Source organism: Ictidomys tridecemlineatus, chromosome 6 (assembly GCF_052094955.1).
Source record: "Ictidomys tridecemlineatus isolate mIctTri1 chromosome 6, mIctTri1.hap1, whole genome shotgun sequence".
NCBI lineage: Eukaryota > Metazoa > Chordata > Mammalia > Rodentia > Sciuridae > Ictidomys > Ictidomys tridecemlineatus.
In genome coordinates, this window is record NC_135482.1 from 27851656 (window position 1) to 27995834 (window position 144179).

The 144179-nt window shown below is 34.9% G+C and overlaps 2 long non-coding RNA genes across 2 annotated transcripts; both read right to left on the minus strand.

Annotated features, from left to right (window-relative positions):
- Positions 1-49481: 49481 nt before the first annotated feature.
- LOC144378315 (uncharacterized) lies at positions 49482-73084 on the minus strand. Its single transcript, XR_013440013.1, has 3 exons — positions 71530-73084; positions 70774-70873; positions 49482-49713 (listed from the first exon to the last, which is right to left on the minus strand). It is a non-coding gene; the product is annotated as an uncharacterized LOC144378315 (long non-coding RNA).
- An 8403-nt stretch (positions 73085-81487) lies between these two features.
- On the minus strand, positions 81488-115271 carry LOC110598059 (uncharacterized). The gene is made up of 3 exons (XR_002483842.3): positions 115094-115271; positions 84437-84640; positions 81488-83354 (listed from the first exon to the last, which is right to left on the minus strand). It is a non-coding gene; the product is annotated as an uncharacterized LOC110598059 (long non-coding RNA).
- Positions 115272-144179: the final 28908 nt, after the last annotated feature.

The following is a 144179-nucleotide window of genomic DNA, read 5'->3' on the forward strand; positions in this document are numbered from 1 at the left end:
CAAGAGTAAATATATGTATCTCCTGACCCTGACCATGCAGGTTTGCTTCCTTTACTGCCAGCTCATCAGACTTCTCCCAATTCATGTGTGAGGGCTGTTTTGAATTTCTCTAGACTTACTTTAAGCCCAACTTGGGATTCGTGTGTGCAATTGCTAATGCCTTCTTCTATACCTGGAGAACATCTCTGGCATTGCAAAGACACAAAGGAGAACCAGAGGAGAACCAGAAGAAGGACCACTGGTTTCAAACAGTGGGGCTGCTTGAAGCATCCTTGTTTGACTTTTTCAGTAATTACTTACCTGGATGGCTGGCATTCTGGACTAGGTCACTAGTCTAGGCAGGCCTGATCATCCTTCATTGATAGTAACCCTCCTGAGTGTAGTGAAATGTTTTCTGGCTATGGTTTGACAATGTGGCACTGAGATGGTGTCAGTCATGGTGTTACATTGATCTAAGGAGACATACCTCTGCATCTAGACCTGGAGAGGTCAGTTTGCATTTGAAATGGTTTAGCTCTACTAAGGGGGATATCTTGGTAGGGGAGGAGACTTCAGAGCATTTAGGCAGGTGGCCTCGGATCATGCTAGTTATCCCTCCCAAACACATACTTCCAGTTCTCAACACTACATGTAGAATGTTCTGGAAATGTAATACCCTGATTAAAAAAAGAGGGATTCGCTGGAATAGCCCAGGTTCTGTTTCAGGCCCTCCTAGAAACAGGATGTGTTTTAATGTTTTATTCCATGTGCTGCTCTCAGGGTATAAAACTCAGGGAAGATTTCTTTCTGGGGTCCCTTAACTGCAGTAAAAGTAGGACACATGCTAACAAGACTCCATGCACCTTGGGTAGGTTTCCTAAGCTTTGAAAGATTGATTTGTCATACTATGTTGTACTGTTTCTGCTTATCTATAAGTAATGAATCTATTAAAGCAAATGTTTTCAGAGAAACATACAGATTTATGTATGAAAACAAATGCACATTCAAGATTGAATTGTGGACCTTTTTCAGAAACTGTGGTATATATTCACAATGGAATATTACTCAGCATTAAAAGAGAATAAAATTATGGAAGTTGTAGGTAAATAGATGACATTGGAGAATATCTTGCCAAGCAAAATAAGCCAATCCCAAGAAACCAAAGGCCAAATGTTCTCTCTGATAGGTGGATGATGATCTACAATGGAAGGGGAGTCATGGGAGAATGCAGGAACTTTTACTGGGAAAGGGGGAGGGAGAGGTGGTGGAGCATGAGGGTAGGAAAGATGGTGATATGAAATGGACATCATCACCCTAGGTACATATACGACTGCACATATGGTGCAATATTGTACAACCAGAGAATAAAAAGTTGTGTACATTTGTGTATCAAAATATATTCTGCTGTAATATATGCCTAATTAGAATAAATAAACACTTTTCATGTAACTGGTATGAGTGTTATGTCTCACTGGACTTGGACAAGTATAAAAGTCCACCTCAAGATGCAGTGGACCAAAGTATTAACCAGTGCAGTGAACTTGCTTATAATTACCAATGCAATGACACAAACCATTCAAAATTTTAGCATTCTGTTTTAAAATAATGACTTATTTGCATAAAAATCTATCCTTTATAGCTCTATTCACTAACTTTATGTTATTAATATCACAAAGCATGTCTTTATATATTCCTTATGCATTAGCATAGATTTATAGGGTTTAAAAAAATAGATCAAATTTATTTTGTCACCTCAATTCTATGTGTCAAACTATAATAATATAGGTTACTATATTTGTCCATATATTTACCTTTAATAGGAAACTTTATATTTTAATTGGCTTCACACTGTTGTCTAGTATTTTAACTTGAAGGCCTCCCTTTATTATTTCTTATACAGCAGAATTAGTGGTAATGAACTCCTTCAGGTTTTGTTCCTATAGGAAAGTCTCAGTCTCTCTCTCTCTCTCTCTCTCTCTCTCTCTCTCTCTCTCTCTCTCTCTCTCTCTCTCTCTCTCTCTCTTGTTCTGGGATTGAACCCAGGGCCTCATGCATGCCAAGCATGTGTGCTCTATCACTGATCTACATCTCTAGCTGATTTTTTGAAAGTTGATTTTGTCCAGTTAGAGTACCCTCTGATAATAGATTTTTTTCAACACTTTGAATATAATATCCTACTCCTTTCTTTCCTGCAAGATTTTTGCTGTGAAATTTATTAATAATCCCACAGAAACTCCCTTGTATGTAACAAATTGTGTTTTGGTTTGTTGCTTTCAGAATTCTCTGCCTTGAACTTTATAGACAGTTTTATTATAACCTGTCTTGGTCTGGCTCCATTTGGCTGTAGTTTATTTGGAGTTTTTCAAGTTGCTTGCATCTGAATATCCATTTCTGCCCTATGATTTGGGAATTTTTTCTATAATTATTTATTCAAATTGACCTCTTCCCTTTTCTCTTTCTCTTTTCCTTTTTTTAATTCCTTTAATATATACACTATTGATAGAGTCTCACAAATTACTTAGACTCTTCATTTTTCCTCAATTGTCTTACTTTTTGTTCCTCTACTCAATGATTTCAAATTACTACTTCACATTTGTTGATTTTTAATTTTTCCTGACCAAGTCTTCTGTCAAATCCCTATAGTGAATTTTTCATTTTGGTTATTATATTTTTTAGACCTAGAATTTATTTGCTACTTTTTTTATAGTTTAGGTTTCTTTACTAATATTTTGTTCATGCGTTATTTTTATGATTTTGTTTTAGTTATTTATCACTGTTCTCTCTAGCTCATTAAGGATCTCTATTTTAAATTTTTTGCCTGCTAATTGTAGATCTGTGTTTCTTTAGGGTCAGTTTTTGGAGTTTTATTTTTGATTCAGCTTCATTTACTTAATTTACTTGCTTTAGTAGATAATACATAATTATTTCTTAGGTTGGGTTCGATTAAATAAACAACCTCCTTACCACTCATTTTATATTGGTATCACATAGGCTAAGATCTTCTTCAGTCTTAGAGATCCCAGGACCTTGGAAAATATTTTCTGATCTCTTGAACTCTCTGGCATCTGCCTATGGAACTGTAACTCTAATCTACTGTGGTATTCTCTCTGCTTTCCACTGGTTCTAAACACTGCTGATGGCCTATAATATTCTGAGTTGAGAAAGACAGAAAAAGTTCCTTAGCTCTCATAAAAGGCAGAAGGTTCTGCACAAGTCTGCTTTTGCTTTCATCTTGATCAGGGAGTCTAGCGTGAGAGATTTCCTCCTGATAGTGCATGCTGTGCCACCTTGGGGAAGGGAAGAAATGGGTATATGAAATTTCCCTAAACTTTTCACTGGAGTGTCTTCTTGGCTTTGCCTAGTGTGTGTGTACTATAATTTTTCAAATGATCCCACAGAGTTCTCATAGAGGTAGCCTGGTCCATACATCATTGTTAACTCAATATCTTTTGGGGGAAACAAGAGCCTAGAGCTTCCTAATATACTGTTTTGAGGAAATCCTTGTCCTTATTGTTTTAAACACTATATGTTAGGTATTCTAGGTCTTCATTTATGATATAGATTAATATACTCTATGTTGGTTTATCTTTGCAATTTGTCATTTATCTTTGGTTTATGGTGCTTTTCCCATACCAAAAAAATGTTCATTCATATGTAATAAAATTTTTTCTCTTTCCTCTTTTAGGAAAAACTGGAAGTTTTAATATGAAAAATACTAAAGAATAATTTAATTTTTTAACACAAATATTTGTTATCTTTTGTATTTTTTCTAATTTATGGGTTGAAGGATAAATTCAGTTTTACCTTTTTCTCATTTATTTTTTAAATTATCACAACGCTATGAAAAAATACTACTATATCTTCCACAATTTGAAATGCTATATTTATTTGTGTCTACTTCTAAAATGTTAGTTTATTACTTTGGTAAGTCTGTCTACTCATTCACCAACACCACACCACATTAGTTACTTTAGTAACAGAAGGTTAAAAACTCAAATATTTGAAGAGAACTAAAATTAGAATAAAAGTTTCTTAGGAATTAAAATATAAAATCTGTCAGGTAAATGTGTGGTAATTAAAGCTCTGTTAGAGTTTCCCTCCTACTTACAGGAGAAAAGCACAACTCAAAGCTTCCAAAAGATGTAGTCTCAAAAACTTAAAAAAGAAATCTTGATGATATAAAAATCAACATTTTAGGTGGAAATACAGTTTTTTACACTTGATTAATGAAGCTACTCTATTTAATAAATTTCCAGTTAACTAAAAGTTTTGCATGTTTGAAAATTGTAAACATGATTTTCAAATAAATATTTACCAATTTATAAAAATTATAATGAGATATAACTTTGTATTTAGTAAAATGAAAGGTTTGAAGACCATTTAAAATGTTCTTGTTGATTTGATGTTACCATGGAGATTGGAAACTAAAGAGATAGTAAGTTGCATATTACTTGCAATGTTCAAATGTAAGTTTAAAGCCTATTTTTATGTACATTTTCATTCATACATTAGAATGCTAATTATATACAATGAATGTTAAAATACTTTACTACACATATTCATCCACTCAAATCTTACAACTACTGTGCTAAAAAAAATAAAAGCAGTTATTCCTGTTCTACAGAGGAAGAAACTGAGGCACAGAGAATTAAAATATGCCATATACCAAGTAAGTGCTGAAGCTAAGCATATACCATATACCAAGTAAGCTGAAGCTAAGTAGGACACTCTGGTATCCTACTTCTGTATTTTTCACTACTGTGTTATAATAACAGTCTGTCTAATAAAAATGTATTGAGTGTCTCCCTCACATTGGTCTAGGAAAGGACTCTTAAAAAACAATATTATTCCCTGCGCTCACTGTGCTTATATTTAGTTGGAATTTTGATAACAAACAAAAAGAAAAGCAAACAGGAAGGAAATATGCTAATGATGCAACAGTATGCAACTGAGTTAGGGTGGGAATACCATCCTCCTATGTCATGATCAGAGAGACTGAGCTGAAGCTTGAAGGATAAGAATAAGAGAAGATCCTGAAGAGCTAGGAAATAGTCTTCCATACAGAGTCCAGTAAGTGCTAGAGAGCTCGGCATGCTTAAGGAGCAAAGTGGGAACAGATTAGGGTAGAAAATAGGCTGATGAGCAGGTAGATGCAATCTTGAAGGTTCTTGTAGACCACATTAAGTGAAATGCATATTTAGTTAATGAGAAGCGTACATGAAAATGTTTTTAAGCAAAAGAGATACACGGTACAAGTTCCATTTATAAACGAGCTCTCTGATTACTCTATGGAGAATGACTTTTTGTGGGATGAGAGTGAAAGCAAAATGACCAGATCAGAGGTAATTTTAGCAGTCTCAACAAGACTCCAGAGTTTGAACCTAGCAGTGGTATTAGAAATGGACAAAACAAATGGAATCAGTGTTGGTAATAGCAGCCATAGAGCTATTGTTAGATTGGATACATAGAGTCGGAGAAATAAAAAGGAAAAGGCCAAGGTTGATTCCTCTGTGTTTGGCTTCAATTGATAGGAAGATGGTGATATCAGGTATGGAGCTGAACAATCCTTAAAAATAAGTTATAGTAGCAATCAGCCATTCTGTTTTGGGGCATGGAAGGTTTGAGATTTTTATTATTTACTCATCTTAGTCTACAGTGCTATGGATTATGTAATGAATGCCAAGAGACAGAGATATAAATTTCAAATTCAGTAGACTACATACGGTTTATAGCTGGATAAAAGTGCTCATCTAAAGGATATTCATGAACTAATTTCTGAATACTTACGAATGTTATATTATATGGGAAAAGAAAGTGTCTTCCCACACTTGATTAAATTATGGAGCTTCTGATGGGAAGGATATTCCAGATTATCCAAGTGGATCCTAAGTGAAATCACATGTATTTTTCTACAAGGAAGCCAGAGAAAAATTTTATACACAGAGAGGAAAAGGCACCACAAAGGCAGAAATAGTAATTGGGTGATGCAGATATTGGCCACCAGAGGCTGGAAGAGAAAACAGCAGTGATCTCCTGTGGATCCTCCAAGGGCAGCACTGTCCTTACGGTATCTTGATTGCAACCCAGTAAAATGGATTTCAAATGGCCTCCAGAACTAGGAGAAAATAAATTGCTCTTCTTTTAAGCCAGCAATTTGGGGACAATTTATTATAACAGCAATAGGAAACTAAAACAATGATTTCTTCAACTGGACTAGACAGAATTATCAGGAAGGAATGTGAAGAGAGAAAAGAGAAGCAGGTCTAGGACCAATTTATAGTGCCTTGCAGTAGTTAGTGGTCAGGGAAAGCAGAAGGGAACAACAGAAAATACCAAAGTGAAATACTGAATGAGGCTGGGAAAATGAAGAGACATAATATTAGTGAGAAAAGTATTTCAAGAAGGGAGCGGTGATCAAATACACAGCATCTTCTAAGGTAGAGCATCATAAGATTAAATAAAGTGTTCGTTGAGTTTAATAAAGTATAATTTGTGAGAATATTTAAGTAGCATGATAGTGCAGATGAAAGCCATGGAATGAGTTAAAATGAATGAGAGGTAAGAAGGTGGATATAGTAATAGAAGACTATTTTGCACAAAAAGTTTTACAGTGAGAGTGACAAGATGTGGGCAGTGAAAAGGGAATAAAGGAGAAATGTATGAAGGAGAAAATTGCTGCTTTTGTCTCAGTGGCCAGAATCATGCCCCTTGGTCACTCATGGATGGAAGTTGGTTCTGAAGTAGTGCTTGGGGTAAAAAAATATGGGGTTGGTGTCAACATACCTTATATACAATTTATTTTTGCATTACAATTCAAATTGTGGTATAAAGGTGTATTAAGAATTGTAATGCAAAAATAGATAGATAGATAGATAGATAGATAGATAGATAGATAGATAGATAGATACGGAGTTGGGCTAATCCTCCTCTGATGTCTCCAAAAGGAAGTTCAAGGATGCAGAACCTGAGTATTTCCATGGACATTAAGTTCTCTAAGAATAAAGATGGAAGTAATTGAGGAAGACAACAATCCAGGAGCTCTTGTCTTTAAATGAGAAAATGTGCTAAGGGCAAAGAGGAGGGACTAGTATGCCATGTCAGATGCCTCAAAGACCCTCAAAAGACCCTCAAAGGCATGAGCATGGCTCCTTTAAAGGAAGTTGGCGCAACAGAAAAGTGGTCAAACTAGATAACATCAAGATGGCTTTTGACCCTGAAATTCTGCGGTGCTAGGAATGCCTACACTCATAGGAAAAGTGATGTTCTTAAGGATAAGCAGTTCAGTATTCTTGACTTCTAACCTGAATATTTTAAAACTATTGAACTACTCTAACATTCCTACTTCCCTTTTGTTTTCCTTTAACCTTTTTCTACATTTTTCTGATATAAATGAATTTGTTTCTGGGGACTTCACACATCATATCTAATCTTCACTTGCTATTATCCCCCTCTTCCTCCTTCCCCCCTTCTCCCTCCCTTCCTCTGCTCCTTCTCCTCCTCCTTCTTCCTTCCTTATCTCTCTCTCTTTTTCCCCAACTCCATTTTCTCAGACACAAACTTCTTCCTAAGGTCTTAAATTGTAAAACACAAGTTCTCATGGTTTGGGAGTCTAATGGCCTGTCTCCCACATTCCAGCTCTGTGACACTGGACAATTTATCTTAACTTTGGAAGCTTCTCTCTTCTGTTGCTGCAAATAGCAATTCTGATAGAAGTGACCTCATAGAGTTGTCAATGAGAAATTGTACAGAGTTGATAAATCTCATATCATGACAGTTAATACAAAGAAGCAGAACTCTAGAAGTTATTAGTTAATCTGACAGCTAGCAGCCAACAGATTTTCTATCATCTTCAGAACTTCAATTCCTATAGCTGTTTCATATGGTGAAGTTCTAACTTTTTTGGGCTCAGCATTTCTGAGGAGTTGAGAATGCTCAGTATCTTGGAATATTATAGATTGACAGTTACAGAAAATATAAAATTTAAAAATTTAAAAAATATATATATTTTCTGTCAGATTCTCAGTTCCATTTAAAACATGTTTGGAGAAAGTGATACTAAGTTCCAGATTTGCAAAAAGATTATAAGCACAAAGTTTAGCAATTTAACACAGACTATTCAGGCCTTCAGCAGCTAGACTTACTTCACCTGTGTATTTATTTCCATCAGTTCATCTTTAGATTAACTCATGATCTCTGCTTCTTGCATTTTCTATTTGATGTTCCCCTTTTCTGTTCCTCTGGTAACTGACCGTCAAATATTCCTGAATTTATTTTGCTTTAAAACTTTTGGTACACCATTGATACCTCATATTTTCTGCTTCCTGCCCCCTTCCCTCCATGCCAATAACTTGCCTCTGACATGGAGTAATTATATTCAAAGTGGTAATTGAAAGCACATGACCAAAAGCAATTTAAATTAAAACAGTCCATGTAAATATTTCACTTGTTTCTCTTTTCCCCAGAGAAATGTCATTCATTTCAAATTATAGTGAATATGGGAGCCTTGACGATATAAACATTTCTCTCTAAGAGGTAACTTTGTAGGCATCTTCCATTAAACCATTAAAAATAAAACAAATAAATAAAAATTGCAATATTCACTTCACCTAAAATAGTGTTTACCTATTTTTATGCATTTATATAGGTAAAAGTGATTTTTTCAATAGATGAAAATAATTCCAATTTCTGTATATTAAGGAAAAAACCCAAAAACAAACATTGCATTTTGATAGACATAAAAGAGTTTCACCTTTTGTTTTGAAATTTTTGACTCTCTAATTAGACTGTTATTGACAGTTATGATGGAAGTTATTATTACTACTCTTACTATTAATATCATTTTCAAAATATAGGTAAAATACTTCCTTAATAAAAGTCCTGTCTAGGATTAATATATACCATAATTTTTAATTTTTACCACATATTACTGCAGTGATAGTAAAAGTGCTAACTTTTATTTACCTTCAATATAAAATTTGATGGTCTAAGCAATTTAGTTCTATCAACTGCAATGTAAATGATATTTTTTTCTCCAATTTTTAGATGAGGAAATTGATTCCTTAGATTTTATTAAAATCACAAACTTTAAACCTCTCTACTTACCTCAAATTACAAGATTTTGGCTTTTGATTTTACAAGTTTGTTTGTTTGTTTGGTAGTGCTTGGAATATAACCAAGGGCCTTGTTCATGCTAGGCAAGTTCTCTACCACAGATCTGTACCCCCAGCCCTTAACACACCTTGAATGATATTTATGTATGTGTTGTTGATAATGGATTCAAAAAATAAAGTTATTCAATGATTTGGAGTAAAGTTACAAAGACTTAAATATTCATTACTCCATATTAGTAAGGCCAGAAAAGAGGGAACATAAACTTGATTAAATCATGAAAGAAATGGTTGAGTAACACAAGGAATGAATACCCAAGTGTGGCTTGATGCATTAGAGAACTTCAGGAGAACTAGAATAATAAAAATCTATTTTGGCATGGTGGTTAGAAAGTTAAAAAAAATGTTCAAATCTTGACTCTGTTATGGAAAATTAGGAAAACTAAGGAAGAGAGCAAAGCATTTTCGTTTGATAACACAACTTTTAAAATGTAATGTAAATAAATATTAAGTATTTTCAAACAAAAAATATTCACTGAATGATCAAGATGTCTCTATCCTTGGAGACAAAACAAAAAAGAATAGTTGGCAGGTGCTACATTTAGCAAGATGCTAGACATTTAAACCTAAAAATGGTCTTGTGCATCGCCTAATACCTAATCCAGATCCTTTTTGTCTGTGTTTTTGTTGTTCATAACAAAATTACTGAGGCCCATATTAAATGAGTTTCTCAAGTCTATTAGCATTTTTAAGAGCTATAAAACAGTACCTAGTTTCCCCACATTCTAGCCTAGCTGGGTTCTAGAGGGAGAAGATGCAAAGCTTCTCAAAAGCAACCTAGCAGATTTTTCTATCTGTGCTAGTGTTGTGCCATAGATATGATCATTGTGTTTGTTTGGATACAAACACAAATCCAAAAACATGATGGCTTCAAGTAGAAAGAAAGAGAACAAGGACAGGACTGTGATTTCCTTTTAAGCAATCAAGGCGGCCATTACTTGCCTCTCCTGTCCAGATCCTATCATCACTTTGCCATATCTCACTGCAGGGGAGTCTGGGAAGTGTAGTTTTTATCAGGGCAATCATATGTCCATTTAAGCTTTGAGGGAAGGAAGTGCAAATTTGGCAGATTTGTAAATGTTTTCACAATAACCTCTCAAATGTGAGGGACAAAAGACAAGGATGATAGAGGGGAGAGGGTTAAGAAAGAAAAGATGCTTATGTTGAAAAAGTCTCCATATACTTGACTCCATGACTCTAGTATCTCATTATTGACACTGTGTGAATTATTATCTTAGTCTGATATTCTTTACAAATTACCTACCTGGAAGAAATCAGGTTGGGAGTCGGTATTTTTGTTTGTTTGTTTGTTTGTTTTTCTTCGGTTTTGTTTATGGATCATATGCAAATTTCACCTTGACTTCTAGCAACAGTGTTGTATAGACACCACATTTTTCAGAAACAACATGGTCAATCATGTATTATTCGCAGTCTGTCATCTCTTATGTCTTTTGCACATTTTGTTGTTATTCAAGTTTGATCTCATGATCACTGATTCAGTTCTTGAAAGTATAAACTTGATCTTTGATATTTGTTAATCTTCCATTTTAACCTTCTCTATTCTTATTCTATTTAGATAACGCCCTTTGAATCTTTTATGAACAAAAATATTTAACCACATTCAGCCTCAATATCTACAGTAGAAGAGAAAGAACTATGTCATGAGTTCACTATCTATATCATAGACAGTGAGAAGCTAGTGCAGTGCTAGGCATAGATGGATTTCAACATAGATTTAGCTTCATTTTGATCACTTAACTCAGTTATGGAGTGGAAATGAGTACTCGCATTTTTTTGAGAAAAGTAAATTCTAAGACAATTTAAAAAATTCAGTGGAACAAGACATTCAATCCTGGTATTAATGTTTTCTTTTTGCTTTTTAACTTTTGAAATCAGAAAGGACAAGGAGACTGGCTTATTGATAATTTTGTTAATTCTACTAATAACAAAGCTGAGAATCATTTAATATCCGAAAAGATACATCACTAAATGTTTTAGTCTCATTTGTCTTATTTATTATGATTGATAATAAAAACTAAATGTGCAAGACATTTTACAAATTACTTTCATTTAACTCATTTTATTCTGAAAATAGCCTCTGGGCATATTATATAAACTACTTAGCATAAAATCCCCACCTTAATAAATGCAAAACCAAGTCTCAGATCTTTAATCTGGCTTTTACATATACAGCTAGTACAGGCAGGTCTTGAATTCTAATCTGAGCAGTTTGACTCAAAATCCTACCATTTTTCTTTCTACAGCATCTTGCAAATTTTAATTCTGCTGGATCCTTTCAAATCTTTTGCATCTTCAGTGATAACTTGTTTTCTCATACATATCTATATTGACACTTGCAGGACTCAACTGGAGGGAATCACTGGGCCATGTTCAAGAAAGCTAGTTCCATTTTGCCACCTCCCCAGTGACATTTCCCTTATTTCACCTGCTTATAAACCCTATAAGCCTCTTGCCTCAAGGTCATGTAAGAACTTTTTCATTTGTATTTTCTGTAGTTTAACAAGTTGTTTCCCTAACTTCCCTTGGCTTTGGCATTTCTGCTTCATCTCCAGAGACTTGCCCTGACAGTTTTGACTTGTTCCATCTTCACTGTGGCTTTTCCTCAGGCATAAAGCATTATATAATGTATTCCTGTGGATGCAAATGACTGAAGTTGGCATTTACTCTGGCAAGAAGCTGGACAAGAGTGGACTGAACAATTCATAAGGCCCAGGAGGAAAGCAAGCAGAAAAAAAAATAGAACTCAACAAAATGGGACTGATGTTCATAAAAGGCAAAATCTCATACTTCCACATGGGCAGGTAGAACTTCACTCAGCCTCTGCCATTAAGGAAGTGAGAGAACATGTAATATGGGTTGCATTTTCTAAGGGGTCCGTGGTAGCAAGTTTTAGCATTTAGAAATGTAAATTCAATGTGTTCAGATCTTCCAATGGTAATAACAATCAAGTTTGAAATAATCACATTAAGAATGTTCCTTTATCCACGCTTTCTGTCCTTTATAGTCAAATCTTTCCTACTATGGTCCTCTAAAACCAGACCTTCCAAATACATTCTGAATCTCAATATTTTCTTTGATTGTAGTTGCTTTCTACTTTGACACTCAATGTTCCCAATATTTCTCAAAATCTTTTTATTGATTCCCTCACTAATTAATGAGTTAAGTGTAATCTTTGGTATATTTATATTTGTAGGAGTTTTATGATCTTTTCTTATAAAATATATCTTTTAAAATTTAACACTTTTTATTCAAATAGATTACAAACTCCTTGAGAACAGAACTGATCTGCTCCCTGGAGTATCAGAAACTCACTGAACCAGTAGTCAGAAAATCTAGATTTCATGCTGTTCTGCTATATGCTGGCTATTGGGGCAATGGGCCAGGTCTCTGAACACCTCAGACTATAAAGAGATGCAATTCTATCATCATTACACTCCTGTCATCATTAGATATACTAATGGTCCATGAGATACTTAGCTGATGCTAAAATCTTTGACCATGATGATCATTCAATCTATCTATTTTTTTTTTTTCAGTAAATACCCCTTTGAATAGGAAGAGACATAGAGATAGCCAGTGGATGTTCCCGGATTTTGAAACTTGTCCAAACTGTAAGAATCCAGGTCTGCAGATCATATGTCCCATACCAAACCCTTATTTTCAGCTTTGTGATATAAATGTGTTCAACAGGGCAGGATTACAGTGGCTTCAGGATTAGGTTGGATTAAATCTATATTAGATCTGAGGCTTATTTCTGCTATTGGCACTGAAGAAAATGGAGCTGAGACGGGTCCCAAGAACAGCCAGATACTTCAAATGCCACAACCCAGGAAAGTAAATAATAACAGATAATACTTACTGTGCACTTAGAATGTTGCCGGGCTCCCTGCCAAGTATTTTACATATGTTAACTCACTTAAGTTTCTCATGAAATGGTGAAGTACAGAGTTACATTATCCTCATTTTCCTTATTCAAAAGTTATAAAATTGAAGAGACGACTTTTGCACAGTCATTATCCACTCACATAGGTGGAAGAGCCAGAGTTCTAGCACACATAGTTCTGCTCAGGGACTAACCTTCATCCCACCAATACACTTTCCTGTTTCAGGAGGGCCAGGCCAACAAAGTTTTCTCTTACTATTTTATACAAGTCTACATTTTAACCAGAGTCCACTATTAGGCTGATGAGCTTTGAATCACTTTGACAAAATACCTGAGATAAGCAACTTAAAAGGAAGGGTGGTTTATCGTGGTGGCTCACGGGCTTCACCCTGTTGCTTTGGACCTGGGATGGCCTATATATCATGGTAAAGCATATGGAAAAACCTATTCACCCCATGGCAGCCAGTAAACAGAAAGAGAGAAAGGGTCTGGAGCCCAGTATCCTCTACTTCTTAAAGGTTCCACTTTCTCTCTGCAGCGTCACAGGCTGGTGATCAATTCCTTAACATATGAGTCTTTGGGGAATATTGAAGATTCAAACTACAGAAACTGTGCTTTTTAAATAAATAAATACATAGTGTATGTATGTGTATGTATCTGTGTACATATATATATATGTACACACATATATATGTACATACGTATATTTATGGTTATATATATTTTAATTTTTCTTGTTCTTGTGAAACAAGATCTATGCTAAAATTAAAAATTCAAATGTTTTATAAATGTGGATCTTGATCCATAGTTCCATTTTTAGATTACACTGTGCTGTCTACCAAATCTTCATAGTGCACACTACTCTATGAACTTAGCTATAGTTTGGCATACAGAATATTTCATTATATTATCATGTTCATTGTTATGTGTAACATATTATGTGTGTTTATATATCTCATTATTAAATAAAAGGTCCAATTTCTAACACACACATGCACACATACACACACGCATGCACACACACACACACACAATCTTCCCATCTTTTCTGTGCCTCATTTAAAGACAGTCAAAATGGCAGAGCACTTAATGCCGTCCTGATGACTGCTTTCGATTGCTTGTCTTGCCTTACCAAAAACCAGGAAGAAGCCTGCCCCTTCTGGGACTCCCACATCATACTAAAAAGAATGTTATGAACAAATTTAGTCAAAAGAATTTTACACACTTGCTTGAAATCATTGAAAGCTGATTTTAGGACAATGGGATTTGGTTTATGATGTAAATAATCTTTCCATATGTGAAATTAAAAATAGAGCAAGGGAAAGTTTAAGCACTGTTTAATTTTTTATAGTTAAACCAAAATAGAAATACTAAAAAAAAAATGATTGGAAAAGATTCTTTTTTATTGCAAAGTGTGCAGTTTTCAAGGATATGACGTTTCTGTCCCCTCCCCTTTGCCTTTCATCTTCCCTACCCTCTCCTTACCACCTTTTATGGGGGAATTTTATCACTGGCTGGAGTGTTGTTGCCCTTTGGATGAAATCCAATTAATAATTGAGGATCAAAATCCTTATCTTGAATTGACCTTAAGTAGAACTTTTACTCTCACCCACTCCAATAAATATGGGGAAAATAAACAGAGATTTCCACTTCTTGTGGAGAATGCAAAACAATTTTGAGCAATGCATCATGTATTCACGATTTCAGTGATAAGAGAGAGAGAGGGACACATGTACATGTTGTACTTAGCAAAAATTACTCAACCCACAGTCCTTCTTTAAGGCCTGTTTCCTCAGCCACACGGCCCCCTACCAGCCCCTTCCATCCTCGGTGCTGCTCTGCCCCTCCAAAGCTTTCTTTTTCCATTTTGAAATAATTTTAGTTCCTTTCAGCCTGATTCTTAATTTCTATGCCCTGAACCAAATATAATAGGCAGTCTTGAAGGATGTCATTGACCTTAATAAACAGGGAGGGTTTTTTTATTATTATTCTAAGGAGATAAAAGATGGTCCATTATTACTACCCAAAACTCCTAGAAGGATGTGACTGGTTATTGGTGGTTTAAATAATTTAGTTCATGTACCAAATACATGAGAAGGATGAATGTTATGAGCAGTAGAATGCCAATTAGGCATTGAAAATTTAAATGTTTAGGGAAATAAAGACTCACTTTCTATAACATTACCAGCATATTTTGAATGATGTACATTCAAAAATTAGCATCCCATCCTCTAGGTAATTTTCTTCCCCCACTTCATTCCACCCTCTATGTATAAACTCATTAATTCCAGAGTTTTCATCTCCACTACCTGAAAGAGCCAAAAAACCAAAAGTGGAATAATAGAATCTATTATTATTATTAACATTAATTAAGATAATATCTCACAAAAAAATTAACACTCAAAAAAATGTTAGTGATTATTATTACTCCTGCAGTAATATTACTTTCCTACATGCATGGGTGTCTAGGGGGATGGAGAATATTATCATATTTCTCTGTGAGTTCACCTCCTGAAATAAATATATTACGGATTTTGCTTTCTAATTTCAGGGAAAAAGCAGAAATAATAACTCAGCTATAATTGAGGGTGGACTCAGGATAGCAAAGCATCACTCCTGACCAAATCCCAAAGACAAAAAATTGATAGCAAAATGCATCAAGCAACGTGACCAAGATCAAGACTAGAAGCCAAGGCTCTGGCTTGAGGAACATTAGGGGAAAGCAAAGCCAAATACAAATGGGAAACTGGACACAAAACAAGGTTGTGCTGGGTGTCATCATTGAAGAAATGACAGAGTGGAAAGAGAATAGAATTAATTAAGGAAACAAGTGACTCACTGATGTTAGTTTATACTGAATCCATGTGACTACTCCTGGGGATTCCTGTATGGCAAAGGTAACTAGATGGAAAAAGCAATATTTAATAACTTTCAGATTTCATTTCACATATTAGACTTAAGAATAAAAGTTTTTAAACTGATGCATTTTCAGAAACTGTGATCCATCTTATTAAAATGTATCTCCTCCCCATTTTCCTGCTTCCATGTAGCCATATTTGCCTGCTGCTCTCTGATCTGTAGTTAAATTCTGTAAATATCACCGTTACAGGATGTCCTTCTAGAATGGGTCCAACAGCTGGTGCATAACTGGGTATGTTCGTCATCATAGAGAAAGATCACTGACATTTTTATAAGACTATCAAAGATGGAGGAAGCTTTATTTTTCTTCCACATTGCTGTATTTTCCAGAAGCAACATGAAACACTAAAGCCTCTCTGTAGTAAGTTCAACTAAAGTGGTATCCAATAGAGTACTGTCCTGTCTACCATGCTACTCCATCAGGAACCATACCAAGATACGATTCCTGGCTAATGATCTGACTCACCAGGTAGATATACTTGTAGGTTAATTATTTCCACTGCCATTTTGTCCAGAAGCTGTGTTTTCTCTTCAGCCAGCTTCCTCATAAAGATCTGAATCTGAAATACTGGACCCTGAGCAGGTTCTGGAAACTGGAATGAGCTACCAGTCTTATTTGAATTCCCCTAACTCTAGAGGATAAATAAAAAATAAATTGTAATAGACGACCCACAGATGAAACTTGGAATGCAAGACAAGTACTTAATTCAACTGAACTGTACAATGTTGTAGCTGGAAAGAGATGAAGAGTTCCAGAAAGCAATTAGGTTTAGAGTGTAGGTGTGATGGCTATTTGGGAGTGTCAACTTGAATGGATTGACAGATGACTGGAGAACAAGTAAAGCATTACTTCCGATGTGTCTGTGAGAGTGTTTTTAGACAAGATTGGTATGTGGGCCAGCAAACTCCTGCCAGCAGGGATCTCCTGCCCTGAATGTGGGTGGGTACCATCCAATTAGATAGGGGTTCAAATGGAACAGGAAACTAAAAGGAGTAAAAACCCTCTTCCTGGCTCTTCTTTCTGGGTGAGTATGTTTCTGGCTGCTACTATCTTTGGAATCACACTTAGGTCCTTTAGTTTTGGGATTTATACTGGTGGCCATGTGTAGGCTTTTAGGCCTTCACAATAGAATTGGAGGCTGCCCCACCTTGCTCATTCTGGGATTTATGGCTTCCTGGATTGAGCCACATTCTCTTCATTGAAACTATGTGGAACTTTGCAGCTCCATGATCATATGAGTCAATATAACAATCTCTCTCTCTCTCTCTCTCTCTCTCTCTCTCTCTCTCTCTGTGTGTGTGTGTGTGTGTGTGTGTGTGTGTGTGTGTGGAGAGAGAGAGAGAGAGAGAGAGAGAGAGAAGTTAGGTAGATAAATGATAGATAGGTAGATAGATAGATAGATAGAAAGAAAAATAGATTCTATTAGTTTTGTTTCCCTGGTGAACTCTGATTAATATAGTAGGTTTGGAACCTAGAAGCCTAATTCATATTTTGAAAGGTTACTGTGAAAGTCATCAAGGAAATTTGAGATATGCCTAATATGATGATTTGGGCATCTAGATAACTAAGATCACCAAAAGATAAACTTCTCTAATTTTCCAGCTTGTCAAAAGCCAACCTTATCTTCTTCCCTAGGAATAAACCTCCAACCAACTTTTTGTACATGCTCTTTTATGTCCTTTACAGCACCAATTGGTGTCTACAGCACCGATAAATCAAATATAACAATTAAAAGGTCTATTTTTTATAGTGCTTCTTGGTGAAATCATCACATATCCCCATACCAATTTATGAAACTGGCAAGATGGAGAAAATGTTCCTGTCATGATCCACTAGAAGCTATGCTCTGGCCAATATTCTGTCATTCAATACCTCTCTCCAGATGTAGTTGAGATACACATTTAACAGATGATTTCTAAGTTTCTTACATATCCTATGAGGAAAATAACAAATAGTGCTCATATTTTTACATGAGGTTTTGAGACAGTAAAAGAGAAGTGATAATTTAGAATTATTTTCAAAACAGTGTTTCCCCATCACTGCATTTATTATTCTATATATTAAAAAACAACATGCAGAAATCAGCTCATTTACAACACATACATTTGTATGCAAATGAATATCCACAAATACACATTTTTTGAGAAAGTTTTGGGATACCTTAAAGATAGCTCTTCCTTTATGTAGTTGAAAACATCAAATGAGTGACAAATTAATTTATGGAGATGAATTTCAAAATGAAGCAAATATCATATCCCTAGAGGATGTATGGTTTGTTATAGTTTGAGAACTTCTCTCTGGGTGCACGTCCTAGAACCATGGTCCCTAATGTGTCCTTGTTGAGATGGTGACAACTTTCAGAGATGGAGCCTAGTGGAAGATGATGAGGTCATTGGCAACTTCATCCTCATGAATGGATCAGTGCTGATCTTATGGAGTGAGTTGCTATTTACAAGACTGAGCTTATTTCCATGAAAATAGATTGCTACAGACAGTAAGACAGGACTTTATCTGGCCTGTAGCTTCCTGTATCTCTGTGTGATCTTTCTCTCTTGTATGCACTGCCACCATGAAGCTCTCCAGCATGTTGTGATAGAGTCAGAAAGCCTTCAACAAAAGTGGAACAGATGGGGCTGCTTGATTTTGGATTCTCAGCCTCCATGACTTTGAGTTAAATAAGCCTTTTTTGTTCCCTATAAAACACAGAGTTCCAAATATTTTCTGACAGCAACAGAAAATGAGCTTAGATAGAGAACTAATACCTACCATTGAAAAAGTTTCAGGTGTGTGATTGAAAAAAATTTCCCTATTGCTTAACTACCTTTTAGGACTTTCTACTTGACCTATGCAATCTGTATTTAAGCACAGTGACAAAGATCTGATTCCCTAATGGATGCGACCATTGTCATCTTTGTTTTAATCCTTTTAAACATAACTCTGAAGAACAAAGCCTGTTTTTTAAGGAACTACAATTTTACCCATGATTTTAATTTCAACAATTGATACTACTGTGACTTTGCCATCTGTAGAATGCAAGAAAAAGTCTACTTTCTCTTTATTCATTGTAGTCAATATCATTACAAAGTATAGAAGCAAACTACATTAACTCAGATACATTTCACCTACTCATAAAAAAAACAAGTCTTTTTTTAAATCCAACTCTGTCTTAAAACTTCAGATCAAATTGTCTTCAAATTTGAACAGATCATGGCTACCAATTTGCATATAAACAGTTTCTTTTAAAAATAGGTCAAACACTACCGTGAGCACCAATGTATGAAGAAGGCTATCCAGATTAATATTCTTGGAGCAATTAAAGAATTTTACCTGCAATAATAACTCTTGCATGTAGTTAGCAGCCTTTTGAAAGTATTGTTATTTATTAACAATAAACAAAAAATACACATTACAAGTATGGAAATTGTATAGATATTCGAAATTCTTCGTTGTGAAATCTAACTGAAATGGTCCTTTGCTATTTGCCAAGAGATACTGAAATAGTTATTGACAAAGTAGAGAAGTGTCCTTGAAGTTCTCTGTTTTGTCTTTGCTGTGAACACCACAAAACATGAAACCTGCGTTTCTTGGTTTTAGACTTTTTGACAACAAATGCTGATATTAACTTGCACACATTTAAGCACACATTCAAGACAATTCCTGCCCTAATAAATGCTGTTCATTTTGTCTGGACATCCTAGAAACCAACATCTTATCAGCAATTTTTATTTGGGATCTACTGGATCAGATACTCATTTTTAGGACTCCTTTATGATATGTACTACTCCTTATTCCTATCATTTTAAAGCAGTTCTTTTTACTACCATATCATTTGCTCATTTGAAATGTGTGTGTCATTCAATCATTTGTAGTAAATTTACAGAGTGATGCCAACCATCACCACCATCTAATTGTAGAAGATTTCCATTTCTCCAAAAAGGAAATTTGTGCCATTTCCAGTCACTCCCTATTCCCACCCTCAGCAGCAGACAACCACTAATCTGCTTCTGTCTCTAGGAATCTGCTTTTTCCTGCACAATTCATATAAAAGTAATTATGCAATATGTGACATCTTGCATTTGGCTCTTGTTGAGTTCTTTAACAGGCGACTTTAAAATGACAGTAAAAGTATTAATTGAGAATGACTCACCACGTCCTCCCAGCTCTGAGTTCCACCCATTTGATTAATATACAAAAAGAGCCAAATGAAGATAAAAAGCACATTAGTAGCCAAAGGATTTTGGTTCCAGTTCCAGAATAGAATCAGTGCTCTCTTTTGTCAATGTTGCAATGTGTGCTTTCTCCCCACCTCCACCCCCAGAAATGGGTGTAGATCCTTTAGAGCTTTGAAGTTGAACTAATAGAACCTTGACTCTTTCACACATTCCACTTTCCCTAAACATTCCAAAGTTTCAAAGAACTTGATCATATCAGCATCACTTACTTGAAATTTTAGAATGCTCAAACAATAGTCTAGATGATGGGGAAAGTCCATAGTAAAGTCATGTTTCCATAATCTAATCTATATAGTCCAGTGGGGACACATATTTTTAATGTAGAACAAAACCAGGATGTAGGCATAGAAAGAAAGCATTCAAGGAAAAAAAAAAAGAAGAAAAGAAAAAAAAAAACCTTTATTTTAGCCACATGCTTATAAAACATGATTAACTATATTTGGAAACATTTTTGTGACACTCCTATATTCAAGTAAGAAAGCTTTTCTGTACCTCAGACTATATTTCAGACGGTACCACTAAAGACATTTATAGTGGTGATACCTCCAGTATCCAGGATATACATGAGGCTCATTTCTTGCCTTCTATCTCCTTACACATGCAGAACATTAATAGTTTCCTATTCACCTTTAGGTATTGCATTCACTGTACTCCATGATTTCTCCATGATTGTGACAAGCAATTAAAAAAAGAAACAAAAAGCAGAATGATTTTTAACTTATATGGTTACTGTATTTTCTACTTCAATCCTCATTAAGATCACAAGTTATTTTTAGATTCCCCCCCCCCCCCCCGGAATTTCTCCCAAATGCCATGTGGCTCGTCCAGGAACCAGCAACTGGAAATATCCCTCCTCCTGCACTTCCCCAACCAATGGGAACTCTCTGGGAATCCCCAGAGAGCTCAACTGGAACTCAACAGGAACTCTGCGAGAACTCGCTGGCGTCACCTCTCAACCACTACTTCTGGCAAAAATGCCATGCGTCATCCCGACTCGGCTGTGGCCCTCAACATTTTCATACCATAAACGTGGTTTTACCATTGAACTTCCCTTATCAGGACACTGAAGAGTCATTGCCTAAGCAGGTAGTCTCACCTAGAGAATTTCTTAGTTGTAAGAGCAGAGCCTACATGTATGGTAGTCGGTATCCGTCATATAGAAAACTGGATCCTAGTTTTATGTTGGCATTCATCTTAGGCTGATTTTGTTGTTATAACAGAATGCCAGAGATGATGAAATTTATACAAGAAAAAAAAAAGTTTGATTTGGCTCAAAATTCAGGAGATGGGAAGTTCAAGGGAATGGTGCTGGCATCTGCCATGGGCCTGCCTGCTGCTTCATAGAATTGCAGAGGGCAGGAGAACAGGGATGAGAGCATGACAGGGCTGGTTCACTGATCTAATCCCCACGTATCCCCCAACCAACCCACTCCCATGAAAGATACCTACTGTAATCCAGTCATGAGAATGCCATTCTCAGACTCTGTTCTCAGGCCCCACTTCACAACACTCTTCCACTGGGGATTAAGTTTTCACCACCCCAATTTGTGATTTCATGTTTAAACCATTAGCACTCACTGAACCTGGACCTCATGGACCCATGACACATTTGCAACATATTTTCTTCTCAAAACTTTTTTCTTTATCAACAGTTATTCTTTTAATCTTAAATAATCTTCGCCATGCAATTGTCATCATAAATACTAATCTCTGCATTACACTACTTAGCTTCATCCTGGCTTATCAATGAGTAGATTCAGGAAGAATAATAGAAAAACACACTAGAAAACTGAATACCAAATCTGCCCATTATTTCTCTCTAGTTTTAATAGGCAGGACTATTCTATATCCAACTTCCAAGAGAGACTCCTATTCTAAGAAATAAATCCCTATTCCTCTCTTCTTCAGATCAGATCTCTTCTATTTTAAGGTCCTGCACAAAATTTTCTTAACGCTCTTACTAACCTTCACTTGTGTCAAGGTCAAGGTCGTGCCAAGAGCTGTAAGCTTCCAGTCCAGTCATCCAAGTTTGAAAACCAACACATATCTTTTAAGCTCAGTATTGCTCTGCTGCACCCACCTCTATAGCTAAACAAAGTCTATCCACCTTCCATTGAGATACTGTGTTCCTTATTCTAAAAGGTTCCCACCATGTTAACCATATATTGTAATACAAGGCACTAATCATTACTGTATCAAACCCCATAAATTCTAGTCAATTGAAAAATCAAAGAAGTGTTCCAATGTGTTAACTTTATATTATCAGGTTCAGTATTGGAAACATTGAGTTAAGAATATTGTGAATTGAGGACAACAGTTGACTTCCTTAGACACCTATTTGCATGTGCACACAAGCAGGCATGCACGTTATACACACACTCATTATGTTCATCCATCTAGGCCCAGGTAAAAAACATGGAAGGAAGAGAATTGAAATCTGCTTGCCATTGCTAGCTGGAAGTCTGGTTTTCTCAGTTATTTCACAGACAGTGGAGACAACATACACCTTCCAGAGAGGTAAAGAGTATCAAGAAATCAAAAAGAAATAGCTTTAGCAGTATGTTACACAGAAGCCATCATCTTTACCACAAGAAAAGCATCTGGAGAAGCTATGCTACTTCTAGGGCTAGAAGTAGATATGAAGACTGAGAAATAGATTCACATGGACTCCCCAAAATTTTCTCAAATTGCCTGAAAAAATTGGTGGAAATTTTCTTCTTTAAAAGCAAAATAAAAAAAGAGAGAGAAGAAAAATTGGATATTCCTAAGCCAAACCCACTCTATGCAATGGTAGCATCATGTTATTCATTTTGCTTCTGAGGTTTAAGAAGGGCAGGCAGAGTTTATTTGAATAAGCTCTTGAGCTATATTGTTTAAAATCCACCTCTTCCAACTGCCATCTGTGAACCCTCATTTAACCCCTTTAAACCTCAATCTTTCTCTAGAAAAAGGTAATGACAGAGTTTGTCTAATCCTGCCTTTTCTCCCCTCCCTACCTCACTGTGAATCAGCCTTCTTACATTAGAGAGAACATTCAGCATTTGGTTTTTTGGGGATTGGAAAACTTCACTTAGCATTATCTTCTCCAACTCCATCCATTTACCTGCAAAGGGGGCGTGGGGTTAGAAATGATGGTGTAATGAGATGGACATCATTATCCAAAGTACATGTATGGAGACACGAATTGGTGTGAATATACTTTGTATAAAACCAGAGATATGAAATATTATGCTTTATATGTGTAATATGAACTACAATGCATTCTATTGTCATATGTAAATTAAAAAAAGAAATGCTCTGCTTTATGGTAACAAAAAGAAAAAGGGAATGATAGTGGCTACTCTGTAGGTATTGAGTCAATTTATATAAGGTACTTAGCAATATGCTTAAAATGTTACCATTACTATTTTTCTGACTGTATGTGACATCTATTGGTATAATAATATCAATAAATATTCATTTGTTATAAGAATTGACAGAGTTTGTGACTGTACTTCTCATTAAGGATAAATATGCCCCTCTTATTGTCTTCTATTGCTGATGAGACCTTATAATTAATAATTCTCAGTCTCTGCATCTCCACTTGGCCCATACCATTACAGAAAATACTAGATTCTTCCAAATGCTTTGCAAAATATCTCTTTTGAAGTTTTCTAGAAATAGTTTTGCAGTTCTCTCCATTTCTTGGAAATTTTCTATATTTTTACCATGTTATGATGCCAAGAGGAGTTTTTATAGCATTATCCTTTTGTCAGGAAAAATAACTTCCAGATTAGCACCCTTGAGGAAAGTATTCCCAGTTGGGTAAGTCATGGTTTCCATGATTCTTTCTGCATGCTACTATCAAAAATATCTTCTCTAGCAACACAGTTTTTTTTATTTAACTCTTTCATGCATGCTAGAAAAGGCAATAATTTTTAAACTCTATGCATGGACCAGCTCTCACCTAAATTTTAAAGTGTTTCAAAATTTTAGAATCCCAGTTGTTATTTCTGAAGATTCAATACAGCAACATTGTAGGAAATAGGGGAGGATCCTGTGTTCTGTATGTTTAAAATATTTTTCAAAGTTGCTAATGGGAGACAATGTTTGCAAAGCATGTAAAGGGATTAATTTTCTTATTATACTCAAACTGTTAAAAGTACAGAAAACACTAACAATGTCAAAGAAAAATCGAAAAAGAATATGAGCAGATGGCACACACATGTTTGCAAACACAAATGGCCAATAAACATACGAAGAGATGCCTAGACTTACTTGTAATTAAAGAAACTCAAGTAGAACAGGAATGAGATGCCAACCTTCACAATTAGGATGGATCAAGATTAAAGTTGAACATTACTTCTTTGGGAAAATATGTGTTAAATCAGTAACTCTCAGTTCCTCTTGGTGAGAGCTCATATTGATATAAAATTTTGGAATCCAATACCCATATCTATTAAATTTTAAATGCATATGTTGTCTTTGGGATAAGCAATCTACCTATGGTAACATTACCTCTAAATATCTCAGAAGTACACAATATATGTATAAGTGTATATAAACATGTGTATAAAGATATGCATCTGTTTCTCTTTATATCTATTTAAAGATATATACCAGAATGACCATTATTGCTTTCTTTGTAAGATCAAAATAAGCAAACACTGGAACACACACCTTTAGAAAACAAATCCAAATATTGACTTAATTATATAAATTATTTACCCATATGCTGGGTATGTATGCATAACAGCCCCTGCTAAGAATAGGTAGATCTATGATAAAAGAAAGCTATCTGCAAATTATTATTAGATGGAAAGAAGAAAATTACAAAATAAGATATATAACCTGATCTTATTTGTAGTGGTGTATATCCAAGATACCTCTCTGTAAATCTTGTATTTTTTTTTTTTACCATGGAGATATTTAATTTAGTTAATTTAGCTTTCAATTTGTAAGAAATCTCTCCTGGTGAGCTTGATAAGTTGCCAGGTTTGGAAATTACTATTAAGTTGTCCAACTTGATTAAATACTGCATTGTTCTAGTTAATAACATATCTGGTTAACACACAGCTATCTCATTGGATTGTCTAAAAGATTAAGTGAGATAATACCCAGAAAACATTTTAAGGAATTCTAAACACTGTGTAAACTATTGATCTTTTATTCAAGAATCACTAAATATTTTGGTCACTACTATAAAAACAAAATCATAAAAATAACAAGATATAAAGGTAAATAAGGCAGAATACATGAATATAAGATGTTTACACTCTAATAAGAAAGATAAATGTTAATAAACAGATAGATCACTGAGGACTTTTAGGGCAGTGAAGTCACACTTTGTGATATTATAATAGGGGACACAAGTTATTATAATTTTTTTCTGACATCTAGAATGTAGAATACAAAGAGTAATTTCTTTTCTTTCTTTTCTTTTTCTTTCTTTCTTTCTTTCTTTTTTTTTTTTTTGGTACTAGGGATTAAACTCAGGACCATTCAACCAATGAGCCACATTTCCAGGCCTATTTTGTATTTTATTTAGAGACAGGGTCTCACTGAGTTGCTTAGTGCTTCGCCATTGCTGAGGCTGCCTTTGGACCCTCAATCCTCCTATCTCAACCTCCTAAACTGCTGGGATTATAGGTGAAGAGTGAATCTTAATTTGAACTATAAAATTAGTAATAATGGTGTGCTAATTTAAGCTTAGTAATTTTAACAAATGAATCACTCTAGTGTAAGATATTGATAATCTATGCATATGTAGGAACAGAGGAATATATGAGAAATCTGTACCTTCTACTCAATTTGTGGATATAAACTATTCTAAGCATAAGATATATTTCAAACAAAACAAAACCAAAACAAAAAGAATGTGATTTTGCTGCAAACTTAAAACTAAAGCTGTTCTAAAGTCTTTCAAAATGCATTTTTTTAAAAAAAAACTATGAACAAATAAGAAATTCTAAATAATGATATATAGGCTTAAGCAATTAGTAAATTGTGATATCCACAATTGACTCTGAACTATACCAAAACATAAATTGGATTGGTGGTAGACACAAGAAAATGTGCTGTACAATTGTTTCAAGTTTGACATATGCTTGAAAATAGTAAAAGAGAAAAACTAAAAAGTTAAGTAAATAAGAATATTGATTAGAGGATAACTGACATAGAAAGAGACCTAATAAAAGTTCTATGCAAATATGGTTTATTGCAAATAGAGAATATTTGAAAATATAAAGGGAAAGGTAAGATGTATGATAAAGGAAAGCTCCTGTTCAGCAAATATACGATGCATTAAAGAACATGGTTTGCTCAGAAAATGTCCATAGTTCTATATAATTGACACGAAGAGTTATTGTTAAGTATTATGATTTTTCTTGAATACATTAACACTACTTGCCACATTCTAATTTTTTGATAATGCTGAAAATACTTTTATCTCTAATGCTATAATATCACCTGATGCATGTTGATATAATGGTATCAAAGAAGCAGGCTGATGCAGCTAGTAATTAGAATGGTAGACAAATCAACACCTCATGAAATCATTGAAACATCATTGCTCAAAGACATTTTATATCATTTTTATACAAATCTATTAGGTGAAATCCATAACTGTATCTGTTACATGCTGATGCTTACATTTTGCATGTATTCATCTGGATACAATGAGCACTAGAAAACAGAAATAAACAGAGACAGCATTGTGAGGAAAGACAATGCTAATAGGGGAAACATTTGTGAGTACAATTATGTTTTTAAGTAAAAAATATTTTCCATCTTTTTTCAGCTCATTAGAAAACATTTTGACATTGAAAAAATAGTTTCAAATGAAACTCTTTTTGCTTGGAACATTTTGTATTTCCAATTCGCATAAATCATTATTTCCTCCCTCTTCCTGTTCCCTCCCCTATTTTATGTTGGCATTAGTAAGATAGCTTTTAAATGTTTGTTCATGAATATGTGCTTTGTGGTTGAAGTCAACTGAGGGACTATAGTTTTTTTGTTATTAACACTTTTATGTATTTTCCATACAGATTCACTAGGGGATTTTTAGTTTCATATTACTTTGTCAAACTACTTACAATTTGGGTGACCCCCAGGTCTGTACTTCAGTGCATAGGATCCAAGTCTACAGGTTGAACTTTATAACTAGTCCCTATTCTTTTTTTCCTCCCCCTCTGACTCCTCCTCCTCCACATCTTCCTCCTCTTCTTCCTCCTCTTCCTCTTCTTTGTCGTCTTTTTCTTTTTGTAGAAGAGTCCTTACATGGTTCTTGGTCTCATCAAAATACATTTTCAAACTGACATTACAAAAAATGTTTAAAAATGTATTATCCTACTACTATTTCCCAATATTGCTTGTCTTTCTATATGAAAAGATATAAGGAGTATAGACTCCTTACATAATAGCAATAGTAATCGCAATTTTACAATCATGTTAACTTACACTTACCCATCAGCTGATATCGCATTGAAAATGAGGCTGTTGCCAAAAGCACTAAAGCTCTTTGCTTGACTTTTAACATATAAATGGAAATATTCTAAAAATGTTTTTTAATATGCATTTGAGTTGATTCCTATTTCAGAAATCAAATATTTGTATTATATTAAAAGATAATTGGCAGTTGTTTCATGATTTTTCTGGTTTTTAGTAATGCCATAATTTCTTTTGAATTAGACAAATCTGTACTGGTAAAATGGGACATGTGTCTGTATTATGTTAGTCAGCTTTTCATTTTTGTGACCAAAATACCTGTCAAAAACAACTTAGAGGAGGGAAAGTTTATTTTTCTCATGGTTTCAGACCATGGTTGTCTGATTCCATTGCTCTGGGCCTGAGGTGAGGCAGAAAGACTATCATGGCTGAAGGGGGTGGTAAAGGAAATCCACTCTCTTCATTGCAGCTGAGAAAGAGAGGTGGAGAAGGAGAGAGGAAGAATTCAGGGACAGATTATAATCCCCAGCCACTTCGTACAGCCACACCCCACTTGCCACCCAGTTAGCCCATTCAAATTATTAATGCATCAGATGGATTTATCCATCAACTAGTTTACAACTCTCTAAATCTAATCATTTCATCTCTGAATTTTTTTATGCATTAACACATGAACTTTTGGGTGGACACTTCATATACAAATCATTACATGTCTTATTTTAAAATATCAACTAGAAGGGTTAGAAGAGAGGATATAGAAAAATAGAACTAATATGAAGATCTGACTAAGCATATATTCTTTTATAATATAAAAGTCATGTGCTTTCTAGGTTGGAGTTAAATTCTACTTCTCCACCAACACCACAAGTTCTGCACTCACCTTAAACCTGATTCTATGCATAATACATAGAAGAAGGGCTCCAACTCATCTTTTATTGTGAAACAATTAGGAATCAGCACAATGAGAAAAGGAGTCTTTGGTTCCTTTGAGTATATCTTAGAACAGAAATACAGAAAAGCAATGACTCAGAACAGATGTCAAGCAGTGGTTTATATAAACAGCCCTGAATAATTTACTAGTACTGTGAGAAAACTTATGGAGACTTTAAGAAAACTTGAGAGGAAAAAAAGATGAGTCCTAAAAATGTACTCAATTCTGAATTTACCTAAGTAGAGATTAAAAGTTAATGAATGTATAACCTTGTTTAAAGATTGATGAGAACAGTAAGCATTTAATTAACACAGGTATTAGGGCAGTGTAGATGGGACAATGAATTAGTTTGATTGCTGGTTAGACTGATGCATTCATGAAGATTTGGTCTAGACTCCTATATTAAGATAGTCAACAATATACTTGAGTGAATCACTGGGAGTGATTTATTTATTGTTTCCCAAACAGTCCAGATAAGTAGTCTGTTGCTAGTGTGACAAATTGATGACATCAATGATGCAAATTCCTTTCCATTTTTGTTTCTCTGACACCCTATGGGTCTTGCTCTAAATTAACTGTATTATTATCTAAATTGTATTTCAGCTATGAGAGGGAAAGAGAGGAGAAGGAGACCAAGCTCCCATTTAGAATTTGAAAAAATAAATGCTGCTTATATTTAATTTTCTAGAATCTACTCTTAAGACCACATTTGACTGAGGGAAGTTGGTAAATGTATTATTTAGCTGAGTAGCCAGATAACCAGCCAAAACTTCAATTGCTGTGGAAGAAGACACGAAGACTCATTCCATATCTCCAAATATTATCTTCGTTACCTATCAAATGCCAGTGTGCCAGATACTTAGAAAATCTAATTTGATTTTCACAATAACTTTGCAAAGCATACCTTTAGTAAATAAGGTATCTGATACTCAGAGGAATTAAATGGCTTTCCCAAGTTCCCATAGAAGCTATAGGACCAGTGATCAAATGATATTCTTTCTAAATCTAAGTAAAGCATGCTGTTTTCCCAGATTGATGCTATCAAATAAATGTGGAAGTGATAATCTGCTTGGTAAATATCATTTTGCATTAACCACTTCTAAATTGTTTTAATATTTAGAGATTTATTACACTGGGGGAAAAACACAAGTCTTCAAATTTTTAAACAATTTTAAACCCCTTTGATAAGATGCTAAAGATGCAAGAACAATGTATTTATCTTTTTTTTTTTTTTTTTTTTTTTTTTACTCTCAAGAAACTAGCACTATGCTAAACTTTAATCAGGAAATGAACATATACTCTTCACGGACCAAACACCTATGATGATGGTAATTTTTCACTGCTAATGATGCAACCATGGAAGGAGACATGAACTTGACTGTCAGCTCTTTGAGGATGAGAAGTTTTTTTAATTAATGACTAAAACACCTGGTCTTACTAAGAACTTAATATTCTCTTTTTTGAATTGGATTATTGGAGATTTAAGACAACAGGATGTGTTTGCTTATCCAAATTATTGAGAAAGTAGTAACCTTTAATTGGTATTTTTATATCAGCCATGCAGAAACATATTACATTTTTTAAAAAAATAAACAGTCCTTTTAATTTTAAAGTTTGCTGAAACTTCAGTAGAGTTCATTTTGATTTATTCAATATTTATTTTACAACAGGCTTTAATTTTCAGCATCCCAAGTGTTTTATTTGATTGCTTTTTATTTTGAATCAAAATTAATTTTCTGTTTAATATGTATTTTGATTATAGAAAGATATCCTTTCATTATTCCTTGACAACTATATAGTGAGGATACATATTTTTCTGACTCTTCATTTTGCTGTTGATTTTTCAAAATTGTAACATCTTCTTACCAAACAGTGAATAAGCTTGAAAATTAATCTAAGTTTGAGACAATCTTTATTTTATTTTTATAACACATCTAAACCAAAGTGAAAACATCTACAGAAGACATGATTTATGGTGGAAATCTATAATGCTTTTCTCTATTGTTATTCATTATTTATTATAAGTAAAGCAGTATCCACTTGTTCACAGGGGGTATATCCAAAAGTTCCAGAGGAGATCTGGAGCCTCAGATAGTACTATAAAACCCTTTATATATTGTGATTTTTCCCATGTATACAGGATAAATTTTATAATATTTTTGATAAATTTTAACTTGTAAAATAGGAACAGTAAGATATTAACAATAATAAAATTGAACAAATAATATAAGAAAAGCTAGACAAGAATGCTTTCCCTTTCACTCTCTCAAAATATCTTATTGTACTTTCATCTTTTCACTTAAAGAAAGTGATTTATGACTCCTCCTTGGCACATCTAAATTACTAGAAAAAATAATCATGTGCTTCAGGACCATTATTAAGAAAATAAGGATTGCTTGCTCACAAGTACTATGATATAGTGACACTGGATCTGAGAATGGAGATGGCTGCTAAGCAAATAACAGGTGGGCAATATATACAATGTGGATATATTGATAAGGGACAATTCATGTTACAGGCAGGACAAAGCTGACTGTGCAAGATTTCATCACACTACACAAAACAGCACACAATTTAAAACTTATGAATTGTTTATTTCTGAAATGTTCCTTTTAATGTTTTCTGACCATGTTTGGCCATGAGTAATTGAAACCATGGAAAGCAAAACCATGGATAAAGGGGATAACTGCACTTTATTTGAATTCTATTTAACTGTTTTCCACATTTAGAATATATTTATGAACCATTGTACTAAAAAGAAAACCAATTCAGTCAGGCAGTTCTTGAGTTCTATATTCAGTTCTGCTGATAATTTATAGGGTATTATTCAGGAGTGATATGAATATTGTATCAGTTTCTATTAATGTCTAAACATGACTACATACAATACACATTTCCAATCTCATAATTTCAGTAGGTGATACACATTGCCACTGATTAGCTGGGTTCTCTATTCAGGATGTTACTAGGTTATAATAATGTAAGAGCCAGACAACATTCTGATCTGCAAACTTGACTACAGAAGAATCTGCTTACCAGTTCATTCTGATTGTTCACAGGGGGTATATCCAAAGTTCCTGTGAGCCTGAGGAACATAGCTTCTTCCTGGCTGTTGACTGGTCTCAGAGGTGGCCCACAGTTCCTTTCCACACTCATCTCTCCACAGGCAGTTCACAGTGTGGCTATTGACTTCCTGAAGAAAAGTAAGACCATTCTCTGGTCTGCAGTTGAGTCTTATATAACTAAATGTAATAATTGGCATGACAGCTCATCACATTTTCAATAATTTGTTGGCTGAGACCAAGTCACAGTTTGAATGGACTACTGTCAAGGGAAGGGAACTAACTATACAAGGTGTTTCTTGCTGGAGAACTCCTGTGGGTGTCTCTGACATTAGACTATTGAACACACAACCTTTTCATTGTCTCCCATTGTATCATTTTATGATTATTGAGGAGATAATGAGAATCATTTAATTATTTTTTTTAAGTTTCTACCTCTGAACTTTCGAGATTCAGAAAGGTCTCTGACCTTACAGATTTCAAACTGGTGAAGCCACCGTACTTATCATCTTCCATGGAGTCAAAATGATAAGCAAGGAATTCCTTACTCTAGAGCTAGGGACCCTCAGTGGAAATAAGCAAGTCAAGCCAACTATCCTGAAAAATGCCCAGATTTGGCTGCAAGTGAAGAAAATAGGGAACTATGGGGGAAAATGAAGACAAACATAACAAAGACTCGAGTGAAGGTGAAGAAATTGAGCCAAATCAAAATAAATGATGGCTGTGAGAGCAACAGAGGTGTTTTGAGGTGAGCTCCATAAAATCAATTAAATTTATAATTAGCCTGAATCAAGCTGATGAAGCAGAAACTGTATTGGCTTAAAGCAGTGAATCTCAACTTTGGCTGAGGATTACAATTGCCAGAGGAATTCGGACCTAGTGAACCCCCAGGTCATATCTCAGTCCTGTGAAGCTAAAATCTCTGAGAGAGAACCCTAACCTCAATATTTTTAATGCTCCTCAGGTGATTTCACTGTGTAGCTGAGACTAAGAACGCATCTTCTATTCTTAGAATTCAAATTGTAGTCTGAGGATTAACCATCAAGACTGATATCACTGTGTTAGCAATGCAGATGCTTAGTCCCTTCTCTAGGCCTAAATATGAAACTATGCTGTAATAGGATTCCATGTGATTGACCTAATTAAGAACCTAGAGCAAAGACAACAGTAACAAGCATGACACTCCTCACACAATTGTTTCTCTAGTAGAACTTCCCAGCCTATCATCTGACAATTGAAGTAAATAAATGAGTAGTTCAAAAGGTGTCGCACAAAAGAGGGAGACAGGGGAGGTTTTGTTTATTTACTTATTCATTTTGCTGATAGAATTAGGGTTGTACAAATTTGTTTGGCCCTTGAGAGACCAACATTTGGCTTTCTCATGCCATCTGATTGATTGATCGTGGCTTCCTGGAGAACTGTGTTGAGAAACTCTATTTTAAGATTGCTTTGGCTAGGAGACTACCCAGATAGACTTACCATATCTCAGGGAAATGACAGTTGTGCTGCTTATTTGCTAAATCTGCTCTGGATTTTCTTATCCAATGGGAGCTCTCTTGACAGTGTACCCATTCTGAAGACAGCTGACTGTGATTAAGGATGCCTCCCTACAATACATCCGTCTTATTAACTCATTCATTCTTTCGTAGATTCATTCATTTATTGTTTCAATAAAAGTTATCACATGCCAGTTTTATGTTCCAGACACTCACTGTGCTGGGTGTCAGGTTCCTATAGAATTAGAGGGGCCTTACCTTTCAACATAAACATGCCCCAGCTCTCTGGGACTCCAAGAACAAAGCAGACTTACATCACCATCAATCATGCTCAAGGCTGCCCAGGGAACTGGTTTCACCAAAAGGTTCTGATTACTCTGCATGTCAGAGAGATACTTAGCAGGAGCCCAAGATATGATATTTCAATTCAAACAACTTCTTTCTGAATTTTACAGAACCCTGGAGTTAGAAGAGTTTTATTGTGACCTTCAGAAAAACTTGTCCATGAAAATTCAGTGTAAGCACAGGTTAGAAATAGTTAATCCATAAAGAAAATATCACAAATCTTATAGTAAAAAAAAAAAAACCTTAAAGGACTATGATTTCATCTTTTTAACACTAAGAAAATAAAATGGCTGTAGGTGGCTATCTTTGAAGCCCCAAGTGAGGGAGATTTTCCACTTAAATTCCTTTCAGAAATAAAGAGCTGCTGGAAGCACTATAGAAATGCTGTTTTTTAGTGACTTTGCCAATATACCTGGGCTTTCTTTCAAGCTGTGAGTGATTCCTTTGAATTATGTTTTCAGCCAAAAATAGTGTTACTCATAAATTGCATGAATACTTTCCAACTCATAATTGCCAGGTTCCGGTCTTGGGTTTTAGTCATCAAGCTTAAACTCTTGTTATTTTCTTTAAATCTTAAAATGATATAACCTTCTTTTTTTCTTTTTCTTCATCTTCAGCACCAACCAACCCCTGGTTCCTTTATCCCTAGTGGAAACACACACACACACACACACACACACACACACACACACACACACACACACAGTGCAAGGAATTTGCCTTCCATCACAGTGAGTTACACATAAAGATTGTCTCACATTGATAAGCCATGGCTGAACATAAGGCCTCAATTTGAATGAATGCTTTCTCACCATATTAAAAAAATATCTACTAACAGTTGCTGATAAGTTCAGGACTATTTCTGTAGAAAAAAAATATACTTAGGTTCATGGTAAATACATAGAAACTGACAAGGTATTAAGCAGTTTAAAAATTTCTCTCTTTTTTTTTTTAGTACTTCTTGTCATATATCTGTGAAATGTATTTTGGAAAAACTGATTTGGTAAACAGAAAAAATATACTAGCATTTCCTTCTGTCTTTCCATTTCTTAGCTCTTGTAAACTTTTCTGAAACAGAGAAAACGCAGTCATTAAGTAATGGAATTTTTTTAAAAATAAGAGATTACATATAGTCAGTGAATAATTTGTACAAAATAAGTCAGAATAGATGAACAAAATAACATTAATTTATAAAAATAAGAAATTAAACTTTCCTGGAATAGTAAAATTCCATCATTGATAGCTGTTTTCCACAGGGGAAAAAAATATTCTTTTCAAGCAAAATAAAAAACTACAACCACAGTACATCTCTCTTTTCATAAACAGAATTAATGATATTCATACATGAAGAAAATGGGCACTTGCCATTTTTTATTTATGTACAGTTTTCACCATCAAAAATGTATGTGTTTCAGTTTTAAAATTCCATAGGAATTATCAATCTGGAAGAACCTTCTTGGGAGATGATGGACCACACACAATACTATGAGGATTCCAGTCAACAAGTGGAGGAGACATTTAGTATAAATGTCATCATTCTTGCACTTTTTTCCAAAGCTGATTCTGGTTTTCAGATAACATTTGTTGTATATAGAATAAGGAAGAAAATAAACTTAGGGAAAAATTAGTAAAATTCAGATTAAATTGACAGTTCTTTTGTCAGTCTATAAGCAATGGATTACTTCCTTTGAAAACTCTAGTGTTTCAAACGAGTTGAAATTGTAAGCACCAAGATATATGTTCTCTAGATATTTGATCTTCTATACATTCAGCTGTGTTTAAATGCCAAGATGTTTGTAATGTTTATAATATTTAGGATAAAAATTTTACTTTCTCCTTTCTTAGTTATTACAAGAAGATAGAATGTCTTCATCTGCATTCTACTGCTCAAAGTATAGGAAATATTTAATATGACATGGGTGCTATTTCATACTGTAATATGAAACCTATAATTGCAGGGAAACTGCAAATAAAGTACTTTTTGTGTCCTGCCTTAAAATCCTAGATTAAAGGAATTCCCTTTAATCTGCCCTTTATCTTGTCTCTCTAGATCTTCACAGATGTTAAAATAAGAAACAAAAAGAAAACAATCCCAGTTGGGAGGTAAAGAACAGAAAGAAAAGGGGAAAGGTATTTCCTAAAACCCAATTTTTTCACATTTGGGATTTCCTAGGAAAGGGAAAAATAACACAGTAAACTATCTCTTATATTTAACCATAGAGTATTAAAATGGAGGTATGAGGTGTTCTCTCTCTCTCTCTCTCTCTCTCTCTCTCTCTCTCTCTCTCTCAGTAAATTTAAAAGAGGAATGTTAAAGAGAATAATTCAAAAGCAGTAGGTTCTGTTGCTTGATCTTGACCCTCACTGAAGCTTTTTTCCCAAGAGACATGATTTCCTAAAGACACTAACATCTCCAAACTATGGTGCACCTATTCCCCAGACAAATAATCAGGACATGTATTTTAAGAAGGATACATTTTTTAAAAACAAACTGAAGCTACGCTAGATGAGTTAGCACATGTGGTCACCATATCTAATAGTGAAATGACTAATTTGGAACCACCAAATTACATGACTTATCTTCTTTTTATTTCTGCTTGGTACACTGGAAAGTCTTATTCACCCCCATTGGATGGATGGATGGATGGATGGATGGGTGGATGGATAGAGGAGGAGGGAAGGGAGGAAGGCAAATGATATGGATTAGAATGTATCCATCTACACAAACTTGTAATTGAGCTGAACTCAATTGGCCTGATTCCATTCTTGGATAACTTATAAAGCTAAGCCAGATAACTTAGAGTCCTGAAGATCCTGGAAAATTCAGAATTCAGAAAGACTGAAGCCTATAAGGCTTATAAGCCTATAAGGATTAGATTTGATCCAAATAGCTAGGCTACCCCCAACTTGTATCAAATAATTCCCCAAAGGACTTTTTCAAAGTAATTTGGCAGAAATTCTGATTAAGTCAAACTTTTAATAGCATTCCGGAACAATTATTTCAAATGAGGGTTTTATTGAACATTAGAAAAGACAGAATAATTTTTATCATAATACAATGTTTGATTCCAATCTTTTCAGTGACTTTGATTTGATTTCATCTGGCTCTGGTATATTGAAATAGCCAAACACTAATTTAAGCAACATCATTTTATTCTCATGATATAAAATGGTAGAGTAAAAAGTATGTGCCAAAACAATTACCACACTAATCAGGCTTTTAAATTCTTGCTTGGAAATAATGAATTTGGCATGTTCTACTTACTATTGCAGGTAACCATAGCTTCAAAACTCTCCACTTAATAATCTTGACAGATTTTTAAAAATCTTTTCCTTCATAGCTACTCAGCAAAAATGAGTAAGCACACAAATGTTGAATAAAGAACTAGAACCCATAACACATCATTTATGCTTCTAACATTTAAGAAAAAGGAATGTGTCTCGAAAAATGACAGCTAATGTAGAAAAAATAGATGTCAGATTGTGGAACAGCAGAATTTTGGAGGTATTTCATTGGTTGCAAGACCTGACAAAATTTAAAAGATAGGAAGTTTACAAATTTCAAATTCTTTGCTGACATGGCCAAATTACTTTCATTCAACAGAACACATGAAATATACAGTGCATGATTGGTGCTCTAAGGAAAGAAATAATAAACAAATATTATGAGAGTTACTATGTAACTTCATTACAAGTATTCCTTTCATGAACGTTCATTAAACTCCTATTACATACCGTTTTAGATGAAATAAACCAAAACACACCCCAAGATTTTATTGTGATAAAACTTTGACTTAAAATTTTAATTTTAAATATAAATCACAAATTATATTCTAATGCTCTCAGTATTTAAGTTGTGCTATTTTCTGCTGCTGTGTAACAAATTACCACGAATTTTAGTGACTTGAAACTGTACAAATTTGTTATCCTGTGGCTCTATAGGTCAGAAATCCAACACAGGCCTTGCTGAACTAAATAAAGCTGTATCTGAAGGACTGCCTTTCTCTTTAGAGAGAAAAGTCTATTACCCGAATGTTATAGGACTGAGGATCTTGTCTTCTTCTTAGCTATCAGCTGAGACCAGTTTCCTGCTTCTAGAGACCACCCACATTCTTTGTCTTATGGCCACCTTCCTTCATCTTATAGCCACCCACCTAGGCTGAGTCAAGGCTTCATTTTACATCTCTCTGGTCAAGTCTTCTACCTTTCTCTCCTCTTTGAAGGACTTGTTGATTAGATTTGGATTATCTGGAACATTAAGGATAATCTCCGAATTCCAGGTTCTTTAATCTAATTAAGTCCTTTTATCCCGTGTAAGAAAATATGCTCACAGGTTCTAATGATTAAGTGCTAAATTCTTTTTAACATGAATACATCCAAACAATGCAATCTTCCCAAATATCCAGAAGTGTTTTTACTGGAGAACATGCATTGATACCCAAATATATTTTATTACAGATAAAAGTTAAATCAATTAAGATTTTGTTTTTTTTTTGTATTTTTAAAATGTATTGAGTTTCTGATAAAAAAAAGAGATTTTTTTTACAAATTTAAAGCACTATTATTTATTCTAGCCATGATCATTGGGCAATCATTAATCATTATTGATCCTAACTATCATTCAATGCTAAGCAGAAATAGTTTTTACATAAAGTTTTCTTTGATAGTCTCAGTCAGAAGTGAACCTTTGCTACTCTGAATGTCTATAACTTGTCAAACATTTCATCCATTCAAACATGCATGCATATTTAGTCATTTATTTCAAAATTACTATCTCAACATATTTCAGGCCTTGTAAGTCTCAAAGACTAGAAATGTGGCTCTGTGATAGAGCGCTTGCTTAGCACAGAATATGCAAGGTCCTGGGTTTGATCCTCAGCATGGGAAAAAAAAAGTTATGGTCTCAAGAAGTTAATAATTCTTATAGAATTTTTATGTAAATTTTATGAATTTTTATAAAGGAACTAATAATTTTATTAGCTTTTCTATTAGCTATTTTTATTTTGTAGTGCTTGGGAAAACCCAGGGCCTTGCACATGCTCAGAAAGCAGAAATTCTGCCACTGAGCTCTGCCCCAAATACCTGTCTACTTCCTTCCTAGCCTTAATGACCTTGCATACAGAGATCTTTAACTTACATGTTTTTTAATACTCCAATGGTAATTCAGCAAACTTTTGTTGGAAATGAAATGGGCATATCCAACATAGACTCTGATATAGAACTCTTGGAAATATTCACTTACTTGATTTTTTTGAATTAGACTAAATATTAATTGGTGTATTACTAAAAGACTATCATCTATAATTTAATTTCTTAAAATAGAATCTGCAAAGAGCAACTCTAGATATTTAACATTACAGAAAACAAATCCCTTGCTCCCTCTGCAACCTCATGCATGCTTCAATCAACTTAGATTTGACAGTTTTGATTTATAGTTTTTTCTTCTTTCAAATAATTATATAGGTAGGTCACAATTAACAGAACAGAAAAGTATGGGATTGAAAAATTAATAAACCATTTATGTACTGAATTGACCAATGCATGCCTATATAGAAGTGAGAAAAAATGAAAATTTCCACAAATTTTTAACATATGTAAGTAAAATAAAAATTTTAAAAGAAAGTATATTTTAATTCTAAAATAGTTTAAAGGGGAGAGGGTTTTTGTTGTATCGTTTTGCTTTTACTTCTCTAAAGTTTATTTTAGAAGTCTAAATTGTAAATATTGGGGGAGAAATAATGCATGTGCAAGTTATCATTGTATGTCTTGGAGAACTGTTTACTGATATTAATTGGCAGAGAAAGCTTTAGATGTTTCCTTTATTGTATCAAGCAGTAGCACTCTAAATACATGATTGAAAATACATAATGTTTCTTCATTAGATACATAAAATCCCTATGTATCTAAGAAAACACTAGCGAGAGAATATAATATACAAGAATAAGAGTTTTTATATGGTAATTATTTATTCAGCAATCCAATGAAAAATATTTTGCATGCTTGGCATCTTCCACTGAAAATGCACAGGTAAAGAGTTATTTATTCAAAAATATCATAAATTACATTTTAATTAAACCTGATGTAGATTATAAAATAGTAATTCATTAGAATTGGTATCTACTACCACTGAAAAACTAATTTCTCCAGTTTTAATGCAATTCATAGCATGATTTAAAAATTGTTCACAATAAGTAGAGAAAACACTTGTACTGTAGGACTTGAGACACTTGAGATTTTAAAATATTCTGCTTAATTATCCTTAGTGTATTTTCATATTATATTATAGGCCCTAATTTGGGGCTTGCAAAAATAGGCTTTATACCTTTTAAGAAATTACTTAAGTTCTACTGTCTTACAGCTGCCCGACATGGATTATGTAACATTTGTGACTAGAAAGTATAGACAAAAGAGAAATCATCCTGATGATTAATGTACTGATGATTTCAGCTGTTAACACTAAAAATATTAAAATTATTTCCTCAAAGCAACAGCTCATGTACAAACGTGAGAGAGAGAATTTTTTATATTTGACTAAAGATGTATACCACTATCATTATTTAGTGTAGACTGTATAGACTATTAAAGTAAAGACTACATAAAGGCAACTTAGCATAAGTAAAGAAACAAAATAAAATACGTATAAATTCAAGTGAGATCAAGATTAATAACAATAATTATATATTTCAGATTATTCTTAGATATGAGTTTTTAAAGTTAAACAAACATTAACCATATCAATTATTTTTTAAAAGATTTCTGAAGCAATATAATTATGAATATGGAAAATTTAAACTGGGAAAAATATTATGTAAACCTTTTTTTTTTAAACCGACTACAATAGACAGTTTTTCCAGAAAAAAAAGTAATAAACCCAAATATAAAAGTAATATTGCTATTAAAAAAAAACAGGTGTTGAGGATCTACATAATTTTGAAACTGGTTCTTTCAATGCTGAAGTTTGAAAAAAGTGAAACACTACTCAATTGATCTGATGATATCCACATACGCACAGATTTAAAATATGACAAGAACAGCTCGTAAAATGACTACACATGATAAAATATTGGCAAATATTTTATCAAACCTAAATCACAAGAATCACAAAACTATTATACTGAGTAATATATACAAATAAAAATGAAAAGATATTTTAGTATTAGAATAATTTATTAGTTGATTCATCTAAAAGGAAAAGTATGTGATTTTTTTCAACATATTATTTAAATATTGATAATTAAATGTACTATCTATCCTTTTAATTAACTAGTACATCTTTCTCAAGCCTACCAGTTTCGTGCTTAATGTTGTCATGAAAAAGCCATAATGACTAAATACATCTCACTCATGGTCCCATGCACATGCCACATGAATTCAACATGCTTTCTAAATATTAAGGCATTTCCATAAATGCAAGCAGCAAGATAAAGATGTATACCACTATCATTATTATTCAACATTGCTCTAGCTGTTCTAGTCAAAATAACAAAAGAGAAATATAGAGAATTTCTCAACTGTTTCATACATTTGGAGTGTACAGTGTCTATTCATCATAATATTTTTCCATTGTGTTGTTTTTTTCTGCTATTAAAATTGCTCATATTTTTCTTGTGTAATATTTTTCCACAAATTTATATTTAATACATTGAAGTACTTTTGTATTAAATGTGTTTTTAAAAAAGATATTGCTTAAAAATATTTTAGTTCAATATATTTTTTCATGTATTTGATGATTCTAATTCATTTATATTTATTGTAATTATGGTAATAACAGAGTAGGAAAGCATTTTTGCCAGGCTTTACTTCAAATACGCATATATTTAACTTGCCATGTTTCATTTCATTAACCTTTGTTTATATTCACTATACCCATCAATTTTATTTTGCTGGTTATATAATTACAGAATTTTTATGTATTCATTCATTCTTCAACAAATGTCTACCAAGCACTTAACCATAGCTAATCACTGTTCTAGGCACCAGAGATAACTTTGTAAATCCACTGAAAAATTCTACTGAAGGAGAAGACAGACATCAATAACAAATTTGAAGATTATAGTATGTCACAATTAATAACTGTTATAGGGAGAAAGAAAACTAGTGAAGGGTTTTATTGCATGTTGAAGGAGGAGATACTGTTTTATAATATATGTCAATAGAGCTCTATAAAAGTATGATAAACATGATATCTGATTAGAGATACTAAGAAAGAAGGGGAGGGACTTATTCTGATATTTGGGGCAAAAATAAGTATGAGACAACAAAAAGGGCAGGTGATTGGAGTGATGTGCAAGAAGGAATGGGACAAAAAAATTGGAAGAGGGTATGAAAAGCTACATCATGAATCCTCCTGGAATTAATCCCTCATATTGCTGGAGTATAACCTCTGAGTTCTAACACTAACCACATTGGTAAATTTTAGAATTAAATACAGCGCATCCTCTTGGTCTGTCTCCTATCTCAGTCATTACAGAAGAAGAATCAAGTTATTTTCAGATAAACTAAAAAATTGTCCACCTCAGCTGCACAGTGTATCTTTCACTTTCCACCTTAGAGTCTCTTTGATATGACAGTGTATGGTACATTCAGATACCAACCTGGCACTCCTCCATGTGCAGTCTTGGTTATGAAGGTGTTGGGACTTCACAGACAATTAGAAGTTCTGTTTGAGTAAAGGAGGTTGTTCAGTATTTAAAAATTCTTCTCATGCAGTCCTTTGGTGAGCAATTACAAAAATGCATTCTACACTACTTTTCTGAGGGTGCTGTGAGATCCAGCCCAGTACCCCAGAACTGACTGACTCCAGAATACACCTTTGAATTGGCTTGTTGGTATCCTCATTTTTCTCTCTGCCATCTCTTCTTCTTTTCCCTGGGTCACTTCTCAGTTTTAATTACCTGTGTATAAGCTCCATTTCTCTGGAGAGCACAGAGTGAGACATAGCTGGATGCTTCATATGCCCAACAATATCTTAATTTTCCTTCACATTTAAATAATTGTTCACTTTGTGTAAAATTTTATTTTTTCTTTAAATTCTTGAAGAATATTTTTCATTGATTTCTTATATTGGATGTTACTAGTGAGAAGGGTTATGTCAAACTGATTCTTGATTCATGTATAGGTCATCTTTTTATCCCTGGATATTTAAAAAAAAATTCTTGCCTTTGATGTCCTTAAATTTAACATTAACAGACCTAGAAGTGAGTATTTTTTTAATGATCCTATCTGACACTTTGATCTCTTTCGGTCTAAACTTTCACATCTCTTTGTACTTCTGGGAAATACTTGGCAACTACTCATTTAAATTTTTCACATGCATTTTTTTCTTCTCTTTCCTTCAGGCTCCTCCTCAATAAATTATATTTATTTATTTGAAAACTAATATTCTGAAAATTATTATTCTTTTTGAATTTATATGCTTGCAAGCTGTTCTTTAACTTAAGTGCTGGTTCTTGCTTCATGCTTCTAGCAATTTACATTCTGTTTATTAGATTTGCTTTAGAGTCTGTTTATCCCATTAATTTTACTTCTCTCACTTAGGTTTTTAAGTTTATCCTCTTAGCTGTAATTCTTTAATGTGACCAATAACTTATAATATTTTCTTGTGAGCGCATTTCAATTTCCTTTATATTATTTGTACAAACAATATCTGTAATTCCCACAGTGTAAAGGTGAGAAGAACATTCATTGTTGGTACTTCAAAGTGTACAATATCTACTCATGCAGATTATGTGTGAGAACTTGGGTGTGTGTATAAGGCAGACAGCTATCTTGTAAATTTTCAAGAGCCCAAGCTGGTTCAGATTAAAACTCTGGGCTGGACTTGTTTAGGACAACATGGGAGCAAAATAAGTTCAATAGAATCCTCAACCCTAGATCCGATACCCCATTCATCTCCCTGATTAGTCCACCTTTCCTCCCAATATCACGCCTGTCAAATTTTCTCACATTTTGTTTTGAGTACAGAGTTCCACCAATCCCCATTTCTTTACTCCAGAATCTTTAAGATTGGGTGAGAGATATATAGCATTACATACATATAGCATTACATAATGACTATAACTAATAACGAGGTTATTAATATCAATCTCAGCCAAAGAGACAGAGTCATCCAGGAATTAATGAGCAAAAAACTAAGAACTAAATTATGTGAGTAGCAAGGAGACCCTAGAGCAAGAGCCCAATGTTCTAATAAACTGGGACATATGAGCAAAAAGAGGATGCATGCAAAAGAGTTTTCATATCTTATTGGCTCCAGAATCTTGAGTTTATTAGGGAGCTAAGCCTAGAAAATCAACAGATCCTTTTTTCACTCAATAAAGCCCAGTGTTCACAAGCTCTTTAGGTTTAATTTATAGGCACACATCTAGAAGAGAAGATGACAAACAAAGAACTATGTTCAAGAAGTCTCTAATGCCTACAGTAGGCAAACTCATGTGAACAATGTCTTTTAACAAGCTGGGCCTGTGTTGATTGCATTCTTGGCAGAAAGTTTTTTTTGGGTTACAAGAAACTGAAGATTTTCCAAAGTGCCTTAAGAATAGGATAAATTTTGTCTGTTTTCCCATGGTCCTATTTACATAGCATCTCTGCCTTTCTTCACCAAATCCTTACTGAATCCTCACTCACTGTGTGCTAGGGCACTCTTCACATCACCAGGTTGCAGTGATGCGTGACACAGCATTCTTGACTCTTCCTTCTGCCTGTTTATGGAAATCTGGTCCCTCATAATTTGCCTTGTTTTTAACTGATTAGCCACTGTCTCTAAATTTTTATTTCAAATTTTCATTGAGAAAATACAATCCACTGGTTCACTCGGGGTCACAGTATATAAATCAATGATTCTAGGATCAAGTGCAATGCCGTATCAAGTAAGTTATTGACAGGAACATGTCAGCATGGCTGTTTTCCCCACAGTAAATGTTGAAGGTGAAACAGGTCCTCATTCGAGGGATTAAATGTGAAGAGGTAGAATAAACAGAAAGAGTACATCCCCACATTAAAATTTATTCTACTTTTTTCAAAGTACTAAAAAATAAAGAACGTGACACAAATACACTATTTCCTCTAACAACTGACTGGGGATTCCCAATCCATGAATTCATTAACATTATTGAATTCACACAGTTTAACTTACAGGAAATAGCATCACACAATACAAATATGATATTTTGATTATTCAGGATAGAATGATTTGGACTGAGGAACAAAGAAAGTTGGAATAGTGTGCTCAGATATGTTTCTCCAAATTATAGCTTTAGAGTACTACATTAAAGAAAGATAATTAGAGGCAGCTTATGCTTTGTATTTTGATCCACAGAGATATGGAGAATCAGTGTATCAAGAACGTTTTATGTCTATTTGATCAGCACAGTCAAAAGACCAAACACTATTAAATGAATTTCAAAAGAGAAAGTTTTATATAAAAAAGAAGTGACTCCCTTTCCTAACTTTACATCATAAGATCCCCCCAGCCATTCCACCACACCACTTTACTTAGCATACGAAATCCATCACTAGTTTCAAAATCCATGTCACAAGGGACATCATGATTAAAAATGCAGCTAAATTAGCACTTTATTTGAATGTGTTGCTTGATTTGCTACATGTTTTTACTAGATCTCATTAAAAATAGTTTATTCTGGATTGGTCTTCATCATTGCCTCTTTTTTTTTTTTCATTGTTAGATCAAGAGAAAAAGAAGAAACAGTCAAAAGCCAGAAAAACTGACATCAATTCAATTCAATAAGAAACTTTGTGTGTTTTAGAACTCAAAATTTAGGGTATAAAAGCACAATTAAAAAAATATTTATTTAGTTGTAGATGAACCCACAGTATATTTATTTATTTTTATGTGATGCTGAGGATTGAACCCAGTGCCTCACACGTGGATGGCAAGCACTTACCACTGAGCTACAGCCCCAGCTCTTTAAAGCACCAATGAAGTTATATTTTTTTCCTCAGGTTTTTCCCTGAATTTCTTCATTTGTCAACTTAGGTAATGAGTTCCCTATCAAAAGATCTAACTGATTTACTTTTCTTAAGCAAATATTAAGTTAATTTCTTAAGGAAATAGAACTAGTCAGTTTTAGGAATTTTCTTTACCCATTGTTACAGTTTCTCACAACAGAAGCCAATGAGGGAAACTTAGACCATTCCATTCTCTCGAGAATGAATTAAAGGGAGTGAACTCTGCATTTAGGATACAAAAGAGCCTTGATATATTTGCAGTTTTCTCTGGCTCTTTCAAGGCAGGAAAACACCAACATCTACACCCACAAATAAAGCATTTCCACTGTAATTTTTATAAATGTTCCTATAATGCCAACATTGCAACTCTTGTAATCAGGTGCAAGTATTCACCTCAGAGGCAAGAGAGATAGAAAAGAAGAAAGCAAAGAAAACAGAAGAGCAAGAACAATGAGGATCCCAGCTAGGGGAGAATTGAATAGAGCATCTGAATTTAAGCAAAATGACCAAGGGAAAAAAGATATAATCAAGACCAGTACCCAACAGGCCTGGGACAAGGCAGTCCCTGTAATTACAATTGGACCATTGCCACAGAATTACAAGAGCAACACACACATGTGATTCTGTGCTGAGCCCAATGATGTTGATGTAAAAAATGTGTACACACCATTTGCTTGAGGCTGGCATTGTTTTTTAAAAACCTAGGAACAAATTTAAATAGGCCACGCTGTGAGGAGAAGAGGCCCAGAACCTAGGAAATTAGTAGAGTCAACCTCTCTATCCATGGATTCAACCAACCTCCAATCAAATATATTCAGAAAAACATTCACATCTGTACTAAACATGTACTCGTTTCCTTCTTGCCGTTATTCCCTAAGCAATACAGTGTAACAATACAGTGTAACAATACAGTGTAACATAGCATTTAAATTGCATTAAGTGTCATAAGTAATTGCAGATGATTTAAAGAATACAGGAGGATGTGCCTAGGTTCTATGGAAACACCACACTGTTTTATATGAGGAACTTGAGCCTGCATAGATATTGGTATCCGAGGGGCATGGTCTGGGGAGCAGTCACTAGAAGATGCTGAGGGATGAATCTGTGCCTGAACATTTGTGAAGTTAAAGGTAAATATCCTCAGGCCAGTGTTTATGGCTACAAATGAGAATACTTGTTTTATTTTTTACATCAAGAGACTTAAATTCTTGTAAGAAAATCAAAAGGAGACAGAAGCAATGTGCAGAGGCAAAGTGGCAGAATAGCAGAATGGCACAATGGCAGAGAGGCAGAAAAGCCCCTTGTCCAGGCTGCCAGCATTATTTATATCAATAGGTTACATTAGATCACTGGCATCAGAAGTACATTATTGTTCATTGTGTCATTAGGCAGGTTACAGAGTTAACAACATTATGCAGCTTATTTCTCACTTATACACTATAGTTGCATTGCGGAATGTTTAGAGATTTGAGTAGCTCTTAAAAAAAGTCCATTGTTTAAAGTTACTGTTATGTGGACAGGTTCAGGCTCAGCTGAGCTTGGTGAAACATTGTGGTTGTCTAATAAGAGAGTTCCTTTATTATCAGGAGCTGAGTGCCTGAGATCAAGGCCAAGGCTCATAAGACTCTAGCACAGAGCCTCCTCATGCAGGGCATTGCCACAACAGCTAGGCATTGCACATGTATTAGTTTCCTACTAGTTCCTGGGGGAAACCGCAGAATATTCCAAGTGTGTAAAACAGGAAGCCTGTTACCCCCTGGGAGTTTGTTTACTGAGAATGCTGTCTTGTACATTTCCACAACCAGAATTCTTACAAATTCTTTTAAAGGAAGGTTTACAAGGCAAACAAGCATCCCAGGGAATTAGATAGTTCCTTCAAAGTAATTCATCCACTTAGAAGTTTCAAATCCAACAAAACATGTTTGTAGTATGCATTCTTCATGTGGGTAATATGCTCCTCAAGGGGAAAAACTTGGTTCTTTGGGAGTGGAAAATAATCTTATTCTTTTTATGTAAAAAACACGGATATGCATACAGTACATAAAAAGCAAATTAAGAGATAATGAATTATTTAAAATACATTTCAATTAATTTATAGATTATAACTATAATTAGCTAACAAAATCACTGCTACTTATGAAGACTGATTTGTATTTTTATGCCAGAACAGTACCTTAAATAAGCATTACTGTCTTCATTCAGAAACAAAGTGTTACTATATTAATATGCTCCTCAAAATAACTTACTATTTACTCCCTTAAAAAGATAAATGCCCTACGATATATTAATAATGACTCCTATTCAAGGGTCATATAAAGCTAGCAGTCTCTATTGGAATAAGAGCAATGTCTGTGTTTGAATTAAGGCAGCTTGATTGTACTTGGGAGTCCTTCATGCCCAGCCATCATTTTATATCCCTTTTATTAACTCCTTAGGTATAACTCCTAACCTATGCCTGTTTTTTTCTCCTTGAAGTTACCCTGACTTCAGCTTCCAAAGGGAAAAACATCCTTTTAAAAATGCATACTAGGGGTTGGGGCGGTAGCTCAGTGGTAGAACACTTGCCTAGCATGCATGAGGCATTGGGTTTGATCCTCAGCACCACATAAAGTAAATAAATAAAAAATAAAGGTATTCTGTCCATCTATAAGTAAAAACAAAGCACACACAAACACACACACACACACACACACATACACACAAACACACACACAAAAAAACATACTAGACCAAGGGAGAGAAACCCCAGTGGTCTTCCTCTTGTCATGCTGCCCCTGCAGACTGGTCATTCTACAAAGAACCAGTAAGGGAAAAAAAAATTTCTGGCTTGCATGCTGATGGCAGCTTCCCAAGAAAGATTAAAGATCAATTGTCTTTCTAATTAAAAGAGTAAGAAAATCAATAAAATGATGACATTTAAATTATCCTTATTTATTAGCAGTCTCCACTCCAAATGAAACCACTGCCTTGCAGAATAAAATCAGTGGTTTTGAAAAATTGCCTGTTCCTTTCTCCTATATGGAAGGTAAAATGGAAGGGAAGAAAGGGAGGAAGAGAGATGAAAGAAGACAATATGTTTTCTGAAAGATGGTTATAATTCCAGATTGAGAATAGCTGAAAACTGTTCATTGGGTTCCTTAAATTAATTAAAGACCACTTAATTAATTCCATATTTGGAAATCAAATTTGATTCAAACCACCAAGTTAAAGAAAGAACATCCAGCCATTTCCCATTTAAAATGTATTCCCAACTTGCAAATTTTGGCCCCCATTATTACAAAATTATTTGATGAACATGGAGAAACATAAGAAGAATGTAGTTAAAAGCGGGCTTCAATTGATTAAAAGCATTGCATTATTATTAACTGTGTTGCTTTAGTGTAGAAAAGTGTAGAATTAGTATGAAGAAATTTTTTTTACTCCTGTTTTTCTCCTAACTGCATAAAATGGGCTTCCTTAAATAATAGTTCCCTAGGAGTCATCACCACAGATGAGTTTGTTGTTTTTAAACAAGGAGAAAATAACCAATCAGGGGACTTAAGGGAAGGAGTTGTTTTGACACAAGTCTGAGATCTATTGAAGTTCGCTTTTCCAATTCATTAAGCTTGTTCACCACAAAATAACACAGTAGCCACTTCAAAATTACCTAACCAAGAATTCTAGGTCAAAACTAGCTATTTTACAGTTTGCTTTTCTATGAAACTTATTTTAGAAATGTGTTTTGCCAAGTACTCTGACATCCCTATGTTCATATGCATAGCATTGATGCTTAATGAGTTTGGAAGCAAAAGCCAATCTAAATTTCACTTTATTTGCAAGATTTCTATCATTTTTGGGGGATGGGGAAAGGTATGGAAAAGAAACCAAGAGAAAGAAAGAAGGAATTTACCCATGATTTTTTCCCACAAAGTTCTGTGGATTCCAGGGAAGATCAGACCAATTTGAGTCATGAGAGGAAAATAGATTACTGTTTTTATAGACTAAGGATACAACTTACTGGATGCATGTATTTGTTAAAACTCTGTCTTCCACCTCATTTTATGATCGCTCACACTATGACTATCTTCAAACATTCCTCCAATACTTGTCAATCCTACAGTTGTGTTCACTTTTATTCTCACTTCTACCTTTATTCACTTGCCCCATTATTAGAATATGGAATATCTACTTAAGCATCCTTGTAAAAAATCTTACTTTTTTATCCTTGAAGCGAATATCCTTGGACCAAAGATTCTCTCCGTCTTGTAAAACCCAGGTTTGTCTTAGAATGAGCAGTAGACCCAAGCTTCAGGAATAGTAAACAAAATGGAGCCATTAACATAAATGACCAATAAGCATGTATAAAATACCTTTATCTTAAGACACATTGACAACATTCCATTTAATAATAAGAATAAAATAGATAAAATGAGATTACAAAATCTCTATCATGGAAGTTTACTTCTTTTACTAATTTTCTAATTTTCTAAGATGACTTAAGGTATAATGTAATAACCATGAAGTGCAAACTTTATTAAACAAATATAATAAACATCTGCTGTACAAAATAAGGATAAATAAAATAAAATACCCAACAGTTCCAATTACCATTCAAAGACACCCACAGATTAATGTTTTTAAATTCTCAAAATGATTTTTTTAATTCATAGTCATAATTTTAAAAACACTTTAGGTCCACACTATAGGTTCAATACTATATCTTTTTCCTCATTTAATATTAATATCTTACTGATACACTTTTTCCCCAGAGTAAGTCATGAAGTTAGATTGAACTATGTGTAATTTGTCATTTTTATAGGGAAAAATGTCTAAATATCACTAATTTCATGTGATTCATAGGAATAGTTTCATCCTAAATTATGGTGGTGATGAGAGGGAAGTATAAAATCAATAGTTTTTTCCCCTATGCCTAAGCATATTTTCTTTCTTATGTTTACCTATAAGAGTATCACAAAAGATGTTTAAAATACGAAAGCATATTTAACATAGATACTAAAGTGATATGAATGGGTAAAATATCAAGTGGTCTAATCCATTCACTTCTGGAGTGAATTGCTCTGAAGAGAACCTTGCCAAGTCAGATATACCATGGTTGATAATGCCTTGTGCTATGACCATCAGAGCCTGGTTCCAGGCCAAAATGAAGTTCATGCACTGGTCAGGAACATGGCAAAAATCCAAGCTGCAATGAGGATGTGACTTTTGGTCACTGCTGACTCAATTCTTGGGTTCAACCACAAACCATCTGTCCTCTCTAAATAAACTGAATTTAGCTAATAGGCAGAGCTAACAAGAAACAGTAGAGTACTCAGTAGTTTATCTCTTTCACATAATTCAGGATACACCGGACCCGAATGAATCAGGATTTAAAAATAGCTTTCCCACAGTTGTCTGAATTTACCATTATTGTCACTGACTCTTTTTTGTCAAGGTTTGCCTTGCCTAATTTACGGCATTTTTAACATATCACTAAGATGAACACATTTAGACACAAATCAAGCGCTAGCCCTTTTCTTTAAAATCAGAAAATGATAATATTCGTTTTCAGAAAAAAAAATAGGAATTAAAGTTCAGGAAGGGAAGATATGAGAAATGAGATGGACATTATTACCATATGTACATGTATAATTTCACAAATGGTGTGACTCTACATCATGTACAAACAGAAATAAAATGTTGTGCTCTGTTTGTGTACAATGAGTTGAAAGACATTCTGTTGTCATGTATAATTGGTACAAATAAAAAAAAATGATTTAAAAAATAGAACATGAAAACAGAACTTAATAGGATCAATTGGTTTCATACTGGTAAAAGAATTTATGTAAGTTCATGAGGAGTGTCCTGACCATGATCCAGCATGCTTTGGGAAAAGTAAAAACAGTCCAAAATGAGAGAGAGAGAGAGAGAGAGAGAGAGAGAGAGAGAGAGAGAGAGAGAGAGAGAGAGAGGAAGAAAAAGAGTGCTTTGTGTTTTCCACTAAAGGCAGAGGCCAACTCCTTCTGGTAGATTTCCAGCCCCTGATCCTCCTACATCATCAATAGCACTTGCAATATTTTGAGATGATAGGTCCCATGAGTGCCACTAATCCCACATAGTATGTTCCCCCCTTATTTCTTAAGTGATTTTGAGATTAATAATTTTGAGATTAATACAGAAGCCACAGCAACAACACAACCCTTCAAAACAGTACCAACTAACTCATGTGGTCCACCATCAAATCTCAGAGAATGTTTTAAGTCCTTGTCACGTTATATGCTTTATCTTAAGTGATATGCAATGATCACTCTCAATATGGCCTTTTGAAGGCCAGGAGATGAGCCCAAGAGGCCATCAACAATGACCTAATATTTGACTAGAGTACATGCAGAGTTCAAAAAGTAGGGAATTAGAACATTTACCTCAGATTCATCAAGAGTCATTGGGGGGAAAGAAGGGAAGGGGGAGCTTATAGGCCCAAATATGACCATATCTAGAGAATAGAGATTTTTCCAGTTATTCTCAGGAAATTCTAAAATTTGCATTTTGAGACCCACTGCTCAATTATCAAAGCAGAGGACATGGATAAGGACAGTTGCTGGGCTTAAGTTAGCAATATCAGTATATGTATATGAGTTTGTGAGTGTGTGTGCATGTGTATGTGTATGTTTGTGTAAATACAAACAATGCCAAGAGGATGAGTGGATTTCACCTGCATTGCTGTTTTCCAGGTCTAGATCCATTTGTCTTACCACCATAGACCTTAATTCAGGGGGATTCAAAATCTGGGTGAGAAGTAGTGGTTACATCAATGGGAGAAATTTACACTGCACTGGGAACCCAGATTAGCTATATCAATTTTCAATCCCAATTAGAAATATAAATATTCAAAGTTGAGATACTATTCTGGAAAAGCCAGGGGCTTTGGAATAATAATTTCCTAAACCATAACATTCCCTTCTTTGCATGGGTGTCATACACATTTTCTTTCTTGAGTAGAAATATATAATAGTGTTTTTATTTTCAATATGCTATCATTTGTGTAGATGGAAACATTCCATTTCTAAAGAGTGGGAAGTCTCTTCTGTCATATCTTATTGGTTCTCCGGTCATTAATGTTGACAGACTATATAAATTCTCTGTTTATCATGAAGCAGATTATGAATGACAAGATAGCATTAAGTATTTTAAGCACACAAATTGCAACTGAACAGTCAATAATAGCACCATCATTTTAGGTAAATTACTGCTATAATCTAAAGGAATATGATCATCAAGGAGAATTGAATGTTCTCTTTATATGTAGACTTGGTCAAAAAGAAAAAGAGAGAGAGCTAAAAATAAAAAATAAAAAGTAGGACAGTTCACAGCTACCATCATTCTAATCAATAAGAATACTGAAGGAAGGCAGGAAATGAATGGTTGGGATTGAGGCAAGAAGATAAGGACTTCCTTTTGGATGTCATATTCCCAGCAGCGTAAGGCATGGCAAATAGGAAAGATCATCACCCCAATGCAGTTGTCCCACCCAATCTCAAGGCAAAGTGCACCAACCACTCATTAATTCTTTTAAAATACCGTATGTTATAGTGTTTCTCTATTAATGAGTGAGTATATTTTTAGAGACCATGGAAAATGTGTAGACGCTGATGTCACTGTATTTTGGCTTTGCTAAGGATGGCTATTGTGCACAAAGTTGTTTCCTTCCTTGGCTGCAGGCCACTAGACTGCTGCTGTCTCCTTCCCCACCCACCTCTCCACTCCCTCCTCCACATACAAGCACTTAGAATCATAGGGAAAATATGTTTCTAAAGGTCTAAATCTGTTGTCTCCATTCATGACTAATTTAGGTTCCCCACTTTGTAATTTTGAAGTCCTCTGTATTTTCGCTTTGTGGCTTGTCTTATGAATGTAATGAAAAAAAATTGTAATTATTAATTTCATATTTGTGTCCTCTGTTTGACATAAACTTCATGAGATTGAGAATCTTGTTTCATTATGTTGTTTTCCACCTAAGCACCTATAAACCCTAGCACCCAGAACAATGGATTCCAGTTGTATGGGGGGTTCACATGAATGTGTGTATGTGTATTTTTTTTTCAGTTTATGAGAATTTATTTGCTCTATATGTTTACTGACACTATTTAATTTTGTCTCACAGGTGTGATTTTATTTTCCATATTTCTCTAATTTCTAATACTATTGAGCTATTTTATGATTATTGAGCATCATTACACAAAATACATGTATGAAGATGTGAAAAAAAAACCTTCTGTGCTACAAAAAAAAACAACACATGTATATGTTTTTTAATCTCCTGATTAACCTGGTGCCCATTGTCATTGCATGCTTTTCACTTAAGGAATGTCTGATAACCTTTGTATTATTAGATTAATTAATTCAGCTTAAGTGAAAAGATCTGAAGAGGCAAAGGCTTCCACATTCTCTCCAGTACACAAACACGGAGATTCAGTCCCAACTCTGGAAGAGTCTGAAGTACACTTAGTACAACATAGGGATCTATCTCCTTTGGTCTTTGTCAGAACTGACGCTGTTCTCAGCATCTCAAAGGATTCCAAGACTTTTGTGTTTGTGTTAGCTTTTTGCTTGCTTTATATAATCCTTTTCTTTGAACAAAGTTATAATTCCCTCTAGAATACCAGAGTCCTAATTTTTGCAACTCAGGCCCTAGGCCTGTGTTGCCCTAGGCCTATGTCCCTATACAGAATCATGGCATCTCAAGAGTGGAGGTTTTAGCCTATACCCCAGAGATCAAGCATACACACTCCTGGGGCAGTTGCTGAGGGCCAAAGACAGCATCTGGAATGAAAGCAATGCTTCTAACTCTAGTTGGAATTTCCAATACTTATATTTGATGCTGCTGTCTTCCTTGCTCACTCATTACTCAGTGGCTACATATACTGGATGGTAGGAACATGTTTCATGAGATTTTGTCAAAGCTGTGTTCTTCATCTCTTCATTTTCAAAAGCTTTGGTTTCTGTTTAGCCTGTGCAGCTCCTGTAAACATCTTCGCCTAGCACATGAAGAGAATATTCTGGGATGTTCTTCAGTTGAAGATAAACTTGTCAACTGAAGAGCTGAATGTTTGGTTTGAATGAAATGGTATATCCAGACGCTTCAGTGGGATTTTACTACAGAAAAGGAGAGAAGCCATAAACATGTCTTACTTTGGTAACAAAAATTTCTTAGCACTCCACCAGGCATGTATAAATATTTTACCTAGTATCGATATGTCAAAGAATACCTTGATGTTAATAAATGAATGGACAGGCTTGTTTAACATGATAGTTTTAACAACAAAAAAAAATTTAAAAATCATTTTGCCACTCCTTGACTAGCCCTCCTGCAAAATGACTTACAAATTATTATCCTCAAGTAATTTAAAAAAGATAAAATGAGGGAGAAAAATAAAAATGCAAAGCATTTTGTCACAGGTAAGACAAAAGTAATAAAGAGAAGGGATACAATTGGAAACTATACTTAAAAAATACTACCATTGTATGACCGACAGAAAACATAAATAGAAAAGGTAATCCCAATTTTATGAGAAAACCAAATCTTCCAAAATTTTGGCATGAGATTAAAGTCATGGGGCATTTTAATTAAAAACTTTGAAACACAGACTAGAAATGTATTTTACATTGAAGATCCCAGGACAAGTAGTAACTTATTTCCCTGCTTTTTAGGGTTTTCAAGTCAAAAAGCAATGATTTCAAGATTTCTAGGGCTTGAAATAATCATAGCAGACAGCAGAAAAGATAAAATCTTACCTTTCTGAAAAAGTTTACAGGTTTCATTGTCCAAAGATAGAAGGATAAACTCTTTTCACACCACCACAGAATAAACTACAGAGTTCCATGCATATACATGCACAAAATTCCCAGTAATGTACTTTGTGATCTAATCAATTCTAGTGGTAGAGAAATTCTTAGTTATTTGAGGAAAAGAAAAATGCTGTTTTTTTTTTTTTAAACTGTGTTCCACTCTCTATATTTGACCTATAGAGAGTAACATGCACTTACTGGATAGAATTATGTAATGAAATTGAACTAAATGAGCTCCTCATTTCTCTTTACATAGTTCATTTCTTCATAATTTACAAAAGCAGAGGTAAAATCATTTTTCAGTAACCAACCTCCAACTTAGTGCTACATGTCTGTCTGTATTCCTCCCATCAGAATACAAAATGAGAAAATATGTAAGTTAAAACATTCAGATTCCATTTTGTCAGTTAAGATTGCTCTAATTTTGGATAATTTGTGCCAGCAGACTTGAGTTGTAAGCAAACTCATAAACATCTGGGAGCTGATATGACTTTCTTTGAAAATTACCTTGTATTTAGCATCATTTGGATAATGAGGTTATTATTTTGCCTCTAACATATGCAAAAAACCTATGATGTAGCCTTAATATGCTTTTTCTTGTTTAATGGTCACAAAAACCTTAAAATTCCTGTATTTTTAGACTTTGTTTTCAGATTTAAAAAAAAAAATAAAACTTAGTATTTTTCAGGTTAAGCAGAGATTGACAGTAACATCTCCAGTAACTAAATTTTCTGTCTTACTGAACAGAAGGCTGACTTTGTGGATTTTGGCAAAGTTCCCACCTAAAAAGCAACTCTCACTCCTTTAGTGATGAAGAAGTGAAGTAGTGATATTTCTGGACAATAAGATATGTGACTTTGGGCTGGGATTGTGGCTCAGCAATAGAGCGCTGGCTTAGCATGGGCGGGATTCAGGTTGGATTCTCAGCACCACATAAAAATAAAGGCATTTTGTTGTGTCCATCTACAAAAAAAGATTTCTCTCTCTCTCTCTCTCTCTCTCTCTCTCTCTCTCTCTCTCTCTCAAAAAAAAAAAAAAAAAAAAAAAAGATGTGACTTTATTGGAAGGGGTTTCTGGGAAAACATCTTCCATAGTAAATGGGCTTCTACAATACCTGCATACTCTTTTTGCCCTTGCCTTGCTTTATTTCTTCCTGACAGAAATACAGATCCATAGGCCAAAGCTCTCCAGCAGCGATCGTGAGCAGACAATGAGGTAAAAGTCAAGAAGATCAACCCCAATGTCCTTGAGACACTGGGCAGCCTACTTCTGAATATCTTCCTTGGAGGAGTTACATAATACTTATCTGGCTTAAGCTATTGTTCCTAGGACTGTCTGTTAAAGGCAGCTGAACCCTGTCCTTGATTTTTATATCCAGTGAGAAGCCTGAGGTCCTGGAGTTGTAGAATAATGTAACTTTTTCTGATTCTCTATTCAACAAAGGGTGCTGAGAAAATGTATCCTTGACATTGAATCTGCTGGCTAAAGTAATGTTCAAGGGCTAAATTCCAGGGGCAGAATTATTCCATAAGCTATCTGTAACCTGAGATGCAAGGATAACGTCTTCATTATATCCTTTATTATTTGGGTTTTTTTTCTTTGTTCTAATTAGTTATACATGATAGTAGAATGCATTTTGACACATCATACATAAATGGTCATTATTTGTTTCTGTGCGTTCCTCAAGTATTATCTAAAGCTTACCATCAACAGACACTAGAGATCAAGGACAGAACTTGCAACTGCTACTGAAAAGTTTACAGTCTAATCTGATGGATATTTCAAGTAAATCTTTAAGCAAAGTAATATTGTAACAAATTCTACAAATGTGTGACTATGAAACACACAATGGGGAAGCCAATTTGTAGGGTCAGAGAAAGAAAGCTGTAAAGAAAATTTAGAATATAAATTGACTTCAGAAAGATGAATGTGGATTACCAGGACACCTGAAGTGGGGAAAACTGAGTTTCATGCATATGAAATAACATGAAAATATTCTGAGGTTTAATGAAGGTTCTAAGAAATGGTTCAGCTTTAGGCTGGAAAAGTCAGCCTAAATTGTAAGTTCTTTTATGCTGTGCTGAGTTCAGACAATTTCATAAAGTGGAAATTATGGGATAACTTGTAACTAGAAAATGGATAAAACCAAATGTCTATTTGGATTAAAAAGAAAAATGTAATCATCTCTGGTATACATCAGGGATTGCTTTCAGAATCCTGACAGATGCTAAGTTCCTTATATAAAGAAAATATAAGGATATTATTTGCATATAACTCATGCAAATCCTCCCATAGATTTTAAACCATTTTTAGATTACTTATGTTTCCTAATACAATGTAAATGTAATATAAATAATTGCTATACTATGTTGTTCAGGGAATAATGACAACAATCTGTAAATCTTCAGTTCAGACACAATGTTTTTTTAAAAAATATTTTCCATCTATACTGAGAATGACTCTGCAGATGGAGAACCTGAATATACAAAGGACCTACTATCCTCAAGTATTATAAAAAAATAATTTGGAATAAAACAATAGGATGCAGAATTATTATCTAAGATACAATTGTTGCAGTTGTAAAAGATTCAGATGACTTAGAACACAGTGGTAATAAAGAAACTGAAAGAAGGTGGACAGATTCTACATATGGTAGTAGTTGCCTCTGGAGAGGGTTAAGAATGACAATGTTAAGAATGCCTTCCTGGCTTATTATGTGAACAACTAAGTGGATACTGGCATAAATTACCAAGAAGAATGCAGGGCAATCAAATATTTTGAAAGAGCATCAATTGAGTTTAGGGAGTGTATAACAGCATGTAAAGACACGGAGTGGCAGGTGAATAGAGGGGACCAAGTTAAAGAGAAGTTAGATGGTGCTGTATTGCTGGGTGTGTGGCCAGCATCCAAATGGCAACTTCATGTATGTTTATTGTCAATTTCGGTGTTTCTAGATTAGAAGCTCTTTTTACTACCAACAAGTCATGTTTACTTCTTCTTCCTCTTCTTTTTTTTTTTAACTAGTAAGAATTAGGAACATCACTGTGCCTGCCTAAAAATGGAATACCTTAGTTCTCTCTTAACAATTCCAGATGAAGTAGTCAAAAAAGCTAACATTCTGAGAAAGTGCCTTGATCACTAAGCACTGTATCTGTCTCACATAATCCATTAAAATTATAGAACATCAAAAATATGCCAAGCACATTATGTCCCCAATACTGTTGCATTCTTGTTCTATATATAACTTCTGGTTGTACCAATGATGCTATAAAGGCACATTCTCCACATGATCTTATAAGGAAAAGAACTGATTCACAGAGGCTGCATTGATCAAGTTCACTCTATTCTAAATGGGATGCAGAAACTTCAACACAAACTCTCTAGGACTGGACCCCCAGGTAGTCCTTAAGTGTTACCATTAAGGACCTGATTTTTAAATAATACTTTATAGGAGAGAGCAAAACAAAACAAACAAAACCAAATATTTTTTTCCACCCTACTAAGTTCTTCACTTGAGTCCCTGAGAAATGAGACTGACACAAGACAGCTTACCAAGAGAAAAAACAACGTTCATATATTCAGTGCAGGTTGAGAAACTCAGGAAGGAGGAACTGAAAGTGATGGTTACAGCTAGTGCTTCTACAGAATACTAACAAGACTTAGTGTCTGCACTGTGATTGATAACATATAACTCATGCAAATCCTCCCATAGATTTTAAACCATTTCTAGATTACTTATGCTTCCTAACACAATGTAATTGTGATATAAATAATTTCCATACTATGTTGTTCAGAGAATAATGACAACAAAGATCTGTACTCTGTGTCAGTTCAGACACAATGTTTTTAAAAAATATTTTCCATCTTCTAAAGAGGTTTTGAGGTTTTTAGAAACTACAAATTAAGAGATGGTAAATATATGGGGGAACCTAATCGAAGGTGGGACTATCTAAGCTGTGTTTGCTTGTGGAGGTATATTTCATAGAATTTGTCTTTCTTGGGATCATGAAACTTTCCTGGGAGATGGTTTTCATGCAAATCCTCAGCTTAGGAGCTACTTCTTTTAGTCACCCAAAGGAAGGTCTATTTCTGCCTGCATCAGTGGACTTTCATTTGTCTCCAGGTCCAAATAATCCTCATGCCAAAGTGCCAACTTCTGGGGGCCTATAGTCTGACTGCTGGTCTTTATAGTATAAAGCAAACAAGTACCAGCTCTTCCTAAATTAGCCCCAAATACAACATGCAAATCTCCAGGAGTGTTTCAGAGGAAAGCTATAGTTAAAAATAAGGGTGATGCTCAGAATTCAACTGCAGGACTAGAGTTTATATCTATTCTTTTTATTTACTTTTATAAAGAGAAATAAACATTTGACAAGACTTCCCATCACTTTATAAATTAATATGTTGAAATAAGCCTAAAAAGTCCATTTGTTTTAATAAAGCTCTCAGTAGGATGTTAATTTAGAATAATTATGATGAATGATAACTTAATTTCACAGGAACAGAAAAACACTCTGTCCATAGTCAGTCCAGTGATCACTACTGCCAAGAAATTCACACATAAATGAGATGGGTGGAGAGAGGTGGGGGAGAACAATGTGTAGACCTCATTTCAACTTTCCTGTCTGTAACCAAACCAACCATTTCACCTTCTTCTTCAGTCTTACTCTTTCAGGTTTTTCTCATTTTGTGGAAGTAATTGGGTTTAAGGTAAACTTAATTTTTTTCTTAGTAGACCATTTCTTCTAGCACAAGATGCCAGGTAATGATGAGATTTTTAAAAATATCCAAAATAACATAGTAGAAATGGAAATATCCTCATATACCTTGAACATATTCACTTCCATATTCAAAGGTTTCTTGAAAATTATTTTATCTAGTAAAGTAGGTCTTCAAAGTGATTTTTTTAAAAATAGTTTTCTTTGAAATAATTATTTTAACATAAAATCTCTTTAAGGATAAAATCTTCTGGTTTCCCTAATATAAAAGTGCTAAATTGGGGAAATACAGGAAGATTCTTAAAATATTTTTTTTCTATATTTTCTCAAAGGTTCATCTTAGGACTAGATTATAATACATATATGCCTTGTGTTTATGATAACCTAGTTTTACTGATTTATTTTTGCTTATGAAAAGCACTAAACAATATTGTGAATTATTTTTGGTATTTTTTATCAGATTAACCTATGTCAAATTCACAATATATAAATGTGAAATTAGACAAACAACTGCAAAACAGGGTTTCCCACAAAATCCTTTACTCTGGTGTCCTTTCAAGAATTGGCTCCAAATGCCTCCAGAGAATTCTGACCTCTCCACTCCTTCCACTTCTCTGTCCCTCCCACCCCCTCTCTCTGGTATCAGGGTGTGAACCCTGGATTGGTTAACCACTGAGCCACATATCCAGCTCTTTTTACATTTTATTTAGACTGGGTCTTGCTACTTTGCTCAAGCTGGCTTTGAACTTGAGATCTTCTTGCCTCAGCCTCCCAAACCACTGGGATTACAGGTGTACTCCACCAAACCCGGCTGAAATATCTCTTATTGGTCACCTAACATGGAACAATCTAGGGCCATGGATTCTGGGAAATGTAATTCCAAGAAACTATAAAGAGTATGGAGTGATGTCAGGTTAACAGCAACAAGTTTAAGCCCATTATCTTATAAAAAAAAAATCAAAAAGGCTGAAAATCCATACTGCTCTTGCTCTAAGGAAGCAATACTGGAATGCATTATTGCTTCTTGTATTTTGGTATTCTAAAGTTCAGGACCTTCCTTTTAGACTCTAAAGTGTTGAACGTGGTAGCAAGTAAACCAGATGGCCTAGTCCTGGACCACTTTTATAGTGGTCCACCCTTTTTCCTCTTCCTCTTCTTCTTCTGCTTTTGTTTTTGCTCTTTACATTTCCCTTCAAGGTATTCTAATGAAGAATTGTGGCTTGAATGATCATCTATGTTAAGAAATTTCAAATCTATATTTCTAGCCTGGATTTCTTCCCCTCTATTATGAAAATATTTCCAGTATTTAATCAACCCTCACTTCTCTGGCTACCACCTTAATTCAAACTACACATAATTAGTTGCCTGTTTTAAATAGAATCCTTGTTTCGGCAAGCTTTTGTTTTCACAAAGCAGACAAAGTATATAGGTAATTCTTTAAAAATGATGTGTTGTATCACTCTTCTACCCAATAATTGTTAGTGGCTTCCACATTCACTTCAAGAAAAAGTCAAGTTTACTGCAGTGTCCCACAAGTTCCTTGGATGTCAGGCTCTCTACTTTCCTGCCCTCACTTCCTGCGACTCTCCCCTATGACTACCTAACTCCAGCCCCACTGGCCACCTGGCTGTTTCTCTGCTGTGCCAAGTATCCTCCTACATCAGAGACTTTGAACCACCTCTTCCCTCTATTTCAGATCCTTACTTCACCCAGGATTTTGATGACATGTCACCTTCTAAACAAGGACTTCTATGACCTCTCAGTATAAAATAATATCTTATCCAAGTGCTTTATCCTACATTTTAATTGCATAAATTGCTCCTTGGCAAATGTCAAAATATACCGTATGTGCATTTGTTTTTATGTCTTCCTCCCACTATATTTAAGCCAGGAGGGAATTTTATTTTATGCACTATTACATCCATAGAACAAATAGCATGTTCTGGCATTTTGTAAACAGCAAATAAATAATTAGTGGAGAAGTAAATGAATGGACGCCTAGTAGCATAGAGTAATGGGAATGGACAGGTGTGATTGTCAAGCACATATTTGAGTTTAACCATGGTGGATAAGTGGGTTTCAATATCCATGGAAGGAGATGCATATATTGCAAAGTGAGGTTCATTTTTCTAAATTGAGTATCAAAAACTCTTATTTTATTTGGTATGTAGTCATTTGTTTTTATTTCATTTGAGTCTGTATTAATGTAATCAGCTGACAGGCCATGTGGACTCACCCTTCTTCATGAAATAACACAACTCAACATTCTATAAAAACGTCAGAACATTATGCCATTTTTTTTTACTTTCAAAATAAATATTATCAAAAAAAGATTGTCCTTCTTTGTGAGTCTTGCTTCCACCAAATATTTATCATACTGGCTTTCTGGTCACATCCCCCAACATTTTCCATTGACAATTTCTATTTAGGTTTCCTCTGTCTTCCTTCTCAATTTCACACATGGTCTTTCCCCTGCTTGAATGTTCCTCCAGCATTTATATGTTTATAAAGTATTTTCTCTGCATCTGAGAATCATTTCAAGTGCCAATTCCTAAGCTTATTCTCCTCTGACCCACATAAGATCAAGGTATCCATTCTTAGGTTCCTGCTATATGTACCATGAACACAGTTCTTAAAGGAAGAAACTTCATAATTATATGCACATCCCTATTGTCCGTAACATTTAGTTAATAGTGTGGGTACTCATTAAATATTTTCTAAATGAATGAATAAATGAATAGAGGGAAAACAAAGTGACATCTAAAGCTGAATAAGAGGTCCTGAATTCTCAAAAGTAGCACTGAAATCAACTTGTTTTATATTACAGAGAAAGAAAATTCTGCACTGAGAAAAAGCACATAAATTTTTATAATGTCACATACCTTGAACTCTGGGGGACAAAACACATTTAATTTCCTAATGTGAAAACATGGTTAGGAGAAATTAAACTAGCAATTTCCTCACTTGGGTAATATGCTTTATTTTTACCCAATGAATATTCTTATAATGTATTTTAATGTCTATAAATTTCTCTCCTGTAAAATATGAGGAATCTAGTAATGTTTAGTTACTAATTTATGTGCATTCCTGGATTTTTTAAAATTAGATTTTGATTCCTATAGCTAGAAAAATTATGAAACAACTCTGATTCCTAACTCCATCCACTTCCTGGTACCCTACTCCCTCCCAATTCTCATTGGCAGGTGAATTTGTCTTTTCTGCCAAGTGAGTCACTTGAGATGGGAACATTGCTTTATTAGAGCTTACTTGGGTCAAGATAATATTAAGAATGTATAAGAAAGAAAGAAAAAGGTTTCCATTTCTTATAAATATACATAAAAGTGGAGGTCATAAGTGAATAGCTTGGAGGATAACATCTCCAAAAAATGAAACATTTTTGCTGGATCTGAATCTTACTAATTTTAGAAATTAAACTACAAAGTACTGCTCAAGTGTCAACTTCTCCAAAACCTATATGAAATCCAAAGAACCAGAAAACTAAATATGAGTTTGGTGTTTCAAAAATACATCTACAAACTCCTTGATACTTCCGCTCTTGTAAAATGTTCCCACCTCTCTGTTAGTGTAGAAGTTAGCAACTCAATCCCAGTAAATATAATTGTAGAAGAATGGAATATCACTTCCAAAGATAATTTATAAAAGCTTTGCAGCTTCCATTTTTCTGTTATCCTAACTCTTTCTCTTTCCTCCTCCTCTCATTCACTCTGGGAAACAGAGAACCACATCATGACATAGGTGAAACAGCTCTGGGAAGGGAGAAGTTACCTTTCCTGTTCTGAAGAATTTAAGTAGCCAGGGAGGAAGTTCATGTACCAAGTAACTGAGGACTTGACAGCCATGCACTGGGCTTTTGGAAAAGAGTCCATCAACCTACTTGAGACCTCAGGTGTGCTCTGTCTTTGTTAGTATCTTAACCCTGCATTAGTCTTCTAGTACTGTGCAACATATTTGCACACACCAAGAGGTTAAAACAATACTTATTGATTATCTCATGGTTTCCATGGATCAGGAGCCTAGGCACAGCTTAAGACCATCCCTTACTAAGAGCTTTTCAAGTCTCAATCAAAACTCAGTTGCATCTCTTTCTGAACTTTAGGGCACTATTTTAAGCTGATTTTTGGCAGATTAATTTTCTTGCAGTGAGAGAATTTATGGTAACTAGTTTCCACAAGGTCATTCACCCAAATAATATGTCAGACCCACAGATTCCACTCTCCATTTGATTAATTTAAAGTCAACAGATTAGAGACTTTTATTACGTTTGAAAATTCCCTTTGTTTTTGCAATATTGTATTAGAAGGGAGTTAAAAAAAGGTATAGATATTGAGGGTAGGAGTTGTGAGGCATCTCAGAATTCTGCCTACAACAGACCCACCTTCCTAAGCTATTTCTAAATACTCAAGAAATAATAAATGCTTGTTGTATTGAGTTGCTCCATTCATGTCAGTATATATTGTTATACAGTAATATAGATAGCTAATCAGCGAGTTTATGCTGACATGAATTAAACTCAGGGAAGGAGTGTATGATATCATCCCTTTTCTTTTCTTGGTTCAGAAAGTCCAATTCTACTAAAGTGAATGTTGAAACAGTGCTATATTAAGGAAGGGTGTGACCTTCAGTTTCATATGGAGAACTTAAAGAAAAAAAATAGTACAAAGGAGGCTGGAGATTGCTAAACATAATCCTAATACTGAAAACTGAATTTAAGAAATTGACCCAGAACTAGCAGTAATTCTTGCACAAGAGACACTCATTTAAAATGAACTGGAACCTTACCTTAAAATCATCCTTGCAGTCAAAGTTAAAATTTTAAGCAATGATCACCTTACAGCAAATCAAATTAACAAGCGTTCTTGATAGATAATAAAAAATCTTTTTTATATTTAAGAATATGAAATATGTTTCTTTTCATTGAAAATGATGTACATGATTAATATTCTGCTGTGTAACAAAATATAATAGTTTCTACATGGGTACATTATATAACCTGTCTTTATTAATAGTAGTGATAGTGATTAAGAATAGTGGAATTGAATGATATGATAAAAGATTATTTTATTATACAGCACAGTGAAAGGTAATGAAAATAATTCTAGTCTTTTAATTGTCAACATTTTCTGTATGGTCTTTCTTTCCCAATATATACTGGTCTTCTTGGGGATAAACATTTTATTATATATAAGTTAAGTATGAATAACTAAAAAATTATGAATTATCTGTACATAATCTTGCTTGAAAATACTTCTTATTTACTTAGTCTGCTGTTTATGTAATTTTTCACCACAGAAAAACTATTTATTTTGATACCATTATCAATTCAAAAAGAAAATATTTTAATCAAAATAGTTATTATTCTGTGCTAGAGGGAAAAAAAAAAACTTAAAAAGCTTGAGAAGACTGCTCTTGTGAGATCATTTACATCAACCAAATAGATGATTGCTGTAGTGTAGATGTGGTTTGTACCCAGGAGAGCTAACACTGGGTACAAACTCTCAATGTAGCAGTATTAGAAGATGGGCCTTTGGAAGGTGTTAGGTTATGGAGGTACTGCCTCAGAAATAAGTTAATATCTTTCTTGTCAGCCTGGGTTAATTTTCTCAAGACTGAAATATATCTTACATGAGTGGCTTGTTATAAAGTGAGCCCAGCCCATTTCCCTCTCACATACACAGGCAACCACTTTCCCTTCTACTTCTCTGCCATGATATCATGCATCATGAGATCCTAGCAGAACTGAACAGATATGCTGCCATGTCTTGGACTTTAGAGCCTCTAAAACATGAGTCAAATAAGCTTCTTTCCTTCACAAATTACCCAACCTTTAGTATTTTGTCTTAGTAACACAAACACAGACTAAGACGATGATGTAATTTATCTGTTATTTCAAAAGGGAGAACGAAACAAAATCCAAGCATAGCATTAGGAATATGAGTAGTGAGTTCATTGGCTTTGTCTTTATTGTTTTGGAGAATTCTGAGCATTGAAGTTATAAACTTTATATAGATGCAAATGTGAACTTGATTTTAAAACCAAATAAAATTTGATTTTACTCTTTACTTTTTTTGGCTTATTATATATTGCCATTTTTTACAACATTGAGAATGATGAAGAACTAGTCCTATGCTCAACACAAACTCTTTATCGGAAGCAGCACAATTTAGAAGTGGAAACTATGAAAATAAGAAAGCAGGAAAAAGTAGTAAGCTAGCAGAATTCTTTTCTTCAGGAGCAAGAGGCCTCTGATAGAATCTAACTGGTGATAAGACAGTTTATGAATAGAAAGATTTCAGAAAGCAATTTTGAACAATTGCATTACAATAATAAAATTATAGAAAGAGATGATGGAGGGCAATGTTGTATAATAGGAGGAGTATGGGAAGAGCACTTCCACACCCAACATTTTATTTAAGCTTCCACATTCCCTGTGAGTGACTAATGGAAGGAGACACTGAGTCTCAGAAACACTGCTATTGTTCAAAGTCACATAGCTATCACATAGCAGGCCTAGGAAGAAAACTCAAACTTTTGACTACTTTTCTGAATTTTTTTTTTCCATTAAGGTTTCTTTTTTTTTTAATCTTACACAAAAGATACCTTTAAAAATTGGGTTTCCATAGCTTTAAAAATAAATAAATAAATAACCTGAAAGTAGCAGAGGAACTATTAGGGAAGGGGAAGATGTAGGGGTTGGGAGAGAGCAAGAGAAAATAGAAGGAAGAGTGGGCATGATCAAAACATAGTACATGCATGAATTAAATGTCACAGTGAAGCCTATTAATTTATACAATTAAAATGCATTGATAACTATAATTTTAAAAATGTCTACATATGTAACCGCTTAGGTAAGACAAGAGGAGACAAAATAATTTAGAACACACAAGAAAAATATTTTCCAGAAAAAAATTTTTGGATCTTTGTGAATTAATGAGTCGAAAGGTCTTACTTTTCAAATAAGAATAATGGAATTTTATAACTCCCAGACACATAGCCGTAGAGTTAACCCGCAGAGTTAAAGTGACTTGTGTCCTATTGCTAATCTGTAAAATAGCTCTGTGGTGGGTGGGTTTTCCCACTTGAATGATAAGAAACAGTCTTAACTACACAAGATTAGTTAATGGGCACTGGAACCAAGAGATTTTATCTCATGCCAATTCAAGGGTGAGTGCAATTCAGGGATTTCTAAGGACATTTTTCTCAGATTGGAGTGCTCAGATCCAAAAAGTGCTGTTTAAGGAAGTAAATGAAACTGTAGGGTAAACTGCTTGGGTCTTCCAGCATGCTCATCTTATTTAGGATTGAGGACTGCACTTCAGTTTCCTCACATTAAAACAATCACAACTACATCACAGCCTGCCAGCATGAAGTGAATTATCAAAATAAATGACTTCAAAGGTATTTCTTACACGGGTGGTTTCTTGAATTCTGCCCTCAAGTTCCATGAGGTGTTTATTTCCTTCCCTCTGAATTTGGGGATCTGTTTGGAAAAAGTTAGGCAAACGTCCCTGTAAGACACCAAGCCCTTCCTTCCTGTTTCATTTCTTTCCATGACACAATCCTCTAGAGTAAACTTAGACTTCAATTAACATGCTTTTATTAAAGTTTCAGGTTATAAGAATATCATATTTAATCTACAACTTAGGGCTTCCTTTTACATCTTAAAATATATAGTCTACGCACTCTGATTGGACTAAATGACCTCTCCTACAAAAGCTTAATAAAGTAACACTATGTACTTTTCAAATTCACCAGTTTTATTCTAGATAACTATAGCCCGACTCAAAGGGCCTGTGCCATGGGCAGCCCTCATGGGTTGGTGTTGGGCCTCTCCTAAAACTGCCCTTTCCAATGTTCCACCTAACCAGTGTCTCTGCTTTCTCTGCCCCTCCAACTCCGCCATTACCATTCTTTTCCCTAGGCAGATCTATAATACTGTCAATTAAAAACAAGGATGGTGTTTTAACTAAAAGTTGAGATAAAAATTGAATGAAAGAATAAGTTGAAGTTATAGAATTTCTAAACCCACTTCAAGAATCACAAGTAAAACCCTTTTGTCATCATCATTAGAATCTCATTGGGATTCTCTTTGTTCCTCTTTGCTCCACCTTTAGGTTTCTAGGATAATGATGTGTAAATATAAGCTACATGTTGGTCTTGAAATATTCGATCATTCATATTAACAGTTGCAAATGCTTTTAAGATGATAAGGCAATTTTTTGTCTTTTTATTTTACTAATAGGTTTCATTTTTAGAGCAGATTTAGGTGTACAGAAATTGAGGAGAGAGTACAGAGAAGTCCGAATACACATTCTTTATTCTCTCACAGTTTCTTTCATCATTAACTTGTTTCATTAGTGTGGCACATTTGTGGCAACTGACAAACTGGTATTGATGTATCACTATTAGCTGAAACCTATGATTTATATTTGCTTCTCTCCTTCTATGATAGTTTTATGAGTTTTAACAAATGCATAATTTTATGAATCTACCATTACAGTATCATACAGGGTATTTTCTCTGTCCTAAAGTTTCCCTGAACTTCACCTGTCAATTTTTCCACCTTCTTCCTGAATTCTGGGCCACATAATTGATTGTCATACCTATAATCATATAGTGTGAAACTTCTCAGACTGGCTTTTCACTAAGCAATATCCATGGACGCTTTCTGCATTTCTTTTGTAGTATTGCAGCACATGTATTTTCTTTCCTTTGGTACCAGGGATTGAACCCAGGGATACTTAACCATTGAGGCACAGATCCAGCCCTTTTTATCTTTTTATTTTGAAACAGAGTCTCTCTAAGTTGCTTAGGGCCTTGGTAAGTTGGTGAGGCTGGTTTTGGATTCGTGATTGTCCTGCCTCAGCCTCCTGAACCACTGGGATTACAGGTGCTTGCCACTGGGCCTGGCAGCACATTTCATTTCATTATTGAAAAATAGCTTATATATGACAATTTAGAGAAATAAAAGTATAGATATGCCAGTTTATTTATTCTGTTATGGCATCTTCTAGAATATCAGTATTTGGTGTCATCATTTTTTTCATTTTTTGATACATTTTGGGGATGAATGTTCTCTAACATATAATTCTACAGGATTCACCATTTCTTGCTTTATTTTGTGTGTGTGTGTGTGTGTGTGTATGTGTGTGTGTGTGTGTGTGTGTGTGTGTGTGTGTGTGTGTGTATTTCTATCAGATTTCTTGTATTTTTCCTTCCAGGTTCCTATGTAGGAATATATCCATATATTCATGCTCCAGAATGGCCAAGCTAAAAGATGAATAACTTAGGTAAGGATGAGAAATAGCTTTGCACAAACAGCATCATAACCCATTTACAATCTAGAGAAATAAAAGCAGAGGCACCATCAGAGATGTGCACAGGAATACCTCAGAATTATTTATGACACCTCCAAGCTGGAAAGTTCCCCACTGCACACCAGCCACAGAGGGAGCAATGGGACAGTGATACATTCAATCACTGGAATGCTGTCCAACACAAAAATGAAAGAATAATAAAAAACAACCGTCACGGACACTATATGAAGAAGAAGATAAATATGAAAGTATCTGTCAAGTTCAAAACCAGACCTAAAGACAACACTGCGGTATGGTTGGAAGTCAGGGTTGCAGTTACCTGAAGAAGGGACTGGGCAGGAAGGAAGGCTCTCTCCCTATTGCTTCTTGAACTTGGCCATAGTTTCAAGGTCATTCCTTGTGAGAATTTATTGAGCAAACATTCACATTTATGCAGTTAAGTATAATGGGTGCCATACATTAATTTCAAAAGTGTTTTTTAAAAAGTTAGCAGCGATGCTATGAGTTTCTCAATAGCTAAACAATAACTAAATTAATAGCAACTCTAATCTAAATAGTGTGTTTAATTGAAAGAAGTTATTTAGGGTGGTAGAGAATCAAGAAAGGGTGAAAAAGAACTTTTTGGTAGATAACTCAGCATCTGATACATATTCTGTCCCTTTTATCTTTTTTAAAAATTAAGTTGAAATTCCCATTTGTTTATTTTTATTTTTTATCGGTACATGTTCATTATACAGAATGGTGGATTTCATTGTGGCCTATTTGTATGTACATAAAATCTCCATCGGATCAATTTCATTGACTTTTTCTTCCGGACCTGGGGAATTCTGATAGGAGGACACTTTGACAATAGGCAGGCCATTTCTTAGGATTTGCTGCTGGCCAGCTCTGTAGTGGGAGCCTCTCCCTAGCTGCCTGGTTTTATTGAGACCTTCCTAAAATCTTTCTGTCCTCCATTGCCCCTTGCTCTTTGCCCTGCAATAAGGTCGATGTAGCTCTCTGATTGGTAAATTTGGAAAGTAAGCAAATCATGAACAACCGCTCCCCTCCTTTTTCTCTGCCCTCTTCCTCTCTGAGTTTCCCACCTGACAGAATGTGGCTCTAGCCTTTGCATAGCTGCTCTGTCCACACACAGGACAGTGACTGAGGAGGAGGCCTCTCTTCTTCCAGGGTTTAAGTAGCAAGCTACTGGCCTAGTCTTTCCAGCAAACCTTCCTCAGGGAAATGGCACTGGCAAAAGCCTTTGCCTGTCTTTTTTTATTATTATTATTTGTTTAATTTCTCACTTAGTTCAGAGCCAGACTAGAAGGAGGAGAGGAGGCAGTTCTAATTATTAAGTATTATCATAACCCAAATAATACACACAGATTCTAATGTGAAATATGCTTGTAGAATTTGATTGAAAGAGCCAAGTTCGTCATTGTTTTGTTATATTCTAAATTTGATAACAGAAATACAATTGTTTACCACCTCTCCTGTGGCAGAAACTCCTTGCCTCTGACTTTCCACTTTTCTGTTTCTTAGACATTTGAGGTACCAGAAGGTTTTGGCGTTATTCAGAATCTGAGACCTTAAGACAGATGAGGGAGAAGAGGCGAGGCAGAGGGGAAGGAGAGAGAGGAGACAGTGCGGAAGTTAGTATCTGTTTATGAAATGGACAGGCACTCAGTGCTTAATGCATCATGTGATTTAATTGTCACAATAATCCCCTTCACAGATGAGAAAACTCAGGCTAACAAAAAATTAGGAGAGTTTCCCAAGACTTAGTAAAGTCTAATTGAAGGTTTCATTTCTCTGAACTTTTGTATCATCTTCTGACTGCACTTTTTATCCAGAGTTTGCCATTTCTTGTCTTCGGGTGCTGTCAATTTTGTTCTGTTTCATGTTTTGTGAAATCATGAAGTTGCTTTCAAAGTTAGATTATTTTTCATTTAATTTGGTATACATATCTTGTAACACAACATGCTGGATTCAGAAGGAGCTCAGGAAATACTAGTTGATGATGACATTAAGAGCTCAAAACAGGTGAGAGCATTAGAAAAACAGTAGAGTATTAAAATGTGACTGATCATGAGATATGTAATTTGAAATTGCTGTGAAAGTTCAGCAGATATAAAAATGAAATAAATGTGTTCTGTATAAGATACAAAAGTACAGCATTTACATGCAAAATATGCAATGCAAATTTTAAGGACTTTGAAATCAGGGACCCAACTGTTCACTTACCAGCCTTCGAAACTCAAAGAAGTCTTCAGCTGCTTAGAGAAATTGCAACCTCCTCTCCAAAAGTTAAGCATCTCTCTCTGAAAAAGCTATTAAGAGTTAATGAATTAGGCAAATTTGAAATGTAATAATATGACGCTATGAATTAACATTAGCTAGTTTATAATAACACATAATATCAATTACAGAGTATAAAGTGCAGTATCATTTAATATGCGATATGAATAATATGCTATGTTGTGCTGTAGTGTTGTTTTATATATTATTCTGTCATTTTACAATAGCTATTAATTTGGGGGCCAAATCCCAAGGTAAACTTTAAATAAGGATTAATTCTTAGACAAAACTCTGTTAATATCCCTTGTAAGAAGATTTTGTGTCTTTCCTTGTCTTCTTTATTGTCTTCTTGGTTTCTACCTCCTGCCTGTCACTTCTGTCCTCAGGCATCTGTCCTGTCAGAACCATGAAACATTAATAACGCCTGGAGGGGGAGCTGTTTCTAGGGTTTTCCATCCTCCTCATTTTTCAAGCTGCTGGGAGCTCCTTCTTCCTCCAACTTGTCCTATCCCTGCTGCAGACCTGGGCTACATATAGTTGAACTTACACTGCTGGGTCATAATTGGAATTTAACTTTATCAAAAGACAAACCCATAAGTATTATCTTTTTATATGTTTCAAGAAACTTTTTGTGTCTGGTGCAATCATGTATTACTGAAGAAAACTCCCGAGAAAAATAATCTTAAATTGGTATTTTTTGAGTAACAGAAAAATCATTGTAAAAATAAGAGTCATAGAGGTTAATGATTTTTAAAAATTCAAGCAAGATGGAAAATGGTGAAACAAAAACCAAAAGGTCCTGAGTCTAGATTTATCACTTCTAAACTAATAATGACAATGATTGGTTCTTGTGTATACTTTACAGAAATTAGATACATGAACCCACATAGATTTTTTGTTGTTGTTCTTTGGGTGGAAGGGCAAAGAGAGGGTGAGAGAGAATCAGAGATTGAACTCTATTCCTCAAACCTTTTCACAGCTACTTTAATCCACATGTGAAGGTAGAGTACCGTGGCGTAATGGTCTCACAGAGATCTCATTTTTAACACATTTGCACTGGGATTAAGTTTCCAACATACACTTTTGTGGGAGTGGGACTTTCCAACCTCAGCAGTGGAGAAATCAGTGAAATTCAGATGAATGTCTTTCCCTATTCTTACCCCCATGCCATTTTAAATAGCAGACAATATTCACTTCTGCATTTATAAATGTAATATTTATAAATGTAAATTTATAAATTCTCATTGGAGAAAGTGAAATTTTAGTGAAAAAAATCGCACACTGATAGTTTCATTAATATTTTAGAATCTTTACTCTTAGTTGTTCTCTTGCATCTTTCAGTTCTTATTAGTGACATTGGGGTTTTAGTATACAGACTTTAAAGCTACTTTTCCTTCTGTGTATTGTAATTTCCTTGGTCATTCTTGTAAAAATGTTTATCAAGTAGATTATTATGATTTTTAAGCAATTTGTTTGAGGATAGTAAAATTTTTAAAATTTATCTAAGTTAAATCTAATGTTTTTATTAATATATATAATTTTTGTTAATATATAATTTTTATTATATATAATTATATATATATATATATAATTTTTATTTGGGGGGGACCATGGGTTGAACTCAGGAGCACTTAAGCAGTAAGCCACATCTCCAGCCCTATTTTATATTTTATTTATAGATAGAGTCTCATTGAGTTGCTTAGCACCTCACTTTTGCAGAGGCTGGCTTTGAACTCTCAATCTCCTTCCTCAGCCTCCCAAGCCACTGCGATTACAGATGTTCGTTGCCTTGCCCAGCTTATTTAATATATGGATTGTACAAATTAATGGGTTTTGTTATGACATTTCCATACATTGTATGGTGCATTGTTGATCATGTCCACCATTACATCTACCCCTTCTTGACCTCCCTGCTTTCCCCTTATGCACTAATAGCCCTTTTTCTACTTTCAGTTCATCTTTTTTTTTTAATTGGTTTGCTTGTTTCCACATAGAAAGAAAACTTTTGATACTTACTTTTCTGTGTTTTTTTTTTGTCTAGCTTATTTCTCTTTACATAATGTCCTGCAGTTCCATCCATTTTCCTGCAAATGACATAATTCTACTTTTTTTTATGGCTGAATACTGCTAAAACTAGACATAGAGCTGCGATGGGATTCAATTATATAACTCCTGAGTAAACATTCAGTGGTAATGATGTCAGCATACAAAAGTGATATTGCATACCCATGTTTATTTTGGCACTATTTACAATACCCAAGATATGGAATTGGCATAGGTACCCATCAACACATGAATGCATAAGGAAAATGTGATGTACACAATGGAGTATTATTGAGTATTGGTGTTCTCCTGCTCTCAGACTAGAACTTATTTTGCCAATCGCAGATCATAAAAATTGACAGAATCCATAATTTTTAAACCAATTTCTTATAATAAATCTGTTTATGTATATGATATACATCATAAAAATTAAAAGGATAACAATATATATTTATTATTTATCAATTAATATAATTAATTAATTATTTTATTTATTATTTATTAATAATAAATAATAAAATATCATTGTTTTATGTCAATAAAGTTATTATTTTTTAAAAACCCAGGAAAGATCTTAAGTGAAACTTGATACACAATTTCTAAAATATATATGTAATAGCAAAGGACCAAGAATAGCCAGTATAATTCGAAGGAGAATTAAAAAAAGACGAGTTTTTTGAGATAAAGTTTATTATAAAATAATACTAATTAAAGCTGTGTGACATGAGAGTAAAGATAGACATAGAAACAAATGCAGGAATCTGGAGTGCAAAAAGACCCATGCTTCTGAAATCCTGACATGCCAAGATGGCATGGCAGAGCACAGGGAAAAGGAAGATCTATAAAGAAGTTGGAAAAATTAGCTACACATGGGTATAGAAAACAACATCAGATTCTAAATCATAATGTACCAAACCAGCTATAAAAGGATGAATAATCTAATTTTTGTAGTACTTAAATTCTATAGGTATACCAGGAAAAATCTGTAGGTATATACACAGCTCCCTGGCAGTCCTGTTCTTAACATCAAAGAAAAAAATTGGTAATGATCCAGCAGCCATCAACTACAGAATGTATAAATAAACCATGTTCTTTTTCACACAGTAAAAATTGAACGAGAGTGAAAGCAAATGTACTGTAGCTACATGTAGTATTGACAATATAAAGTGCAAAGACATGTCCAGAGACTACACAAGACATACCTGTATTATAAAGTTTAAAAGCAAAATAAAAATACATAAACAAAGGTATATGCTGCATGTACTCATTAAAAATAACAATTCAGAAGAATCATTCAAAATACGTTGTGGTTATATCTGAGCAGTGAACGGGGGTTGGTGAGAATGATTTGGATTTAAGAGTTTATATTTTCCACTTTGGTAATTTCATATATTTTTATTTGTTCTATTTTGTTTTTCTTTGTTTTGTTTTGGTACTGGGGAGTGAATTTAGGGATGCTTAACCACTGATCCACATCCCCACCCCTTTTTTGTGTTTTATTTAGAGATGGGTCTCACAGAGTTACTGAGGGCCTTGCTAAGTTGCTGAGACTGGCTTTGAACTTGGGATCCTCCTGCCTCACCCTCTGGAGTGGCGAGGATTATAGGAGTGTGACACCACGTCAGGCTACATATGTTTTTATAAGTTAGATAAGTAAACAAATAAGTATTTGTTGGTTAAGCAAGTGTTTAAAATAGAGGGCGATGTACAGAATTAGTGATAATAATATTTATGTTTCAGATACAAAAGATAATGAAAAATTCTACATTTATCATAAACTAAATTTGAATCTGTACTGAATTGCTTCTCTATTATTTTCCCTCTATGGTATCTAGTCCTATTTAAGAATCATTATATTTTATTAGTAATTCTTTATCATGTGTTTTAATATGCAGCAGACAACCCACCTTCATTGCTTTTATTTATCACAGGAAGTATCTGTATTTTGCATAGTATATATTAACTGTAAACCGCACATATCAAAAATGTGTTCTTAATTTGCAGTTTATCAGTTACCATGAAACTGTAAAACTTGAGGGTACAATATATACAAGTTACAATTAACACCACACCCCACAAAATGAGTTATACTACTTGTATTCTTAAATCTTTAATTCACAAATATTAGTAGATAAATCTTGAAAAGTGTCAAGGAGAGAAAAAATGAAAATTTAATTAAAACTACATGTAACTTATAGGTCAGTTGGGGGATAATAGCTGTATTTGTAATGTCATATCAAAACCATCATAACAAATACAAATGCTTATCAAATTTGTCAGTTATAAAATATAAATACATCCCAATATATTGGAGGCTATGTCAGATAAAAACTCTATTAAATGCAATTGGAGGTTAAACCTCATTAATCCACGGAGGCACTTTCTGTGCTCCTGGGCAGAGCTGTCTTCTGGACCTCATAATTTGATCAAAAAGCATTTTAACTGCTTTGGAATGTTCTAGGACACAGAAGCATATTTCCAGTAATAGATCTAGATTATACGACACAATGGACTTGATGAGAAAATATTCAAATGAAAAATAAGTCTGATAAAATGTAAGATAGAGAAGCAGAACCTGAGTTTAGAAGAGTGATATTTTCAGAGTTATTATGAGATTGTTTCTCCTCATTCCCTCACTTTAGCCTTCAGGATGCCTTTTTATTCAAAGAAAGAAAATGATATAGAATGAAGAGTGAAAATCTTCTAAGGCTCAACACACATACTGTAAATAAACATGTAAAAAGGCTAATCACATAAAGAAAAAAAACTTTTTTTTTCTGATGGTCAGAGGAAGAAAGCATTAAAAATAGAGGATGTCTAGGACAATGCTGGCAATTGCAGGAGTACCAAGTATCGGGCAGCAGAGGTCATGTGTGAAAGGAGGAATGGATGCTGGAACAGTGCTTCACAACTTCAAGAAAGAGCTCTGTTGGTGTCAGAATTTTACCACTCCAAGGGCTGCCAGGAGAAATAACTCATAAAGGTTGCAAAAATGAAACAAAAATCTGGATTTCCTATGAGGCAAGGAAGAATTAATTCAAAGATTTGAGGTATGGCACAGTGCTATAATGTAGGAGTGACCAGGGACCAAATGAATGACATATAAAAATCCATGCCATTATTAGATGAGATATGATAATATTGTGTTACATCAGCAAAAATATTTTATTATTTTTTTTAAATTTCCATGTCTTCTTGACCCCATGACCCTTTTGGCAGTGACTCTTTCTAATTGCCTGTTTCAAGGCAACTGAATAAAAGGATAAAAGAAAGAAAAAAATTAAGCATGTTGCACTTTCCTAAATTTGGAATTTAAGTCCACTCTCCCAGTAGAAATATAAAGGTCTCTCTCAAGGACGCATGCTAGACAATAAGTGGGAAATTGCAGACTATAAAATAATTAGACTCCTGCTTACCTTTATTCTCCAATTGTCCAATCAATAAGGAATTCTCAGACAAGGAGAAAGATAGATTGAAAAGGCAGCAAGTGGTGAATCTCTGTGAAAAGTCTTTTTTCCCTTCAGGAACATAAAGTAGTAGAGACACTCAGACCTTCCCTCAGCACTGAGGAAGCAGCAGGAGCAGGAGCAGGTACAGCTCTAAAGAAGTACATAGCACCCTAAAATGCAGAAGCTATGATTGCACTGGGACAGAAAGTGGCAGCAAAGTAGCAGTGGAATGGAAAGTAAGGGACAAAGAAAGAGGCAGAGGAGATCTGTGTAGACTGAGACAGCATCCTGAACCTATCCCCCACATGTCTATGTAGAGAACTGTTTAGCTGTTCATCTCAAAAGCATGAAAGACATGGAGATCTCTTAACCCAGGAATTCATCTCTAGAACTCTTAGTAAGAAACTCCTAAGGGAGAGTTCTGGTCCCTGAAATACAATAAACAAAACCAAACAAAACAAAAACAACTACATCTTCTCCTCCTTCAAACGTCAAATGCTTGATTTATTTTAACAGTTTTTAATGCACAATAGCTTGTAAGAAAGGGAACATGCTACATGTAAATGAAGGAGAAAGTGAAAGCAGAGTGAGATAAGGTTTGATGGATAGGATACCTAGGTGGAGAGAATAACAGCATTTTATCAGTAGGATGTACCATCTCCAGGGAAAGATAGGGAGAAGGAACTTGAACTCACATGAACCTGGAATACTCTTAAGTAGTGCACCATTACTGAAAGAAAAAAACACAGAAAAATATTCATCCCAGTGGCACAGGGAAGTGGAAGTAAGTTCATCTATAGTTTTGTAGGCTCTAAAAGGAAAAAAAAAATCCCCAGAGGATGTACAATTTTCTGCCTCACATTTATTTAGGATTCATATTTTTTTAATTTTTAAACTTGTTTAATTACTTATACATGACAGTACAAGGACCTTGACATATCATACATTTTAACTCACTATGTGATTGGGAAAATTGAATCAATAAATTAATAAAATGTTATGTAATAATAGTTCTGAGGCTCCTTAAAAAACACAATGTAATCTGCAAGGTTTCTGAGAGTGGGAAGAAATCAAGTTTCCTTGATATATGAACTAATAATAAGGGGAAAAAATCTTTCCATAAGTGAGTTAAAAGGAATAAAAAATATCTGACTTTTAGTCCTAGGGGCCTGTTTTAATAACAAGATCATCTAAGTAAATTTAAAATTCATTGATATTTTAAAGAAAAAAATAAAACTTTAAGAAAAGAACAAGACATGAAAAAGAACAGAATATATTTTAAAATACAGTGTCTTTAAAATGTATATTTGCATGTGTACACGTAGACATTAGGGAGAAAAAACTGCATTCTAGATTCAATCAAAGAAAGAATAATTAAAATGAAGGAAAGAGCTGGGGATATCATATAGGACCAGCAAAGAAATAAAAAATATGAGACAGATTTACATGGCATGAAAATATGCAACATATGTCTAAATAATAGATCCAGACAGAGAAAACAGAGAGAATGGTTGAAAATAAGTAATTAAAGTGGAGAATTGAAAATTGTACAGAATTTGTATTTAGATATATATGATGAAGCAGAATAAGAGAAAGAAAGATTGCAAGCAAATGTACAAGCAGGATAGAGAGAATGCTTGAAGCTATGAGAGAGTACAAATGCATTGCTTACAAAGAAATGGCAATTACTCTTACAGAAAAGCTCTTGCTAATGCTCTGATAAACAGATGCTATCTATATTCTTTTATATAATAAGTCAGAGACTTTGAAAGTCAAAAAATGGAAGTTATATACAAGACAACTGAAAGCTAACACAGTTATCTTTTTTCTTTTTTTAAAGAACTTAACCTTTATTTTTATTTATTTATTTATTTTAATGTGGTACTAAGTCTTGAACCCAGTGCCTCACTGATGCTAGGCAAGCACTCTAAACTGAGCTACAATCACAGCCCTAGCAGTTATCTTAATATCAAAGAAAATAAACATTATGGCTAAATAAAAGAAATTCAGCAAACATTTCACATCATAATGTTAAGTGGAATAATTTCCTCCTAAGGTTCTGAACACATGAATAACTAATAATATTGTCACAATATACAAGAAATATACTTTGTTAAATACAGTAAATGTATCCAGAATAATGCAGCAAAAAATATGGGAATATTAAGAAGTAAGCGAAGCCCCTTTTAAGTTGTTAATAGATCATGTAGATGAAAACTAGTAGAGCTATAAGACAACTACAGAACAAAATAAGTTCTGTTTCAAACATTAGAAAATATAGGTCCAAGCACACACTGAATGTATGTAAATCTTGATATACATGACTACAGAAGAAATATAAATAAATGTCAATTAATTAATATCCCATAAACATGAATTTAATAAATGGAATTAGAAATACACCTAAAAATTAAATACTAAGAATAAATTCCCAAATAATTCACAGTATTAATAGATAAAAATATTTTTATTCTTATTATTATCCAAGAAACTAGTAGAACTAATAAGCAAACTTAGTAATTTTGCAGATATAAAGTGAAAATTCTCATATATACGTATCAAATTGTCATATATACATATACTGGAATATTAGTTATTAATAAAATAATAAAATACTTATCCTTGTGGTTGCATGCATAAATCACAATTATGCTAAATTAAGAAACTAGACTAAAAAGGAGTGCATACTACATGATTCTATTATACAAGCTCTAGAAAATGCCAACTATTGTATGATAACACAAAGGAAATTAGTGGTTCCCAGAGTATAGGGACTGTGGAGTAGAGAAAAAGGAGAAATGAAGTATTCATAGAACCAAGCCCAGCTGGAGATGTCACTCAGTGGTAGAGCACTTTCCCAGCATGCATGAGGCTCAGGTTCAATCCCCAGTACTACTAAAGAAAAAGAGAGAGCCAGAAAGGAGAGAGAGAGAGAGGGAGGGAGAGAGAGAGAGAGAGAGAGAGAGAGAGAGAGAGAGACCAAGGAAAATTTTAGAGAGTGACATATGTTCATTCTCTTGATTGTGTTAATGATTTCAGTGTTGTGTATATACACACCAATACTTAAATTTATACACTTTAAAGTTGTATCATTTATTCTACTTCAGTTTTATCTCAATGAGGTCGCTAAAGAATTAAAATTAATTAATAATGGCAGGTCTATAAATCTTCCTGTGTCAAATTTAATTAAAACATTATTCAGAAATTAATAATTGTAAGAACATAGTAAAATGAGAAAAATGATTAAAAGCCAATAGGCTGACAATCTGTTGAAAAATTTAGAGAAATAAGGAACATAAACCCAAAAGAACAAAAGACAGGATATAAGTTCCAAGAAAATAGAAAGAAAAATTAGAAGGTTAGTTAATACCAAATTTTAATAAAGCTTTATTGAAGTGTTAAGGGAAAACATAGTTGAAGAGAAGTTAAAGATATGTATTTTTCATCACGTGTTCTTCTGTGGAACCCTAGAGGGTTTTTTCCTCCCTCTTACCTTAGAGAGCTTTTAGACCATACATAAAGATGCATAGCCACAGATGTATACTTGTACAAATAATGCAACATGGACTATCAAAAAATGGCCAAATATAATTGTCTTTGAATATAAGTGTAAAAATTAAAGATCAATCATGAAAAAGAATATTATATGATAGTCAAAGCTAGCAATGTAGATAGAGCCACACTGATGAATCTTAAAAAATAAATTAATTAATTAAAAAAATAATAAGTAGCTAGGTGTGGTGTCCTGTAGTCTGAACACCTTAGGAGGCTGAGGTAGAATGCTCTCAAGTTCAAAGCCAGCCTCCGGAAATTTGGCCAGATCCTTAGCAACTTAGTGAGACTCTGTTTCAATATAAAAAATAATTTTAAAAAAGGGCTGGGGATGTGGCTCAGCTGTCAAGCACCCCTAGGTTCAATCCCTAGTACAAAAATAATAATAACAACATCAAGTAAAAGAAAAATCAAGGTGCAAAAGGATATGCACAATGAACCTCATGAATCCTATTTGTATTTTGTAGGTGATTAAATCTGTAGCAAATATTCAGAAGTATGGATGGAATGACATTCCCTACGTTAGAGATGATGATTCACAGTGGACAGTAAGAAGGGGAAACTAGCTGAAGTTGTTCTTTTGTTTCTACTTGTTTTTTGTAAATGTATAATATGAGTTAAGCCTGACAAAGTGAATACCTAGGGATTACAATATTTTTGTTTTAAATGATTCAAAATTAAAATATTAAATTTTAGAATATTTAAAGGTGTGTATGAATGCATAACTATTAGAATATTCATTGGAACCTTGATTTCTATGTTAAAAGAAATTAGAAGTCATATAAATGCTTAACCATACTGATATTATTCAATAAAAAATTGAACAATTTAATCAATCATGGTATGTTAATAGAGTGGAATGATATGCTTACATTAAAATACTGTGTTTTAATAATACTTAACATTAAAATGTTAAAATAAAGTAACAAAAATAGATTTAAAGGAATAAGTACTATACTTTTCTCTCTTCACAATATACATTTTTATATTTATATTCCCACACACACAATCACACAGAAATAGGCTTGGAAGGAGGGGACCCATGTGACTCACGACAAAGAGCTTTCTCGGGACACAGGACTTTCAGTGCTAAAGCCAGGGACATCTCAGATAACCGAAGGTAGATCACTTTATCTGGAAGATGCTATTCAGATAAAGAAGAGGAGCAAAATAGTTAACTCAAAAATATGGCACTAAATGCAGTTGGATTTTTCCTGCTATGTGTGAGGAGACAATTTGAAAGCTGTGTATGCAAAAAAGCTAGATTCTGGTGTTATCAATTCAGTATGTATAACTGAACTGATCAGAGAACACTGGAACAGGAATGAACCTCTCTAATCTCAACTATAGCTAAAACTTGAAGTTTAAAGCAGTAGTTCTCAATTAATAGCAAATTTTCTATAAAGAAACATGTGCAAACCAGGCGTCATGGTGCACACCTGTAATTCCAGTGGCTCAGGAGGCTGAGGCAGGAGGATAACAAGTTCAAAGCCAGCCTCAGCAAAAGTGAGGCACTAAGCAACTCAGTGAGACCCTGTCTCTAAATAGGGTTGGGCAATCCCCAGTATCCCTGTCCCCACAAAAAGAAAGAAACACATACAAATAGCTTTAGATATTTTTGACTGTCACAATTGAGGGAGATGCTAGTGGCATCTAGTGGGTAGAGGCTAGTGATGTTCCCAAATACCCCAGAAAAATGAGGACAGGGTCTCACAATAAAGAATTACCCAGCCCAAAATGTTAACAGCACCAACATTGACAGACCCTAGTTTAAGGTTGACAGATCCAAGTTTAAAACATTTCCCCACTGATGGCATAACTAGGTATTGACAGTCATTTGTATTGTCTCAACCTCCACAAGACTGTCAGTGCAGCATTCCCGTCACTGTGTGACATGGTAGGGCTGTTCTGTAAATGCCAAGCATGAAAGGGACCTTTCAATTATTTCATATACACATACTTCTTCCCATATACATTTATACTTACCAGCTCTCAGTTCTACTTCTTCACATTTTTGTGTCACTCTCCTGGGTAAATCCATTCTAGACATATATTATCTTTAAAAACATAACCATACATCAAGTGCAAAAAAATGAAATCGTCATCTAAAACACAAATTGACTGCAATTACAGCTTCATCTGGTCCCTTGGTATATATCTGTAATGCTGATTTAGTACTTCCGATAAGTGTTTGCCCAAATTCATCTCTTTAGCAGCATTAGAAATAATGGTCACAAGAAATGAGTCTTCTAGTTGCAGTAACTATAGTCAGAGAGCATTTTAAATCAAATTAATTGCTAGGATATTTGTAATGTCCAAACATTTGATTGATGTGTTTCTCTGCTGTGTGCCACAGAGTCATGCCATTAAGCACGGTTGTTTTCTGTTTTCTGAAGCTGCAATTAATATGGAGAAGTAATTAAGCAGCTGTTCGAAGCTGTCCAATGCTAGCTGTTCCATTGCTATAAACTGTTGTCCCTCTGCAGATCTTTATCTATACATAGGTGTATTTAGGCTTTGTGAAAACAATTTGTCTTAATATCTCAATTACCTTTCTTGTAAGAGAGGAAGCATTGTTGTTTCTTCTTATGAGAATAAGCTGGAGGGAGTTCAAGAATATGACCTTGAAGTGCTCTTCTTCATGCATCAAGACTCAGTGCATGCGTAGATAGGTATGCTGAGATGGTAATCAAGGTAGCTGCTTCTGTCTTCTCTGACTGGTAGGTGCTGTTACACAAATCAAGCACATCAAAGATACCATAGGGGATATACGAAAGGAAATGAGGCTTTAAGGAGGTATTTTAAAAGGTATTTTTAATTTAGCAGTCTGCCGACTATGGAGTCATTTTGCTTCCAAAGAGCAAAGAATGGTCACTATCAACCAGTTATCTTCCAAAAAATAAGTTGAAAAAAAGTCCATTCCATGACAGACACTTGGTTTTGAAAACAATTTTGTTTTTGAAAAATAAAGAAATATTTTACAATGAAAACTTCTTTATACTATCAGTAAGCTTGCTCTATTCAGATACTACATGATGGGAAAACATTCCAAGGCCTGCTGGAATGTAGGACAGACATGCAACTTTGTGAGTGGATAATAAAAAACACTTGGCTTAAGTAATAGAGAAAGTAATGAGAAAACAGAAACTTATGGGTTTAGCAAAACAAAAACCTTTAATCTTATCTAGATACTCAGAAATTATTTGGCACAAAGTCAAGTTAATCATTCTGTTTGCAGGAAGATTATGTTTTAAGCATAAAAGAATTTTTCCCTGTTAATAAAACGCAAGATAAGGGAACAATCTTTCCTTTGTGCTGCAGTGGAATGATTGGAATAAGGAAATGTGTATACCTACTAAAAAAGAATGTGGCTTTTATTTTCTAAGAGTAACAAAAGTATGCCCATAGCTTTCCTAAAGGTTGTTTTCCTTGATGACTTCAGATAAAAATAACTTGAATATGGCCTGAGGTTCTGGTAGGCTTTCCTCCTGTCCTCCTGTTGTGAAATCTCATGAGAAAGTGCAAACTACAATGAGTATTAAGTTTGTTCTCACTTTGCGATTGTAGAATTCTAAGTTAATAGCTGACTTCAGAACCATTCACTACCTTCATAAGGCAGGTGCTTGTTCTGTCAACAAACATTCAAAATAGACACAGCATACATATAAATACAAACTAACTTATTTGCAGTAGTGCAAACTTTCTACCCCCCAAAATCCTGCTTTTATTTTTAAGCAATTTATAAAAACATTGTTGTACCTATGTGGAATGAGTGGCTGATTGATACAAATTTTATATTTTCAAATTACCTGGATGATTTCAAGTTTTTGAAAATTGGTTATTCATGTCCAGTCTTTGCTTTAGTCAGATTGAACATTAGGACCATTCACGGATGAAGAAACTGAGGTCCAAAGCTATTGCATGTTTTCCATGAAACTGAAAATGCCACTGTCATTGGAGGAGGACGATGTCATTCAGAGCTACTATAATTTTTCATCCCACAATGGAGGGATCTAAAAAAAATTATAATAAGCATCAATATATATAATATCAATAATAAAAGTGGCAAAAGAATATGACCAACAGATAGTTTTGTTTTTAAAATAACTATAAAATATTCAATGAAACAGAGAAAACATCAGAAATTTTGGGAGAGAATTAAAATCCATTCTACAATGGCAGTTACAGAACTTTACTGTCCAATACAGCAGCTATTAGCCACTTTATAGTTTTCAAATTTAAATTAATTCAAGTTAAGAAAAATTTAAGTCAGTTCCTGAATCTCATTAGACACATTTCAAGAGTTCAATCACATTGGATGTTTGGTAGCTACCACACTTAAAAAGTACAGATTACAGTACATTTCCATCACCCCAGAATTTCTATTGGACAGTAGTATTACTCAAACAGAAATTATAACTGAAAGCAACAAATGGATTTAATGACACACTAAATATAGCAGAAGAGCATATGAGTAAGCTAGAAAAGAAGTAAACAAATCCAAATCGCAAATATCAGAATGAAAAGATCAATAGAATCTCTCCCCCCAAAATTGACCCCTATAGTAGAGAACATTATTTTAAAAACAAACAAGCCACAATAGTTTAAAGTCTCTAGAATTTTACTAAGGACACACAGAAAGTAGAGAAACATTAACTTAAGAAAATCTATTAAGTCTCAGTAGGGAGAATAAGGGTCAGAGGTTGCATGCTTGCAGACAAACCAAGAAGATAGGAATAAACCTGCTGCCAGTATTTGCTAGAAGAACTGAGGGATGATATTGGCAGAGGGGAGCCCCCCGTTCTCCAGCTTCAGCCCCTGCACAGTGGTACAGCACTTCAGTCCAGTGGAAGGGAAAATGTGTAAGGGGGTGGTTTTATCTAGAACAGAGCACTAAGAATTTCATGATAAAGATTTTGTTCAAGGATGTGACTTTTGAGATTGATCAGAGGGCAATCATCCAAGCTCCTTCATGAACATGTAGGAAAAAAGTGCAAACTTCTAGAACTGCGAGAATAGTCTTCACACTGAGCATACAAATTCAGTGGTAAAGAAGAAAACTGTAACTGATTAAGAATAACTAAAGCGCAACCTTTGACCACAGATGCTTATGCTGATGCAGGAATGATAGACACTAAAGGAAAAACAGGGGGAAAAAAATCTATCAAGGACATTAGACACTTCAGAGGGAATTACAATTCACAAAATTAGTTCAAACAACTCATTAAATAAATGATCCAATGTCCGAGCAAAAAGCAATAACATCACTCTTGGTGTAATCAGTAATCAGTGAAAGAGTGAGTATAATCAGTAAAAATAGTAAGACTATTAATAATTATAATAACAATAATAATAGCAACAACAAAAATAAAAAGCAATAAAGTTGCATTTAAGCAGAATCAATTATTAGATTTAACAAAGATTTGAAATGAGCAATGGCCACTATGTTCAAAGAACTAAAGGAAACTATCTCTAAACAATTAACAGAAGGTTTCTGGATTTAGCACAGTGGCATGATGCTTGATTAGCATGCATAAAGCCCTAAGTTCAGTCCTTGGCCCTGAAAAAAAAAAAAAAAGGAAGGAAGAGAGGAAGGAAGGGAGGAAGGAAGGAAGGACATTTTAAAAAAGCAGATCTACACCTACATATACCATGTTCAAAACTTTGAAAGAGAGAAAATTCAGAAAGCAATAGCCAAAAGTGACTCATCTCCTACATAAAGCCCCAATGTAATTTACAACTGACTTCTTATTTTAAACAATAGAAGCCAGAAGGCAATGGGGTGTCACATTCAAAGACGTGAAAGTAAAAATGTGTCAACCAAAATTTTAGATTGAATACAACTATTCAAAAATGAAAGGTGAACTAAAGACCTTGCAAAACAATCGAATTACCTTAGGTTATATTGCTAAGTGAACTTCCTTGCAAGAAAAATGAAAGAAAATTTTCAGGTTGAAATCAAATAATAATAACTAGAATTTTTTTGAATCAAGAAGAACAACAACAACAACAATAATCAGCCAATAATGGTAATTAAGTTGGTAGTCATAAAATATAATATAGTTACATATCTCTTAACTCATATAAATAGGAACTTCTGGTTTTAACTTCAATATGCAAAGAGCTTGGAATTTATGATACCATTTTATAATAAAAAGTGAACAAATAAAAAAAGACTTATTTTGGCTAACAGAGAAATTAGTTTACAAGGCAAGCCACCACCTTAAAATTTGCAGTCTCAGCAGAGATCTGTTCCTTAAAACAGAAGCTACTGCAGCCATAACCTGATCTGTCCTGCAATAAATGTTAAAAAATACACTAGGGGAAGGAAAATTATGTAGGTTGCAAACTCAGATTGATATTAAAAAAGGAAGAGCACTGAATAAAAGTATATAAATGTTGATTAATTTTATTTTTCATAATCTCAATTGATTTGTAAGATAACTATTTAATAAATAACAGTGAAAAGGATTAATAACATATAGGAAATTGAATTAATTATAGCTAGGCATAAACAATGACAGGTAAAACTTGGTAATACTGTATATGGTAGTAGTATACTGAGGAGAATTATATCTTGACTATTATTATACAGAGGTGAATTATTCAATTATTCAAGAAGACATAATAATTCTGGACATAGAAAAAATGTTGAAAGAAAGAATAAATTTGGAGGGTCACACTTTCCTTTTCCAAAACTTAATATAAAGCTGGAGTAATGGAGAAAGTATGGAAGAAGAATAGATTAATTGATAAAAGGAAAACTTTGATAGTTAGTAATAGCCCATGTTCATGGTCAAAAAATATAAGGAATGCAAGTTAATTCAATGAGAGAAAAAGATGAGACTTTACATCAAATGGTGCAGGACAGGTGGATCTCCATAGGCACGTTGTGATAGCTAAACCTCTACCTCTTAATAGTATTAAAAAAAATCATTGAAAAGTATTCATAGACATACATGGAAGGAGCCCGAGAAAAGACAAAAACTAGGAGTAAATCTTTGTAATTTTAGAGGAGGCTTAATTTCTTAAATGACATCAAAGGCAAAAACTATAAAATAAAATGTAGGTTAAATGGACTTCATTAAAATGTGAAACTTTGTGCTTCGTAAGACGCCAATTAGAAAGACTTATTTTCAGAATATATATACAATGACAACAACAACCAAAAAATCCAAATAACCCAATTTTAATATGGTCAAAGAATTTGAATAATCATTTTAATACATGTATTGTTCTATTTATGAAATGTTCCATGTATAAAATGTCCATTAAAACTAAATGTGTAGAAATAAAAAGTTGACTAGTAGTTGTCAAGGGCCAGGAGCAGGAGGGAATGGAGAATCACTGATAATGGGTATTGAGGTTTCATTTTTTAAGTAATTAAAAGCTCTAAACTTAAATTCTGGTGATGCTTGCACAAGTTTGTAAATAAACTAATTCCTTTGCTTAATCTTTGTTTTTGGATATTTCTTTACCTGGTTCACTCTTATTCTTATTGAAAAAAAAATCACTTTTATATTTCCTTTAATGCAGGTCTATTGATGATAATGTTTCTGCATTTATTAATTTAAATATATATTTTCTTATTCTTGGGGAGTCTAGAGTAAAAAATTAGGTTTATGGTTAATTTATCAAAACTTTGAATCCTATATATCCCATTGTTACTGTTAAGAACTCTGTTGCCAGCTGGGTATGGTATCACATGCTTGTAATCCTAGCAATTTGGGAGGCTTAGGCAGGAGGATTACATGTTTGAGACCAGCTTCATCAATTTAGCAAGGCTCCACACACATAGTGAGATCCTGTCTCAAAATTTAAAAAATAAAATAAAAAGTTTGAAAATGTGGCTCAACGGTTATGCACCCTGAATTCAATCCACAGTACCAAAAAAAAAAAAAAAATTATGTTGTCAACATTTTTTTTTCCTTGTAGGTTATCTGTCTTTCTCTCTTGTTGCTATAAAAAGATTGTCCTAAGGTTTTATTTTCAGGAACTTAGATATATGTGCCATTTATTTAAGTGGCTTACTATACATAATACTCATCAATTTTGGTTTAATTTATCTACTATGATCATTTACCAAAAAAAGGAATTTGTAGATAATACAAGGAACATTGATCCCGAGACAGAAGTGGACATTGATATCCATCCAGGAACCTGAAATATCATCAGGACCCCACCCATAGATCCCAATAAATTGGGAACATAGGAAGGAAATCTTAAGTGAGTCTTAAATATGGTAAGAGAAGCTAAAAGTGCTTCCTTAAAGTAAAAGGTGGGAGATAAATGTCAGTTGTAATTATGAATGCAGTTACATCGCTGAAGTAGGAGTTTATCATCCGTTTTCTAGGTTTCTTCCAAGGAAGATCAGCCCTCTAGAACCTTTAAGGAACGGCTCCTCAAATGAGTAGGGAGTGCGTTGGTACAGCAGAAGCAGTGGAATGCTGTAGCCACTCTGTAGTGCAACTCTCTGGCCTTTCAAAATTTATCATCTTGTTACAAGAAATACATTTAGAAAGTCAACTTCCAGTTTCAGCATCTTCATAATCTGCCTTAGCTTGCAGGTTGAGGCCTTGAACTTCCTGAATCACTCAGCCACACAATCGAGCATGGAAGAGTTACTAGTACTTGTCATTTCTGCCCAACACAGGATTCCTCTGAGAAAGGACCTTTGCTCCAAAGCTCCCTGGCAGTACAGCTGGGGCTTATCCCTGTTTGTTTCATGGTCCAAGGCCCTTCCTATTTACTTCACCCTTGTTTCTTTCCTACCAATTTTTGTTGTTCGTCACTTTATCTTTCACAGAAAGTTGACACAAATAAAGCAGATTCACCCTTAATTCTATTTCAGTGCCTGTTTTCCAAGGGTTCTACTAGAGGGCCAAACTCCAGAATATATTGCAACAATTTTTGTTAAAGATTGTTCAATTGAAGACTTTTTCTTTGTATCTAGTCTGCCTTATGCAAATAAAAATCAACTACCTTTGCAATTCCCTTGCTTTTTGTCATCCATATTACCAATATGGACTTCATTTCTTCAAAGATTTATTTTCTCCTCTTTCTTGATATGCTCCTGTTTTAACTCCTTTGATTGCCTTTCACCACTTTTTCCCTGAGATCTTTTTTTTTTATTGGTTGTTCAAAACATTACAAAGCTCATGACATATCATCTTCCATACATTTGATTCAAGTGGGTTATAAACTCCCATTTTTTACCCCAAATACAAGTTGCAGAATCACATCGGTTACACATCCACATTTTTACATAATACCATATTAATGACTGTTGTATTCTGCTACCTTTCCTATCCCCTACTATCCCCCCTCCTCTTCCCTCTCATCTTCCCTCTCTACCCCATCTGCTGTTGTTTAATTCTCTCCCTTGTTTTTTTTTCCCCCCTTTTCTCTCACAAACTCTTATATGTAATTTTGTGTAACAATGAGGGTCTCCTTCCATTTCCATACAGTTTCCCTTCTCTCTCCCTTTCTCTCCCCCCCCACTCGTCTCTGCTTAATGTTAATCTTTTCCTCATGCTCTTCTTCCCTGTTCTGATCTTAATTGCTCTCTTTATATCAAAGAAGAGATTTGGCATTTGTTTTTTAAGGATTGGCTAGCTTCACTTAGCATAATCTGCTCTAATGCCATCCATTTCCCTACAAAATCCATGATTTTGTCATTTTTTAGTGCTGCGTAATACAAAACTTCTGAAATGGAAATGAGGAAAACCACCCCATTCACAATATCCTCAAAAAAAATAAAATACTTGGGAATCAACCTAACAAAAGAGGTTAAAGATTTATACAATGAAAACTACAGAACCCTAAAGAGAGAAATAGAAGAAGATCTTAGACGATGGAAAAATGTACCCTGTTCATGGATAGGCAGAACCAACATCATCAAAATGGCGATATTACCCAAAGTTCTCTACAGGTTCAACGCAATGCTAATCAAAATCCCAACGGCATTTCTTGTAGAAATAGATAAAGCTATCATGAAATTCATATGGAAAAACAAAAGACCCAGAATAGCAAAAGCAATTCTAAGCAGGAAGTGTGAATCAGGAGGTATAGCGATACCAGATTTCAAACTGTACTACAGAGCAATAGTAACAAAAACAGCATGGTACTGGTACCAAAACAGGCAGGTGGACCAATGGTACAGAATAGAGGACACAGAGACCAATCCACAAAATTACAACTTTCTTATATTTGATAAAGGCGCTAAAAGCATGCAATGGAGAAAGGATAGCATCTTCAACAAATGGTGCTGGGAAAACTGGAAATCCATATGCAACAAAATGAAGCTGAACCCCTTTCTCTCACCATGCACAAAAGTTAATTCAAAATGGATCAAGGAGCTAGATATCAAATCAGAGACTCTGCACCTGATAGAAGAAAAAGTTGGCTCCAATCTACATATTGTGGGGTCGGGCTCCAAATTCCTTAATAGGACACCCATAGCCCAAGAGTTAAATACAAGAATAAACAAATGGGACTTACTTAAACTAAAAAGTTTTTTTCTCAGCAAGAGAAACAATAAGAAAGGTAAATAGGGAACCTACACCCTGGGAACAAATTTTTACTCCTCACACTTCAGATAGAGCTCTAACATTCAGAATATACAAAGAACTCAAAAAATTAAACAATAAGATAACAAACATCCCTATCAACAAATGGGCCAAGGACCTGAACAGACACTTCTCAGAGGAAGACATACAATCAATCGATAAGTACATGAAAAAATGCTCACCATCTCTAGCAGTCAGAGAAATGCAAATCAAAACCACCCTAAGATACCATCTCATTCCAGTAAGATTGGCAGCCATTATGAAGTCAAGCAACAATAAGTGCTGGCTAGGATGTGGGGAAAAGGGTACACTTGTACATTGCTGGTGGGACTGAAAATTGGTGCGGCCAATATGGAAAGCAGTATGGAGATTCCTAGGAAAGCTGGGAATGGAACCACCATTTGACCCAGCTATCGCCCTTCTTGGTCTATTCCCTGAGGACCTTAAAAGAGCATACTATAGGGATACTGCCACATCAATGATCATAGCAGCACAATTCACAATAGCTATACTTTGGAATCAACCTAGATGCCCTTCAATAGATGAATGGATTAAAAAACTGTGGCATTTATACACAATGGAGTATTCCCTGAGATCTTGTTCTTTGCTTTTAGATTTGGTCCACAAGCTTATTGTTTCAATAACTTTCATTCATAGCGATACACCTGGTAACCAGTTTTGTATCTGCTCAATTTCTAGATTTTTCTGGTAATTCTCCAAGGAAGAAATTCCTTTTCCTTTACTTTCCTTTTATTATATCATCATATAGGAATGTTTTATTTTTCATCTTTGAATGAGGAGACACAGAAAAATTGAGCCATGCTCCAAGTTAGAAAGAACTTTTCCTAGTTTATGTGATGTTCCTTAGCACAGGGTTGTATGAGTGTCTAGATATCTTCCTGGACAAGTGATTGACAGCAGCAGTATTGCTCACGTCTCTGTTTCACTTGCCTCTCTTTTCTTCCTGAACATACAGGCGTATCTTGTACTTGTGTACTTGGCAGCTCCTCTTTTCCTTCTAGAACTACAACTAAGTCCAGGAGAGCTCCTGCCAGTGAACACTCACTGTTTGCATTGTTCAAAATGAGTCCTAGTTTTTCCTTGTAAGAGGTGCTGCCTACACTTTACAGTGAAGTATTCTACAAACCCTTCCTGAACCTGTGCCTCTGTTTAATTTCTGTGGTGTTGGAAACCCATCATTGCATGCTAATATAGCTTCTAATTTTATCAAAGGTGGATAATGCATTTCTCCTCTTTTATCTTTATTATTCACCTAGAAGAGAAAGATAAAGAACTGTTTATCTGTTCCAATATTTTAAACCAAATATTTTCTATTCATATTTTACACAGAATGCATTGGGGATAAAAGTTTTAAAACTTTTTTTTTTTTGCTTTTTATCTAATTGTCCCTATTTGTTGACTTGCTTTAGGAAGAACATGGTAAGAAAGACTGACAGCTGAAGGGATAGGAAAGGCCTGATGAGGAATGAGAGCTCTCAGAGAGTTCAAGAAGCTCAGTTGAAGCTTAACAAACTAAATTACATTCAATTGACAAGTTTGTGATTTTTTTTACCAAAAATTAGAAAAATGGAGTCCCAGAAACAATATTGATTTTAGAAACATTAATGATTGATTTATTTTTACATATAGTGTTATACAAAACTGAAGTTACATTTAATAAGAAACGTTTACCATTTCTTTAACTTAATAGTATTAAAAAACTTCCACGTTATTAAATTATTATAATCATTTATTTTAACAACTTTAGAATATTTTATCCTTTATAAACTATAGTTTAAAAAATAATTTCACTAATGCTAGTTATTTTTATTTTCCTTTTTTTTCTTTTTGCTATAAAAATAACCTCATAATAGTTGGAAAATCTCTTGCTGTTCTGAAACTGAGGTTAATGCCAAGAGCTAAGGATAAGCTAAGTTACTAAGTACTTTATATTTGAAAAAGAACTATTAATGAGCAGTGAACAAATGGAAGCAGATGTCTTTCCTCAAAGCTTACAGAGGTGTGTGATGATTAATTTAGTGTCAACTTGATTGAGCCATATGGTACCCAGATATTTGGTCAAATGTTAATCTAGGTGTGAGGGCGTTTTGAAAGAGATTAACGAATTGATAGACTGAGTCAATTAGATTGCCCTCCCTCATGTGAATGAGCCTCATACAATCAATCAAAAGCCTGAAGGAAACAAAGACCTGGACCCTTTCAAAAATGGGAAATTCTTCCTGACTGGCTGCTTTTGAGCTAGAACATCAGTTTTTTCCAGCCTATGGACTCAAATTCAAACATCAATTTATCATGGGTCTTGAGCCACTGACTTTTGGAGTAGGGTTATACCTTTGTCTCCACAGCTTGCTCACTGCAGACTTTGGTACTTAATAGCCTCTATGGTCATCTTAGCTAATTCCTTATCAATTCTTATTTTATACACTATACAATACACAGAGACAGAGAGATGCACACTTTCTTCAGGGAACCCTGATTAATGTGATAGAGCGTTTGATATTTAACCATCACAGTAACATAAATGATTCCTCAAATATAAAGCTCAATGAGGGAAAAGAGCAACAGACAAGAGAAATAGGCTTTGTCTACAATGTAGTGTTTGAGGAAAGAGGCTAGTAATTGTTTTCTGTATAGAGGACTTGAGAGTGGAGCTTCCTTTGCATGATAAGCCAAGTAAGGCAGCAGCTCTAAAACAGTAACAGAGACAAGAGAAAGGGAGAGTTCATTCCAGGTTTGTGTTTGTTTGTTTTGGTTTCTGGTGGTTGAATCCAGGACTTCAAGCATGCTATGCAAAGTTATTTACCATTTAGCCAAATCTCAAGCCCATTTATTTATTTATTTATTTGGAGGCATAGACTCATAACCAAGCAAGCCTCAAACTCGTAATCCTCCTGCCTCAACTTCCCAAGTAGAGCAGCTGGGATTGCAGGCAGGCACCATGGCACTTGGCAAGAGAACTAGCTCTTTATCTGGCTCCTTGATCACTACAGTATTCCCCCAAGTGTGGAATAGGTCATGTTGCAGTTCCTGGAAGGATAGCAGATATGCATTTTTATTGTTTCAGGGTATAGAGCAACAAGGAAAATCAGTCTAGAAATTTCTGAAGCAAGAAGACTACTGGAGAAGCTGTACCAAGTGGAATTTCGGGATCTGGGTTAAGAAAGCCCCATGCCAGTTTTCCTTAACCCTAGAAGAATGTAGGTGCCCCTGTGCTGCCTGTATTCCCAGAGAAGGAGCAGAGAGGGGACAACAAGAGAAAGGGAGAGACGCCTGAGTAATCTCTGGCCAAGGAAGACACAAGGGAGGGCTGAAGGGAAATGAGTTTGCCATTCTCTGAGGAGAACTATGGTAGGATAAAACTGAAACTGCTTCCTGGAAAATTATGCTTGCCGCCAATTTAAGAGACCAACACCAATGACAGAGGGCCTGGGAGCAAACAGATCAAATCCAGGCAAAAACAAGTAGACCTTCTCCCACCTGGCCATTTACAAATGCAATCTGTCCTCTTCTACTTCCCTCCCTGTCCTGCTCCCAATGCCACAGAGGCTAGATTTTGAAGGAGTGGGCCCAGAGCCACAACTGCTGACCCTGCCCACCTCTCTGTCACCTCCAAACTCCTTGATTCACAAACTTAGTCAGGCTGAATTTGGTTTGTGCTGGAGGTGGAGGTGGTTTGAATCAAATTTCATAAAATGTGATAGTGCTTATTACATTTCAGTAAAGTATTTGGAAGTTCATAAAGTCAGCTCAAAATCTTGTTAGTGTTAGCGAAAGGGAGATTTGACACTGCACAGTTTAAATAGGTGACTAGAAGGAAAAAAAAAAGTTATTTCAGAATAAAATATCTAAAAAAGTTGAAATTCTTCAGTGAACCAAATATACCAAGGGATGGAAACTAAGTGTTTGCTGTATTATAACTATTAATTCCCCTGCATTTCCAATTGTTTCCTTAGTATAGATTCCTTGAAGATAAGTTAGTATATTATTAATACATTTTTGGTTATTGGAAATACATTTGAACTAGCTTTTATTAAAGAGTAGAGGTCATTATGATATAATCAAAGAAGTTTGTCATGAAATTCTAGGACATGCACACATCTAGTCTTCAGATATACATGCTAGTTACCAACTAGACTTTGAAACTTTTTATCATTTTTTTCTGTATCGACAACATGCCTATACTTCTATTTTTGGCAGAGTAGGTTTTGGAGTTTTTGTTTGTTTCTTGCCTCTCTCTAGTCTAAATTTTTACATTAGAAATTTAAAATAATCTTTAGTGGTTAATAATTTTTTTGAGAACTATCTCAATTGAGAAAACAATTTTTCTAAACCCCTGACTTTCTCACTCTTTCTGTTGGATAATTCACCCTTGTTTCACTGACTAATATTCCTCTTTACTATGTAACTGCTTTTCATAGTCAGACTAATTGTGCACAGTTCTCTACTGATTCAGTAATTACAGTTTCAGAATATGTTTTAGGATCTAGGAGAGCTAGCCTCTCTCAGCATTATACTTTTTCATTGTTCTTAGTTATTTTCCACTTTTTTCCCCATAAAGATGAATTATCTTGTCAAGATTTAAATGGAAACTTTAATGATAATTTGTACATTGGGATTTGCACTTCATCTGGAATATGGTAGATAATTATGTGGTTTTGCATGTTATGCAAATTATTTGTGTTGGTTGACTGCTTTGTTTTGTTTTTAGGCCATACATGCTTTTTAGAAAGGGTACTAGATATATTATTCCTCACTTACTTCTAAAATACTTTTTGCTACTATATAGGAACCAAGTTAAGTCATTGCATATTTTTATATGCATGGTCAATTACATAACTCTTAATAGTGCTAACATTTTTTTATGAATGAATTGTTTCTGACTCTTCAATTGGTTCAGGATTTTATGTAAGATTGCTCTCTGGTTTACATTGACTTTTCTGTTTTCCTTTCTGTCCCTGGGCACAGGGACTAATGCTTTTGCTTCTGCTTGCTTTAATGATATGGTGTATTTATACCTTGGAGTCTTAGTACTTTCTTCTATATGGGCTCTAAGAATGACAATGTGCATTGGGACAAAACAAAGAATCCCATAAATATGAATTATTTATAGTGTATTGACTAACAATATCTGTGCTCACAAAAGTCAATTAAACAAGATTAGATATTGTGGCAGATTTCAAACAGTGCCCTGAAATGATAAGCTACAATAAAAGCAACAAAATGCATAAAAATCCTGTGGCCCTGGTAAATGATTCTTTTGCTTCCAACAGATCAGCCACTGCTTGCAGGTCCAAAACTGTCTGTGTCTTCCTTCAAGTGCTGTGTCTCCCTTCAAGAATGAGCCTAGGTCCAGATGCCCTGGGAAGCCTCTGCCATCTGGAAAGATCCAGCCAATACCATCTTAATTGTATCTTCATGAGGGTAGGGTAGGTGTTCTAGGATGGCTTAACCCTCTTATGGGAAACAGCCTTCTCATGAATTCAAATGCCTATCATATATTCCTAGCTAGACAAAGCTTCCTTCTGTTGGAAAATCTGAATGTAGAAAAAAGACCACATTCAGAAATAAGACAAATGCGGTGTCATTTTTCCCATGTAGGTGCCCTGGTATCAGACACAGGGGCTCTGTCCTATTTAGGTTAGTCCTCTTGGAGAAACCAGCAGCCTGGGCCTTCAGTAGCTGATATCCCCAGGATTCTCATTGTCAGCCAGGTCCCCCAACAGCTTTGTTGTCAGTGCCACTTCCTTTGTTCCTCCCTTTTATCTCAGAGCCACTGACCTGATACCAATTGAGCTGAGATGAAATAATGCTATCTGTAGATATTCACAGTGGTCTGAGTGGGAGGCTTGACATCACTGTAACTAGGAAAAAAGGTTTTTAAAAAGTGGAGCTAGCAAACAGCAAAGCACACAAGCTGCAACTTTAATTGGAGTTGCTATGTTGAACAACAAAGGAAACAGGTTGACTCATTTGGTTTCTATTGTACTGGAGTGATAGGGTTATTTTAGTATGCGTCCTAGCTATTCCTTCTAGAGCATCGAATAGAAATAGATTGGTCCAAGCCCCACTGAATACATTGGCTTATAATATAGTTTGCATTTAAATCAAATTTATAGTTGCCTAAAATAGATTCTCCTACTGAGCAGAAGTCATATAAGTAGCAGGCAGAATGATGAGGGTGTTTTTTGCCATTCATTCAAAAAGCACATGAGTTACTAAAGATACACTTTTCAATTGTTATCCATCCTACTGAGACTCTTGCAAGAGTTCAGTTTCTTCTCAATTACCCTGAAATGATGCACTTTTGTGTGATGTTGTTTTAAATCTCTATTATCTCTAAATGTGTTTTTCTGCAATACTCAAAGGTGTTGTGTAAAACACCAGGAAGCTCAAAAGATTGTTGTTTCTCTTATTTTCATTTCTCTTTTCCCCCTTTTTTCCTTATTTTTATGAGGGTTCATAGGTATAGTTTAGCTTTATTATTCTCTCTCTCCTGGGGACATTTGGCAGTGTTTGGAGATATTTTTGGTTGTTACAACTGTGCAGAGATAGAGGATTTGCCATTAGCTGGAGGGGAAAAGGTCAGAGATGCTATTAAACATCCTACATTGCAAAAGAACAGTGCCTTCTAGAAGGAGGTATCCAGCCCAAATATCAGTAGGGTTGAGATTAAGAGACTTGGATCCAGAAGAAACAAACAAGATTGATCAGATGTAGCTTTTACATGATTTGTATAAGGTGAATTGACATATCTTCACTCTTGATTTTGAATTTAGATAGAGGAAATTAGTGCCTTGTTGCCGCGACCCCTCGCCAGCAAGGAGGACACGACACAGGATTCTTCTCTCAGCAGTTTATTCAGGCCTTTAATTTTGTGTCTCTGGAAGCTTCTCTTATTATTATTATTATTATTATTATCATTATTATTATTTTTATTATTATTATTACTACTACTGCTACTGCTACTGCTACTGCTACTTTTACCTCTGCTTCTACTTCTTCTACTTCTACTCTACCACTACCACTTCACCCGAGCACCCCAGCCTTGATAAAGCACATCAAGCCCCAATGCACAACTGCCACGTGGATCTTTCTCATAGGGTGTTTTACAGCTACGTGCCAACTCTCCCAAAACAAGGAGTTGTTTATCACAGGCCACGGCGCTTATCAGCGCCATCTTGTAATGGCGGCCACAGTTCACAGAAACGGCTCACCACACCTTGTGGGACTTCTATAGATAGAGTCTTCTCTAAGAAGTTGCCAATGAGTCTTTAAAATTTTAATTTTTAAAAAATCATTTCCTAGATTTGCCATTCATCCCAAGTTCTGATGTCACTTTTCTATCTCATATTCCTCCCTTATATTGATGGCCTATATAATTGAAGGGGTTTTCTTATAGTAGAAAAAAAATCACACTAAAGTTCTTTGTAGTTACATTTACTTAGCAAGTGTGATACTTACAACAAGTTTAAGTTGCTTGTTTGAATGTTGCTAGTGATGGGAGTCAGGATGCACCATCCCCATATATAACACTTTGGCTTTTTGAGAAAACAGAGGAGCAGGAAGCTCACTCTTAGCTTCCTGTAGTCCTTCTCCCCCACTGCAGGCAGCAAAATCTCCATTCAAGAGGTGCCCACCCTATGTAGCCAAAGGAAAGGAGCATTCTGATCATTCAGAGACACAGACATGCCAAGGAGAATCTGAAAGCAGGGCATGCTAAGTTGTCCCTTGTTTATGACCATTAGGTCATGCTCTTGTGTCCTCCAGCCACAGTTTCCCATTACCCTTCACTTTTCAATAAATCTGAGCATAAAACTATACATGTTTATTTTTCTTTGAATCTCCATAAGGCTTTCCTGTCACTTAAAATCTATTTCAAATAAGTTTGTATGCTTTTCACATCCCAATATGTCTCCCATTATAGTGGGCTGAAGCCACGAACTTAGCAATAAATGAGAAAGTGACATTTTCCCCTCCTCTGAGAAAGCTAAATTTTTATATATAATTTGATTCTATTGAGATAAAGTGAGGGGACTTTGGTGAAACCCAATTAAATGCGTGTATCTATAGTTTCCCAGCTATACTTGAAACTCAGTCTTCCACTTAATATGTTGGCCCTTTAATCCCACTTTCATTCTTTCATTTTTACTGCTCCTTCTTTTATTCAGGGTTCTGACGGACCATGTCAGCTTTTGAAGTTTTTCATACAATAAAACATCCCTATAAAACCTGAAAAAGTAGTATATACATTGGCAGTTTGGAGAAGCACTTGATTCAAACGTGATCCACATCAAACAATAAAATCCATATGTGTGGAATGACTAGGCCAGTCATTATACAAATAAGGGAGGGATCACCAAGATCTTCCTGGTGCTACCTACATTCATACTTGGTATGGAATCTTGGTAAATATATACTTCCAATAGACCCTTTCTTCAGGCTTCCAGGTTAAGAGTTAAACAGATACACTAAAATTGCTCCAGGTTTAAACAGATACACTAAAATTGTTTAAAAAAATTTTCGAAAACAGCCCTAAGACAGGAAAAATGTGCTTTTGTTCAGAAATACTTATTAAATATCAAATGTTCTTTATTATCTCCCCAAAATACCAAAATAAAGAATATCAGTATTTAAGGCAATGCTTTTCAACTGGGAAAGTTTCTGCCCCCCAGGAAACATTTGACAATATTAGTAGACATTTTGGTTTTCACCAGTGGGAAAGTGTAGGTGGTGTTGGCATCTTGTTGATAGAGGCCAGAGTGCTATTGAGTTCCCTACAATGCACAGGGGAAAAAACCGATAACAAAGACTTATTCAGCTCCAAATGTCAATAGCATCAATGTTGGATAGCCCTGATGCAAAGATGAACCCAAAATGAATTCTTAGATGAACCTCACCACCCTTAATGCAGAGTAAGAACCGGACTAGAAAACATGTTTCAAAACTTAACATTTCTTTTTATCTGTTTCTTTACTTTAAAAGGAAGTACTTTTTTTAGTACTCCATGGTACTAAAAAAAAATGTTTATTAACCTTATAAATCAAATTAAAATCTACATGGCAGTTTTTATTCCCATTTTTTTCTTACATTAATAGTTATCGTTCCACAGTGTACAGCTTAGAAGGCAAACTAGTCTTTCAGTTACTTGATAGAAAACCCTAGACAAATCTGATTTATAGTAGTCTAAAAATATCCTCCTGAGAATAACTCTTTCTTGAATTGTACCCACAGGGTACTCTAGGTCCCTTCAACTAATATGCCACTTTATAAACACAGCAACAAAATCCCCAAGGTCCTATTGGGTTCTGAAACCATAAATTTTAAGTAAGGCAAGGTTGGAATAAATAAAAAGAGTTATTTTCTAATTTAGCATGTAAGAAATTTACAGAATTTCTTTTCTTCTAAGATGTAGTGCAAGGTAAAATGTTAGGTTTGCTAAAATTAAATAGCAGATAAAAAAGTAACATAAAAGGAGGGGAGGGAAGCAGATTGTGATTGTAAATAATGCATTATTAATGGAAAATAGATATTCAGATTGTGTTCTCGACCTTCAATGTCAGTAAGAACCATGGACAGCACTTTTCCCCTGTTGTTGACTGAGCTTCTGTGACGCTAATTCAGAGAAATTGATGGATAGACAGGGTTGTGAGTCTGAATGATATGGTAGGTTTTCGTTCAACTTTAACATGTATGAATTGAAAGGGGTTTTGTAAACATTTTTAAACCACACGAATGAGCTGAGTTTATTTTGCTTAGCTGATAATATGTGAACACTAAATACAGAATATGAAGACTACTAATATAGATAGCCTACTGCAATTAAAATATTTTAAATTATATTTTATAATTGAGGAAACTAAAGTGCAGAGTTCATTTAATTTTCTCAAAGACCCACAGACAGTGAGTGGAAGAGCCAACATTATTATGCTAATGAAAATGAAAACTAGAAATGATTCATGAATAAATTAATTAGCCAGTATTTTTGACATATTAGTATATATCTCTCAGCCCAGACCTTTATGTGCACATATAAAAAATTTTATGAAATTTAAATCATACTATTTATATTGTCTTTTGATTTTTTTTCTCACTTAATAATGCATCATACAATTTGAAGGATGTGATTCCAAATCTGCAAGAAGCATTCTCCATTTTGGCAACTAATTAGTAATCTGTTGACCTCAACGCTCTAAGATGTTAAGAGTGTTTACCACCAAAACCTAAATCACAGAGAAACAAGATAAATTTTTAAAATGCTATGTAAACCCAATTTTAAAAAAAAGAGTTATCTAGTGCAAGACATTTTATGTCACTTAGAAGTCTAATGTAGACAGTAACTATACAATGGGAAAAACAGATCACTGCTTTCCCCAAAATAAACTGACAAGAAAATACTGTTGTTTTTAAATTTTCTTTAACTATGAAAAAAATTGCCTAGTATAATGGTGAAGTAATATAAATCTATGAATTATAAACTTTTAAAATTGCATACTCTGAGTGTAAGTATTAAAGTACACATCAACCATATATGTGCAATTATTTACTTTTAGATTATATGCATATTCTACTCTACCAGTGGATTGAAAGTTATATAGTAAAAGTTTTTTAAAGTTACATTTTTAACTTTTCAAGAAACCTTTGTGCTATTTGCATAGCAGTTGCACCATTTTATATTTCCACCAAAAGTGTACAAGGGTTTTCAGTTTCTTCACATCTGTGACATTATTTGTTATCTTTTGTTTTTTTGTGAATAGCCCTCCCAATAGGTAGAACGTCATTATGGTTTTGATTTGCATTTCTCTAATTACTACTGATGCTGAGCATATTTTCATATACCAGTTGGCTATTTGTATATGTTCTTCAGAGAAATATCTATTCAAGTTCTTTATCCATTTTTAAATTATTTAGGGCAATTTTTTACCTTATACATTTTAGATGTTAGCCCCTTATCAAATATGTCTTACAAATACTTTCTCACATTGCATGGGTTACCTTTTTACTCTATAAGTTGTTTCCTTTGCTGTGCAGAACTTTTTAATTTTATGTAGTCCCACTGTCTGTTTTGGCTTTTGTGACCTGTGCTTCCAAATCATATCTGAGAAATATTTGTAAGAGTAATGTCAAGAAGCTTTTCCCTTGTATTTTCATTTAGAAGATTGATAGTTTTAGATCTTATATTTAAGTCTTTAATCCATTTTCAGATGATTTTCTGATTGTTGTAAAGCAAAGATCCATGTACATGGGATCCCACGTGTAAAAAGAGAAAGACAGATGAGGAAAGTATGATGACCAAAAATAAACAATATATATTAAATACTCCACCAGTTTTAGCATGCATTGTTATATTTTTCTAACATTACCAGCAAATTTCAAAAAACAATTCACACTTAAGGTAAAGTTCATCTTGATGTAGTTGATGTAAATACATACCTTAAATAGATCTTGATGAGTCCAATTTCTTTTTCTGCCTTTTTTTATGTCATATCTTTTTGGACTTTTGTCATTTTAACTCTTCATGTGTCTAATTCATCTCATACAAAAAATTCATAACCAAAAAACTGCAACACACAGCCATAAGCTGAATAGAAACATAGAAATATCACAATATTGCAGATTTTTCTTTTCCCAGAAGATCCATCTTTTGACTTAAAGTGAGTCTTCTGGCATATGGATTGAGTGAGGTTCCAAGATCATTAAGAACATGGATAGTAGGAAAAATGTAATAATAAATTGTAGCATTTTCTTCCATATTGTTCTGGTTCATCTTGATACTTATGATATTAAGAAAAATACTTCTGTGAAGTATTAAAGGTAAAAGGTATCTTATCATGGGTTAAAGAAAGAGTGGGAGGAGAGGAAATATAATGTTCCAGGTAGACTTGCAGTTCTAGTGACCTGGTCAAGAACAGGAGGAAGGAGTTCTACCTAAAAAGGAGCAAATATCAAGAAGGTCTGTCTATTTTTGTTGGTTCATTCTTTCAGCAAGTATGTCTTGAGTAGGCCTAACTATCAAATATGTGCTGATGGGAAATTAGTCAGTAGAGAGCAAAAGTAATAATATATGAGAAGATGATGATTGACAGAGGAAAATTGACTGCAGGGCCAAAGGCTGAGCTATTGCAACAGACAAATGGAGAGCTTTCTTCAATTAACAGAGCAGGAGAGATCCAGGAGACTCCATCTAGAAAGATTCCACCTGCTCATACTGCTCAGTGCCCAGAAATAAATGCAGGAGAGGAGTGAAAAACAAAGAACCATTATGATAATGCAGAACCAGCAGAACAAGAGATGGTGACCCGGAGGTGAAGCACAGTTATTTTCCTCACCATTTCAGGACTAGTTCAAACAAAGAAACACAGTAAGGAAGATTTGATAATGAAACCAAAGCTATCTCCTGTATAAGCTATCTCCTGTATCAATACCTTATCAATGTTGAGCATGTTCTTTTAAGTATTTGGGATACACAAAAGAACAAATAGATATGTATCTTGCTCCCATAGTTTACATTTTTTTTCTTTTACTTGAATTTTTTAAATGTATGAATAACTGAATGTGAGTTCATCTAATAATTTGAGATGTCATTCTCAAATAAATTTACTTCTACATCTTGAATAGAAAAAAATCAATATTGGATAGGAAGCAAAGGGAATAAGGTAGATGCTCTAATTGGGAAAAATTGTATCATCTCACTGGAATATGCTAATGACTTTCAGGACACAATCTTAACTTCTTGTCTTTTGTTAATTTTGTTCCCGAAGTATCTCAATCATCCCCAAAATATGGCATCTGAGTAAGAAACAGATATAGGTCCATGCTGTATAGCACTGAGTATGCAAAAAAGAAAATAAAAAGCATGAAGAAAGCAGAGGTATTGACAGCACTATTAAAAGCTGGTTTTAAGTTTTTTCTCTTTGCTCTTAGTTCAGTTTTAAGGGGTAGTATCTTTGGTCTGGGTACCAAGTGGTTTCATGGATGTCATAGTGCCAACATCACTTGTTATATTAAAAATGTTTATCTATTAAGATTGAAAACAAATACCAAAGAGATAGCACTGCCTTCCCAAATCGAATAAATCATTGCAATCAAGTAGAACACATGAAAAAACAATAGAAGGAGCTAGAAAATACACGGGAATAGAAGAGAGAAAAGGTGGACAGAGATCAAAAAGGGAAAACTCCCAGTCTTTCCAATCTTCCCGATAGTAGGAAAGTCAATTGTAGTGCTTAATTTTTTAACTTTATCACGTTAAATCTTTTGTACTTTGCATAATTATTATTCCCTAGCTGGAGAAGTTGTTTAATGTAAAAGAAATGTGAACTAGTTCTGAACTGAAAGACTTTTGAAATTATCAGGAGACCTTCTTAGAAGTCATCATTGGTATTACATGACCAATAGGAAAGAAAATCATAAAGGATCAAGGATTTATAATAAAATATTTTAAAAATACATAATAACAGTTTCTAATATTTCTTTCCAAAGGGGACTTGAAATATGATAATTTACTTATTATTTATTTTCATATATATTATTCTTTTCCTATGATAATACCGACAGCCATAATTGTAATTATGAAAGAGAAATAATTCAGTTCAGTCAAATTGTACCAATTGAAATGGATCCCTAACAAACATTGGACTACAATTTTTAGAAAATCCCTTTTAGTTTGTAGGAATGATAGCAATATCTAAGTAAGCTAGACACTGTTGAAAAGTGTGTATAACACATTTGCAGCTCTACTATTGAGGTGCTATCTTTCAGGGAAGTGCAGCCCAGAGACAATATTGAGAATTATCCTCTTAATAATGGACAATCTTCAGTGTGCAGTTGCCAAGATAAATGAAGTCATAGGCTTTGGATTAGAACTGAAATTCTCTTTCCAGCTGTGCCTCCCTGACCTATCTGGGTAAAAAGAAAACTGTTCTTTTTAAAAAAGTACTTTGCAGCCTTTCCTTTCTATGTCTGTTTATATCTCATCACGGAGATGTCAACATAGGTTGCACCTTGATGATTTACAATGTCCCTAACTAGTAAACTACTAACCTAATGAAGAGTATAGGCTGTTATGAAGTATTGTGATTGATTTCCTAAGATTATATGCAAAACTAATTTCTATTACTGTCCACATCAGCGGCATACTTTTTTGTCCGACCTCCTATTGCTGATCTCTATTTCAAAGAATGTAGTGTGCTTGGGCTTAGCCATGGCTGCAGTTCAGGAGCTGAGATTGAGTGGAAGAATGGAAAAGTAAAAATAAGCTTTGGCTCTTAAACAGCAAAATTGATGCCCAGTTCCCAAATGAGTGTGTGGGGGTCACAAGAGAGTCAAAACATTAGACCTAAATGGAGGATTGATCCCAGGTATCAAGAAAAGCTTCAGGAATGAATAATAGGAAAGATTCTCCAGGCAGATTTGAGAGGTGAAGCACAGGCAAATTTTTGAACATGAAGGTATCCACAGCCCTTTGTACTATGCTAAAGTGGAGTCTGTGTGGGGTGGGAGTTGCAAAGCTAAGCTGTTCTTACATCTATAATTCCCTTCTTAGATGTGAAAGTTTTAGAAAATAAAGTAGGAATTAAAAAATGGGTTTTATAGAAAACGTTACTATGAAAAGAAACCAATTTGCAAACAGAAAAGCAATTTGCATCTTTGAATGCTAAAAATAAATTAAGTCTCTGAATTAGTCTAAGTTTAATAAATCAAAATGTTTTGTTTGAAAAAACTCATTCATTCCAAAATCCATAAGCATCAAGATGGATTTATTATCGTGTTATATTCTGAGGTTGCATTCTTCATTTGTCACTGAAAATAATGCCTGTTATTGTTCGACATAGATCCAGCTGTAGTGATTTTTTAAATCAGGATAGATTAGGCTTTACATTGGAAACAAATGAATCATGAAATATCATTTTCTTAAAACAGCAAAGGTGTATTGCTTGCTTATACTACACATTCCATGGGAATCAACAATATGACAATTTTGCTTTATTTAATCAGATAAGGTAGGGTTAAAAGGATACTGTACCTGGAGCATTGCCAGTAGTCTTAAGTGACAAGACATCTTAGAGGAACACAGAGGCTTTTCATTGCTTTACCATGAAGCTTGCACGGCATGCCTACACACCTTTCATTGGCCAGAGCTGATCTAATGGTCGTGCCAATGCAGTGGGGGTTGGGAAATGTAAACTCTCATGACAGGGATAGAATGGATAATCAAGTGTTTGTGAATACTACCGATGTTTATCCATGTTTGATACTTTACAACGATACTAAGACTCTAGAGAACACTCCTATAGAGTATAGAAAGGGACATGAGAAAAAAAGAAATAAAAATCCAAGAAAATGGATATAAGAAAGAATAAGCAAAGGATCTTTGGAGTAATTTGAAATTAAGTTATTTCAATTGTTCCATAATTTGCAGTTACTGCATGTGTTAGTCATCTTTCTGTTGCTGTTACCAAAATACCTGACAAGTACAACTGAGAGGAGGAAAAGTTTACTTTGGCTCATGGTTTCAGAGGTTCAGTCCCTGGTGAGCTGACTCCAGTGCTATGAACCCAAGGTGAGGCAGAACTTTATGGTGGAATACTATGCTGGAGGAATACTGCTCCATCCGTCATAGCCAGGAAACAGAAGGAGCAATGGGGAGGGGCTATAGGGAAGATAAAATTTTTCATAGCCCCAATGACCCACCTCCTCCAGCCACATCCCATCTGCCTACAGTTACCAGCAAATGGACTGAATAGGTTACAACTCTTATAAACTAATTTTTTCACCTTGAAAATTTTTTCCTTTGACACAGGAAGGCAGCTCATACTCAAATCATAACACTGCACATTTCAGATTTCCCTCAAACACAAGATAAGTAATAATTCAACGGAGTTTTATTCAGACATTTCTTTATGTGAAATCATGTCATTTGCAATAAAATAGATGGAACTAGAGACTATTATGCTAAGCCAAATAAGCCAAACTCAGAAGGTCAAGGGCTGTATGCTTTTTCTAATATGTGGAAGCTAGAGAGGAAAAAGAAAGGAAGTTAAAAAATCTCATGAAAATCAAGAGATTAGTAGAGGAATGGGAACAGGGGGAGGGGGCAAGAAGGGAGGGGGTAGGTGCTAGGGAGTGATATTGGCCAAATAGGAGTGTTATATTGGGTGCATGATATAACAACAAATCCCATCATTGTATACAAGTGTAATGTACCAATAATAATGTGGAAAGAAATAAAAGGTGAATAATAATTAGTGAATGGACTGATCAAAGGTAGGGTGTTTTAAAAAAGCAAAATGGAAGTGTGCTCTCTTGAAACTGAAGAGACCAGATATAACAGATAAATTAACAGCTGTAGCATATCATTGAGGTCATATTCCCATAGACAAGAATTAAGCCACAGTGTAAGTTCAAAACAAAAGAATGTCCCCTCAAAACAAAAATGCCCCCACCCCTGTTCCCATTCCTCTACTAATCTCCTCTTGATTTTCATGAGATTTTCCACCCTCTTTCTTTTTCCTCTCTAGCTTCCACATATTAGAAAAAGCATACAGCCCTTGACCTTCTGAGTTTGGCTTATTTGGCTTAGCATAATAGTCTCTAATTCCATTTTTTTTTTTTTTTTTGCAAATGCATGACTGGCTAATGAAGAAGACAAACCAAATAAATGAGAGTGTGGGATTCAAGAGTTCCAAAGGGGAAAATGGATAAGTTTTAGTAAAAAAAAAAAAAAAAACAAAAAAAAAACTTCTTGATGCTTAGAAAAGGGATCTTTGATGGTTCTTCTCTTTTAAGTTATCAGGAGGAAGTAAAATTCTCAGGAAAGCCAAGAGCAGTTCTAATAATAATAGCAACAAGCTCAAGATTCAGGAGAAGAGAGAAGATACACAGAGAAGACCAGGAAACCATTTATGAAAAGGACTATCAATCCCATTGGACCAGTGGGACTCTACCAGCTTAAAATCTGAAAAGCTTAGTTTAAGAATTTGTAAAGATTTGACAAGTCTTACTTTCAGACTGAAAAAAAAAGGGGGGGAAATAAGTCAGAATGGATTCCTAGGCAGACTTAGTTCTATTTGCATTCCAGTGTAGAAAACCTTCATTAGTATTGCTTCTTAAAGTTTTTATGGATTTTAGTCATCATTATTTGGAATATATGTGTATATATTCCAGTGTTGTTCAAGAACAAGAGTAAATGACCAAGATGTTTTAGTCCCATGCAAGATGAAAGGGTTGACCTGGGATGGTAGAAATGCCAAGTAGGAAGACTTTGCCTGAGTTAAAATGATATACCCAAAATCATTGGTAAAGGCCATTGTTTCTGAGACTTCCATTCGGTCATGTAACATCATTCGTAGTTTCTCCAACCATGATGAGATTGAAGGTGAAGAAAGAGTTTAATGTCCTTTTAGGCATTCTAAGTATATTTTCTATTTCAGTATTCAGGTCATTGATAAAAATGTTAACTACACAAGAAATAACCTCTGCAGAATACCATTTGTTGTAGCACCCCAGGTTGATACTGAACCATTGATGACGTTTTTCAAAATGTGACACTTCAACCAGCTGTCTTTTTTCACAGCACAAACATGCACAGTTGTTAGTGGGGAATTAAGACTGTAACAGCAGGGGCATTAAGGATTAGTCTTGACAGTTTGCTAGGAGAAATGCACAGTTTGGCTTTATCTGAGTCAGGATGTCTTCCTATTTTAGAAAGAGGACAGTTTTTCGGTTAATGAACTTTAATTTCTAAGAGCTGAGGATAAAGAAATGTAGAAAACATCCTGAATAACAAGAAGATGGGAAAACGTTCAGGATCCTAGGTCCCCCTTCAATCAAAATGCTCAGGACTGCAATGAAGTTCTCAATGATTAACACAAAATTCAATGGCAGAAAAACATAGCTAGTAAAATAAAAATTTAGATCAGCTGGGGTCCAAAAGAATATCTAACCGAAAAGAAAAAAAAAAACTTTATAGCTGTGTTCCTAGAAACAGGAATGTTAAGAAAGAAGGAAGCAGATACAATCTTTTACAATCATGGTGAAATTGCACTTAGAGTGACTATTGGGGTTTTGTACAATAGAATGTTTTGTTTTTCCAGCTTCTTAGAAATGTAGTTCTGTGATTGGAACAGATGTACTGTTTAGCTCTTTCTCCTTGACCTTTTCATAAGTCCTGTTATTCTGAGCAGGTAGAGAACAGCTTTTAAAAGAAATGTACCCTTGCAGTGTGGGGAGGAAGAGGAGACCTTGAACACTGCAGCTTCTGATTACATTCCTGACATCATGGTTTAGGTCAGAGAATATAATCTTAGTAAACCAAAGATTATACAATATTGTATTTACTTATACAATAAATACCCCTGATCATGTGGAAAAAGAAAACAAAAACAAAACAAACAAACAAAATGAGCCAAACAAATCTCTTTCTAAAGGAGTGGAGGATCTGGGCGTAGGGTATTATGGTTAGATGACACATTGAGCACATTAAGTCTTCAGATTCTCTGGGGCAAGCAGATTTGGTGTGTTGAATTACTACTTGATTTTTCAGTGCCACATGATATTTGTATTCAGTTTCTATTGTTGTATTGTGATTGCATAACCCTGTTTTTGATGATCTGCATAACTCTCTCTAACACAATGAAGGAAGAAAACGTAGAATGAAGAGCAACATAAGCCCATTATTTTCAGGAAAAGACTCAATGAGCAGCTCTTTGACCCCAGGGATCTGCTGAGATTCTCAGGATCATTCTGTAGGATGGAGCCCCAGGCCTGCTTCCTTGCTGGGGCCCTACAATCCTGGATAGCACTTCAATGCAAAACTAACCGAAAAGCACACCGAATAACGACTCAGTCACCGTGTCAAGTCCATCATCCTCTCTAGAAACTGATATGTCTCTAGATCTGGAGTATGTCCATCCATAAAGTGTACTTAATATCACCCCCCCCCGCTCCGCCAAGGGATTGAAAAAAGATAATGGATTTTATGTTCATATTTTATCTCATTATTTTAAAATCATATTTTGTATCTTTTTAAAGGCACATTATTCACTAGAACATTGGATTGCAAATAAAATACTAAGTAAATACTCACATAGAAAGGCTTATTTATTCATTTATATTGATAGAAGCACATATAATTTAAAAAAAAGTTATAGGCAAAAAGAAGAAAAAGATTTCGAACTCACTTCAGATTCTCCCCTGCCAAATGTTTCTAGGAAAACAAGGCAACTTGAAGACATTACTGCCATGATAACCTCTGAAAATCACTCAGCACAAACCACTTGACTTCTGTAGTAATCAGACTAAAGTTATCTTTTAGGCACAGGGAAGCAAAAAGGAGGGGAAAGATAGGAAACGGAAGTTGCTCTCCTTAGACAACATCTTTCTTCAATAAACCTTTAAGCAAAAGATCCAGACTGCACATCTTCCTCATCGTCACCTTCCCAGAGACCCCACCTACTTTGGTGTGAACCATGGTAGTTCTCTCACCTAACAATGTATTAATCCCAGGGACCAAGATCCAGAGCAAGGGAACCGTTTGCGGGAGGGTGTATGTAATGAGTTCAAAATAGCAAATAGCCTCAGAAAAGTGAAACAGCATGATTCAGGAGAAGGCAGCTGCAGAGTGTGGTCATCAGATAGTTTGCCTGACGGGTATCTGACAGTGAGCAGAGAACACAGAACTCTCAGTTGAAAACCAAGAGGTCAAGTTCAAGATCAGCATTGCAAACAGTGTGCCACTTTGCCAAGTCCAGCCTGCAGAAATTGTGTTTGACCATACATCTTTCACAGTTTTTTTTTTAAATGTGTTGTGAACATTTAAAACATAGGCAAGCTAATGCCAAATTTTAAAAGTTCACATTTAAGGTTCCTCTTAATAAATGGTAGATCTAAAAACATTGGGTTCACCTTCCTATATAGCTACTGTGAAATGGAGATTAAATGTGTTTCTTACAGAGAAAGGGCAGACCCCACATGGATGCTACACATCTGTGCCTGTTTTCACTGTTCAGGATATACAACTTCAGGAGAGACACAGAAAACAGAAAAGTCAGGAAAGCAAGTAAGAAACCCTGAATATTCAGCTATTGTCACACCTCTCCCTGTGTCCTTTACTTACCAGGTTCCAGGCATTGTTCTCAGAATCAGTAGCAAGAATCATTTAAAGATTCTTGATGATGATGTATGATAATGTAAAAATGATAATGTATGTCTCTGCTCCCAATGCATTCATATTCTAGTGAAGAAAATTGGGCAGTATATCAATAAATATCTGTTTTCAGTAAAAATAATACCTAATATATTTTGAATGCTATTATGAGTCAGTCATTATTCTTTTACTTAGGTGGTTTGTGTTCTTTTATACATATGAATTCCCACAGAAACCACATTGGGAGGAAATAATTACAACCTATCTAGAAATAGGAAATTGAGTCATGGAGATAAGCAATGTGGATAGAGTCACACAGCTAATAAGAGGTGGAATAATAATGGGCCCCCGCTGTCTGGCTTCATAGGGAAGGCATTTAACCCCGGTGCCATTCCATTAAGTTCTAAGTAGTGTGTTAAAAGGGGGCTGATGTGAAATCTTAAAGACATGAGTATACAAAAACTGGGGGTGAAGAACAATTGGCAAAGGGAACAGCATATGCAAAGGATTAGTTTTAGAATGAGCTTGACTCCTTAAGGTCCTAAAATGAGGTGACCAGCATGGCTGTAGCTTGATGGGAAAGGGAGAGTATTAGAAATTTCATGTTGAAGGGGAAAGCACAGGCCACATTCTATCTGGGATTTTTATGGCAAGGTATACTTTCAATTTTATTTTATTTGGGAAGACTGCCATCATCTGATTTGCAGTTTATAAAAAGGATAATCTCCTATTTACCTGGGCTTTTTACAAATGGACCTTAATATGTGTGTCTAGCTTCTTCTTCTGCTATTTCTCCATCACACCATTTGTGTTCTAACTCCAGTATTCTAGCACCAAGTGTTGTGCTTGAAAATCAATTTTGAAGAAACAAAGCCCAGTTGCCAATTTCTGTGGTGTAAGTATTTCCACAATAGTCAATTTCAAGATATCAACAGTTTAACAACCAGTTCACAAAATTCCTCAGTATTTACCAGAGACCTCCTGAGAGCAGTTGTGAGCAGGCTTTCAACTTAATGCCTTGGCTTTCTGAAACTCTGCATGCCCTTAAGTGGTATGCCCTTCCCCTTCCAGTTCTATCTAAAATGCTTAAATTAATCCAGGACTGTGATTGAGAGGAGAACTTTGACCTCCGGATGGACTTGGATTCAAATCTCAGCTTTGTAAATTGGCTACATGATCTTAGATAAAGGCCTTAACTTCTCTAAATAACTGTATCCCATTTATAATATGGAAATGTCACTATTTCCTACCTTAGGATATTGTTATAAAAATCAAATTAAATAATATACTAAAATGCCTTTGGCAGAATATTTGGAATGTTAAATTATATACTTTGTAAGACTTTTATTTGACTCATCTTCTCACCCTCCACAACTCCTGGTTAGGAGCTGGGGAGAGAGATGAAATTTTGAAAATTCACCTTTTGATAATCTATCTTTTGAGAGCTATTTCTGTCTTGTTCTCTAATTTCTAAGGTGCATTCCAGGATCAATACAAGAATCTCTTTTCTTTCATGTGGTAAAAGAATTTCTAAATTTTATAAGACATATCCTGTATATGATATAGGAACACATAGTGGCTTAAATATTAGCATTTATTTTATGATAGAGTTTCCTGATAAAATTGAAGACTACAAATCTCTGGTAATAGAAATTTCTTGCCATTGTATTTTAGTTTGACATTGGAAACTTTGTAAATTTTTTTCTTTACAGGCAGCTGCTAGACATAGTTAATTAAATCTTAGCCTCCTCCTGTCCATTTTATTTGCTGGAGTCCTACAGATACCTCATTTTTAATGTTTAGTTATGTCAACACCAAAACAGCTTTATTCATTGACTATTAAAGATGTAAGTTTTAGTGACTCTGTTGTATCTTGCGACCTTGGTTAAGTCCCAACCTCTCTGAGATTTATCACATTAGAAAGAATTCGGACTCTTAATTGCTCTAAAACTCCATCATTCTGTATTTTAATATGTATATGAGCTCCAAAAGCACCTTCAAATCCAGTAGAAAAATTAATTTAGCACTATAATATTCTTACCAGATTAACATTAGTAAATTTAGGTAGACTGCTATAGCAAATCAGATTATTGAGACAATTATATAATTCAGAATGAAATATATAATATATAAATATATAATATATAAATATATACATATATACTGAATTATATAATTTAGAATGAAAGTGAAAGAAATAAATAAAAACAAGAATTATGGTTCTAAAGGTATTGGAACATAATGTGTAGGTCTATTAACAAATCATTAGAACTGCAAAGTGTTCTGTATTTATGGTTACAAAATCATTAAAGTTGTGTTTTTCTTTGTATTCATTTTTTTTTTAGAAATCCCACATTGAAATCTTGCCTAAAGATATATTCTATCCAATAGCATGTCAAATATGCATAAATCCAGGAACACTTTTAGTGACCTTGTTAAATTTTAAAAGTTATTTGAGAAAACTAGAAATGAGGAAATCATCTATCAAATCAGATGTCTCAATTCCATCATTCCTGTATATGTATTCTGCTTTTATCCATGTATTCATGGTTTAAAACCTTAGAATGGTGCCTGCCCTAACATATGTACCTAATGCACACCATTTTTTTTAACTCAAAGAGTGACAATACTATGTTCTTAATCATCTCAATACACTGCCAACATATTTAAAGCAGTTACTTGCTAGTTCCTAAAAATGCATATGCAGACTGCAATATCTTAATAGCACAACGAATGAGGCTTGTACCTTTTGAACTACTAAAGCAGTTGCATATCACTCTTCAGTAATGCAGGGCCTAAGTCCAGGAACAGATTGCGGCTTACTGTTAAGCATTTTATATCAGCTGGTGAGTAGTTGCTATGACCAGGATCAAAAGAATTTTATCCTTACACATATTTCAGAAGGCAATAAGTAATACGCTCCCTGCATTGCTTGTTATCTCCAATTCCTAAAGCAGGGACAAATGACACAAAATCTTTCCTGGCATGTTTCATAGCTTGGGTGACTGCAAATTTTTGTTATTGAGCATGTGCAATTATCAATTGCATTTTTCTTGATTGGGCATTGTACATCTCTGGTCTGTTTAGGAAGGAGATCTATGAAAATTGAAAGGGAATGCTTAAAAAGGCATGAATTTGAAATTTTACATGCTGAAAAATATGTGTCCCTAAAACAAGGACAAATGATTTAATAAATGTCTGACTTATACTCTTTCACCTGTATTATTTCTATTATCCTTTAAATGCTAAAAATATGAAGATTATATTACAGACTCTCTGAAACCTCAAACTTCTCTGATGTGGTGCTTTAGAGTTAGTTCATGAATAAAACACTACTGTCGTTCCACCCTCAGTGTACAGCAATTAGGATGTCACTGATGACATCATTGAAATCCAAGAGTAAGGTCTATAACATATTCCCACCTCAATTCTGGAAAATGGAAATCTTCCTTTAAAAAAAAAAAAAAAAAAAAACCTCACACTGTTGCTCTCATTGATCAACCAAGAGAGTTTAATGATTCATGCTGCTGGAAAACACTCTGTTTCTATCCAAAAAAGTCCACAGAGGCCAAGAAAGGCTGTCCTTATATACCCAGGCACTTTTCCACAAGAGGTGAGAAAACTCCACCCATCCATAGACTTGCCCAATTTGGCTCTGGGGTAGCACTGGACCCCAGGCAGATTAAACACTGAAGCCATAATATACACAAGCCTTTGAAGAGGCCCAGTGGTACCTGTTGCCACCAGGGAACCGGAAAGCCCACATGACTGAGATCTTCCGGTGGTTTGACATTCTCTCCTCAGGCTTTGCTGGAGAGGTTACCACTGCAGTGTGACTCAGCTGTGAGCCAAGGCCAGGCCTTCCTCAGTCCTGAGGGAAGAATAGAGGAGAGAGAACCGAATGTTTGCTAATGCAACTGCCATCTGCCACCGCTAAATCTTATGGTGACAGAGTGCACGTTAATGCCAGATAGACTAAGAACACTCACCATCTGTTCATTGCCCTGAAATAAAATTAACTAGGTCATCTGGATTTGGAAACCTAGCTGGAATTGTTGACATCTATTCCCAACGTTAACGATGGAAATTTTCCCCCAACTTAACATCAATCATATTACCCCGAGAAACATGTTTCACTCTAATTCTCAAGTAAAGAAAGTAGTTAACAGATAGTACAATTTATGTGTTAACAATCAATAAAAGATTTTCTACCTTCTACATTATTGTATTTGTAAGCAGTAACATTACAAATTTCTATCCAACTGAATCTTTCTACAAGAAAACAAAACAAAACAAAAAATGTTAATGAATTTAACTAAAAAGAATAAGCAAAAACTTTAGGATCTTAGTTGACCAGCTGAAGAGATTCAAAATTCTTAATTTCCAAGCACTCACACCAGAAAGAAGCAACCAAAGACTTAAGACATTTTATTTCTGTTTAACTTCTTAAAATGTGTTAGCCTGTGGCAACTGAATTTAGGATATGACTAAATGAGTGGTGAAAATAGTTTCTATCCCCCATGAGAGTAGCAGGAAACAGCATATTCAATTTCTGCACTCGCTCTCATCTTCCAATCAACACCTATTATTGTGTTTTTTATGTGTCTTAGTCTAAAGTTGGTCCTGGTCAGTATAGGTCTGGCAGTGAATTTCAGCTAGATGGGAGAAAAGAAAAGAAAAGAAATGATTATTTTTAGTTCTTTAAATGAGCCCCAACCTGAAATTTAGTTCTTCCAAAGAACGATCCTTAAAAGATTCTGTTTCAAAGTATCAATTTAAATCAACTTATGCAGGGGAAGGGTTCCTGCTTTTAGGAGTTTAGGACATCAATTACAGGAAATTACATAGTTCATTTAAACAATATATAATATCCTGATTTAAAATACATCTAGTGGAGTTATAGTTAGGTCCCAAGAGATTTAAGTTTTGAAAGAAATGTTTTGAGCTGGATTAGTGACCAACTTCTCTTAATAGCCTTCTCATATTAACAATATCTGGTCATAGGAATTTTTCTAACATTTTCTTACACTGATGTTTTAAAGAATCTAAACAGAATTTATTTTCAACTTATTACTGAAAACCTAAGGAGTTACCTCTGTACAATCATTATTAAGTTTATTGTTCTGAAAAAGAAAGAGACTTAATTTTTCTTATTCCTCTCTAGATAAATGAGATATAAAGACTATGCATAAAATATGACAAAACTATATAAAAAGTCCCAAAGGAAAGACACCCTGACTCTACAAGCAAAAATAGGTCCACATAATTCTCTCACGTAGTACCTTATTTATTTATTTATTTATTTATTTATTTATTTATTTATTTATTGGTATAGCTTCAATCACAGTATACATAGTATTTATTTCTAGGTTCCCTTAATACTTGTGTCTCTATCCCACTGGGTCCCTAAGAGTTTCATGAAATCAAGCACTACTGTGATTGTATTCATTACTTTATCTTATTATCAAAACAGTGTCAAAAATATAGTGGGCACTCACTAAATATTTGTTGAATTAATTTTTAAAACATATTTAGGGTCTAGTAGAATATATTGAAAAATAAACATGTCATAGTTAGATTCTTTATTTCACTATTTATTTATTTATTTAACAAATATTAATTAAGCATATGCTATATCAACAATGTCCTTAGAGATATGAGTATATAAATGAGTAAAATGTATATAACTACTGACGACATGGATCTCACTGTGAAGGAGACCATTTCTAGGCAATAAAAATACATCATTGTAGGTAAACACATAATTGTAAAGGTTCATATTATTACAGGGTAAAAGTAATAATAGAGCCTTGACTTACCTTTTGAGATCAGGAAATGAAGAATGAATACATGAATGTAAATAAACAGAGAAATAAAAATATTAGAAAGAAGAAAGACCATTGAGGCCAGTTGCCAGGAAATAAAACATGTTTTCTGGAAAAGTAAAACCAGTGTTGAGTGTTAATTCTTCTTTTTCTTCGAGGGCCATATACAGCTCAGAGGCATCTAACAGTTAATATGTAAGCTCTGTTGGAATATAGTACTGCTCAAGAAAGTTTGTTTTCAAATACTTTGAGCTTTCAATTTTTACTCGTTTTTATTTGCTGCTTTTAAAATTAAATATATTTACATTGTGCCATCTTCTTTTTCACAAAGTATTCAAAATATCACAAGGTGTTCTTCTTTGGTTGGTTTAGAAGCATCAAGAATGAAAGTTTATTCTCAAATTGGTTTCACACCCCTTAAGAAAATTCTGAATGTCAAAACAACAACAAATAGACTGGGGGAAGATAAGTATAATCAAATCAAATTGTTTCCAAGTGAATTACTTTTAAACATTTTCCAGGAGGCAATATCGTTCTTTAAAATAATTATTATATAGATATGACTAATAGCAGAACTGTTATTCCAAGAATGATATGTTTCTTTAATACAGATTCATTAAACATTTGAGAAAGAGGGTTAAACTGCAAAATATTTCCATTGAAGAGCTACTAATTTGTAGAATTTTAAAAGATTGTGTGTCAAAATTACAGGGAAAAAGAAAAAAAAAAACAGCATTTGTTTTGGAAGCTAGGCCCACAACCTATCAGAGCCAATAAAATTGGACAGTGACCATGAACTCATTTTCAAAGCTGGGATTTTGAGTGCTTAGGTTGTGGCAGTTATTATTTCCTGAATAAGACTTTATGCTGAATCCAGAATTCACTCTCTGCTCTTCAGCCAAGAGAGGAAGTAGCAAGGGTAACCAAGTTTAACACTTGCTCTGGGGATTTCTCTAGTTGAAGCTAAAAAGAGACTATCACTGTGTAGCCAGGCCTGGACTTAGCACGTTCTGTATTTAGATGGCTTGTCTAAGCTCACCAGACCACAATATAACTCTGCCTTTTGTTCCTACAGACCCAAAAGAAAAGACTGGGTACAGGGTGGGGATACAGGAGCCAGCAGGAAGCAGGTGATGTGAGAAGGGAAGAAGGAGGGAAGAAAGGAAGGGAGGAAGAGAGGGGCTGAAGAAGAGAGGCCCTATGTCTGTCACCTCGGAAGGTCAACAGAACCGAGGTGAAACTCTAGCCCTCCTGTTTTCCTTTGAGTTAAATTACATATCTAATCACTTGGTGCTCTTTAGTTGCAGAATGTGTATGCAGTAGTAACTACTTCAGAGAGTACTTTTCAGTGCCTGCAGACAGGAAACAGTAAATGTTAGCTTTTATGTCTGCCATTATTACTAGATTTTATGTTACAGTCTATGTAAGAGTGAAAAGGAATAAAATAATGAGTTTTGTGGTGCCCTTAATGATGCCATTTCTTTCTACCATCTCTGAAGCACCCATCTGTACCTCAATTAACCTTCCCCAATTTGAATTCTTTAGATAAGAAGCAAAGGAACTGTTCAGAACAAAAAGGTTGAGCAACCTGCCCTAGAACTGATCTTCCCACAGGCACTCTCTTAGAAGTGTTTCCAATCAGATAGTTGCTTGGCATGCCCGAACCTTTTTTAATTTGTTTTTATTTATATTTTTAAGCAATTTAAGAAATTTACTTTTAGGAGGCAAAATTAAAATAACATATTTAACTAAGTCAAGTCTTGCTCTCCAGCTAGTTTTAATATATCTTTCTAAAATAATCTCAAAAGCCCTAGCCAGGTAATCAAAGCAAAGCATCTAGTTTATCTCAGGAAAAAAAAATCAAAAATAAATAAAGTAAATGGAAAGTAAGAAAACAAGTTTTTAACACCACAGCTTGAAAGTTGATTGTAATACCATTTAGGAAATAAAAATAATATGGACATACAATGTCCTTCAAAATAAAATTTGGTTTTTAGACATCAAGTCATATGCTTCTGAGAAATGGGAGAGTTTTATGATTTCCTGTGAAAGTGTCAAGACACAAAGATATTTTCTTTTTTGATGATATACTGTGATTCCAGGGAAATTTCTGAAAATATATTTTAAAGACTTTTTTAAAAAGAAGAAAAAGAAAAAGAAAAAAAACTGGCAAGTAAATAATTATAGTGTTCTTTCAAAACACCCAAGAAGAAAGGAAAATAATTTTACCTTAACAGAAAAAAAAAATTCACAATGAGTAGAGATGGAGCAAGGGTTTAAATCTTCATGTCATTTCAAGTTTGTCAGACAAAGTAATGGGGGAGAAATAACCTGAGCAGTGAACATCAAATTTCCTGATTTTCCTATAACTTTTTTTTTAATCTTTATTTTTTATTTTTATGTGGTGCTGAGGATCCAACCCAGTGCCTCACACATGTGAGGCAGGAACTCTACTACTGAGCTACAGCCCCAGCCCCGCATGTAACTTTTGGAAAAGATCTATTTTGTAACAGAATGTCTTCTTACTTCTATTCCAAACTGAAGATTTGTATCTAGAGAGTTTCCTTTGGGGATTTGGATAGCTCCCCAAGCCCAATGTTTCTTACAAGATTTTCAGGTGGTGACAAAAGGAGGTGTGATGCCTTCCCACCTCTTGTTTTACCTAGAACTTTCATTTTCATAGACTTTGCTACTCCTCAAGTACTACTTTGCTATTATGGTAGGAACAGTCACTGCTCTTCCATGAGTCTACTACTTCACTACTTCACTTGTGTATTCATTTCTCAACAAGTTACAGTATCTTCTATGACCCCAAAGCAGCACAGAGTAAGAACAAGGCGGTGGGTGGTGTAGCCATTGCAATAATAAGAAAACAGTGTACTGATGGTTATTTATTTTGATTGAGCTATCAGCAGTATATGCTGATAGATTTCAAATGGTGATTAAAAGCAAAGTGTGTTACTGTGCTAGTTCTCAATACTATTTCAAAATATCTGAGATAATCAACTTTAAAAAGTCAAGGTTTATTTTGACTCACAGTTTCAGAGATTTCAGTTCATGGTCACTTGACCCTTTGCTTTAGGCCTGTGGAGGCACAATATATCATGGTGGAGCATGTCACAATGAAGGTTTGTGTACCTCACAGTGGTCAGGAAGCAGCTAAGGATAGAAAGGGGCTGGGGGCCAGTATCCTCTTCAAGGATGTGCTCACAATGACCTAATTTCATCCAACTAGGCCCCATCTCCTGGGGTTTCCCATTAGTTCTATAGGTTCCTGCCCAAGCCTTTGACACATGGGCCTTCCAAACCATAGCAGTTATCAAGAAGGACTCCCAGGTTGCTCATTAGAGTAGATGATGGTCTCGTTAATTCAGTTGTAAAACCAGGAAGGAATAGATTCAAGAGTTTGAGGAAATCAAAAGTTTCATTTTTAGTATAAAATTTTGAACTATTAGAGCAGGTAGACCTTTATGTCCAAGAGTTAGATAAATAACAAAGGAGATTTAGAAAAAATTAATTTGTTGTTTGTTTTTAAGTGGTATTAAAATCCATGGGATCAAATGAGATCATCCAAACAGAAAGTATACAAAGGGAAGAGAAAAGTGTCTAGAACTAAGCTCTGGAATACCTCAACATTAAGAGAAAAAGAGTCAGAAAAGTTGATTATGAAATGGAAATTGTGAGATAAAAAGATAACCAAGAATGTGATGTCCCCCAAACCAGATGAACACAGTGTATCCAAAAGGGTAACTGTCAAACACTGATTGTGTGAGGTGGACTAGGAAAAGGGTAGAGATTTTACCACTATGTTTCATTCACTTTACAAGTGGTCACTGCTGAAGAAGTTGAGAGAAGTGTTTCAGTGGAGTAGTGTACATCAATTAATTAAATCATTTCCTTATGGTCATAATAGAAATTATACCATTAATGCATAGAATACAGAATATGAGTCTTGTTCCTGCATTCCTCTGCTTAGCCTTGTGTCTGACAAATAACAGATCCTTATTAAATAATTGTTGAATATTGAATATCAGCTTCAATCAATGCTTTATTTTGTGTTGTCCACCACAAATGGATACTTTCAAAATGCAGAAATGGCAACCATGTATTTGTCTTACATATTCCCAAAACATCTGTGTTTTCTTTTAGATCCTTCAGCAATGAAACTGAAAAAATATGGCGGTCATAGAGAAAGGATTAGCATTTCAATGAAGAATGCCAACAAAACATCAGTTATTTGCTTCTAACAATAAATTGAAGAGGAAGTTTCATCATCAGACTTCTCAGATGTGTCATAAAAGGTAATATGCCTTCTACCTGGCTCTTTCTGAAGACTCTCACCTTTGAGCATGACAGGGATGGCCACTCTGTAGCTGTCATGATAGACCACATGGAGAGCACCTAAATAGAGAAATATCCAAAAAAAAAAAAAAACCCAGCTTTTCCTAGTGCAGGTGCCAGATTATAAGAAAGGTAGCCTTAAATGAGAGTCCAGCCCCAACTTCCATATGACTACAGCCATTTGGGAGACTTAAGGGAGAACCACCTGACTGAGTTCATTCCAGTCCTAGAATTATCAGTCACTACACCATTACAATTTAATTTCATAAAGGTGAAATGGATTTTGTTATCCAGCAGTGAATAATTGAACAGACAACAGTGCATATATTCTGGCAGGATAGAAATAGGTTCAATCAGCATAAGTTATTTTGTGACTCTCCTAAAAACATATTTATGGAAGAGAGAAGATTAGAAGAGTTGCTAAAAAGGCCCATTTTTTTGAGAAAACAGATTTCTGGGCTCACTGAAAGGTCTTGTAATATTTTGACATAAGCCAGAATTCCATTGGCCAATTCCATGTCAGAAGGATGGCAGAGACAGGACTTTAGATCACAGCAACAGTTCTTTCATCTTGTTTTGGTACCACAATTAAAAAACAAGTAACACAGAGCATATTTGCAATCAAAACACAATGCTGCAGAAGTCGTACTTTCTCTTGCTTCTTTTTCTCCTCCTGATGGCACAGTTTAAGTTTACTGGTCCAATCAGACTTTAGAAAGTGATGAATAAACCAGGTCACAGGAGCACAAGACTGGGAACTTGCTCTTTTTCATTCCCCTTTAATCTGGGAAACAGTCAGTGAAGAAAATGTTAACATTTTGTGCCTCTGTTCATTGGCATCCTGGTAGTTTCACCTAAACTATGTTACCTGGATTTCAGATCTGTGATTTTTCGTTTTGCTACAATTACATAATTCAATTATATAAGACTTATACATCATCTTATGTAAAAAAAAAAAAAAAAAAAAGCTATTTCTATATTCCCCTCCTCATTGCACCATTGGGTTAGCAGGATCGAGAGGATTCAACAAAGCCATTCTGTACACAACCTGTCTCATCTTCTGTCTGGTAGTCAACAGGCTCATCCTAGATCAGGCTCCAGCACTTTTACCAACTGGAAAGTAATTCTACCCATTCTTACAGTGCTTTTACAAGTGTCCTTCCCAACCAGGAAGATTCCACTCCTCTCATATTCTCACATAAGCCTTTACCTGCCACATAGAATCCAAATGGTTATCTCCTCCAATGACTTCTTTCACCTCAGCATCTAACTTTTATGCTCCCATGTTTTCTAAATGCCTTGAATATTCTAAACAATGACCAAATGCACCTTTTTACTTTGCATATTTTCTGTAATTTGATATCTTTTAGATTGTAAATTTGTTGATGACTACGTCAAGGTCTATTGAATTTGTTTTAGAACTAGAGTAGTACATCATTGTATTAAATGATAATTTAATAAAAATTATTTTGAAGTAATAATGACTATATGTCCTTTCTAATTAAAAAACTCAATCCCTATATGGAGGCCTTCTCAGACTATTTATCTTCTTCGTCGTTGTCAATATTTACAATAATCAATTAATTTGAATGCCATAATTCTTAGTTTGTTTCTGAAAAAAATGTCTCTTGTACATGATAAGAATGTGGTGCTATTAAACTGATTCACCTTTGTCTCTTTCTACAAAAAATGAGTAAGTAAAATAGGAGAAAGTAAAATTCCATAGAGAATAAAGAAAGAAACTATTCAGCACTATTTAATGATTTAAAGAAAGAGACAAAATATCCCCATAAAACTTCCCTATGGGCACATTAAAATTCTATGTCATACATGCTTTGGGGAAATGTTACCTATTAGGTTAAAAAATAGTAGAAGGGAGAATCCATTCTATACTTTGCACTGTTACTCAGTCCATGCCTCTTTTCGCCCCTGGGATTCAGCCAGCAAGCCCACTGGTCTTTATTAGGGGAACATGGTGGCTCTGGATAGAACTCCTGGCACACTTGCTTGCATCCTAATGACTGGCCCATTCGACTGCTTGGTGAACTGTGGAGAGCAAACAGAATTGTTTTCCACCAGTTCTGTTTGCAGCAAAGAATTCTTTCTAATTCCTCTGTCCTGTGTGTTGCCAAAATTCTTAAAATACTATTCATGGAGATTTTTTTTTTTTTTTTTGTAACCCGCCTTGGAGCCCAGATGTAGGAACCCAGCCAGTGCAGCTGGTGTAACTTGGCTGAGTCTCAGAGATAATTCAGTGTTTGAACAGTCTTCCTTTTCTTATGTTGATATTATTTTGGAAATTTTTGGAATAAATGCCCATGGATGTGCAGGTTGACGGACTAAGCAGCAAAACAGACTAATGTTCTATCCATGTAAGGGCTTTATCAAACTAGATAGATACAAAAAAAAAAATCTTATTTCTCCTTTCCTCAAACCCTCTGCCCTGAATGGAAGAGACACACTTGTCAGGGGAGGGGAGAAATTAGGACGATACTCCTTTAGCTTTATCTTTTCTTCAAAAGACTATGTTGTGAGTATAAACATATTATACCCAGAAGCAAAATTTAACAAGCAAGAGAATTTTAGGAGTGAAAAATACTCATTCAGAAATTCCAACACAAAACCCAGTGCTGCTTAGGGCAATGAAAGTGATTTTACACTAGACTTTCCTTCTGCTAAATGCTGGCACCACATTCACCACTTATAAAGCAATTGCATTTTATAGCTGACACCATATTATACCGATATGGCATGAATATAATATTAATCTCTCTGACCTACATTCCAGTTTGTATTCTTCCATGGAATTTGATGATAATAATAGTAGTAACTATTGGTGGAGGACTTACTGAATTGTGTTATGTGTGTTACATGGATTAACTCATTTCATTCTCCCAACAAATGTACAAGGAAAGTGTAATTACTGTGCCTATTTTGCCAATAAGGAATCTGCAACCTAAAGAGTTTAAGTGATGGACCCAAGGACTCAAAGCTAGTAAATGGCAGAGCTGGGATTTGAGCCTAAGCCAACTAATCCCAGAGCCTGAATCAGAATGCTACATTGTGCCACCTTTTCAAGGAAGAGGAAGGATGCCTGCTAAAATACAAGGAGCTGTACACAGCCACCGCTGTGCACAGAGGATTGTGTTCTGCTTTATTATCCATCAAGTATGTCGCAATGCAAAGAGCTTAAGAACTGACTAGTCAGCTATGCTGAAATTTCTCTCCTCAAGGAAAATCACCTGTTTTGCTCTTTCTCTGCAGACTGACTAGTTAATCTGATAAATAAATAAAAGAAGGTGGTATTAATGATGGGTAATTATTTGATATGCATCCCTTCCCTGACTCATATATGTTTTATCAGAAATTATTAGTGCCTTAATAAAGACTGAGTCATGTGAGAAACTCCAGCATAGGATGAATGGCAGAGCAATTCTCCATCACTAGATGTTTCACCACTCTTCAAACATACAGCCTTTTATGTTACAATCTACTGCACCTGTGCTGATCTTTAGCCAACCGTAAAACAAAACACTGGAACTTCCTTACAATTGCTGATCTTAGAATTCTCAACTTTTTCCTTCTCCCTATATATTTAAATAACTCAACAACAGCATTAAATGTAAAATAGAAGACCCTACCTTGTTGTTTTTTTTTTTTTTTTTTTTTTTTTTTGGAGAGTGATTTAACACTTCCTCCTAATGCTGCCTGAATTCTAATGGTGTGTTATTTGTGCAAATGAAGTTCTTTTCAAACTTCAGATCCCAGGAGCTTTTAAGACATCAGCATTTGGGCAGCAATGCATGTTCATACTAGCTACAGATCTTGTGTTGTGCCAAACTTTCCAGACCATACAGAATTGTAAGGAGAGACATATGAAGATAATGTTTCCAATATGAAATAGCTTTCAGAATTGGGAAAAAAATTTAATAATAACTCTAACTTAAGGATATTAAAGGTATTTAAAACTATCATCAGTAAGACTCTCCCTTTGACCCTTATAACTCTAACATGGGCAAACAAACACAACATAAAAACAAAGAAAGGAGAAGGGGAACATCAGGAATTTTAGAAAGGAAAAAAAACGTAAAGCCATCTTCCAAATATGTAAATCCTTTCAGTGTGGACTATTTTGTACACCATGTTGTTATTGCAAAAGCCATTAATGTTATGGTTTGTCCTGGAATTTAAGTGTCAGATAATAAACACAGTGGGACTGGAAATAATGATATAACATCATGAAATTATCATCATATGACTCTAAAACATTAGAGAACACATCATGAAAATAATCATGATTTACAACTGGAGTAAAGCTTGGTGACTCTATTTTTCAGGGGGAACTTGGGAAAATGACTGGAATCAGCAAGAGAGAAAGGGTCACAGAATTCACTTTCATGCATGTAGAGTGTCTTTAGATCATAATTAGAATTTCACATTTTTATGGCTTTTAGTCAATAACTTTCTATTCATCTGACATAAAACATAAGAGAAAAAACTTCACCTGTGTTCATCAAAAGCTAATATCTTAAAGTACTTGAAGAACTCAAGCACTGTATGTTAGTGCAGACATGTTTCAAAAATAGCCACTGAACCAATCCCATTACTGGGAGGACTGCTGCACTGTATAATTACATTTGACAGGTTTTCAGAACTCTCCTCCTTCAAATTACCTGAATTTGAGTGAAAGCCAGAGGGCCATCTTGAAAATTAATGGAAAAAAATGAATGTACTTTTCTGAAGTATCAAACCTGATATGTCATAGCACAGAATTCTGGTAGCCTTAGAAGTTAATGTTGAAAAAAATAAAAAGACTTCTCAAGCACCTGACTTCAAGTGTATATGCTATCATATATGAATAATAATGTCTAATGGAAAAAGAGCTATTAATAAATCAGAGAATCTGGTCACAGTGGCACATACCTATAGTCCCAGCAATTCAGAAGGCTGAGACAGGAGACAGGAAGATTGAGAGTTCAAAGCCAGCCTCAGCAAAAATAGGGGTGCTAAGCAACTTAGGGAGACCCTGTCTCTAAATAAAATACAAAAAAGGGCTGGGGATGTGGCTCAGTGGCCAAGTGCCCTGAGTTCAATTCTCAGTAACAAAACAAAACAAAAAAAATTACAGAAAGCATTCTTGTTGGCATTGATGTTTTTAATATGAGATTATTTATGTAACTAATGTCTTGTAACTCCAGTGAATTTATTCAACACCCGTCTGAGAAATTGCCAGAACTATGCAAGAAAAGAACAAAAGATAGTCTCCTGCCCTTGACATGGAGAGACTCACATGCACAACTTAATAGAACACACTACCATTCCTAAATGTAAGCCCTGATGCTGTGAAGCTACTAAACAAAAACAGGAAAAATACTTCAAGACTTTGGGGTAGGCAATGATTATGGGAGTACAAGCCCCAAAATATATGAAGTAGTAGCAAAAATACACAAATAGAATTACATCAAACAAAAATGTTTCTGCAGAGCAAAGAAAACAATCAACACGTGAAGATGCTTTCTACAGAAAGAGGAAATATTTGCCAACCATTCTTCAGATAATTGCTCTCCTGAATATGTTAGGAACTCAAAAAAATTAACAAAAAACTCCAGCTAATCTGATTAAAAATGGTAAATGATTTGAATACACACTTTATCAAAAGAACACAAATTGCCAACAAATATAAGAAAAAAAAAAGATTTAAAGTCATTAGGCATCAGAGAACTATAAATCAAAATTACCAAGTAATATCTCACACCAATTAGACAGGCTATCATCACACGCATGAAAATATCTGTTTTTACCAAAACACACATGAAAAGTTGCTGGTGAGGATGAGCATAAAAAGGACTCATATATACTATTGGTAGGAATATATACTTGTACAACATTATGGAAAACAGTACAGCTGTTTATAAACTCGTAATTGTTCTACCACATGATCCCTCCAGCCCATTTCTGGATAGATGTTCATAGGAAATGAAATCAGTATACCAAAGAAGTACTTGCATATCCATATTTATCTTGGCAACTATTCACAATAGCTAAGACATAGAATCAACTTAGATGCCCATAAACATTGAATGGATAAAGAAAGTTTGCCAGATGTGTGGTCCACCCTTCTAATCCCAGTGATGTGGGAGGCTGAGACAGAAGATTCTCTAGTTCAAGGCCAGCCTCAGCAATATAGTCAGGCCCTATGCAACTTAGTGATACCCTGTCTCAAAATAAAAAGAGCTGAAGATGTGACTCAGCAACCCTGGGTTCAATTCCCAATACAAAAAAAATGAAATAAAATAAAATAAAGTTGATATACATGTGCAATGGAATAAAGAAGAATGAAATCCTGTCATTTGCCGTTAAATAGATCGCACTTGAGGACATTATATTACATGAAATAAGCCTGATGTAGAAAGACAAATACAGCACATTCTTTCAGATGTGGAAGTTAAAATAGAAAGTTGATTTGAATGTAGAATAGTGTTTACTACAGGTAAGGAATGGGGAGCAGAGTGGATTAAGGGAGATTGAGTTTGATCTGTGCACACTGCATGTGTGTATTGAAATATCACACTGAACCATTAATATGAAAAATTAATATGCATTAATAAAAAATAAAATAATAGAATGTGGCATAAAAATTGTTCATCAATATATTTTAAAAATTGATAAAAATGATAAATCATGGCTGGTTTTGTATATTTCTCACAATTAATATCCACACATACTCTTCTTGCATCCACTGAGTTCCTACTGAGTTAAATGTTAATAATCCAGAGTTTACAAAAGTCATTACCTATTAATCAACTGATGTTTGAAAAACATTTTCTGTTTTACCTATGTCCTTGGCTCTTAAAGACTTATCTCAGCTATAGAAAAAAAAAACATTTTAGAACACTTTAAAACTCCATTCCCATTATTATGTATTCCTTATTTGTAGGCAGAGACATTGAGGAATAGAGAGGCATTAACATGATCTATGGGAAATATATAGGAGTGAGAAGGGATATCCATGAATGTCACAAGAGAATAAACTTGCAGTTCATCTCCCCAGCTGTATGTTGAGAATCAAATAGAGATATTTATAACATCAAGCAATATCACATTTCTGAATGAAATTTATATTTTGCAAATGAATATATAGTACATTTCCCAGTCTACATTTCAAATCAGATTGTGATATTTCTGTCTAGATGCATTATTGGAGATTAAATGTACTGTCTTATTTTTGTGTGTCTACAGTTTATCATTCCAGCCATAACATTGCCAATGCTCCTTAATATTATATTGCACACACTTTGTATATATTTAGGGTAGGTTTATTCTTTTTTACAAGTTAATTTTTCTCAATTATTTCCCCCTTCATAATATTTTTTAAATTTAGTTTTGATTTTTAAAAAATCATCATGTTCACTTTAGAAAAAAACAGATGGAAGAACAAATAATTGTCATATATATTTTATATTTGGACCATATAAAGAAAAATAAATTATTGTCAGTTCTTAATGACTATAGATATTTATTGACCTTACTCCACAACCCCAACCCTTCTTCTAAAGTTTGATGCTTCCTTCCCCTGAAGGCAAATGAATGAATATAATTTTGTGTCTGTCTTCTTTCACTCTCTCTCTGGGAAGAAGTCACTTTTGAGATTGTAAACTTGAGCGGAATAACTGAAGATATCCAGTCCCATCCTCCTTCCTTGTGGTGTGAGCTTCAAAGAGAATAGGTGACCGCCATGATGAGTCTCTGTGACTACAGCAGTGTGGCCTCAGCCTATCCAGACAAAGCTGCCTCATTCGGCTGAGAAGGTTTATTTGTTTTCCACACATGCCTTCCAGCCTAGCCTCTATAATTAGCACAGATGCTCTTTTGACTTCTATCTATCTTGATTCCGTTTTTATGTATGTGATTTTCTCAGCCAAGAAAGGTAATGTGAGGTTATTGTAAAATAGTACCCCTCTTCTCCAGGTGATTTCAAAGATTAAGAATCCCATGGCAGACAATGAGTCAAGTATGTTCTACACATGATCCCCATGTATCTCTTAAAAAAATTAATCAACTAATTAATTAGAAAGAATTTCATTATCTAATAGGAAATAAGTAATTTCCCAAATTACTTATTTCCTATTAGAAAGAAAAAAATAAAGACTTCTTCTTCCTCCTTTCAACATCTTTTCATGGTCATTTGTTAATAATGTTGTGGTCATCTTATATAAGAATAGAGATATATAAGGAAAAAAAGTCCCTTTGATGGTAATGGAGTCTCAGTGTATTTAAAATCTCTCTCTAAAATGTTTAGGCTTTGTTTTTTCTTACGTGTGTGTGTGTGTGTGTGTGTGTGTGTGTGTTGATTTTGGCAAATTTGTTACACTGGGATCACACTAATGTTACCAACTTTGGAAAGAAAGAGGCACTGAGATGGAACAAATGAACAAGTATCCATAGTGTGTGTGATTTTCTTTAGGAAATGATGTATAGTTAAAGGTGATTAAAATACTCCCAAGGAATCTGGCAGTGCATTAGATAATACTGCATTAAAAATAACTACATAGTAATATGGGACTTTTGTTAAAAGCTGAAAATATCTCTTGGATTTTTTTTTCCATTCAGTATCCTTAGATTATAAACCATTTGGGAACATTGTGGTGTATTTGGGTATTTAAAATGTGTAAAATGTATTGTCAATCATTTTCAATATTATATCTAGATTAACGCTTCAGGCTTTATGCTGAAATTACAACAACGTTTTTAAAGTCTTTAACTGTAAAAATAACTAGAATAAGATAGTTTCCTCTCTTGAGAAAGCATCACTAACTATTTTTAAAATAACTTTTTATAAAATACCAACAAAAAAGGAAATAAAACATTAATTTTCTTATAATTCCAAGAATATCTACTATGTATTGATACAATTAACAAAATCTAATCTCCTTATTAAAGTGTGAAACCAATCAATATATTGGGTCCAGCAATTTTTCAATGTTAATTTTATATTTGAAACTAATCGTGCAACTGTTAATTTCATAAATGACTGTCTTAATTTGATTTCCCTGGGAAACATATATTGAGATTCTGAGACAGATATGCGGATGCATGAGTTTGTTGAGGAAGATTCAGGAATAATATCTTTAAGAAAGTGGGGAAGCGGATTAGGTTGAACTATGAAGATTTCCTACAGAGACTTCAGTGGATCTCATTGACAGTGCATCTCTGGAGTAAGGATGGCACCTCAGAGATGTTTCACTAGGAGATAAGACACCTGGAACCACTTGACCTGTTTCTGCACAGAATTGGATGCAGACTGTCCCTGGGAATGGACATCACCTTAGGTGAGCCAGTTCCTTTTGGCTAAGATCAGTTTCCAGGGAGGAACTCAGCTATAATCTGTCAATAGCTAAAAGAATGAGATCGTCCCCACTGACAGGCAACCAGGTGAAGCTTTGCACCATCCACACTGCACTGCCGTGAAGGGAAGGATGAGATAAAAGAGGCTGGATGAATTGCTTCCTTTTATAAAGAGCACATTGGTAAACAAATCATGATTATTATGAGGACAGTTGTACAATACTATAGTAGAAGTGGATTACATACTTAAAAGGAACATAATTAGGGTTTTTGTTATAGTTTTTGTCTAAAGCAATGCTCAATGTCTTCAGTAGGTGGAATTATTTATTACACAAGGACCGCTCTTTTATACCTAATGTATTGTTCCTTCACTTCAGGAATGTTGTATTTTGGAGGCCCCTATTACTTTAATTGAGCACTTTCCATAAACCAGGAATGGTGCTAGAAACTAGAAGATAGGGAGAAGGAGATGTCTGCTTCCTAGAGCTCACTGACTGGTAGAACAAAGCACAATTGAACAGGAAATAGCAAGCCAGGGACAAGTGTTTTCATAGTACTGTCCTAAGGTTTACCCAGACTAGATTAGTCCTGTGTTTTCACCAGGTAGCCTTGAGTGAGGCATGATAAGAAACTGCAAAAAGAGTTTTAGTTTGTTATACCCACAGTTCCCAGAAGAGAGCACAGCCCAAAGCCTGTTAGGGAAAGGACCAGAAATGGTCGTGAGGCAGTGGAAGAAAGAAGAACCACTGAGGAGCACCTTTTCTATGGTTTCTAAAGGAAGAAGAGGATGCAGGATGAACAGGCTCAGGAGGGGAAATCCTAAACATGTGCAGCAAGCTCTAGGCCACAGAGAGGAAACCACCCTTCCTTTGCTTTTTCATTTCATTCATAACCTCAACAGACTGGATAATGCCCACCCACAGAGGTGAGGGCAGATCTTCACTCAGTATACTTATTCAAACACTAGTCTCTTCTGGAAACATACTCAGGGACACACATGGAATTAGTGTTTGCCAACTACCCAGCTACCCCTTAATCCAATCAAGTTGATTCCCCAATTAACCACCACACCTGGGTTATATGGTACCTGATTCTGGGTCAAATAGGGTGGGTGAACTGTGGCCCAGAGTATGAGATCCCCAAAAGAGGGAATATCCGGAATGTAGACTTAGTCGGCTTCTCAGGAAGGGGAACTAGTTAGCCTCAAAACTAGATGAAGATAGAAATTTAAAAAAATTATATTACAGCCTGATTGGGAGTAGGAAACTTCAGAGATGATAATTTCTCAGAAAGTCTCATGAAATAGCTTTGAAGTAATGGGTGGTGTTTATTCTTTTTGTGTGGGCCAGATTTATAACACTCATCATCTAGTAAGAGACACAATGATGGTGGAAATTAGAGTTAGTATTTATCCTTTTAATTATAAAGAAGGATACAGATGTAAGAAATCAGTATTATTATTAGGATGAAATACTTACTTCTTTGGGTAAAAGACTCTTGAAACTTTTCCACCAGATTAATTGATATCATCAGCTATAATGTTACAAAATAGTGACTAATAGAAAGCAGCTAGAATTTATTGGTAAACATTCTGTTTCTGTGCTATTAATTTTCTTAGGAAAGAATATTACAACAATACTGATTTGAATCCAAACGAAAAAATGAAAAGTTGTTTGTTATTATATGAATAAAGACCACTGCTGACAAAAGTCAAGAGTGGTCAAGGTCACTCCTTTTTTTTTCCCCCACAAAATATAGCTACATCCTAATCCTTTTCTTCAATTTCCATGTTATTTTCTTTTAAGATGTTCTCTTTTCTCTTTCTTTTTCTTTCTGGCTCTACTCACACATTTGACTTCTATTGATATGTAATAATTGATTCAATATCCTTATGGCCTACCAAATTAAAATCCCTCTCTATATTGATTTTGGTCCTTGATTTCTCTAGACTGTGCTGTCTTATACTTCTTTAACCTTAATCTGTCTTCCCTAAAATCCATCCAATAAGTGGCAATGGAGAACAGACCACCAGCTGTGTTAACTCCTATAAAACGCTAATCATACAGGTGACTTTCAGTTTTCTATTGCAGAGTACATAGACTATTTATTGGGGTTCAGAAAGAAACCACCCAAATGCCTATTTATGTTTAAAATTAATAAAAATAATTAATGAAATATTAAACATTTCTAATGAGAGTATATGCGAACACTATCCACAATCAGAAACACAGCTGGTTTCTTAAGAGAACATGTGATGGAGTCCATCCATATGGCACCCTCTCTCCCTCATTTATTTTGGCATTACAGAGTGCAAGAATTTGTGTACCATGTAGTCATTCTTAGGAAAAAAAAATCAAATCCTTAAATATCCTTTGTAATGAAATTAAAGGTACTGTAAAAATTTATGTACAATATACAGTTTTGTTGGCTATTTGATGGCAGAGCATTTAAAAGGGATGTAACAATATTTAATGAAGAAATAATCAGTTTTCTTTGTCAAGTAGACCAGTTTCCAAATATGCTATTTCTTTCTGTAGTGAGGAGTGGTTTTCAGGATTATTTTGCCCAACATATGTTGAAAAAAGAAATATGCTAAATCTATACCCCTAAAGTAAAGATTATGAGTGAGCAAGGAGCTAAAAAGTAACTCTTGCTCAAAAGAACTCATGCTATTTAGAAGGCATTTTAACAAGAGATATTTAGAAAAGTAGCTGTCCAAATAAGATATTATTACTGTAAAAAAAAACCTTCTCTTATTTGTAAATATTTAAAAGTGGAAAAAGATTTCCTAATGTGTTAAAATACCTTCCAAGTGCAAAATTTTATTAGGTTTAGAAGCTACTTGCTATTAGGATAAAAATATAACACCTTTTCTTAAATTGGGAAGAATAAATGATTGACATTAATAAAGATGAAAATTTTCTTCTCAAATTTCATCAGAAACAAATTAATGGATAAGTTTTAAAAATGAATATCATGATTTAATAAGGACAGAGACTGGTACATTTATTCCACTTGTACCTACATTCCTTTTTAAGGTACCCGTCAGCAGTGAGTAAAACCAAATAGAAGTAGATAGGATAAGATTTGGGGTTGCTGTTATCCCATAAAGTTAAAATGAGACCACAAAAACAATGAAGCAAATTCACTCCTATTTTTCACACTCTAATATAGTTAATATTTAATGGTGTAATAAAATATTAACAATATTTTGGGGAGAGAAAAGTGAGTCATATATGACTAATAAATAAGATTAAATAATACATAAATATGTGAAAGATTTAATTTATCTTCATTTAATTACATATACATGTGCATGCTAAACTTTTTGTTTGTAGACAATGTGCAAAATTTAATAAGTTTGGGACTCATTTGCATTTCACAGTCTTGGAAGTATGAGATTTGGGGAACTCTGTTATAGAAAGCTAGCTTTCCCATGCCTGATATGACTTGTAGCAGCATCCCTGGTACCAGTAAAAAACCAGCCTCTACCTCAGAGCAAAGCCTGTCCAAGGAAGGGACATGGCCTTTGTCCTTGGAAAGACCCACAGAGCACTCCTAGGCACATTCCCACCCTTCTCAGTTGTTTATCTACAAATAACAGGAGAGATCTGCTGTGCCAGGTGTCCCTGACTCAGTCAGGCTAGGTGGGGATCCATAGCAACCCCCTAGCAGCCACCAATCAGCGTGAGACAGGGAAATACCGGGGATGCCAGATGACCCTCCCAGTAGTTTATGGTGGTTGATAACGTGTTGGGAAACCATGTACTTCAGCACGAATCTCTTAGCTTAAACCAATCAGTTCAAACGAATCCCCCTCTTGTAGTAACCAATCACCCCTACCCGACTTGTTCCCACCAGTGAATGTGCTAATCATGTTTTAGAGTTGTTATTTATTTTCCCGAAGTGTGTGATTATTTGCTAAGAGATGCTATGATGTATGTGGGGGTCCCTGCCTTCTCCAAAGAATGTATAAAACTGCTGCAAACCCTGGGCTTGGGGCCTCTCAGCATCACCAATTGCTGTGTGTGCACGTGGAGGACTGAGCTAGCTTGCAATAAACACCTCTTTGCTGCTTACATTGATCTTGGGTCTCTGGTGGTCTTTTGGGGGTCCCGAATTCAAGCATAACACCAGTAGATACTGGGTAGCACACAAGCACATCATAAAATTGCAAAATGTTTTCAGACATTGCCTTGTATCTTCTGGAGAACTAATTCATCTTCTATTGAAAAGCACTAGTCTATAACTTAAAACAAAAATGGTCAAACCCAAATTTGAGTCTTTTTTTTTTTTTTTTGGTACCTGGAATTTAACTCAAGGGCACTCAACCACTCAGCCATATCCCTAGCCCTGTGTTTGTATTTTATTTAGAGACAGGGTCTCACTGAATTGCTTAGTGCCTTGCTTTTGCTAAGGCTGGTTTTGAAATTGTTACCTTCTGGCCTCAGCTTCCAAAGCCACTGGGATAACAGATGTGCGCCACCACAGCCGGCCCAAAGTTTTAGTCTTATACTGTCTAAGCCTGAACTATGTTTCTAAGTGTATCCTCTAAAATCTATATTTCTTTTTTCTGTTTTTGGTATTGGGGACTGAACTCAGGAACACTTAACCACTGAGTCACATCCCAGCCCTTTTTATTTACTTATTTGTTTTAAGAAATGGTCTTACTAAGATTCTCAGAGCTTCCCTATACTCAAACTTGAAATCCTCCTGCCTCAGCCTCCCAAGTCACTGGGATTACGTATAAGGCACTGCGTCCAGTTTATATTTCCAACTTTTGCTTTACAAATTGATCATTGATCACTCTTCTTTCCCATCATTCTGTGATCACCCACTGTGGAGCAGTTACATTAAATCTGTCCTTCATTATTTGCTCCTAGGTTTTTGCTCATGACCAGAATGATTTTTACCCCATTTATTTACAAGCAACATTTTACTTATTGTTATGTCTTGGATCTGGAATGTTCCCCAAAGGCTCACATGCTGAAGATTTGGTTCCCAATTTGGCAATGTTCAGAAGTGGGGTTCCTGGGAAGTAATTGGATCATGAGGGTTTTGATTTTATTAATTCTGAATTAATTATTGGGAGGTGGTGGGAACTGCAATAGGTGGAGCCGGGCTGGAAGAAGTAGATCACTGGGACATGCACTGGAAGGGTATACCTTGTCCCCAGTCATTCGCCCCACCTCTCTGCTTCTTGATTGCCATGAGGAGAGCTGCTGTGCCTCATCACAGGCCCATAGCAATGCAATCAGCTAACCATGAACTGAAACCTCTGAAACTGTAGGACAAAATAAATTTTCTTCCTTTGTTTTTTGCAAGTATTTGCCACAGCAACAAAAAAATAATACACTCATTGTTCGAAATCTGTCTCAAATAACTCCATCATTTTTAAGGTTTCTTTCAAATTCAATTAATATCAAATTTTCCCACCAAGAATAAATCTGCCCACCAAGTACAAAACATATCAACATGCCTTAATTTTAGTTTTTATCACAAATTATCTTGTGTTTTTTCTCTGATGGTTTAATTTTGTTTTTCCCTTCTCGAATCTACACTAGATCCCTTATAATAATTTTGCACAAATTAAAATTATTACTGGTGCTAATGTTGGATGATTATGAATCAATGATCAATGATGAACTATGAAGCAGATATGAGTATGAGAGGAAAAAAGATGAACAATATAGGTTTACATGGAAAAATGTTCAAAATATATTGTTGAATATAAAGTGTCACTAATGAAATACTACATAATTATGATATCCTTGAGGGAAAAATATAAGTAGTATGTTATATATGGAGAGATATTACTTTAACCATTAAGAATGGTTAACTCAAAGAAGTGAAAAAGGACTAAGGAATTAGAGAAATTTTTTTTCTGACTCTATACCTCTGTGTGCCCTTTGGATTTCTTTCTCTCGTACAATTTTAAATTAAAAAGTTATAGTATTGAGTATACTTTTTGTGGTTTATCTGCATTTTTTATTAAAAATATGCTTCCTGGGAATGTAAATTGGTGCAGCCAATCTGGAAAGCAGTATGGAGATTCCTTAGAAAACTTGGAAGAGAACCACCATTTGACCCAGCTACCCCACTCCTTGATTTCTACCCAAAGGACTTAAAAACAGCACACTACAGTGACACATCAATGTTCATAGCAGCATAATTCACAATAGCCAAACTGTGAAACCAACCTAGATGCCCTTCAATAGATGAATGGATAAAGAAACTATGCTATATATACACAATGGACTATTACTCAGCAATAAAAGAGAATGAAATTATGACATTTGCAGGTAAATGGATGGAGTTGGAGAATATCATGGTAAATGAAGTTAGCCAATCCCCCCAAAACAAAGGCAGAATGTTTTCTCTGATAAGTGGATGCTGATACATAATGGGCAATGGTGGGAGATGGTACAGGGGTGCATGAGATGAGTGGAGGAACTTTGGATGGGGAAAAGTGGAGGGGAAGGGGGCATGGGGGTAGGAAAGAGAGTGGAATGAGACAGTCATCATTACCCTAGGTACATGTACGATTGCACGAATGGTGTGACCCTACTTTGGGTACAACCAGAGAAGTGAAAAATTCTGTTCCATTTGCATACAATGAATCAAAGAACATACTGCTGTCATGTATAACTGATTAGAATAAGTAAATAAAATAAAAATCTACTTCCATTTAGACTACAAGTTTCTATAGGAATGAAGTCCTAGTTCAGCCTGTGCATGGCAATGACAGCCATTTTTATGTCTATAACATCTGTAACACTGTTCTCCTAGGTCTATCATCTTAACTCAGTCTTGTTGGCTTGACAGAAGTTGTTTCTGGGACATCATCAGTGAGTAATCAATGGATAATTCTACTTTTATTTTCTCTGTAGATATTCAGAAAGGTAAACCAAAATTTCTAGAGGTAAGAATTTATCTTCAAAGAAAAGTTTAAGTTGGGATTAAGAGGATCAGTTTGAATTCTGGTTTTACTTTAAGAGGAAAAAAAAATGTTTGGTCAAGATGGTTTGGTTTTTCCAAGGTTTTTCTTGTTACCTAAATTAGGTGCCTGACCAGAGTTGATGCTTTTAAATTAAACTAAAAGAGAATTTAGGTTTTTATACTTTAATTTTACAAATAAGAGAAAGGAACTCATGAATATCCACTGTGATACCCAACTCTTTTTTTTCATTGAAGGCTAATTAAGTTGGTCATAGTTCATAGTTTTGGTCAAAAATTGTGGGTGCCCAGCTTTCCATCTCCTGTGCTGGGGATAGCAGAAGATTCCCATGCTTCCTTCTACCACAGTGACGGAAATGCTGACTCCTGGCTTAGAAGAGTCTCAAATGAAAATTACAAGGATTGTGGGATTTAGGGGTACTTTCTTTGTAAGACACACAGTATAAAAAGCCACTCAAAGATACAATTTTAGGACCAAGAATATTTTTTGCTGATTTTTACTGCAAATTGCCACAGATAACATGGTAATTATGTATGTTGAAAATAGTCTAATTCTGAGTCACTTGGTAAGGATTAAAGGAAAAAAAATGATGGAGAAAAAAAATCTATTTGAAAATCTCAGATAAAATCCTTTCAAAATACAGTCCTGCTTTTCTAGGAGAGTCCTCCTTTGTTCAAGGGTCATTTGACAGAGAAGCTGATCTCTCTAAGCAGCTATTTTATTTCTTAGAGAAATCATGAATTTTTAACTCATGAGAAGATGACCAACCAATACAAATAAAGGAGGTTACGAGATAACATTATTAAAGGAAAACAGTCATTGAGAAAACATTGTACCACTTGTGCTTTATAAAATGAAATTGTGAACAGGAACATGCACAAGGAATAAGTGGGAGAATATGGAAGACAGTGGCCAGGAAACAGACAGTGTGAGCCACTGGGAAGCATGTAAGTACAGAATTATTTTCATCCCTGTTAGGGATGAATGTTCCAGAGTGAAAACATCTTTTTAGTAAGAACGAAGGCAAAAAGGCAATCTGAGATATGAGTGCTGGAGCTCAAGGTCCCAACAGGATTTATGACCATTGTTTGTCATTTCGTACTTATGGCACAATCAGTGCTTATTTCATTTCAGCTATGCAGGATGATACAAGCAATGACCTGCTGTTATCAGAAACAGCTTGGCATTCCAGGAATTTCCTGACCTAGCATGCAGAGGTTTTCCATCTTTTGTTGACCTCTTCTTCTTGAGGTTAAAGCAGGATGTTTCTTTTTCTGGAGGTAGAAAGGAGGAAAGAGGTTTCTCTTATCAGGTTTTGACTCCCTACCATAGGGAAGGAACCATAAATTTTAAAAATGAAGGCCCTTTCATTGTTCAGCTATGAAATCTAACAGAGTACAATGTTGTACTCAACAAGAAATCTTGGCTCCCTGACAGGTCCAGAGGTGCACACCTATAATCCCAGCAACTTGGGAGACTGAGGCAGGAGGATTGCACATCTGAAGCCAGTCTCAGAAACTTTGCAAGATCCTGTCTCAAAAGGAAACTTAAACCAGGCACAGTGGCACATGCCTGTAATCCCAATGACTCGGGAGGCTGAGGCAGGAGGATCATGAGTTCAAGCCAGCCTCACCAACAGTGAGGTGCTAAGCAACTCAGTGACATGCTGTCTCTAAATAAAACATAAAATACGGCTGGGAATGTGGCACAGTGGTTGAGTGACCCTGAGTTCAATCCCCAGTACCAAAAATAATAATAATAAAGCAAAAGTAAAAAGGACTAGAGAAGTAGCTTAGTGGCAAAGTGCCCCTGGGTTCAATCTCCAATGCCAAAAAAAAAGGAAAAAAAAGAAATTTTGGCTCCCTTTGGCTATCCTAGAAACAATTAGAAAGATACCCACCTATTTATTTCTATATTCCCTTCTCTGTAAACACAGAAAAGGCAGAGTCTTTTTCTGTTTGTTCACTGGTGCAGTTTTTTAGTTTAGGATATAAATAATAAATACCTATTTGTGGAATGAATGGATGAGTACTTAGATACTACAGTGGTGACCACAACTCCGGAATGCCAGCAGCTAAATGGAAGGTAAAATTGTTGTCTTTGGAGATAAAACACTGATTCGTGTTCAAAATAAGTACAGTCCTAATGCAGAGATTTTGATCATAGGAATAAGTTAAGATTTTAAGACCACATCAAAAAGCATAACCTTTTTGAAATAGTAAATTGTTACATACTCATTCAAAGTTACATAGGTTTATTCAATTTAGTTTCAGCATATGGTACCAAGTAGAACCAAAATCCATTAAGTTTTTTTTAATCAATTAACATTATTAAAGGACCTAGGGTATACAGGTAACCTGGGGTGCCACTCAAAGCTCAAACAGAGAAATGGATCCAGTAGGAGAAATATATTAAGGGATTTGTTGTAAGGAAATAGCTCCCATGACTGTGTGAGCTGGCAAAGCAAGTCTGAAATCTGAAGATAAGACAAGAATTGCTCAGCACATGCTGAAGGTGCTCTCCACAGGCAGAATGTCTTCTTTAGGAAATCCTCAAGTCTGTACTTAAGACCTTTTGATTGATTGAATCAGAACGACTCATGTTATCTAGGAAAATTTCCCTCACTTAAACTCAGTTGATTATGAGCTCTACTCACATCTACAAAATACCTTCCCAGAAACGTGTGTTTGACAACTTAGTGTTTGACAAACTGGACTATGGTTTGGCTGAGTTGACACATGAAACTGTCAATCACACTGCAGTAGTTTATTTAGGGGAAAGTAAAGGTGATAGGATAACCTTTTTATTTTATAATTATGTGGAGGAGTACTGGGGATTAAACTCCAGGGCACTCAACCACTGAGCCACATTCCCAGCCCTTTTTTGTATTTTATTTAGAGACAGGGTCTCACTGAATTGCTTAGAGCCTCTCCCTATAGCTGAAGCTGGCTTTGAGCTCGAGATCCTCCTGCCTCAGCCTCCAAAACCTCTGGGGTTACAGGCATGCACCACTATGCCAGGAAAACTTTTTATTTTTTCAAAAAGCTGATTTAAAAAATAAGAACTTATTCCACAAGGCAGAATGTAATGGCTTCTTGTAGGAAACTTTAACTGAAGTGCTTCAGGGGAAATTTAGGAAAGAAAGATAGCTTTCAACTCGAGATGAGAAATCTCAAGATTAATATGGCATTTGGGCAATAGGATCGATTAGAAGGGCACTGGACCTCAGTGCAGCCTTCACTAATGACTGTGTGACTTTGAAAAAGACTTTTAAGCACTGAACTTCAGTATGAATTTTAAATTGAGATCGTGTTGCATATGCAGCCTAACAGAACAATTTTCAAAAATAAAACGTGAAAATACTAAGCTATAAAGTAATTCATAATGGCATTTGATATTTTCTCCCCATTTAAATCTCTAAATTTTTATTTAATGATGGGTTGAATAATGCCTCCCAAATATGCCTGCATCTTAATCCCCAGAATCTGGGAATATGTTACTTTAAATAGGCAAAGGGACTTGGCAGATGTGACTAAAATTAAGAACTTTGACAAAAGGAGAATATTCTGTCTTACCCATGTGAGCCCACTATACACCCAAGGATGTTGGGAAAAAAAAAGGAGACAGGAGAGTCAGAGCCGGAGAGAGTGATATGGTGAAGGCAGCAGAGGAAAAAGAGGAGGTGTGCTGAGAGAACTAGAGGTCAGGTGACAGGATTGCTCCTGGAAGTGGGTTATGAGCTAAGGATCGTGGGTGGCTTCTTGATGCAAGTAAACCCAAGGAAGTAGATTCTCTCTCCAAAAACCCTCTGGAGAAAGCATAGCCCTACTTACATATTGATTTAGACCTAGCAAAACTCATGTTGGACTTCTGGCCTTCAGAACTATAGTAAGTTTATATTATTTTAAGCCATCAAGTTGTGGCAATATGTCGCAGCAGCAAATAGGAAAATAATATAAGTACATTGTCCTGAAAGATATTTGCTTTGTCACAGAAAGCTACTCATCCCAAATATCCATTCTCTCATTTGCCCATCTTCAGGTGAAAATAGTTGGAATAAAGACAAAATTTTCCAGCTTTTCTTTCCAACTAGGATGGAAAAAAATTAAGAATAAGAGGTAAAGGAACAAGGTGTTTGCAACCTCTGCCAAATATGCTCGAAGAAAGTAGGCCTTTATCTTGTTCTCTTCTTTCTGTTTGGCACTGTGTGCATTAAAGGCATGACAAGTAAAGCAAGAGCCACCAGTGTTGATCATGAGATGGAAGCTCATGTTCAGGAGAGCAGAGAGAAATGGAAAGAGCAAGGGTCCCCAGGGATTATGGAGTATGTATTGACCCCTGGCCAAGTACCCAGACTTTCATTTGAGAGAGAAATTAACTTTTGTCTTCTTGAAAGCATTTTGCTTTTGAGTTTTCAGCCCCTCACAGCTAAACTTAACTTCAGTAAAGATATTTCTATTCCTTAATGAAGTGGACATTTCTTTTGTGTGCTGTTGCTGTTATGGTTTAGAAATGATGTGTCCCTCCAAAATTCATGTGTTAATGCAAGAATAATCACAGGTGAGATGATTAGATTATGAGAGCTGTGACCTAATCAGTTCATCCTAGTTTGACATTAGGCAGGAGAGCTGTGGCTGGAGGAGGTGGGTCACTGAGGGGGTGTGTGCCTTGGAAGGGTTCATCTTCCCTGTGGCCCCTCCCCATCCGTGACATGAGCTGGCAGCTGTCCTCCACCATGCTCACGGTGATGGAATCAGCCAACCATGGACTGGACCTCTAAAACTGTTAGTCAAAATAAACCTTTCCTCCTCTAAGTTGTTCTCATCAGGTACTTTCATCATAGCAACAACAAGCTGACTCACATAGAAATTAGTTTCAAGAAATGGAGGTTGTTGCTGTTGACCCAACCTGACCATGAGATTCAGAAGGCCTGTGGAACTGGTTTTCAGGGTGAATTTGGAAAAGATGGAAGAAGCTTCATGCTTCCATGCTTCCATGATACAACAGTGGAACAGTCACAGGGTAGATATACCCCATTCTGAAAGGAAGAAATAAAAAATGGAAGAGTCCCCAGCAAAATTGCAAAGGAGCAGGAAAGACACCCTTAAAGCTCCCCTCAGAGGAGCAGCATGAGCCATGCCTGATGAACCTGGCTGGATGAGCAGTGTGTGCTTTATTAGAAAGCAGCTAGCTGAATACCCTCAGGAGCACCAGGAAGCAAACTTGGAGAGAGTGTTGGGCCCATTTCTGGAAAACACTCAGTCATCCAAGGCCTCTGGCTCTGCTGTAGGAGAGCTGGACTCCCAGGTGCTCTTGGCCCTCATTCCCACTGTCCTCATGCCCAGCACCTGAATTTGTTTTATCTGCACTAATCCATTTAGCAAGTGGTTTGCTGGGCTGCACCCTTGTGTGCTTTTCCTTCATTCTTTCCCTGGTTAGGCTCCATGCAAATTTTCCAAATCTTTTCTCTCTGCTTTTCTTTGAATCATAAATTTTATCTTCAAGCCATCCCTTTGCCTGGAATCTCAGCATAAATGGTTATAAGTAAACACACACAGGCCTGAAGGCTTTGTTGTTTATAAATTTTCTCCACCAGATAAACTAGTCTATCTCTCTTTAAGTCTCAAAAAGCCTAGGGCATGGATTCAATGCGGTCAAGTTCTTTGTTCCTTCATAACAAGGATTGGCTCTATCTAAATTCCAATAATATTCCTCTTTCCATATGAGACCAAATCTCCATGCCTGCCCTTTATAGACTGTATTTTTATCAGCATTCTGGTCAATACCAGTTAGCCAATCACTAAGGAGTTCTAGCTCTTACCTAGTTTCCTTCTTTTCAAAGACTTCACCAGAATCATCTATAATCCTTCATTTACATTATTCTAAGCTATTTTCTAACCTCTTCTTCCAAACTCTCCCAACTTCTGCCCATTACTTAGTTTCAAATCTGCTTCCGTGTTTTCAGGTATTTTTCTAGCAACAACTTCAGTTCACAGTATCAATGCCTTGTCTTAATCCCTATTGTATTCATATAACAAGATAGCCATGGCTGGAAAAAAAAAAGAGAAGATTTTCATTTTGATCACTGTTCTAGAATTCAAGAAGATCATTCTAGCATCTATTCAGGTGTATTGAGGGTCTCATGGCAATGCCATCACAGGTGGGAGTACGATTAATAGTAGTGAGCAGCACATGCCAAAGGGAGATTCAAGAATGGTACCAACCAGGCTTCCTTATCATAAAGGATTCTGGCAGGATCTAATCCATCCCCACAAGCCTGCATTAGTCCCTTTTTAACGTGGTACCCTAGGACATAATTACCTTCTACCTAATTGAGCTCTTAAAAGATTC